The sequence below is a fragment of the Citrus sinensis genome, chromosome 5, assembly GCF_022201045.2.
Source record: "Citrus sinensis cultivar Valencia sweet orange chromosome 5, DVS_A1.0, whole genome shotgun sequence".
NCBI classification, from domain to species: Eukaryota; Viridiplantae; Streptophyta; class Magnoliopsida; order Sapindales; family Rutaceae; genus Citrus; species Citrus sinensis.
Window position 1 is genome coordinate 35035289 of NC_068560.1, and position 111894 is coordinate 35147182.

Consider the following 111894-nt stretch of genomic DNA (forward strand, 5'->3'; position numbering starts at 1 on the left):
TAACATTCACAATTTAATAATACAGTAAGGATAGGAATATGAATTTTGTACAATTTTTTTTTCTGTATAATAAATTGACGCGTTGAAGCGTTAGATTAAAAAAACGGAACTAATTGAGGTCTATGCAAAATCATCTAATTATAATAAAACTTCTCTATAGTGTGATAATCTAATATAAGAATAATCTTTATATAATTAAAAATTATAATCATAATTTAAGTTAATTATAAATAAGAATAAACTCTAATAAGTTATAAGTTTTTCAAAACCTGTCTTAAGTAACTTGTCTTCATATAGTTGTAATTATTTATATATTGCAAAAGTATATATGTTACATTAAAGGCTTAACATAGAAAAAAAATATTTTTCTAAAATTGTTTGAGACAACGATATACTCTTTAGAGTTGTTACTACATCTTTGAACTTGTGAGTATATAAGAACTCGCTAGTATGGACACCTTCTAGCTTATCAAACATGTCTGGAGCTTCATGAAATTCATTTGCTCCATTAATTAATTATTAATGCATTTGCCTCTATATTACTTATACTAAGGGTAACTAAGTCAAAATAATAGTTTTTGAACTAAATCTCTACTAAAATATAACCTCTCTTTAGTAATAAAATTAGTTGGTTCCAATATATGATTATAGAGAGGTTTTACAGTAATAGCATATTGGCATATTAATTTGTACAAAATTTTATATCCCTATCATTAATAATGATATATTATAGTAATCAAGGTTGTTAATTTACTATAGAACAATTTGTATTAAGTGCAGACATAAGCATCTAAGAGGTTTCATCTAAATTTATTGTCTTTATATTTCATATCATTTAATTAAAAAAATTTTCTGAGTGTTAAACAAAAAATTTAAACGCATCTCACAAATCCAATTTGAACAGGATATGAATTCTAGACCCCTGGCATATATGATCACCCAAAACTAGTTAACACTTTAATTAGTTCACCAAACTAGGTAAAAAATTTAGCCTTACGCAAAATTGCAAACTTATCTATTAGTATTCGTAAAATTGAATGTATTTGTATCAAATTTTCGTTGGTGGTAGACACCCCCATGCTATTGAACTCGTTAAAGGTTATGAATTAATTGTTGAACTTGTTGTATACATTCCCCAAAGTCGTATTAATGGCTCGCACTTCAATTCAAGTCCACACACTGATTACAAAAGCAGTTTTATCCATGTTATGTGCACAACTTCTGACCTAAGAAAGAGAAATGAAAGAAGCAGAAAAGATATATTAGAAAGCCGAACGGCGCTTAGTAAAAGCACTTTCTCATAAACCCTCTTGAGAAGCTGCCAACTGGCACTCTACAAGGCCACGTTGCACCTTTTCCTATCGCCATTTCCCTTTGACGTGGCATCCACTCGCTACCGTATTTTTTTTTCTAAATAAATACCCCCTCCATTTTGCACCCATTTGTTCTTTCTTCAAATTCGAAACCCCCTTTTCATTTTCATTTTCCCATCACAACAAACACATACGCAAACAAAACTCAACTCGCTATCTTTTCCTTCATTTTCTCACTCATTCTCACGAAAAGTTAACAACAACCTAGTAACACTAATGCCAGGGTTTGATAGTGTAGAAACTCCCAATGGAGACTTAACGGACTGCCCGTATCAATCCAACGATTGCTCCCCGGCACGAGATTTGCTTCATCAGCTACCTTCGTTAATGTCTTCTTGTTACCCCATCACTCTCAAGGTATAATTAATGTTCACTGGGGAACGAGCGATGTGTCGGGTTCCTTTCTTTTTCTTTTTTATTTCAAGAGTCAAAACTCACTGTTGACTCTTTCAATTTTGACTATATTTACCATTTCTTTCTTTTATTGACGCATGCAGTTTATCGACGTCTGTTACCGGATCAAGATCGAGAACAAGAGCAAAGAAGGAAGCAGCTTCAGACGTATTTTCAACCGTGGATCAACATCTTCGACTGATGATCAAGGATCAACCGCTAAGATTCAGGAGAGAACGATATTGAATGGAATAACAGGCATGGTGTCACCAGGAGAAATCCTGGCCATCCTTGGCCCTTCCGGCAGCGGCAAATCGACGATGCTCAATGTGTTAGCTGGTAGACTTCATCAAGGTCACGGCTTAACGGGAACAATTCTCACTAATAACAAGAAACCAACTAAACACATATCAAAACGCACTGGATTTGTCACCCAAGATGATATTCTTTATCCCCACCTGACAGTTCGCGAAACCCTAGTCTTCTGTTCTCTGCTTCGCTTGCCGAGAACATTGTCCACGAAAGAGAAGACTTCGATAGCTGAAGCAGTTATGGCGGAGTTAGGGTTAACAAAATGTGAGAACACAATCATCGGTAACAGCTTTATTCGCGGAATCTCGGGTGGTGAGAGAAAGAGAGTGAGCATAGCTCATGAGATGCTGATAAACCCTAGCTTGTTGATTCTGGACGAACCCACGTCGGGTTTGGACTCGACGGCGGCCTATCGGTTGGTATCGACGTTGGGTTCGTTGGTTCAGAGGGGAAAGACCATAGTGACCTCCATGCACCAACCGTCGAGCAGAGTTTATCAAATGTTTGATAAAGTGCTGGTGTTGAGCGAAGGGAGGTGTTTGTACTTTGGCAAAGGGAGTGAGGCTATGAGTTATTTTGAGTCCGTTGGATTCTCGCCATCTTTTCCTATGAATCCTGCTGATTTTCTCCTTGATCTCGCTAATGGTACGTAATCTTTAATTCGTTGAATGTCTTTTTATCCTATAATTCTCGTGTCTTTTTCTTGTCATTTCTGAAGTGTAAATTTCTCTCAGAGTGTGTCAATTATTAAAGAGACTGAGTTTCAAGAATCATAAGTTATGGAAGTTATGGAACCAGTTAGGTGGTCCAAACAAGTACTGACGGGGGCGTCATTATTAGGACAAGAACATATGGCACACCGCGCACACACTATGTACAGTTCTCCATTCCTATGTCATATCTATGTGGGTCCATCGTCTTAACTCCATGTTGAATCATCGATGTAGACTGCATTAAACTTTTCGTTATACTCATTAAATTTAAATTAAGAGTTTTTGAATGAGTATCAAATGAAAGATTTCGAAAAATTGAGTGGCCACAAGGATACAAACAACTGTTTTACAAGTTCATCATGATCGATCACAACCCATTGCCACCTTCATGTTCGCTTAGTCAAACACCTAAGTTATGGGGCCATACTCATCTCATACAGTCAAAATGGGTATATCCCCTAGAGCTTCTGCATTTAATTATTTCTGCCACAACATTAGATCTGATTAATTATAAATTTATATGACCTTTTGTTTTTGGGGGCTAAAAACACAAGAAAAGTAATAAAAGGACAGAGAAAAGGATTGTAGCATGTTAGTGGTGGATTGGTGTTGGTAATGGGGGGGGGGGGGGGTAAAATATTATTTAAAAATTATCTTATTATTTTGAATGAAAATGTAAAGTTGACAGCTTTTTTCAGGAAGGAAGAGCCACTATAATGGATAAAATTGATTAGATACGTGCAGGGTTTTGATTTTAGAAAAGAAAGTGGAAAAGAAAAAAAAAAGAAAAAAAAGAGAGAGAGAGAGAGAAATTCCGTGGGAGTTCTGTTCTAGATTAGACTATTAGGGAGAAATTAATAAATTTATTATTTTTTATGGAAACGTGTCGTGTTTGCTTGGCTTCGGCGGTCTTGTGTCTTTGCTTTTTTTTTTTTGAAATTGTTATTATTCTTTTATTTCTTTCCTTTTTTATATCCTGCTTGCTTTTAGCCAACCCTTTATACGACTCTTCATAGTTCATGCTTTATTCCGTCTCCGATTTTTTCTCTCTCTTTTCCCACCCTTTCTCCCTCTTTGGTTGAAACCAACTATGTCCACTCGCGCTCAGTGACGTGTTCGATTGTCTTTTAATAGTGGCTAGATTTATCAACAATCTGCCCTAACTAAGGGAGACATGTTAGCTAGCTGCCCCTTCTATTCTATTCTATCAAGAATTTCAATTTCTCTTTCGAATCGTTCTGACTTACCTCTAGTAGTAATATCGAATTTTTACGTATCAATTCTGGATTTAATTATTTTTTTTTGAACATTCTGAAATTTTGATACCAAAATTAAAATTTCATGTTTAATCCTATCACGTGCCAACATCTGACCCATTGTATCTCACGTTTGACATTTCACATTAAAGTATTCCATCCAATATCTAAGAGTCTTAAGGTATGTTTTTTTTTAAAAAAAATTAAATATTTAGGTGTTGGAACTAGGTGGAGCAATTTAATAAGGTAGATTGAGAGAATCATGGACAATACAGGCACGCAGCTAGCAATTTTCCAACGTGATATGGGTTCTTTTATTTATTTATTTATTTTTACTCATTGTTATGATGGAGTATGGATCCCCAATACAATCCCAATTTAATTCTGTAAAAGATATTGAAGAGATAGTATACGGTATGGGAAAGTGGGACCCTTCAATCACACATCCTTTCCTACAGAAATTCTCATCTCATGGGTTGAAAAGGATCGCATCAAGGTCAATTCTCATCAAGTAACTTTTGTTGTGATATGATCAAAACAACGAACAATTATTGAGTGAAATTAATTATTTGGGTTTGAACCATAGAGTTGACTTTTTTTCGTTGAGGTATCGATTTGGGTACTGACCAGTCATGCTTCTCTTTTAGGGGAAAAAAATAATCCCTTATATCATCATATGTTTCTTCGCATTTTGTGCGGAGGGCCATGACTGATATCATTCAAGGATTGTGGCGTACTTAGCGAACGACAGTGACTTCACCCGTAGGATAAAACTAGGGTTAAAATATTCTTACAAAGTTTTGTTTATCCCGCTGTAATGATTTGTTTTACCTTCATCTGAAATTATTTGTTTAGTGTAGCGATTTAGATACTGTTGACATCTAATTAGTCCATTGAGATTAGGTTTCATGCCACTATGAAGAAACAAGCTTGTTTGTTTATTGTTATTTTTAGTATTAAATTGCTTGCTTGGCAGCCCCTAGGTAAGTTTGAAGTTTAAGATTCTCACGACAAGTGATTTTAAATACATTTTTCAAAAAATTAATATTTGGTTATTTTAGGAAAAGAATATTGGTGTTTGGTGTGGCATTTTTATATATGTCACCAGCTAAACTGCCTAAACAGAGCTCATTGTCAAATAGGTCAAAGCCGAAGTGCAATTTGACTAGGTGTATTTTTGGACCATTGTTTATGGGCATAATGTAACAATAAAGATTATCAAAATAAAAAGACATGGAGAGAGAGGTCGAGATAATTGTTAATTTCTTGATCCACTTTTTCCTTGTTTTTTTTAAAATTATTTTTTAATTAATTTATTCTGAGACACCATGATTCTAGTCAGGATTATAGAGGTTGATGACGACATTGATTTCGTGATCAAGCATCTTTTATTTATTTATTTTTTTATGGGTAACAGCATTTGGAAAGTGGCACATCCCATCTTTGTCCCTTGATAATTGTTCCTCACTATAGTCACGCCTTTATGAATTTTTTAAGTCTTTTTAATTAATTATATGTTGCCTTTTTTTTGTGCTATTTTTGGTTAATTTTTAATTAAGCGCCATCGAATCTAACATTCATTACTAATCTTGAGTTCAAGTCATGATATATAAAAATTAGGAATGTTTTTTTTTTTGAAATAATAATTTCTTTGTCCGTGAGTGCTGTTTAATTTCTGATTTGAATGGTGATGTGAGCTTTTTGACCAAGATAATATTTTTTTTTCTTCTAACCCTTAAGCTTATAGTGGTGAACAAAATGATTTCCTTAAAGATAATTTCCCAATTCAACATAGAAAATAATCCCATCCTTTCTACTTCAAATTATTGAATCAATCAATCTCCCTATCAGCTGGTGTCTCACATATTCATCATTGCAGATGCCAAAACTTTGACCTGAATTTCAAATAATTTTGATCGAACCCATTTTTTCTTAATCCTTGCTAAAGTTATTCTCCTGCTTACTTTTGCCTAAATCTCTAACTTAAGTATATGTTGAAGAGTAACACGTGTTGGGTTGAATTTAAATTTCAATAGCACGCATATAGCACATTCTTCCCACCAAAGTCATCAAAATCATTAGCTTCGGAGGGTTACTTTTAATAAAAGTATTAAGTGGTTGCTTAACTAATACTTGCGGCACAAACGCTAGTGGACTCCCACCTTTGCCACCAGCACCGGTCAGCTTTTGCTTTCAACTTTCTTTGCTGCTCATAATAATTTCTTTAATCTCAATTCATGTCACTAGGGTTTAGCACTAATAAATTAATCAACCTCTAAACTTTCTTGACCATTTTGAGTCGATTACCATTGGTTTTTCATTCCATTTTCAATCTAAAAGCGTACCAATATTATATTTATGCTTAGATTCGGACGTCTGTATTTAATAAAATGCAAACTTACGCAAAAGGAATCAATTGATTTTAAGATATTGTTGTTTATGTGATCCTCTACCTGTTTTGAATGAACGAAACTCTTCCTGTTACCGACAGCCCACTTAACTTTGTCTTTAAACTTTATATTGGTCTAATGGTTTTGTTTTTGAAGTGTTTGCTTGCCCCATACAGTTTCAAGATCATTAGCATTTTTAGAATATCTTTGACACTCATATTTCTTCACATTTGTAACCTAGTCCATGATACTATGGTTCAAACTTAAGGGTTCTAATGATAAATTAAGACTTTGACGTATCCGAATTTAAGTAACTTCTTATATTTTTGGTTTGGATTTCTTTATAAAAGTGTGAGGGGTAAAGCCCAAATTACATTTTAAACTCCTACCTCTTCAAGATTCAAATTAATCTGACCAACTACATAAAACTGTTTAAAAACTACTTGAAGGATTGGTGATTGCCATTGAATTACACTTATGCGTTGTTATTTGCACTTAATTAAATTCAAATAATTTTCTTTAGTTATAGAGTAAATAAAGTGAATGCATGGTCGTGTGCAAAGTAATAAAAGAACTTATTATATATGTTTAAAGAGTCATTATCTACTGGGCTATTACTTATATATTATGGTTACTTATATAATAGAACAGTTTTAGGTGATCAATTGTGCTCTGTAAGATGGGAAATTGACGTTACTCAATAAATAATTTCTGTATGCTCAAATAAATATTACTATTTGAATAAAATTATATGATGTTGATTCATATTTCTTGCGTTTTCTAGGCGTGTACCATCTTGATGGAGTTAGTGAAAGAGAAAAGCCAAATGTGAAATCTTCCATAGTTGCTTCATACAATACATTGTTGGCACCAAAAGTAAGAGCTGCTTGCATGGAAGCTACGAATCTTCCAAGGAGAGAAGCACTTCTAACAGGAAGCAGCAGCAGTAGCCATTCTTCTGAAGAACACACGAGAAGCCACAACAACAACGTTATTGGCTTTGCCACTTGGTTAAACCAATTCAGCATTCTCCTTCATAGAAGCCTCAAAGAAAGAAAGCATGAATCCTTAAACACCCTCAGAGTCTTTCAAGTAATTGCTGCATCACTTTTATCTGGTATCATGTGGTGGCATTCAGATTTTCGAGAAGTTCAAGATAGGTTAGGCCTTTTCTTCTTCATCTCAGTCTTCTGGGGAGTCTTGCCATCCGTTAATGCTGTTTTCGCATTTCCTCAAGAACGTGCAATCTTCATGAAAGAAAGGGCTTCTGGTATGTACACTCTCTCTTCATATTTCATGTCTCGAATCATCGGAGACTTGCCCGTGGAGCTCATTCTTCCTACTGTGTTCCTCATTATCATTTACTGGATGACCGGATTTAAGCCTGAATTCATCGCATTTGTTCAAACACTTTTGGTTTTACTTGGCTACGTGCTCGTCTCTCAAGGGCTTGGCCTAGCTCTAGGAGCAATCATCATGGATGCTAAACAAGCATCAACAATTGTGACAGTTACAATGCTTGCATTTGTCCTAACGGGAGGATATTATGTGCATAAAATGCCTTCTTGTATAGCCTGGATCAAATATATTTCTTCTACATATTACAACTACAGGCTGCTGATTAATGTTCAATACGGAGATGGCAAGAAGATTTCATATCTTTTGGGCTGCTTTGATCGTCATGGAAGCAGCAGAGATGCAAGCTGCAAGTTTGTTGAAGAAGATATTGTAGGGCAAATTAGCCCTTTGGTAAGCATTGGTGCCTTCTTGTCGATGTTTGTGGGCTATAGGTTACTGGCTTATCTTGCTTTGAGGCGCCTTAAAGCTTGAACTTTGTTCAGGGTTCTGATAATCGGAGCCGCTTCGAGTTGTTAGGGCAATTAGAGTCACACTAACTGTAATTGAAATTGGCCATCGAAGTAAAATTGGTGGTTGATGCAGGCGTATGTATGTAAAAGGAACAAAAGATCATTGTTGTTCACATTCTGATTATGTAAATGCAAATTATTAGTCCTCTGTTAATTCTCTTGCTATTTACTTACCTATTTAACCATTTTACTGAATTTTATTTCTACCTAATATGCTACTCACTATTTAATGTATGCATTTCAATTAGGGTTGTATTCTATGGTTATGATTCTACTGGTTTTTTTCATTCCGTCGAAAATCAATTTTACAGTATAGATGCTTATAACCTCCCCCTCTATACCTAGTAAGAAGGTGATGATATTCATCCAAGGGAAAGAAAGAAACTAATGATAAATAAGTAGACAGAAATTGACAACAAGGAAGAGAAGACTTAGATTCAATGAAGAGATAGAGAGTTCAAACTTTGGACATATTACACCAGGCAGAGTTGATCTATAAGCTTACATAGCAAAGCAGCATGTCAAGGAGGAGGAAAAAGTTAAGAAGATCACACGGGGCTGAGGAGCTGATAGAGCTGGGGCTTGGGGTCAGAGTTCATGCCGATGATGATGACAAGAGGAATGAAGCCATAGTGAGTGATGACTTTAGCCTTTTTCATGGCCCAAGTGCTCCACTCTTTCAAACAATCTGCTCTTGATTTCTCTGAATCTTTTGCTCCCTTCACACTCTTGCCTTTAGTCTTAAGTGTTATTCTTGAACTCATTTTATCCTCACTCTCTCTCCTTTGCTGGGTTAGCTTTGGCTATTAACCCCCAACAGATTATGCACCTGTAGAAGTGAATTAAAAAGACCTGATAAACCTGATCAGGCAATAGCATTATATTGATAAAATCACACAGCATTCATTGATGCAGGATGCAGCAATTGTAGTGGAGCTAATAAACAAAAACTTATCTAGGTTACTTATGTGGTCAATTGGATCTTTCTTTCATTGCTGTCAAAAATCTGAACTCCAATGAAATCTCATCACAGAAGAGAGGGAGGGGAAGGGGGTGTATTTGAGTGGGGGGAATATTTACGTTGCCAAGTATTTAAGGTGACATTATGAGGAAAGCTGCTATTAGTCTTGAGGTTGGTAACCGGCAAGAAGAGTGTTAACAAGCATCTCAACTCATGAAGCCAGTCAGCTATAGAAGGATGGAAATCTTAAGTTCAGGCAGGCCAACTTGACAAGGATGACACTTAACACACACTGTGAAGTCTGCCATCAACTATGCTGTTAGCTAGACTTCGACTTCTAAACATGTAGACAAGGACAGTATCATCAATGACCGTATCTGTTCTTCTTTAGTGGATTTATATTAGGGGGGAAACAACATGGCTGGGTTACACATACTCTATCATTCACATTGCATATCCTTGGTAAGGATATGTTGCCCCCACCCTTGCAATGATCGAGCATTATTCTTTTCTTTTCTATTCCATAAGCCATAGTCCCACAACAGAACAATCAAATTGAAGAACACAGTCTCTATGTCTCTCTCACTTACACATACAAGGACACCAAAAAATAAAAAATAACAACCAACCCAACAAGAAGTTGGGCTCAAAGACTAGAGATATGTTTGAAATTGCTAAACTCTGCTTAATTTTAAAAGCAAAACGAATAAAGTGTTTGATAAAATCCCTGTTTATCCTTAGATTTACCAATCAGCCATCTGCTTATACTTAGCAACCAGTGATTCCATTTCATAACATGAGTAAACACCACTTTCAATTGAGGAGGGATTAACAGTGTCCTAATCAATACAGAGACTGAAAAGTAAATTATGAAACTTGTAAAAATCTTTAGAGTACTAAAATTTTGTACGTGTACCATTTTATAGTACAAGAAAATCCATCAGATTAAAATTTTAATCTAAAATCCAATCTTAGCAATTTTTTTTTGGCATACTAAGAGATAAAAAAAACTATATTTTCTAACAAGAATACATCAAGTAATTAGTATACAGTAACCGCATTAATTATGATAAAAAAATAAAAAAGTAAAACTGACCAACCTAAGTTGAACGATTCCAGTGGGCTAACGGAGACAGATGGAAGTGCCGGAGGCGGCAGATGACTGGACGATGTGTTGAGAAGATGATGGGCGATTGTTCCGTGTGCGGATGCGGGTGCAGAACGCCAGAATTGGTTAGGTGGTAATTTGAGTTTACGTATTGAACAACATGTAGGCAGGAGCATTCGATTATCATGTACCCACTTATAGATGGCTGCCACGTCACCCATAATTGACGAGTGGTGATTCTATTTATTAAAAATATTTCCATTGAAAATAAAAATACAAGGACTTTCTCTTGGGGGAAAAATTTTGAATTTTCTAGGAAATATTTCCAATTCCAGACCACGTTTAATTTGATCTATATTTTCACAGAAAGAAGAAATGAAGCAACTAGAATAAGAATTTACTTCTTTTTTCAAAAAAAAGAAAAGAAAAAGGTTCGAGATTGATCGAAGGAGAGCAACTAAGTGAGCCGACCATGGAAAAACAACCGTCACTGGCGCCGCCGTCACAATCTAGCTCGAGAGAGCTGCAGTGCGTGGGAAGATTGGAAATCGTACAGCCGAAACCCGTAGGTTTTCTCTGCGGTTCAATTCCGGTACCGACGGACAAATCTTTTCACGACGCCGCCTTTAACTCCGCCCTCGTGCCCTCTTCCGACACGTAAGTAAATATTTATTTTTATTTGTTAATTTATAATTCTTTATTTGAATTTCTTCGTGGTTTTTTTTTAGTGTGAGTGCTCCTCGGTATCGGATGCTGCCAACGGAGACGGACCTTAATAGGCCGCCGCTTGTGCCGAACCTTCCGGAAAAGGTGCTTCCTATTGGTTCCGTACAGTCCAAGGCAACTGGAGGTAAATTGCTTTGTTAATTGAATATTAGTAGTCCCCTTTCTATATTGCCTTCGTTACAGTCTGATGCTGCATGCTGTCAACGCAAAATAGCGTAATAGCATATGCGTGAGATTGAAATTTTGAAAGCCCAGAAGCTAAAGTGTTTGTTAAACTCTGAGTTTTACTTTACAGCTAATGCTCACCAACCACTACTCGCATATATTTGACTGCTTGTGATAAACATTTGTGGATTCCTTAATCCCTAACATAGCCTTCATATATTATAGAGAAGCCATTTTCTTTGGTATCATGGTACCGTAGCTTTTGCTACATAAAGAGTGATTGACATTAGATTGTCTGTATGTTATGATCCTCATACTAAAATATAAAGATATGAGCCTAAGTATGACTCTGATACTCCAGTCATTTGAATCTGATATGCATGCATGAAAACTGATCATTTTGGAAAGGTTTACTATTAAACAGTTCTGAGATGACTGGAAGCAGAAAGATGTATATAGACATACCTAACTTAAAGTACTCGTAGACTTTGTTGGCATGGTTTTTGTCATTGTGGACATGTGTGCTTGAGGTTTGAGAAATTTTTGGGCTCCATTGGGTTCTGGGATCAGAGTTTCTATCTGCTGCTTGAATTTTGCATTAGGAGTTAGTTTTCTGCAGAATATTTTTTAGGATTATCTGCTGCTTTGTATTATCCAATGCATGCAATTATGCAAATGGAAATGCTATAGTGACTAGTTGAGTACTAAAGACAAAAGTAGAGGATATAATAACTCCATTCTGCTTTTATAAAAATTTGATGTTCATAAATGGCAGATCCAAGTTGGGAAGGTGGTGCTATTGCATCTAATCTTAGTAGGAAATGTGAAGCCCTCGCCGTGTCTGGTCTGGTCGAATATGGGGATGACATAGATGTGATTTCTCCAACTGACATTTTGAAGCAAATCTTTAAAATACCATATTCCAAGGCTCGATTATCAATTTCAGTTCACCGTGTTGGACAGACTCTTGTGCTGAATTATGGGTTTGTATCTACATGTTGCTTCTTTGTTTATTATTCCATAGAAGTGTTTTAACTGATTGAGTTTTTGCCAAATTGCAGGGCTGATGTTGAAGAAGGAGAGAAATTGATCAGAAGACATGGAAATCAATCAAAATGTGCAGATCAATCTTTATTTTTGAACTTTGCTATGCATTCAGTTAGAATGGAGGCTTGTGACTGCCCACCAACTCACCAATCTCCATCTGAGAGGCAAACAAACTCATCTGTTCTTCCTGGGAGAGATGCATCCAATTTTGTGGGACAGACTGAAGATGTTGCTAGAAAGGAAGGATCAGGACATTTTTCAGAGTACCCAAAGGTCCAACAGGATAGCTCCATTTGGGACAGTAGGAAGAATAAGAGAAATAAAAATCATGATCCTGTTAAAAAGGCCTCACATGTTGGCGAAAAGCCTAGATGCTCGATTCAAGAGTCTGAAAAACATAGAAGAGTTGGTAATGATGGATTTTTGAGGGTTTTGTTTTGGCAATTTCACAATTTTCGGATGCTTCTGGGTAGCGACTTACTTCTCTTCAGTAATGAAAAATATGTTGCTGTGAGCTTGCATTTATGGGATGTCGCACGACAGGTTGCAGCCAACTACCTTCCCCAACCCCCCCCCCCCCCCCCCCCCTCTTCTCTTTCTCCTCTCATTAGCTTGTTAGTTTGTTAAATTTTTTACTGTTTCAAATCCCTTCATTTGGCAGGTCACTCCTTTGACTTGGCTTGAAGCCTGGCTTGATAATGTCATGGCAAGTGTGCCTGAGTTGGCAATTTGTTATCATGAGAATGGTGTTGTTCAGGGCTATGAGCTTCTGAAAACAGATGACATATTCTTACTAAAAGGTGTCTCTGATGATGGCACTCCTGCTTTTCATCCTCATGTTGTCCAACAAAGTGGTCTTTCAGTATTGAGGTTTCTTCAAGAAAACTGCAAGCAAGATCCTGGTGCTTATTGGGTACTGATTTCGTTTGTTTTTAACATGAACTTCCATGTTAATGAAGTTTAATGTAGGCAAACTTTGTTTCTGTTATCTGACATTACATTTTACAGCTATATAAAAGTGCTGGCGAAGATGTAATTCGACTTTTTGATCTCTCTGTTATTCCTAAGAACCATTCTTCAAGTGCTTGTGATGACAGCACTAGCTCCCTGCCTCAAATTCATAGAGGAAGAAGTGATTCATTATTTTCATTGGGGACTCTACTGTACCGCATTGCTCACAGACTTTCGCTTTCAATGGTGTGGTGCAATAATAAGTATTCTATTTTGTGTATCACCTTGGAATCTGTGATTCCCTCCTGCTAATTGTTGATTGCTTTGTTGCAGGCATCTGATAATAGGGCAAAGTGTGCAAGGTTCATAAAGAAATGTTTGGATTTTCTGGATGAGCCCGATCATTTGGTACTATAGTTTTCTAAATTGATATTTGATATGAAAGTTGTACCTTCAATTCTTTTAAACCTATGGCTAGTAACATGGTTACTAATGCTCTCTGTATGATGCTTAATAGGTTATGCGTGCGTTTGCCCATGAACAGTTTGCAAGGCTTATTTTGAATTATGAGGAAGATCTGGAATTAACTTCTGAATCTCTTCCTGTAGAATGCAAAATAACTGTTACTAATGCTGAAGAAGAATCCATGGACCCTTTCAGTAGCTTCTCTGAATCAGATGTCCATGACAAGGGCCTGTTGATTGTGGAAGACGAATTAAGTCAAGCAGGAATGGCAATGCAAGATTTAGTATCAGAAGCTTCTATGAAGATGACTCTGGATGAAAATGTATCAGCTCCCACTTCCAGGAAATTGATAGCCCCTGGTGATCCAGAATTCAGAGATCAAGAAAGAGGTCTTCCAAGTTCCAGTGCTGATGAAAGCTTTGCTGTGTGTAGAATGTCTCCAACATCTACCAATGTGATTGAAACTGTTGCCGATCCAATCTCCTCTAAGTTAGCTGCAGTACACCATGTTTCACAAGCCATTAAATCTCTCAGATGGAAGCGCCAACTACAAAGCTCTGAACCAGAGTTTATTAACCAGAACATTCGTGTTGGTGATACGCTTCCATCTCCAAACTTTTCTGTTTGTGCTTGTGGTGATGCTGACTGTATTGAAGTTTGTGACATTCGAGAATGGCTTCCAACATCGAAACTGGACAACAAGTTGTGGAAACTTGTTCTTCTTCTGGGAGAATCTTATTTGGCGCTTGGACAAGCTTATAAGGAGGATGGTCAGTTGCATCAAGCTTTGAAGACTGTGGAATTAGCTTGTTCTGTTTATGGATCAATGCCTCAGCACCGTGAAGACACAAAGTTTATTTCCTCAATGACTAAAGGCTCATTATCTCCAATAGTATTCACCGACAGAAGAAAAATGACTGGGTCATTTGTTGGTGATATGAAGGAAGTTAACTCAAGCTCTAATGATGGTTGTCTTAATTCTGAGCAATTATCTTCTGCTTACCTCTTCTGGGCTAGGGCATGGACACTGGTTGGAGATGTTTATGTTGAGTTCCATATGATAAAGGGTAAAGAAATCTCAATACAAGCAGAGAGAAAACCTTCTACCAGAGAATTGAAAATGTCTTCTGAGGTTGTCAAAGAAGTCCAAAGGCTTAAGAGGAAGCTTGGTCAGTATCAGAACTGCAGTTCATGTTTCTTGGTTAATTGCAGCTGCCAGAGTGACAGAGCCAGCAGTGGCAGCAGTGCTAGCAGTAGCAGTGGAGATAAGGTTTCTATTGCTTATGGCAGAAAACACAATAAGAGATCACATGCTAAGAGTGCCTCATACTCACTTCAGGGAGACCCTGCAGATTCCTTCCTTAATTGCAAGGATGAGAATACAAAGAGTCTTGACAATGGAAATCTGCAACTCAATAGGGGTGATGGCACACTTATGGGAGCTTCCAATGTTATTTCAGAGAAACTTGAGGATTTGAACGCTACTAATTCTAAAAGAGTAGAACATACTTCAGGAACACATGATGTAGAGTCCAAGGTGTCCACACAAGTGGAATTTGCTTCAAGAGATAAGCCCAAAGTGAAAAATGGTGGGATATTTAAATACCTTGAGGATCCTGTAGTTGGGGATGCAGAAAACAATCTCTCATCTGCCCTAAGTTGTTATGAAGAAGCTGTAAAGGCATTGGGTGGACTTCCTACTGTTTCAGCAGAGCTACAGTCTGTTCTAAAAAAGAAAGGATGGGTTTGCAACGAAATGGGTCGTATCAGGCTTGAAAGAAAAGAAATGGAAAAAGGCGAACATGCTTTTGCAAATGCTATTAATGCATTCAAAGAAGTTTCTGACTACACTAATATTATTTTGATTAACTGTAACTTGGGCCATGGCAGACGAGCATTGGCTGAAGAGATGGTGTCAAAGGTTGAAAGTCTCAAAATACATACAATCTTCCAGAATATGTATAAACAAGCACTTGAGACTGCAAAATTGGAATACTGTGAATCTCTCAGATATTATGGGGCTGCAAAGTTGCAACTTAATTCTCTTGTCGAAGAAGCTGGTTCAGTGTCAAACAGCTTGAGGATGGAAGTACATACACAATTCGCTCATACATACTTGAGGCTTGGCATGCTTCTGGCAAGGGAGGATACAACTGCTGAAGTTTATGAAACTGGAGCCGGGGAGGACATATCTGTGCCTTGTGAAGGAAGAACCAGGAAAGAACTGAGAAAGCATGAGGTATCAGCAAATGATGCAATTAGAGAGGCATTATCTTTGTATGAATCAATGGGAGATTTACGCAAACAGGAGGCTGCTTATGCCTATTTTCAACTTGCTTGCTACCAGAGGGATTGCTCTTTGAAGTTCTTGGAATCAGATCATAAGAAAAATAACTTGCCTAAAGGGGAAAACAGCTTTGTCCATAGGGTCAGGCAATATGCTTCCTTGGCTGAGAGGAACTGGCAAAAAGCTATGGACTTTTATGGTCCCAGGTCACATCCCACCATGTACTTGACTATTCTTATGGAGAGGTCGGATCTTTCATTCAGGCTTTCATGTTTCTTACACTCGAATGCGGTATGTTCCATACTCTCTTGTTCTTTAGTATTGTGGAAATCCATATTTTTATCCAGATGTTTGGTTGCTTGCTGATTTGAACTTTTTAGACAATGTTTGTTGTTTAGTGATTTTCATTCTTGACAATGTTCATGCATTGAGGTATACCAATTATAAATATTTTATCACTACAATTCATGTAAGGTATACCATTTTTTTTCATTATTTATATTTTTACGGGTGATTCTGATAATTTGGTATTGTTCCAGATGCTGGAAACAGCTCTATCTTGCCTGCTTGAAGGACGCCATATATCTGAAAGTTGCTCTGAATCTTTGTCAACTAATGGTTCCAAGGTATGTGCCAAATTTTGGAACCAGTTGCAAATGCTTTTGAAAAAAATGCTGGCCACAACAATCTCCACAAGCACAAACAAATCGTCTCCCATTGGGCAATCAAATCCTTCTGTACGGTCTGCAGATGCCGGAAAGCTGAGGGAGCTTTACAAAATGTCCTTGAAGTCTACAGAGTTAAGTGAATTACCAGCCATGCATGCATTGTGGACATCACAGTAAGAAAATGGCTGCTATACTGTCTGATCTCAAACCCTCAAAAGCTTTCTATCATCTGACTAGAAAAGTCGTTCACTTTTAACATTTGATGGGGGAAATGATGTCAGGAGATTTGGAAATTTAAATCATTCACTTATTCCATTGATGTGTATTTCAGGGTGACCTTCTTTTAAGTTTCTATTTTGCTTCTAAGCTTTCACTTTGGTTAGTGTGGGTTTTTCTCTTTCGTTCAAAATTAAGCTCCATTCGCGTCTTTGCGATTACGGTTCTGTCCGCTGCGGCTCTGAATTTACAAATTTCAATTTTCTGTTAATATTAACTGCGAAAAGACAACGTGGTGTATCATTTAACATTGTAGATGATTTTTATACATCATTTATCTTTTCATTTTCAGCAGAGTTTAAAAAAAAAAAATTTGTTATTTTATTAATACGAAATTAATGAAGCTGTGACGATTTTTATTTTAATCCCCCCCGGGTGCCCCCACCAAAAAAAAAAAAAAAAAAATCATGCTGTTAATGTTTAATCATATTTGCTGTAATGTTGACGAACGTTTCAAACTCTTGTTCTTTTAGGGTTATAACTGATGGTTATTTTTCAATGCTATTTCTACTACAGAACTGGACATGAGAGATTCTTTTCATTCAGCTACTCGCAAATGAAAGGACAAAAAAATATTTTATCAAGATATAGGGGGATTTAATAAATAATTTATTGAATATATATATATATGTGAACATAATATAGAAAGATAGGAGTCTGCAGTCCAAAATCAAACAAATTAATTAATAGAGGGGAATGAATTTACGACAATCCCAAAGAGATAAAAAAGCACATAATCAACAACTTTAAAAAATAATAATAATAATAACATAACATCATGGTACTAAATTACATATAAGATTAGAGTTTGGAATTTTTCCACATTAACCTCTACTATTCTTCAATCATGCTATGATTGTTAATAAAAACCTTCGAAGCTAATGAACAATTTTAGTGTCTTTGGATCTAGCATAAATACATATGATTATCTCTTCCTTTTTATGTTAGTTTATGATATTTTTGCTTTTTTAACTAAATCAATCAAATCAATAGTGTAGGAATATGCAGGCCTGTCTCTAAAGTACTGAGAGCTTTAGACAATTTTTTTTTTAATGAAATCTCCTTACATTCCGCAGCTTGAACACTTAGAGAAATATAAAATAGTTCAAAATTTAATTAATTTTTAAAATATCAACATTCAGTAAGATAGTAGGAAATTTTAAAAAAAGTCAAGAAAATGTCTTTTTTATTTCCTTTAGAACTATTATTTAAAGAAAATATTTTTATTTTTACTTCAAAAGTAAGCCATTAAATGTAATAATTTTCTTTATAGAAAATAGTGCAAGAAATTATATAATACTAAATAATGAAGTCTTTTTAAAACAAATAAAGAATTTAATCTCTTTCTAGAAAAAAAACTAATAATGAATTAATGGTTAGAAAATACTATTGATTATGCCCCTTTAACGTTAAGGTTATCAAATATATAATTTGTATATAAATTCTAAAATTGTAGAATAACTATTAATTAAACAAAGGCAAAAAAAAAATCCTATTAAAAGTAACTTTAAAAAATCTTTTAATAGTATATTAAGGAAATATCAAAAAAAAAAAAAGATTCATACCATAAGGGACATAAACAACTATAACTAGGCATTCATATAATAATAGGAGTTAGACAACCGCCTAATTTATCAATACTTAAAACCAACCATACAAAATAAATGATGATAATATATATGGTCCGAGGCTCATATGCTGGAAATAATAAATTCTCAATTCTCAAACAGTGGGCAATAATTTCATTTGCAATTTGTTCAATTACCCTCAAGCTGATTCTTATTAACAAACATAACTAAAAGATGGCGGGTTCTTTTTATTACTACAAAGTAAAATAGTTTGCTATTTTCTTCCTAACTCGAAATTAATAGAACTAAGATGGTTTGTTTCCTTAATAAGTCAATAAACTATGATGTGTTATTTAAGAACAATAAATAATTCTTTACAAGATTTAAATAAATTAATTATATCATCTCACTAATTAATTGATACAAAATTATATTTTTATTTAAAATAAAAAAATTTAAAATATGTAATATTACTCAAAAGATTTCAGTCCTTGCAACTAGAATTACTCTCCCCACATAAATGAGTATGTAAATACATACCATGTTATTAAATGTTGTACGGATACCAAGGAACATCGAACATGCCCCTAATTTGTGATTTGAATAAAAATAAAGGACTCAGATGTTATTACCTCTTACATTATTACCAAAGACCCACAAAAAAAAAAAAAAAAAGGAGCGTGTAATGGATTGCTTAATAGCTAAGTACCAAAGAAACGTCTGAGTTGTAAATTCCAGAGACAGAGAGGGTTATAAAAGACGAATCGATGCAGGGAAGAAGCAGAAAAAACTTGTTATCATCAGCTGTCATTTTGTGGATTCTGATAATCGAAATGGCGGAGACGACGGCACCACCACAAGCTGAATCGGCGGTTCAGATCGTTTACACGGAGAGGCCACAGGACGAGGAGCCCGAGTCCTTCCACCTCCGTATCCTCTCCTCCGTCCTCGGCAGGTTTGTTTTTTATTTAATTCAATCGCATTTTGATTTGAATCGGTTCGGTTCGTTGGCAATTTGGTAATAATTGTTTGCTTTTAACGGTGTTTCGTTTGGTTCTTCGATCTGTATGCAGTGAGGAGGCTGCAAAGGATGCTCTGTTGTACAGTTATAAGACGGCTGCCAGTGGATTCTCGGCTAAGCTTACTCCTCAGCAAGTTGATGAGATTTCCAGTAAGGATTTTCCTTTTTTTTTTTAAATTTTATTTGGGGTGAAATTATTGGTTTTTTAATTGTGGAATTCTTGTAACATTGCATTGATCACCCTTTAGATTTGGCTAAAATACCGGTAACCCTATTTAGTTTGATAGCAATATTTTTATTGATGAAACAAAGTGGTGAATATGATTGTGGATGGATATGAGTATTATTAGCATTGTTGGTTATAATATCCCAGACTCTGTGCTCTGGGTTGATGCAAAATGATGTTGGTTTGGATCAAAGTTATCTTGTCTACTTTTTCTTAGAGCCTAGCAGTGATCTGAAATGACAAGCCTTTTATCTATAGACCATATCTGCTGTTCTCCTAAGTTCGAGCAGATAGTTCTTGGTGTATGTGCTAGTTCTATGTGTTAAACACGCAGATAAGATTTTGCTTCCGCAATGTCATAATGAATGTATCAAATCTGCTTTCTTTCTCTTACTGACAAATAGCCTACGTAACATTGGTAAAGATCTTTGGGTTAATCCTACTAAATTGCACTGATACCATGTTAATTGAAATGTCATAGAATGCCTCGCTTTCATGGTTGTCCCTAGAATGTTTCTCCGGAATCTATGGATTTTGGCACATTGACTGAGTTCTCAAGGCCTTTTCTTCTTGTCTTATACTTGGGGTTTATTTAATTTCTTCTTGTTGTTGTTATTAGTATTATACGATGAGGGTATAACTTTAATTTTGACATCTGTCTTTTGTGGCAGAACAACCCGGTGTTCTTCAAGTTGTTCCGAGCAGGACACTTCAGCTTCATTCCGGACATGGGAAGCTGCACTAGGAGCATGCTAAAATCATTATAAGCACCCAAGGCCAATATGTATCACTATCAGACAGTGAACTTTCCTTCTGTATAAAACAGCTATGTACTCATGATACAGTGTTTGACGAGTGCATAACCTAAATAATCTTCCAAATAAATTATATATATATATATGCAGACATCTTTATTAATATTTGTACATGATATTATACTATATTCCTGCGCCTTTTTTGTGGTGTTTTTAAAAGTGCAAAGATCAAATGTCTATCGAGTAAATCGATCATGATATCTATATAGCACATCGATTTTATTTTTTATTTTATAAAATGGCTATTCTACTGCTGTTTAAATAAAAATAAAAAATTTAGCCACTAAGAAATAATAAAACAATAATTTTTATCATGTCGATACAATGACACGATACCAAAAATTGCACGCATTGTTTTGATGACAGTTGGCACTTGGCAGGATGCATTATTTGAGGGAACTTTTTTTGTGAGGTGGGAACCCAAAAATAGTAGTTGAATGATGTGAAAAAGGTGGCATGCATTAACGCAATATCAGCCAAGAATGGAGCAAATGGAGTTGTTTTCATGTCATTCTCTATTGCTACTTGCCATCTTTATCTGAGCTTTTTCTTGATCTTTCCTCAGAGGAAATGAAAAGTTTTCAAAATTCACTTCTGCCAAAAGAATTGTCCTTCAACTTTTTTGCTGGGAGACATGCGTCATGGTCACAGTTTCACACGATAGCAAGTGGTTCTATTCGATGATCCCAGTCTGTTTAATAGTACATGTAACGTGATCACATATACGCATAACTTAAAAAAAAAATGAAATCAAATTTGAACTTCTTTTCAACCTCTCAAGTTACTTCTGTTATGCATATGCTCTGTTCTTTTAGAGCTTTCGTAAACATAAGTCTAACATGGAAATTTCGACAGACAGTTATTTGAACCTCTTTCAGACCCCAAAAGTAACTTTTGTTATGCGATATGCTCTGTTTTTTTCCAGGAGCTCTTAAAGCTTCTCTGTTTGTGTGCGCTTCATTCAAATGCGCAGTCTTTCTTGGGAAATAAAATTTTTCCTCTGTCATTCTTTACACAGAGTCAAAATACAATTCCCAAGTACAACACAATAACAATGTTTATTCCATTTCATGGCTTGGCTTATTGACTATTGAATCTTCATTACTTGGTTAATGTTATAGCAAATCTCTCTTTTCGAATTTTTTTTTCCTTTTATTAATGTGCAAGTGGACACCTACGTTCTACCCTTAATCTATCTTAAAGACTTCAAACTTCTTTTCTCTCTTTATGCCACATAAAGATGGATTATTAATTTAATGATTCACATGTTACGATTAACGAATCTCATTTTATGTATCAGTTATCATTTTCATATTTTCAGCGTTCAGTGTGCTCATCCAAATATATCTCATGCATGTATATATATGCACGACTTGCTAATAAAGAAGACGATAATTAATACATCCTTAATTAAAAGGCCTGATTTTATTGGTTGGCTGTACTGACACATGCACTGATGCACTTGGTGTATTTAAAAAACAAATACTAAATATGTGAAATTATTTGCATAAAATAGGGGAAAGAAAATAAGAAAAAGACAGTTAGCAACGTGAGGTGGAGCCTACGCTATCCTACAATTGACTAAAAATAAGTCGATGCAATGACGATGTTGTTGTAAGTGAAAAATAGATGATTTTTATTATATTTATTATGAACAGAAAATCCAAATGACATTCTTCTCTGAGCCCCCACTGTGATCTTCCCAAATTTCTCTCTTACTATTTTTCTTTTCACCGAATCAACACCTTTTGTGTTTTTCAACTCTTGGATTCACAAAAAACAAACAAACAAACAAATCCCATCTGGGATATTTACAATTTTGAAAGAAAAAAAAAAAAATGAAGAAGCAGAGTTCAGGATCAGGCTCAACAAAGCCAGCAAACACAGTTTTGCCTTATCAAACGCCAAGACTAAGGGACCATTATTTGCTTGGGAAGAAACTAGGACAAGGGCAATTCGGAACCACTTATTTGTGCATACATAAGACAACAAACGCTCATTTTGCATGCAAATCAATACCAAAGAGGAAGCTTTTGTGCCGTGAGGATTACGATGATGTGTGGAGGGAGATTCAGATCATGCATCATTTGTCTGAGCATCCAAACGTGGTGCAAATCAAAGGGACGTATGAGGATTCTGTGTTTGTGCATTTGGTGATGGAATTGTGTGCTGGTGGTGAGCTGTTTGACAGGATTGTGGCAAAGGGTCATTATAGTGAGAGAGAGGCTGCAAAGTTGATAAAGACAATTGTGAGCGTTGTTGAGGGGTGCCATTCTCTTGGGGTTATGCATAGAGATCTTAAGCCTGAGAATTTCTTGTTTGATACCGATGGTGATGATGCCAAGCTTATGGCCACTGATTTTGGCTTGTCTGTCTTCTACAAGCCAGGTTGCCTTTTTTTTTTTTTTTTTCAACTTTCTTTCTTTTTAATAATTTAATTATCTTTTCTGGTTGATCCTTGATTGAAAGTTTGGATATCTTTGTTGATTTGTGTTCTTAATAGCAGAAGTGTAATTTTGGGTTGATATTGTGTTGTCTGTGGTTTGCAAGCCAGGTTAGGTTTTTTGGTTGATCCCTTGATTCAAATTTTGAAGTTTTGTTTCTTTTTGGCCTTGATAGCAGATGTGTAGTCTTTTGTTTCAAAATTGATTGTTCGTTTGTTCTTTTATGTTCTATAAGCATGATTTTTTTACTGATTTTATCTTCATGAAATGCATTTGTTATATTTGGTTGTTTTTGGAGGGAATCTTTTAGCCTTTTTGTTTAATTTGGAGGTATTTGTAAATTGATTACCCTTCTGATCGTTTTGAAGGAGAGAATATTTCTTGTTAATTGTCAAAGTTTTCCGGTTTCTTGTGATTAGATTGACATAATTGTTTGCACTGAAATTTCTGTCAGTTGTTGAATTTGAGAATCCATTTGCAGGTGTTGTGTTGTGAACCAATTAGATATAATTGAAATTTGATGATGATAACCTAGATTCTTGCACAATCTTTTCGAAATCAAAATTATCCACATTTCTTGAGTGCTAATTTTGTTATACTATTTTAAAAAAAAATCTTATTATACATAGTTTGCTTAACCATTGGTAGGGATGAATAGAAAGCTTAAGTCATGAATTAAAGATGTCATTGATCTTTTCCCTTTTAGGCTCAATTTCTGTTTTTGGCTTGTTTAAAAATTTTACATCATTCCAAAAATAGGAGCTTTCTTCATGTTTGTTGAAAAGATAATGCTTTCTGACTCATACTCGTGAGCTGGGAAAAAAATTAAATTTAGGTGTATTTTGGATTCTTTGACTGAAGAAAGCACATCTTTACTCCCAAAACTGAAGCTAAGATCCGGTCGTCAGGTTGCTGGTTCAGGCTTTTGCCTTCAGGCCTATAGACTGATCACGTCTCAGGGGAGGAAAGCACCTGCCTTGGGCGTCTACTTTTGAGTTCATTCACAGGCCAACAAGCTGGTGTTTTTGGTTTCTGGGTGATATTTCGATAAATCTGAATGATTGGTTTTTTTTTTTTTCCCTTTTTCCATCCAGGACAATATCTGTCCGATGTAGTTGGAAGTCCCTATTATGTTGCACCTGAGGTTTTGCTGAAGCATTATGGACCTGAAATTGACGTATGGAGTGCTGGTGTCATTCTATACATCTTATTAAGTGGAGTTCCTCCTTTTTGGGCAGGTATCCATCATGATGAGCATATCCGTCTTCTTTGCATTTCTAGAGTTGCAGGTGTATCATCTATGTTTTAGTTTAGTCTTCAGTTCAATTAACAATTAGTGTATGTTGTTTATCCAATATTTGCAGAAACTGAATCAGGAATCTTCAAACAGATTTTACAAGGCAAATTAGATTTTGAATCTGATCCATGGCCTAGCATATCAGACAGTGCTAAAGATTTGATAAGAAAGATGCTTGAGAGGGATCCAAGGAGAAGAATTTCTGCCCATGAAGTGCTATGTGAGTCATTTCATTCTTATAATACCAAGAAAGCTATTATATTGTTGCTGTAGATGGGTGATCATGACCCATGTCCTAGTGTTGGAAAGCACTCTCATCTATATGAGGACTCAGACAATGTCTTTGAAATATGTATCAGGTCACCCATGGATTGTGGATGACACAGTTGCTCCAGATAAGCCACTGGATTCTGCAGTGTTGTCACGCTTAAAGCACTTTTGTGCAATGAATAAACTCAAGAAGATGGCTCTGCGTGTATGTTTTATCAACTTTTTTATATTTTTTCCCTCTTGCTTATGAACTTGCTTGATCATCCCAGGTTTTCACAATGTCTTTATGCAGCCAATCATATGTATATTTGTGCTTATAGGAATTATTTATTCATTTTTAGCACTGGAAAAATATCTTTACAGGTCATAGCAGAAAGGCTTTCAGAGGAAGAAATTGGGGGTTTGAAAGAACTGTTCAAAATGATTGACACGGATGAGAGTGGGACCATAACATTTGAGGAACTTAAAGTGGGTCTGAAAAGAGTAGGATCTCAATTGATGGAATCTGAAATTAAGGCTCTTATGGACGCGGTAATGTTTAAACATCAATCGAACTTGTGTTTCTCTTGTATTAGTTATATAACGATTACATTGACTCTGTGTGGTACTTTGACAGGCCGATATCGACAACAACGGAACAATAGAATATGGTGAATTCATTGCAGCTACCTTGCACTTAAATAAGATGGAAAGAGAGGAGAACTTAATTGCAGCCTTCTCCTTTTTTGACAGAGATGGTAGTGGTTACATCACCATCGATGAGCTACAACAGGCCTGCAAAGAGTTTGGTCTAGGCGAAGTTCCTCTGGATGAGATTGTCAAAGAAATTGATCAAGACAATGTAAGTCTCTTTAGGTACACTGGAGTTCAGTAATTCTATGTTTGTGCTGATTTTCGTCCATACATGTTTAGTTTGTTTCTCTCTTCCTAGGACTTACCTGCTGTCTCTTAAACATCTATTGAAATGGCATCCGTTCTATTAAAAGACGCCATGATAATATATATATTTTTTTGGATGTGATTCCTGATTGTATTTCTGACTGATATTTTGCAGGATGGGAGAATAGATTATGGGGAGTTTGCCACAATGATGAGACAGAGTGAGGGAGGAGTTGGAAAAAGCAGAACTATGAGAAACAGTTTGAACTTTAATATCGCAGATGCTTTTGGCGTAAAAGATCCAAGCACAGCTGATGACTGAAACCAATCTTCTGTATGGTCAGGGAACAAACATGCATGCTATCACGCCGACACTATCAAGTGCAAAGTCTAGATAGAAGCTTCCTGACATTGATTTTTTTTTTTTGGGGCTCCTTCCTTTCTAATGTTTTGGTTGAATGAACTCCTCTAATGTTCTTTTTAGGTTTGGTGACGAGGTTTCATTGAAACTAATTTCATTTTCATAATGTTGTTTATTAACATCTCATCTTTGATCTGTTCCATTTCCTTACACTGGAAGATCAATGTTACTCGAAACAAAAGCAGGAGTTGTATCTAATGTTATAGTCTCCAATGTAGATATCAACTTCAAGGATTGAGATTTTAGTCACGAGGCCATTCAATTGAGATTGAGATTTTTTTTTTTGTTTTTTTATTTCTTGTTTCTTGTTTCCTAAATGCACACACTTTTTATTTATTTATTTGGTTCTCCCATTCGCTCGACCGCATTTCTCTTCTTTTATACGAATATCGAAACACATATATGCCAAAAAAAATGATATAATAAGCAACTTTAATTCAACCACGTGAATATATATTTGAAAATGAGTCTCTAAGTTACAATAATTGTACCATACATTTCTCATGTGAACCACACAAAATTGTAGGATCCACAATTTGTGTGGTTCACATGAGAGATGTATGTTACAATTATTGTAACTTAGCATTTGCCTATTTGAAAAAATTGGCGTAATAGTACCCCAGTAATATATTCTAGGGAAAAGGACATTCAACCCCCCAACGTTTAGGAAAAGGGATAAAAAATCCCTCAACGTTTCAAAAATGACTTATAATCCACTTTCTGTTAATAAACGCTGTTTGTTTTAATAGTAAATTTATTTTTAATTTTTAATTACTATTATACCCTTATAATAAATATAAATTAATATATTGATTTGAGATGTGTCACAATTAATATTTTTTTTAAACTAAAAATTGAGATATAATTACATTTTTGCCCAAATTATTTACTATAAATTATACCTTTCTAATGATCAAACCTTTCATATGTGATTATTACTAATAAAACGAAATTTGATTAAACCCTTTTTCTTTGAGGAATCAAAACCATATTATTATTGTTAGAAAGGTATAATTTATAGTAAATAATTTAGGCAAAAAAATAATTGTATCTCAATTTTAAGCTTTTAAAAAATTATTAATTGTGATATATCTCAAATTAATATATTATTTTTTTATTATAAGGATATACTAGTAATTAAAAATAAAAAATAAATTTACTGTTAAAACAAACGGTGTTTGTTAACGGAAAGGGAGTTATAAGTCATTTTTAAAAAGTTAAGGGATTTTTTGTCTATTTTTCTGAATGTTGAGAGGTTGAATGTCCTTTTTCCTATATTCTATTTAATACAAGTGGAATTTAAAATAAAATCCAAGATGCGGGGTGAATTGTTATAATAATAATAATAATAATAATAATAATAATTATAATAATAATAATAATTATTATTATTATTATTATTTGAAATCATGAGATATTTAATTAAAACTTTTTATATTTACAGAAAATGAAAATAATGAAATGGGAGAGAAAACGAGAAATATTAAAAATAGAAGGGCAAACTGGTAATTGGAATAAACAGATAGGATAAGTCTGGGTTACAAATTTCACGGACAATACGAGAGAAGAGAACCAAAGCTCACTTAACTAGCGAGTGGCAAGCAAACGCAAAGGCGCCATGGCAGCGGCATCATCTTGTGCAACGCTTGCGCTTTGTTCATCTCTTACCAGTCACTGCAAAATCTCATGCCAAAACCCTAATCCCCATCCTCAGCTTTCTCTTTCGAAATCGAAACTCTGCTCTTTTCCTTCACCAAAACTCTATACAAGACCCACATTTTCGTTCACACACAAATTCTCCCAAACGGAACCGCCGCCCGTTTCAGAACCGGAAGTAGAACCCGAAGCTGCTCTCGAAGCCGAAGCCGAACCCACTACCGAGGTTGTTGAGTCCGCTGCCAAAGAAGAGCCCAAGCGCGAGGAGATTTTTGCTGTCGTTATGGTCAGTGATTAAAATAAAAAATGATTAATTTTTGTGTTTTGTGCATTCATTGATTAATTTTTTGAATTCCCCAGATGCCTGTTTTGATTGTTTTTCATGTTTTTTAATCGTTGTGTATTTAGCCAGGTGGGTTTCATTTTCTGTTGTTTGGTGGTAATTGTTTGATTATAAAGATGGAATTTTCGTTTTGAATCGTAATTTCTGTTGTATAAGTAACAATAGATGTCAGTCATTGCTCTCGTTGAAATAGAAATGTACCTGCATTTTTGCTTACCATTTTCAAGATCAAATGATAGCAATTTCTAGTACTCGCGGAAGCAATTTACTAGTTAGATGCATGGATACTAAGGTTCTTTTAGGTGTCTTTTCTTTTTTTCAGTAAATTTTGGTTTCACTGTGTACATTTTGGTTGGTTTCTAGTAATTTGGGAGAAATGTAGTAGCTATTCGGCCGATATTTTTATTGTTGTTTTTTTGTGTATATCTTTAATTTTCGGAATGTCTTTAGCATCAAATTGGGTAAAATAACTGGCTTTCTAGAATGATATACATTTTGCCTTTGTGGTGCTTCCTGATACAATCTTTTAATTGTTATGTACATTTGTTTTTGCATTTGTTATTTGGGACTGAGCATGTTTATGCATTGGCTGGTTGTGATTCGGTTTTTATTAGATTGGGTCACGCCAATATATTGTCTTTCCTGGGCGATTTATCTACACTCAGAGGCTTAAAGGTGCTAATGTCAATGATAAGGTATGCAATTTCTGTGCTTTTTCTCCTCTACAGTTCCTGATCATTTAAATTCACTCTGCGTGAGTTACTAAAAAAGTTCGTTAAGAGGAGTAAAGTAATGAGAAATGGCAAGCAAATTTCAGTTTGCAGTCACACCAGTTTGGTTATGAGGTTTCATAGTTCGGCTTGGCTTTTGCTGAGAGTATGAATGAGAATGTTTGATTGATTTTTATTTTTTTACCCCCATAATGTTGTTGTCTATCGTGGTTCAAAAACATGCTGAAGGATATTTGAATTTATTTAATTTTATCAATGGCCAAAGATAGTTGGCCATCCAGCTCCTTCAGTGCCTCGTCACAAAGCTGAACAATCAGTTGCATGTTCTTTTCTGCCACTGCTTCAGCATTGACTTCAACACTCTCATTGGTTGTTGATTTCTCCCTTAACTTATATGCTTTTATTCTTATGCAGATTATTTTGAACAAGGTGTTGCTTGTAGGCACAAAAACAACTACCTATATCGGAAAACCTGTGGTCACTAATGCTGCTGTACATGCAGTTGTCGAGGAGCAAGTAATTCTCTTTCTGCTGCAGTTGTGATATATGTCATCTTATATCTCTAACCCCTCTACTCGTGTCTCATTTTATGATATACTTTTCTATAAGCAGGGTTTAAACCCCAAAGTAATTGTCTTCAAGTATAAGAAGAAAAAGAACTATCGGAGGAATATCGGCCACCGACAGGTAAAGGATCTAAGCGAATGAATCTGGCTTCAGATGCAGCCTTAGAAACATTTTGCTTGCACAGAGGCTTTGTTTTTCACCCAAGTTTTCCCTTCTCTCTCATTTTGAACCAATAACAATTTATATGGAACTTATTATCATTCAACAACTTTAGATTGATTTATACCCTGCACACACGTGTCTGCCTCATCTCAGAGGCATTAGGGTCGCTTTCAAAACCCATCATTAGGTAACAAGAACTATTGCATTTGCAATGGTGCTTCACTGAGCACATATTCCTTCCCATTTAAAGGATTGAAGCATATGTGAATAGTTCAAGAGTCATTGCTGGGTACCCTATATTCTTTCCCATGTAAAGGATTGAAGCATATGAATAGTTCAAGAGTCATTGCTAGGTACCACATAAAGCTACGATGTTAGCGACACCACCTCATGCTCAAACAGAAAAATGTCAAGTCATATATGAAATTTGTGAAATACAGTACTCAAGGAAATTAATTTTATATCTGCCTTTCAATTGCTTTGTCCTGTTGTAAAATACCTTGATATTGTTTTGATTACTATGCAGCCAAATACGCGGATAAGGATAACTGGCATCACTGGCTATCAAGACTATCCGGCAGTCACACTTGATTCACTAAAATCTGTTCAATAGGTTCTAGCACTGAAGTCTTTTTCTGCTTTTCATGTATGTGATTTACCTTCCCTAGTTACATGTTCGGATTGAGTTATGCACTTATGGGAATCAATTTTTGTCACATTGACTTGTGAATTCCACCCCTTCAACGTTATTCCTTTCCTGTGTTTGCTGAAACTTCCATTGTAAAGGAATTTCCTCTTTCCTTCTTCCTATTCAAATATAAAATTTCTTTCTTTACCTTGAAGGAGGCCAGTAAGCCAGTGTTTACATAAATCTGAGTATTAATTTAGCAATTCTCCCCTACGGAAAGTTTGCTTTGATAATTTCATGTGATGCAGGATGCACACAAAAATAACCAAAGAAAAACAATGCAATAAAATAACAAGACACAATAACTGCTTAAAACTCCAAATTAAATGCTTCAACACATAATTTGCTTGCTATTCAGATTATAAATGAATTCATACATCAGTTACAACAGAATAAGACTAAAAGATACAGCTGCAAAGCTACCATTGTTACTAATTGATGGCCAAGATCACAAAAAGGGAGTATAATGACATTGTTCTATAAAATTTCTAGCCCCTAAATTGTCATATAATCCATTAGGGAGGTGAAGAATTCAGTATAGGTAGAAAGAACTTTGTATCTATCATCATTTGTGCTGTCAGGGGGCATTGTTATGAAGTGTGTATCATAATGGACGGTAAACAATTACGTCCAATTCTTTGAAACAGCCACTTGAGGCCCTGCAGCTGTATCCCTCGTTCAGATCCTGTAATTTTCAATGTTCAAAACATCCGCTGCTATCATAAGCTGTGCTTTCAATAGCAGGGTGGTAGGGACCTTACCAACTTTCATTCATAGATTCGCTTCCTCTTCAAGAGAGTGGGTAAGATGATGACAGACCCGATGAGAAAAAGCACAAGCAATGTTTTAAAATCATATAGATCCTTGACTGACTGGAGATCTCCAAGTGCGAGGCCAGCCTGAAAATAACAGCAGCAGCAGTGACAGTGGAGTAATTAGTAAAACGAGGAAAAAGAAAAGAGATATCATGAAGCAAGCCTAAAAATCAACAGATCAAAGAAAAGGAAAAATAAAATAAAAGAGAAGACCAGCAGAAGAAAAACCCTAAATAATGCAATTATGTCAAGTTCATTCCTAGCCGAAACTGAAATAGATAATGGAATCCACTAACTAGCTCTGCACCACTTTTAAGCTCAAACTGCCCTGAGATTGGTCTAACATTTTGTTATGAGCTGGCTGAACAAAAATGGATTGAAATTGAAGGTAAGTGACCCTAGTCACAACAACTTGCTAGTTGGGATCCACGTACTCATATTGTTCACGCTCCTAGAGATCACTATTACAGTTAGACCCATGCAATACTATAGCCTTCTCCTTCTCCTCCTCCTTCATTTTCTTTTGCCTCAACAAGATTGTATCATCAGACAAAAAGACTAGCATATTAAGTAGTAGTCTTTTCCCTGAACAGAAACTTTGATTTCTAACTTGTAGAGGCTAAAAGAATATGGTTGGATTTATACACAGAATTTAAATCTGCTAACTTCTATAAGTGAGAACCCTGGTATAATAGATAGCCTTGCCAACTGTTGCCTTCCATTTTAGTTTTCAAAATGGCGATAACCAAAAGGTCCAATTCAACTTCAGTGAGATAAAAGACCCTCTATTGAGTGGCATGATGTAGGATGGAAAGAATACCACTAAAAATGGGAAATCATTACTAGCACCACAAGAGTAGACCTCTGGGAATCCTTGACGTACCCTGGGACAGTTGTAGCGACTGATACAGCTTGGAGGCTCTCAGAAAATGAATCCTAGAGTAACAGAGTTAGCAGATTTAAATTCCATGTATAAATCCAACTGTTGCCATCAACAATAAGTGAGAACCTTGGTATAATAGATAACCTTACCAACTGTTGCCATCAACAATAAGTGAGAACCTTGGTATAATAGATAGCCTTGCCAACTGTTGCCATCAATTTAAGTTATCAAAATGGCGATAACCAAATGGTCTAATTCAACTCCAGTGAGATAAAAGACCCTCTGTTGAGTGGCATGATGTAGGACGGAAAGAATATCACTTAAAAGGGGAATCTATTACTGGCACCACAAGAGTAGACCTCTGGGAATTCTTAACATACCTTGAGCCAGTTGTAGCTACTGATACAGCTTGGAGGCTCTCGGAAAATGAATCCTAGAGTAACAGACTCCTTGATTGCCCTCCTTTTTTTTTCAAATCATCTTTTCACTACAAGTATTACACACCTGCGGGGCTGTTGTGCAAGAAATATAGACCATAAGATACCAAGTAGGAGCAACATCATTGAAAATATGCCAAATCGAAGTTAGGGGGTCACTTGTCAGAGTCTGTTCATCCACAACTTTCGAGAACTTTTAAAAGGTAATTCCCAGTTCTGTCCATCAACCCACTCCTCTTACGAGAAACTAGACCTCTATGAGTTAAAAGCACAGAGTCTCTCATTTAAGTCATGACTCAAATGTTGAGGAGACAGTAGCTTCATGATACAAAATATATTCTTCAACAATAAGGATACACACTAAGAATCTGAATCATATTCTCAATAATTTTACAATCTGCAAACATGTTTGATATAATATTCGAAAATTGTATTTCAAAAATATAATGTAAACAAACAAATTATGAATGGAATTCAGTTTGGACTTTCCCTTTAAAATTGTTTCCAAATCACAATCCAGAATGCATCTTAACTATCGTAGAAACATCCAAACTATGCAATGTTCGAAAAGTTATCATCAGAAAGAATAGCATCTTTCGGTTCTCACATCAATTGCTCTACTATCTGTCAAGCTACTAATATGATCGTGTTCACGTAACATTTAAAACTAGAAGTTGCAAGAGAATCATAAAAAAGAATAAGACAGAACAGCAACATCTGTATGATAACCATGAAACAGTATAGAAAAACTTACTCTGACAGTAATGTAGGAAGCTGGAATAAGACCAATCAAAGTTGCCAAAAAGAAAATATGAAATGGTATGTCGACAATTGGAGATGCCAAATTGATAAAAAGGTTGGGCAACGAAGGAGTTATTCTCAAAAAGAGCATGTAATTCAGCAACTTTTCCCTGCGCTTTGCTATCTGAATGCACGCAACCAATTCATTTTAACAAAAAGAAGCAAACTCAAATCTGAAAATATAACCACAAGGAAATAAGAAGTACCTCTGCCTGGAAAAATCTTAACTTTTCAGGCCAAAACCAACTAACTAAAGGCCTGCCAATCAACTTAGATAGGAAAAAACAAGAGGAAGCTCCAGCGGTGGCATTAAAGACAACTAAGATAAGGCCTCTAATAACTCCAAAAAGAGCTCCAGCTAGCAATGACATGAAAATTGTTCCTGGAATCATAAATGTCTGCATGAAAATGTATGTTGAGCAGTATCCAATAATGAATGGCACTGGGTAATCCTGAGCATACGTTGCAAGATTATCTCTGAAACCAAAACACAACAACCTTTTAGCCTACATAATAACACAGACATTGCTTTTATCTATTTCACCCACACAACTATGCACACATCTCCGTAAGTGAGATTGAAGTTATATATTAACGAGACAGCACATTGTGACAATGTTGCTCAAAATAATCTGGAGCTCATTGAGAATGCAGTCAAAGCTGTAAATAAAATCAATGGGGCAGTGTCGCACCCCCGTAATGTAAACAAAGTAAGTGGCCAACTAGATTAGATCTTTTTTCACTTAAAAGCATTTTTTTTAACAGTTAACTTTGAGAAACGTACTTGAGCAGGCGGAGATCGGCGATGGTGCGGGGCAGCTTGAGCTTGCCGTAGTCAGCGGCGGGCATGGTGAGGTAAATACAGAAGAGACCGGTAACAAACAGCAAGAATACGCCGACAAACGCGGCGAATTCCCAATGAGTAAGCGGAAATCGTTCCGATTTGAATCTCTTAGCCGTCGGCGATTCATCGCCTTCTTTGACTTTGCCGTTTACGCTCTCTTCTTCGTCTCTGAACACTCTCGATCCATCGCCAGCCGCCACATTCCTCGCCGCTGCCATTTTTGTTTTTAAAGGAAAAAAAAAACAACCTTGCTTTGATCAACGGTTCAGATTCATACTAATAAATCGACATGACAGTGATTTCCATTTTGAAAAACCCTAGATATTTCGGAGATTTGTGTGAATTTAGAGTGAGGATTTTAAATTTTATTACAGTGGGTTTATTTATTTGTTGATTTTTATTTTTATTTGTTTTCGTGTGGGTTGGTTCTTGGTTTTGGTTTTGGTTTTGACAAAATGACTTTGTGTTCGAAGACGAGAAAGGAGGCAACGGAGATTCGTATCAAATGTGTTTGTTTGTTGATAAAACTAAAACGAACGCCCCTCCTCTCCCCTTAATTATTTCAGGTAAATAAAAATACAATTATTATTTGAAAACTGGAGGAATATCCTTCGCATGAGATGGGATTTGTGAAAGTATTCCAAATTTGCTCGATTAGACAAGACAAGTGGGCTTGGCTTTCTGGTTTGTATCACTATTAGCTGGTGACGCTCTTGACTACTTGACTCGCAAGCCCGGCCTATCTAGTAAATGGGTTGGTCTTGGCTAATGTCCTATGGCCCGCAACTGAAACTCCGATGGTTTACTTATTTTCCCCCTTATTAAAATATTTTCAAGTCAAACATTTTTCTTTTTTTTCATAAAAAAGAGCAATCATACTACTCACTGCTCAGAAAAGAAAAATGCTCGTGGGATGGGCGGCACCACCTCGTATATTGAGGTAGTGTATCCGATCATATTATTTGACATGTTTAATGGGTCTGTTGGTGGGACATATAATTTTTTTATTATAATAAAATTAATAGATCCTATTATCAAATCTATCAAATGGCAGGTTCTAAATGGTTAGACGCATCATCTCAGTATATTGAAATAGTGTACCTACATTACATAAGATGAGTATACTTATGCTTGAGTAAGTAGAATCTATTATTTTGATAGGTCTGGTGGGTTTTACAAATAGGATCAACTAATTAAAAAAAAAAAAATTTATAGCATTAAAGTGAGTTTTACTTTAGGACTCTACGAACCAAGTAAAATTATATGTTCTTATTTGTCAAAGTACCACTTCGGCATGCAAAGGTTATACATCCGACTCATATAAGTTTTTCTCTATATTACATTCTATTGATATTATTGATAAAAAAATGAATCCATAAGATGCATCTTTGATACATAAAAAGAAAAAAAAAATCTTGATACCAAATTCAATATTGAAAAAAAAAAAAAAAGCCACGATCAAGTAATTATGCATGCAACTAGTACACTAATTTACAATTATGCAATTACATACAAAAGTAATTAAGAGAGGTGAATAAAAACTTTCACCTACGGCCCTAAACTTATAGGAGGTTTACGTAGTCTCCTTTTCGTTACAGTATTTGGAGCGCATATATAAAATAGTCAATATATATCCTCATGAAGTTTATCAACTTCTAAAATAAAACAATTCAATCTTCGTTCTAAGCACTTAGCATTATTCATCATTAAGATGATTTAATTTATCATCTTATACAACTTCATCCTCAACTGGGATCTTTCACTGCTATGAGTCACCATGCAAGAATCCAAGGATATGGCCAACATGGCCTTGCGCTTCAAGCTCAAAATTCTGGGGCGTCAATGGCATGGTGTTCTGAAATGGCATAAGAACTTGTGATTCAAGTAAGTTATCCAAATTTTTCCAATCAGTAACATTATTGCATTGACCAGCTCCATTGTTATTGCTTCTTTCTTCTTCACAATCTTCATTAATGCTGATAATATTATTATTATTGCGGTGCAGGCCTTGATCTTTTGCTGCCAAACTTGTTGAAATGGTGGGGCTATCTAGCTGTGGAAGTTCAATGAGTTGGTTATTATCAAAAAAGCTGTTGTTGCCAGCAGGAATATAATCTAGCTGCTGATTATCTGAACCAAAGGGCTGCTGAAAATTTGTGCCCTGATGATTTGGATGAACCAAATGAGTTGCCGCGACGATATCAGAATGTGATTGATCAGATATTGATCTAACATGGCTGCAATCTCTGATATAGCAAGAATGATTCCAAGGTTCAAACCCTTGCCTGTGATTAGGCGTTGGCTTCCTGAATGCCCGGCAAACAACCCATCCTTCTTCCTGCATTCAATCCGTTCAAACACCAAAATTTATTAATTTTGTCAAAAGTAAATTTTCACGGTTCGTAGATGAACGGCACCTAATAAAAGCCTTTTTATTTTATAATAGATGTTTACTGAACTCTTAGATTTCAAAATTAAGCAGAAACATAATAGATTAATAGTCTCTCTTAGTCCAAGTATGGACATTAAAATGCCTTTTCATGATCTATCAATAAAGAAAGTCTAGGAAGAAATATAAGGCCCGCTTGTATTAGCATACACAGTTAATAAGTAAATTTTCAATGGCTTTAATGTGTCCTTCCAGAGGACAAAAGTCAGTCAAGCTGAGCATGCGCATCTTTCAAATTAAAAAGAACTTTCAAGAATGTTGTAGCTAGGCGTAGCCCTTTTGTCGTTATTTTTATTTTCTAAAAGAAAATAAATACTGAATAACTTGCCTGAATGGGCCCATTTTCAGATGTTTGAAGCCGATATTCGTGCATAATCCAATCCGTTTTGCTTCCGTTTGGTGCTCTTCCCTTGTAAAAAACTAGGGTTTTTCTCATCCCTATAAGTTTGTTCTTCGAAAGCACTGCCTTGTCCCGACCCGTCGCCTTCCAAAATCCGGCAGCAGTGGCTCTGTTTGTCCGTGTTCCGGTCGGGTACTTCCTGTCTTTGTGACTGAAAAAGTACCACTCGTTCTGTTCATCATAACCTAAGTTGCATCTTGCTGCGATTAATATTAACCAAGCAAAAATGTTTACGATCGATGTCAGTGGATTTTGATAAAAAACGGACAGGAAGACAAATTATACACACATGACTGTTCGAACAAGAGACTTTGAATGTAATAGCGCGTATGGTCTCTGTTTCAAGTGGGTACATGATATCATGACATTTACATGGCGGCTGCGTGAGACAAGTTTCTCCACGGTGAAGAGAAACATTGACTATTAAGAGAACAATAAATAAGTGCTCTTCGATCTAATCCCAAGACCAAAAAGGTGTCTGCCATGTTCAATTGTCATGTTTTTCCTTTTTTTTTTTTTTTAACAAAAAAGAGAGATGCATTTACATGCAATATTAATTATATTCCGTGATGATCAACTTAATTAAGGCTGTTACATACCTTGTATATCCCAGGGCTCGATTTTGTAGAGATCAATGTCAATAATAACATCTAGATCAATTTTGAGTGAGTTAATCTTTCTCTTGAGGTAGTAACCCACAAGTTCTTCTTCCGTGGGATGAAATCTAAAGCCTGGCGGGACGGACGATTCCAATTGATCCATCGATGATCTCTTCTGATCCTGAGAGACAAATCAAGCAAGCAAACACTATGAGACACAGTGAGAGGATGAACGCTGAAGAGAATTTGTAAGGTTCTCTCCATGCATGAATACATATGTTGCTTGCTTCTATTGGGGGTTATATCTCATATCTTAAAATATACAAGGATAATATAAATGATCTATATATTTATATCATGCAAACATAGCCTTAAAGTTTAATCTTTTTCGGGTTAACCTAAAATTTAAGACAATATACATTACTCTTTAAGGAGAGAGTCAAGTAAATAAAATACGTATATATATTTCAGACAAAACTAAAATATTAAAATTTATAGATCTAAGTATCTAACATGGTTATGATGGGGCCAAAGCAGCGGTCCATGTGTTTCAGCTACATAAATTTTAATGAAAAAGAAATGGCAGACCAATATTTGTGGAACCCCACCAAACTAAGAACAGAAGTTAACCCTAAGAAGCACTGTAGGCTCTTAGTTGCATGAAATTAGGTAAAGTTACAGAGCACAAAAGTTGGCCGAAAAGCTTGACTTTGCTGGCACAAGCATGTTACATGTTTTCTTTGAGTGCAGTTCACTCCGTGCTTGCTAGCTCTCGTGGTGGTGACAAAAAGCACACCCACCAGCCCATGCTAATTGAACTTATTTATCCTCAATCTATGTCACCCATTAAAAAGGACATAATATACATTCAATGAAAACGACTCAATTTATCTGCAAACCTATCCAATGTTAAATTGTCAATGCCAGATAGGTCTTTAAATCTTGCACTCTCTTTCTCTAGCTAAGTAACACACAGAGAGAAATATTGATTGTTCTAAACTTGATTACATTTTATATAAAGATTCTATATGCGTATGGCATGGACTTTGATTTCAATTTTTTTTTCCCACATTGGTTATCTCGGATTATGACCAAATGGATACTGCAAAAATATGAATGAGTTGTACTCAGATTTTCGAGTTTCATCTAAGAAAGTCTAATTTAAAACAAGGAAAAATTCCATGCGCATGCTCCTGCTAATAAAGTTTGTGCCAGAAAATGCATGTGCTTGATACTCACAGAAAATCGGCGACTGATTCGTGTTCTTCAAATTGCCCTAGACAAGATCGGAGAAGAAAAGAAAGAAATGGAGGAGGAAAAAAGAATGAGAGAAGATTTTTTGTTGTTTTGATTGCTGATGAGGAGAAAGAAGGCTGCCACTTTAGCTTATATTATAACCGAAGGCAGGCTGGTGAATAATGTTTGTGTTGGGATGAATAGAAAGAAGGGGTATAATCTATATATATATATATATATATATATATATATATATATATAGTAGTACTAGTAAAATGTTATACATAGGGTTATTGATTGCGCGTGGGGTGGCAGAGGGAATTGAAAGGTTTGTTTGTTTGGACGGCGTGACAACAATTTTTCACGCCACCACCCTCCCCCCACCGCTATTTTGTGTCCTAAGATTTTGTTCACTCTTTAAATAATAATAATAATAATAAATGAAAATAAAATTAAGCCAAATATTTGGCTACTATTCATGGAAGTATTGATATGGATTTTATGTCTAATTGTTCTAGATTACATGACTAGGGTAAGAAAATATAAAATTAGTGTTTTAGATTGAATATGTAATGGTTCATATTATAGGGGGTTTCAAATTTGATGCATGTTACACATAAAATTTCTCTAAATAATACTCATAGTGAACAATATACAACTTAGTTAAGTTTAGTAAGGATTCAAAGAAATTCAAGTCGCACTAACTATAGCTAAACTCAATTAATTTAGAAATTGGATTCAATGTAAATTGAATAAAGATTTTAAGGTCTAATAATTAGAAGTGTTAAATTAAAGATGGTATTTTTATTTTGTTACATTGCGTCGTGAGACTGATCGATGAGAGAATACAAGAACTATCTTCAGTTTGTCCCGAAATTTTTCGATTAAACTACATATGTATGAAAAAACTTTATTACTTTCCTATTACCTCCTAATGTATATATATTTTCGACTTCGAAATCGAAACTAAGGAACTATTCAAATTTAACTTTTAACTCAAATGGCTTCAAGTCTAATGTTTCAAGTGTTTTTAAGTCATAAAGCTAGCGATTAACTTCAGGTATAATATATATAAATAAATATTTATTTTTCAAAATTATTGTTAAAGATAGAAATGAAGTCCAACAACAGCCACTCACTGGATTCAAATATATTACAACAAGTGACATTCGTACAAGATAATCTCCCAACCAAAGCGACATCACATCACAATCCACAGACATTCCCTATTCCCACAATCCAGCATCCGTTGTCTGTTTGGTGCGCCGCCCTTTCCAATTTGGCACCACTTGTTCATCGACGCGTGGAGGGGATTCCTTTCCATGTCAGAGCCTCCCAAGCGACCCCAGCTGTCTGCATCAAAAAGTTAATCATTGGTTCTGCTCTGTGAATCCAAATTGCATTAGTGTGTGTAATAGTGTACATGTGCTCTTCCAGAACCTGCGTCTCGCTAAAGCCTGAAGCGTCGGACACGCCAGCCTTTGTTTCATGCGTCACCCAGGCCCAGCGTCCAGCTTCAACTTCGACAATCAACTCACTTAAATTTATTTTGATTAGGCCAAGTCTTTTTATTTGTTTTTGTTTCTTAATTGAGAACTAGTGATGATATATCATGAAAACTCAAGAGAGCCAATGAGCACGCACGCAGATTCCAATATAATATTGTGCGTAATAAAAAATTATAATAATAATAATAATACATACAATACATATGTTAACTTATATATATATTTTTTTTTTATGATTAAAGGGCTCTTATATGTTAACTTATATATTGATTATCATAGATATGCACTACTGGTTGTTAGCAAAATGACAAAGGGGTCCTTTATGATCTATCCTATCTAGTCCTTGTTGGCAGGTAAAAGTCACTTGTTTAAAGCACGGGGCTAACTTGTTTAAGGAGACCTTCCCATCCCTTTTGTAATTAACTGTTTTTTTTTTTTTTTTTAAGTTACAATCTACGTCTATATACAATCAAGCATCTATTAAGAATTTAAATATATCAAACTAACTTCACAATTGACACAGCAAAATTTAAACCATTGACTTTGATAATGTAAAGTGGCTTAACTAATGAGTAGTTTTGTCAAGGGTAGATTCAGCTCATGACCAGTGGGGCATGAGTCATGATGGAGAAAATAAATTCTAAAAATTAGAAAAAAATTACTTGATTTTTTTTTTTATTCCAACAAAATTGTGAAAAGAAAATACTGTATTCTCACTCAGTTTGCTTTCCTCTTGCTGTTGACTTTAATTACATGATTTAAAGAAGCAAAATTGCTCTTGGCATTTGATCATCCCTTGTCTCTTCCTTCTGTTGTTACATGCATTCACTAAATCTTGCTTTTGCATGCATTGCTTCAATTTGCTATCGCTATCGTTCTATCGATCTTTATTATGATTCTATATCTAATAATTAACATAAACGTATCAAAATTTCCTTGGCTGGTCGGTGCAGAATGCAACTTCAGAATAATGGTCCAAAAAGTTAATTACCAAGCTCTCACAATACTTCACTAACTTTGACAAATTAAAACAGTTTACTCCTTGTAGTCAATGATTCTATCCAAATTAAACCAAAGCTTGCTTGCCACCATTTTGTTTTTGTTTTCGTTTTGTTGTTTTCTGGAGCAACTTTCTTTATATAGTTTATATAATAAAGATTGTATGCTAAGCAAAAATTTCGTTACAGAGGCCCCATCTCATTATCATGAACCTAATCTGATTAAATCATCACAATCTGATGCGATCTACCGACTTTACCATTTTTTTCTTTTTTTAATTTTATAAAATAATGATTGGATCTTCCATTTATATAGACTGCTCATCGGACGTATTTTTTTGGTTTCATAAATGACCCTTTTCTCATTGCTTACGGTTCTCTTTCAATTTTGATTGCAGAAATTAAAAGTGCCTTAAATAATTTAATTTTGGATTGCTCTCATCATTTCATTTTGAAAAGTTCCACTTAAAACAAAGGGGGTATTATAATTTATAACCAAGTAGCCAACCATCGAGAGAAACAAGACGCATAATGAAACCCCAGTAAAGGAAATTTAATACATATGTGTCTTAATTAGAAGATAAATCAAATGATTATGATTTATGTGAGGCGTGGTGAAGGATTTGAGAAAGGATCTAGTGGTAGACTCTGCTACTAAATGAAGTTTGAAAGGGACCCTTCCGAGATCCTTGAGGTGTCAAATTGCAATTCACTGGTTTATTTTGTGAGAAATGACACACACCATATTTATATTTTTAACTTGAAATGCTTTGTGTTCCTCCTGACATGATCTTCTCATATTCAAAACACAATTATATATGTGATTAGTGGTTATCAAACAAAAAAATATGTGAAATCAATTAAATTTTAATTCTATGTTATTATAAATACATACGTGATACTTGATTTTTAAAAAGTTACAAGAGTTCATATCAAGAGAAATTCATAATTTCTATAACATAATAATTAAATTTATGTTTAGCTATTGGAAAAAGATAAACAGATAGTTCAAAATCTGAAACTCATAACATGAGAACGAGGCTCTTGATTTGAATTGTCAAGATCTGTAAGTTAAATCAATAGATTTGTAATGATTCATGTAATTCATCTATTGTTTAGTAATCAATTAACGTCAAACGTCGTTGGGTGTTGGCAAAATATCTAAAAAAGGAGAGACTGAAAATATCTAAAAGAAGAGAGAATGAGTAGTTGATATATGCCATATATATACATCAGCCATGAGTGCATATGAGTTTCCATGCAATCAAGTATAATCATTCAGTTTGGTATAATTAATTAGCTTAAATAAAAAAAAAATATGATAGTTTATTACATTTTAACAGTAATGGTAAGTTAAATTTGAACCTAAGAGTATCTGCTAATCCTATTTTATTATTTAGTCATTTAAATACTGCTGGTATGTCCTAGGCAAGATGGATGTTATGGCTAAAATGCTAGATGTTAGCTAATATTTATTCTCAAATTTCTAATTAATCATAATAGTTAACTTTGCATGAAAATGATATAATTTATTTTATATAAAGAGTGGCGCTATCCTCAATAAGGAATTACAAATTGTTAAAAAATGTTCATCTATACAAATTTCACTATATGAAAAAGTTTAGCCAACCCCCTGGTGTGGACTCGATACAAAACAATCAATGATAATTATTGTCACACCAGATTTTCTTTTCGTATTTCATCAGTTTTATCACCCCACAAACTTAAAATAATAAAAACTTGATATTCTTGTCTCATTTAATCATTCATCGTATCATTTCTCATCAATATTGTAGGCGATTCTTCACTATTCACATTGTGCAACTTGGCATAGCTTGCCATTTCAAATGCATACATACCTGATAACTGTTAAATTCGAAGCCATCAATATTTTGTACAATTAATGGACATTCTCCTCAACATTCTCCATCACCCTAACAAAAGATAAATGTTTGCCCCAGCTGGTAATTGATGTCTAATGCATGGATTATGAAGAATTTACCCAAATGCAGACCTCAAATGAGACCTTAACAAGGAGAAAATTCTCAGTTGAAGTCAGCATACGTTATAGTCTCAGCTGTCAAGTCTGCATTAGAACGTCAAGTTTGAGTAACATCTAAAAATCTATGACCAACTGAGAGCAATTTAGTGTAGAGTTTATACTACGAACGCAATCCAGATTAATTAAGGTAGTTTTCTAGAAAATTTTATTGAGTTAACTTGCAGCATTGGATTGATTAATATATAATCTTTTTAAACTTGATCAAGAAAATGTCATTTTCATGGCCGGTTATCGATTTGCCTCTATCGTGGACGGGCGGCACTTCCACCACCACCACCACCAACACCAAATTGATCTCTCTACAGGAGTTATTGTTAATTTCTCATTCCTATGCATTGTGCACTAATAATCATCACTTTTTCATTTTCTGCTTTTTTTAATTTAATTAGTTTTCACTATTAGAAATCGAAGTGATATTTTTTTTTTCTTTTTGGTACCCGTTTTTCATTAATGCTTTCATATTGTGGTAGAACTATATCTATATCACAACTGGTGGAACATTTTCAAGTTTTATATAATGAAAAATTTGAGAAATATAACGAACTAACGTTCTAATAATTAGATAAATATTGAAATGATGATTCACATGAAGTGGACGAAAATCCCACTCCTCAACTCTCTCTTGCAAAAGCAAGAAACGTGACGAACATTAATTTGGGGTCACCAATTTCAAATGTGAGCATATAGTTTCACTGAAAAGATGTCACCAATATATTCATTTTTATTTTTCAATCGCTGATGTCATATCGGATTCTCGTATACTTAAACGTAAAATAAAACCCTAAATCGAGAATCGTATACCCTTGGTGTTAACCAAAAATGAACAGCTAAGAGCTATACCCTTATCTTTATGAGAGGTTGTTCTTTTTGGTAGGGGTTGCTTCAGCAAATAAGAATAGTGCAAACCAAGTTAAGTGGCGGAAATTTTTGGGCGGTTTGTGGGACTGCTGTAAAAAGCTTGTGGGCGTCTCATCTCATATTATGTCCGTTAAATAATTGTATAAACAAAGTACAAAAGTTTCCAAACTCTCTCATTATACAATCCATATGGCTAGTTGTTTTCTAAGTGCTTTTTGTAACAAAACAAACAGCTTCTAGAGAGAAAAGAGAGACGGCTTAACTAAGTTTGATGATGACTTGTCTCCCCCACACTACCCAAGTTGTCTTGTCTTTCCCTTAGCAATTTTTTTGTTTTGTTTTTGTTTTGTACATATATTATGAGATCATGGCCTGTGGGGTATAGTTCTTTTGTCTTGCTTCTGTACCTATGTAAATTAAATTTAAAGAAAAAAAAAACTCTTTTTTTGGTTCTTGTGTTTAATTAATTAATTAGTTTTGAAACGATGTTCAACTTTATAAGCTTCACACATAAGATGTTGTGACAAGGGATAGGGTTGTGCTATGGGTTTTGGCACTTCCTAACGATTAATCAGTTGGTGTATTTTATGGATTCATCGAAATCTAGTCAGCAACGTCACTCGTTTTATGTAGCATAACTGCACGTGTAGCCCACACTTCATAAATATGTAGTGTTGAAGCTCTTGATTATTCTCCACCAACATCGTGCAATGGCGCCACTCATCCTAACTCGAGTCTATTTCAATATTTTCTAGTAAATTTTATTTCCACTTCCCTGACAATATGATATGATAAACCACAGAACATTTTCGTAAATGTAATTTCATGATTCCATGAAGAAAAGCAGATTGTTTGTTCCCCAAAAAGATTGGTTAGTTCCAAATTCTATTTTGAGTATGACAGTTTTTCTTTTTTCTTTTTTCTTTTTTTTCAACTGAATCTGACAAGTAATGGATGTGTAACTTTCTGTCTTTTACAATTACAATACATCTCCTCAACTGCAAGGGGTAAAGAAATTACACTCATCGAAAGATAGTGTCACAATATGCAAGAAAAACAGTTCTATAACTCCTAATCATTTGATTTTAGAACCTTCTAAACAGCATTTTAGCTAACGTACAGCCTAAACTCTTGCATTAATTACCGTCCAGGCGTCCATGGCCTAGAGAAAGTTCCTCTGAAAATTTCCTGAAGAAAACCGCGAAGACAGACCTTCAGCCATATTTTCAGAATCAAATTTTATATTTTGTCTACCAGCAACCAGGTCCTTCTCACGGTCCCAAGGCTTCCATGGATGTTCGCCCACCCATTCTTCTTTTTCTGGCTGCTGCTTCGACTTTTTCTTTGCACGGGTTTTACCCTCTTCTTGGTGTTTCTGAACCAATGATTTTGATCGTTTTTCTTTGTTGTATTTATCAACCAAATCTGCATCCGCACGTGCTCCCTTCTTTTCTTCTTCAGTTGAAGCAAGTGCAGAAGTTTCGCTATATGCTTCAAGGTAACTGCATATGACAAAGATTTAGATAAGCAGAGCCAAGCAACTATTAACCAACAAAAATTATGTATAACATCAAGAAATTCTTACTTCATCTTTGCTTTCTGGGCTCTGTCGGAAGGGGTATCAGTCCAGACACTGGTATCACCACGTCCTTCTTTAGAGGTCCTGCTAAATGTTTTTGTTGAATGCATAGGCACACCACCACCGGGCTGCAAAGAAGAAACAGTGACGGTTAGTAATGGTACGGGGCATTGAACTTTCAAGAACAATAATTGCGAGGCAGTAGAAAGACTGAAAGCTCTTACTTTCCTCTCAGGAGGTAGCGTTGTCATCCATTCATCTCTTTTTGGTGGCGCCTTAACTTCCATGTCTGCCAGAAGCTCATCATCACCCTCCATCAATATACCTGCCGGCAAAATAGCTTTCTTACTAACAGATAGATAGATGCTTTAAGAGGTCAACTGATAGTAAACAATCTGAAAGTGTCAACAGTCTTTATTTTCCATTATTCAAGGATGTGAAGCAGACTGTCCATTGCAATTTACTTCCTTCAAATTAAGAAAGCTTAACCTTATAAAATGCACTACCAGTAGCAATAATCGCGAAGGTATGAAGTCTAGAAAAGCTGGATAAAAAACATTATAATAAATCAAGATATAGCTGGATCGTCTAATGGGTTAATCATGGCCAATGAGGAAAGCATGTTTAAGCACATTTTTTCTTCACTTTCTTGTCATCCTTATCACTATCCTCAGTTTGATTAGGATTCCATAGGCCTCTCTACCAAATACTGGATTAGATTCTTGTTTTTCCCACTAGAACCAAATCTGATCCAGTTTTGTCATAAAGGAGGAACTTAGAATCATCCTACTAGTATCTATATGCCTGCGCAAGGAAGATTCAGCATAGATTACTGATTAAAAGGAAGCTTAACAATGGCACAAAAGAGCTAACCTTGCGATTTTCTCCACTGAGCACCTTCTTGCATTGCTTTTAGTTCAACCTAGAGAAGCAAAAAGCATGCAGTTAATGTATCGGCCATTAAATAACTGCCTCAAACTTCTTGTCAAAAAAATAAAATAATAACTGTCTCAAACAATAGTCAAACCAACATATAGACAACAGTGTAAACCTTAAATTTCTCTTGTTCTTCCTTGAGTTTAATCTTCTCATCCAAGGCTTTTCGCTGCAAAATGCAGACAAAAGAGAACACAAAGATCAAACATGATCTTAAAAATAGAGAACCAATTAATCTATGTGCATCAAAACATTTACTAATGTTTACTTCTATTTTTACTCAAGCAGAAAGATACAAATTCTGAAAAAAACAATATATAAAGTGATCAAAATAATATCTTTTGGTTCAGAGAAAACCATAGTTGCATGAGAAACTCACTTTTTCTGGATCTTGTAATTCTTTAAATGCTTTATTCAGTTTAATGAATGCTTGGTGAGCCTGAGGATGAGGGCATTTGTCTGGGTGCACAAAAAGCGACAGCTTCCAGTACCTGAGGATATAATAGCATTATTCTCAAGTAATGAAGATTCAATACCTGTTAAAAACTAAAGGAAGATAATTGAGATTTGAGGCAACGGAAGAAAATAAATAAATCATAAAGTAAAAGACGGGTGGCGTCAACAGCTCAGTTTATAATCCATGTACAGGAAAAAAGATACTTTTCAAATTGCATGAAAACTTTAGTTCAACTTCAGTTATTGAACAATCAATATGACAAAAACAGTTATCATCCCTTATAGTCTAGCTATAGTTTATGTATTTGAGTGAGAAATCTTTGCATTATTTCCTTGCCAATAATTTACAACGAGGCTGTTAGATAGACCCTGTGAAACCACCAGACATGAATGTAGGTCTATTTATAAACATACCACTCCTGAGAAAACTCCCAAGTCTAAACTAGTCTAGTTGTTTTAGGGGAAAAGTAATATTAAGTAGCATCACCAGATATCAAACTCACATTAGAAGTTTCAAAACTGACTTCCATTTCCTCAGTCCAAACAAAAAGTTAACAAGGAAAGACCATGATTGTCGGGCAAATGCAGCAAGATAACAGACAAATGATGATCAGTAACCTTACCTTTTCTTTATATTCTCAGCAGACATACTGTGGTTGGCTCCTATAACATCATATGGGCAATCACCCTCAACTCCCATTATCCTTGTTACCTAACCATATACATATAAGCGTTACCCAAATGAAAAGTAATGAATTCAGTGCAGCATAACCAATACCAATGCATTATCATAAAATTATTTCATACAGAAATCAACAAAAGAAAAATAATTATCATAAAAATGATAATACCATCACAAACTAAAAATCACAACTTCCAAAACCAAAGATATTTAACCGAGGATAGGTCTTTAAATTGTTAATTAAAAGGAAAAGGAAGGAAAAGGGGAAAGGGGTGAGAACAACAAGAGCTTCATGACGACTGAAACAATTCTCACCTTGAACTTTCATTATAACTAAATTTTAGAAACGTTTTATTATCTGAAAGTATAATTTTTGCCACAAAAAAAAAAAGAAAAATAATGTCCAATTATCTAACTCGTATATTGAAAAAATCTACAAAATATAAAAAATCGCGTAAGGTTTTTGGCAAGCAAGCTATTACTAATTAATAGCATGTATAATAGTCTAGTCAACTTCAGAACCAAAATGGTGTAAATCAGATTAGATGCATAAGTTTGTAACCATCAAACCTCTTCAAAACGCTCTGCCTCATTTGCTGTTTCAGCTTCAGCAACCATAGCAGGTGGTGGTGGTCCTATAAATAGTTCAGTATCTTCCTCCAACTCAGCATCTCTAGAAATTATTAGTTGGAAAACAGCAAATTGACGTTATGTCAACTAGCATTAAGAAGTTCATACAAAAGCAACACAAAACATACTACACACTATCGTCCCCACCAAGTGTTAATTAAAAACCAGAATAATCAACACCCAAACAAACATGTAAAAAAATATATCATCAGAAATACCTGAGCTCAGCTTGGGCTTCTGTTAACTTGGCTGCTGCAGCAAGTAGCTCAGCTGATGGCATTGCAGGGCCAATCACCCTGCCATAAAAGTAAACAAGACAATACAATTCATTTAGCAACTTTAAGAAGCAAAGAATGTACTCAATAAATGAAGCAGTCATTCAAATGCAACCTCCATGAGAGGTTGTATTCATTTGACAGCTGCCATCTTTTGGAATTATGCCACTTTTTTAGCTGTTTTTTCAGCTATTTGTCAAAAACTTGGAAGCTACTCAGTACTATATACAGATCTTAAAGAACATAATCACCTTCTTTGAGGACCAGGAGGATCATCCATTGGACCTGGCATTTCCAAATTATTGTCTGCTGCTAGCCTATCTTTTGCTTCTGACTCCTTTGGCTGCACATGCTTTACTGAAGCAGATTCATCAGGTAGCTGAGCTTTAGACTCCATATGAGTCTGAATGAGTGTCCCAACCACATCCAAAGTAGGACGATCCGTTGGACGGCGTAGGAAAACTCTGTCCTTGCTTTCCTTAAGATCTAAGGATAGAAACAATTTTCTTAAATGCTTACTCAATGATTTTTCAGATATGCCTCTTATGTCAACAGCTTGTCCATCATCAATCATTTGCAGAAGCTACATTAAGAACAAGGTTACATCAACAATTAGATCATAGAATTATCAGTACATATGTACCGAGGAAGTAGCAAAAACATGCACTTATTATGGTACCAAACAATGTTCTACCTCATTGCTGCTGAAGCTAATTAAATATAATTCCTAGTGGTTACTGAAATGCGTGCCATGGACAGCAGTCAAAGAAACTAAGTACATCTTCAAGCCCTTTCTTATGTCTATCCAAGTAAAAATCATTTATGCTCATGACAACCATATAATCTATAAAATTCTTTACCTTTAAGCCCAGCATATCAAATTTGTAGACCAAATCAATCGAAATCCCAAATGCCCTCCAAAAGAAGGTTCATTATGAGTTATGTAAAGCTAAGGCTTCTAATTCTTGATACTGAAAATCACTTGCAGTCGAGTATAAGTAAGTGCACGATTCGTTCCAAATATTTTAACTACTATATTTTAAAAATTAAGCACAGCACAATGTCGTTACATGTTAATAAAGAAAATAATGCAAAAAGAAATAAAATAAAATAAAAATTACCGTCTTCAAATCGTTGCCAACATTCGGAAACTGAGTGAGCACATCTCGCACAACTTCTTCCGGCGACATATCCGGCTCGTAATCCGAGCCTGACCCATCATCACTTGAATCGTAATCTCTCTTCTTCCTCGTCTTCTCTTCTCTTCTCGATTTCTTTCTACTCCTCTCTCTTTCCCTCTTCTTTCTTCTCTCTCTCTTCCTCTCTTTCTCTTTCCGGTGCCTCCGCCGCCTCTTCGATGAAGATTCGGAGTCGTCGGAGCTCGATGGAGATGACGATGATGTGGGTGTATCGTCTTCGTGCTTCCTCCTGCTTCTCTTTCCCATGAATGAATCAACCAGTCGTGGGATCCTTGAGAATTTTTTCGGTAACGAACAAAAATAAATACGTTCTAATGCAGGGACTCCTTTGAAGAAATTTCCAACCTATGCTATTGATTATAATTTTTCAAAAATAAAGGGCACTGAACGTTCTTATGTTTTGATATCTATCAGTAACTTTACATTTTTGTCCCTTTTATAACAATTCGCAATAAAAGATGGGAGGGTAAATTTCGGACAACTCTCTCTATTTATTTTTTAAAATTTTTAATTTTTTTTATGTTAGGTCAAAATTTAAGGGAAAATTAAGGTGGATTTACAAATTTTTTTCTCAGTAAAAATGAGATAAATTAAAGTTTTAAAAGTAAGGGACGATTTGTATATAGTTAATTTATGAGAAGGGCGGTCTAAAATTAATTCAATATAATAATACATTACATTCTCCTTACCTAAATATATAAAGACAGTAGATCAGATTGAATTGAATTATATAAGATAATAAAATATTATCTTGTGTTTTGTGCAAAAGACATTGAACTCGATGAATTAAATTAACTTAAAAGAAAATTAAAAATATTAATATTAATCTCTTGTTAATCAAATATAAAAATTTATTAAGACTCTCAGCTAATGAGTGGTTTGCTATTTGTATGAGGTTGGCATACAACAATGTATGAAAACTTGTAGTACTATGACACATTGAATTTATAACCTGAATGTTAGACTTGTAACCTTTGCATTTAGTACTTGCAAACTTACATATACATGTATGTGTGGTCACTAAAACTCCGTGAGACTCGAAGCCTGCACTGAAATATTGTGGGATCGGAGACAAAATATGCACCTTGCCCATATGGTGAGGGACCATCCTTTTATCTCTAGTTCCCCCCCTTGTACATAAACCAAACAAGCCACAGCATCAAACAGCCGTGATCACACGCATGGCAAAAGTAATAAAACAAAGCAAAAGAAGTTTTCAAAAAAGTGTTTGATCTTTTAGCTAGCACAAACATTTTCCCAATGGAAAAGCAAAATGCTTGTGATTATCCCACGACACAATCTCGACATGTGATTCTAGCTAAAAGATTAAAACAACAGTAGAAAAGCAAGCAGAGTCAATTAATTAAAATAAATATCTTCAATATAAATAAGGGGCCATCATCACACTCCTATGCCTGCAGTTTCGATTCACAAGAAACAATCTCTCACAATCTCATTGAGCCTTATCATTACCAGCTGCCATTTCCCAGTTACAATCATGAAGCTCTTTGCGGTTTTCGTGCTCGTAATCCTGTTTCTGCAGGTACGTTTTTCTGTAAAAGATTGTCTAATTCAATGTAAAATAATGAAGCATTATTGTTTTGAGCAACTTTTCTAAATAAAACTGTGATGTGCTTCTGTTTCAGGCACTGGCTGTGGTTGAGGCTTCAACAATGATCAATAATGCTTCTAACAACCTTGCTAATGTGAGTCTCAATACGTCTCCATTTTGTTCATAAAATTTCTGCTTAATGTTGAGGCATATATATATATATACATACACATACAAATATATATATGCTCCCATTTTTCAATTATTAACCTTACCTTTGGATGCAGAGGGATGGAGCGAGTGATGTGTTAGATATTCACAAAAAGCATCATCCTCAAAAAATCAGTGAGCCCTAGATTTTGTTTAATATTGTTATACTCACGAGTCCTCAAGTTTTTTTTACACAGAATGTATCTAATAATTCTGAACTTCTAACCTGAGAAAAAAAATACGGAAAAAAAAAAAAGATTACACCAACATAAAGTTTTTATAACATGAAGTCTATCTATGTGAAACTTAAGTAGATGACTTATTGCCTATATTTTAAAATTTTCAACTTTATATCCTATTATCTAATAATTCTTATTTCTATTTTTGGGTCAAATGATTAACAGACATTTTAGTGATATACTTATTCACTGCATGGAAAGAATCCTAAAAACATGCATCTATGAAGTTGATGAATTTTCTTTGGCTATGAATCTGCAGATTGCAGTCAAGCTTGCAATAGGAGATGCAAGGAATCATCAAGAAAAAATATGTGCCATAGAGCATGCAGAACTTGTTGCAAGAGATGCCACTGTGTTCCCCCAGGCACTTATGGTAACAAGCAGGCATGCCCTTGTTATGCTAGCCTCAGAACCCATGGAAATAGACCCAAGTGCCCTTAAATTTTAATTGAATCCATTTGTTCTTATGCTTATAATTCATTTAATGTTGTGATTTTTATTTGTAATAAAGATCCGGCATGGCTTTAATCTTTTAAAGCCTAGCTGCGACGGATCCTAACTTTCTGCGCTCTGTCTTCAGTACAATGGTTGTAAGGATACAATCACAAGTTAATAATGATTTCCATTATAAATATTTCTTCAATTACAAGTTACGTTTCAGGTTTTTTCTTTTTTCTTTTTTTTTTGATGAACTTCGAGTTACGTTTCAGGTCGTTTAAGTTTACGATAAGAACTTCGAATTTCGAAATGTAATACATGAACTTTAAGTTAATGTAAAACTTGAACACAAGATATAACGGAGGCTCTCAAAAACAATTGTTAAGAACGAATTGAATTTAAATAGTTTTACGAAAGTGATTTTGAAAAATAAAATGTGAGAAACGCACAAATTAAAAATTTTCAACCTTGATGCACTACTACCACACAAAGCATGCATGACATCTGAAAACAAGAGCGGGTTGGCTGCTGACCATTTACGGTTTATAGAAAAACAATTCAATAGAGACATTTTGTAGATTCTTTTTTTGATTTCTAAGAACCTGAAAATTCCTAGACATAAAATAAATTAAATGGCCAACAAACTGGCTTTGCTAATTCAATCCCAAACATACCTATAATCCTAATGAATTAGAAGACATTTATCGATCTAAGAGAGGAAATATTTCAACTTACATACACATTCATATTTTGACGGAGTTTCACAGAGTGATGGTATAATGATACTTCCTTTGATTCGGAAAACTATCATCGAATATTTACAACATCTAAAACCGAACCCAGCATCTTGTACATTGTGCCATACAATCTCCCTTACAATCAACATTATAGCCTAATACTTTAGGATTTCGCAGAAGAAGGTTTCGCAAAGATTTTCCTTCAATACCCCAATCCTTTCCCAGGATCTGAACATTGTTCCTCAACTCATGTTCAATATCACATCCAAGAACCTCAGGAAATTTTTTAAGAAGCTTGAGGATGTCATCATCAGAAAGGCTTAGATTCCTCAGATAACCTAATATTTCACTAACAGTTTCAAGCTCTGGGGTTTCCCTTTTACGTTCTTCACTCCAGTATGGTGAATGGATATGGCCAAAGGCTTTTCCGAGTATCTTGTCTTCTTCCTCGGTGCTGAAATTAAAAGTAGACAGAGCTTGTCTGCAAGCTTCCCATTTCTTTCTCTCTTCATCATTCAAGGTTATACTTTGAACTTGCGCAGTTGAATATATTGCCCATTTCTTAAGATAAACATGGGAGCTCCACGGCACTCTAATAGCATTTGGTGGGAGTCCATTAGATAAGTTTACATTCAATGGAACATTATTTGGTGTAGTTGTAGAAATATCAGGCTGCAAGTAGAACAGGAGAAATCAACTTCTTATTCACTAGACAAAATAAGTACGCAATGCATAATATGAAACAACCTTGCTTTCTTCATGCCCCAATTATTCTCAAAATATTTAATGTGAAGAATAACAGGATGACCTGTAATAGGTAGGAAATGCAGATGCTAAAATGAAATGACATTTAAATGCTATATTTTTGCTAAATAAATCCAAATAATCGGAATGCCAGAAATATAATATGGATAGGCCAACAGATTAGCTTTCTTTTCCAATCCTTGTCTTATGAGATGAGTAGGCTTTCCAAAACTAAAACGTCTAATCATGACTCCTAACATTTAAAGTCGAGTGTATAAACTGTGTCTGACACTCCATGGTGTAAAGATAAATTTGACATAGCTTCAATTTATCGTCTATACCATACATCTATTTCATCGATATCTCCAGATATTTTGGAGTCATTTGTTCTTTTCATCTTTGTTCATGGCTAAAAATTAATCTTGCAGAACTGAATTTGCTTTTCGAGATGAAAATAACTAAAGAATAGTAAAATGTTTGTGAGATTGAACAACAAAAACAGGAAAAGGATTTGAGCCATTTTTAGTAGTACAATTAGTATCTATTTGAGAATGAAATGTGAAAACAAATGTGCTTACGGCGGAAGGACGGGGCGACGCACTCAACAAAGGAGAAGCCACTGATTTTCCTAGCATTCCTGCTCCTGCACACAGAACCTCAAAATAAATAAATAAACTCTGAAAAGGATGTTAACTAATTAAAAAGAGCATAGAAAAATATTAATATAAATAGAATCATAACGAGACTGCTAATCATAAATAAAAAAATCAAAAACATATATACACATACATATACATATTATCCGCAAATCAATACTTCCTTGATCATGAATTTGCTCGGAACCAAGCATTCACTTCAAACAAGTTAACCTTCAATCAAACGGAAACAGTAACCAGATTACACCAGTCTCACTAGATTAATCAACATTTAAGCACCCTGTCCCAGATATTAAAAAATTCAAGAGTTTACGGAGAACAAAAGACAACAAGTACCTGAACAGAAAACGAAGACGAGAGATTTGCTTTCTCCAATGCTGATTTCGGTCAGCCGTGCGCCTGTGCCTGTGCCTGTGGCTCACAGGAGGAGCCAAAACGAATTTGGGCCCTGCTTCAATTTGCTGCCACCAACTCCAAGTGATGTGCTGGGTCTGGGCCAGTCATCAAAAGCCAACCTTTCTCTACCCCTTAACTGTAGCCAATAGCTATTTTCATTTTATGATATTTATACCATAAAGGCTCTGTTTGGATCTCTTGAATTGTGAACCCCTCCAACAGAATAGAATTTGGGTATGTCGGTAATTTTAACATTTATTGGAGGATTTATTTACTTTTATTTTTTTTTAAACTCCATTTTTTTAATATTCTTTTTGTGATTTATTTTTAGTGTAACTTGAAAAATAAATTTATATATAAACACACTTTTCGGTCTCTAATAATCTGATTGTAACTTTTGACTTGTAAGTTCTATTACACACATTTACACTTGTTTTCTCATCATTAGTGTTTTTGGTTAATGAGAAAGAATGAGACAATTACCAATAGGAAGAGAATTAGAATCATATTGGTATAAAAAGAAGGGAGTTTAATTTATATCTCAAATTATCCGTCACCAAGAGAAATTTACCATCTGAATAATTTGTGTTAAAAATTTAAGTTGAAATATAAATATATAAATACCTTGGCGGCCTTAATTTGCCCTCATTTTTGTCGAGTAATAAACTCATCCAACAGAACAAATTTGTTTTAATCTAATACCATAATCCTCACTACATATGAGGGACTTATTAAAATGCGAGTGCCTCAAAACAAGAGATCAGAGCTTGACCTTCCATAAAGCCCAACATTACATTAAAAATTAGGACTAGTTGAAATATGATGTAGTGAAGTAAAAATAAAAAAGTGAAACTACTGTATTATCAAACCTAATCATGAATTCATGAGTATTCATCACTTAAAGAATTATGAGTATATGAAATTTTCATGTTTTATTCATATACGATAGTAACATTTATTTATTTGTGTTATTCTTTTGAGTTTTTTTTTTTTTTTTGGCCAACATTTATTCTGTTGAGTTTAAATCTTAAGTAACTAGCATACACTTTCATGAAATTTTTTTCTTTGTTTTTTATACAGCCACATTAATATTCATATGACCTTTGAAGGTTGTTTGAGTATTTTTCATAAGATAATTCATTGAAACTCTCTCAAGACTTTCCACTTTTACCGACTTTTTTTATTTTATTTTAGCTTCAATCAAAATAACTAATTTTATTAAGTTGTCAATCTTGAATCTATAACAATTGTAGGATATTTCAAGCAACTGATGAAATCATGCATCCTTATGAAATTAAATAATGAAATATAAGGAGAAAAATAACCTTTGGGGATTTAAAGAAGGGCCTTCTTATAGTAGATTAGATATAGAGAAAATATATAACTAATTAACTAGGTTGAATTGCATCTTCACTAATAGGTTCTAATGTTCCATTCAAGATAATAAAAAAAGATTAAAGGTGTGGTGGATCTATAATGAATTAGTTTACATTTTTCAATCCCCCTTCTTTGTAGCTTGGAGTTTTTTTTTAATATTATACAATAATATTTAATTCATGAAATTTTGATGAAATTACGCATTTGAGGGACATGTCGTCTGATTATGTTTGTTACATAGACATCTCGTGTCTTTATTTATTTATAAACGATGTGTCCTATATAGTATATTTCAATGCATCTACGCACGACTTGTTGTCTAGTATTTCCTTTAAGATGACTTGTCTTCTAATCATGGGAGCTGCTACCTTACGTTTAACGTAAGGTACAGCCCCCTCACACATCTGGATCTCATTGGGATCCGTTCCTCAGCTGTGTGAGGGGGTTGTACCTTACGTTAAACGTAAGGTAGGCCAACCCTCTAATCATTTTAATTTTGTAAGGCATGTTGTCTTTTGCTTAGCCAACACATCCTACATAACTTCAATTTATAAGTTTATGATTATATATGTAGAATAAAATAATCTTGTCAAACAATCAACTGACTTGATCTAATTAGTTATTTCAATTTTATTATATTTTTAAACTTATTTATTATTGGGCTTGAGATCCATATTGGAATAGGATTATTAGTTTTTTTAATCTCAAGAAAGGTTTTGATATTTAGTTTTCAATAATTTTTATTTCCTTACTAGATTATTTTTCTTTGTCTGGTTAAGATTTAGACAAGTATCCTTTTAAGGATTTAATAATGCAAAACAAAACTCCAAAGATAAATTATCGAATTTTATTGTTAAGTAATGTTATACTTACTCAGTTAAAATATTTAGTTTGTATCACAATTAATGTATCATTAATAAAATTTTAGCAGATAATTTATGTGAAAATTTTAAGTTGAAATATCGATGAGGAAAGAAGAATTGCTTGGCCTTGGCGGTTTTAATTTGTATTTATTCTTGTTGAGTAATAAACTTATCCAACAAGATAAACTATTGGTATTGTTTTAGTCTAATAACTTCTTACTACATACAAGGGGCTTATTAAAAGTGAGTGCCTGAAAATAAAGAGATTCGAGCTTGCGCTCTTATAAAACTCAATATTACATGAAAAATTAAAAGTCATATCATTTCACTACTTCAAGAATTAATAAATATCAAACGATTATAAGAAATATTGTCTCCTATCATTTTACTATTATAACTTTGTAAAATCTTTTCTTTTATAATTTTTCTATTAGGATCATTAGTTGACCAGTCAGTAGACTAGTAAAATATTAATTTTACCATTTATGATAAAGTACACAAATAGAGGTATCAAACAATAAATATAAAATTATCGTCATGCCCTTAAACTGCTAAATAATAATTTTAACCATGAATTTATGAATAACCTTAAATTTATTATCATTATAAAAGCATTAATTGATAAAAATACCTCTGGATATTTTTGTTAAAAAACACACAATTTATTCAAAAACAAAAAAGAAGAAGAAGAAGAAGAACAATTAAATATGAAAGATTCTGTAGATAAGCTTTAAGTGTTTTTTTTTTTTAATTTTTTATTTTAGAATAGATTGTGTGTTTTTTAACAAAAATATCCAGGATATTTATGTCAATTCGCTACTTTATAGTTATAATCAATCCAGGATTATTCATAAATTCATGGTTAAATATATTATTTTGCAATTTAAATGCATAACATATTTTTTTTACTATTTGATGCCTCTATTTGTGTATTTTTTCATAAAAGTAAAATTGATATTTTACTAGTTAACTAACTAGTCAACTAACGGTTGAAATTGAAAAGTAGTAAAATAAATTTTTTTGTAAAGTTATAGTAGTATAATGATACGAAACAATACTTTTTATAGTTCTTTGATACTTGACAATTCTTAATATAGTGAAACGATTATAACTTAAAAATTAAAATTAGTTGAAATAAATACAGTTGAGTAAAAGGAAAAAGTGAAATAGTATCGCATCAAACCTAATAATGAATTCATGAGAATTCATCACTTAAAAGAGTTATATGAAATTTTTATATGTAGATGTAATATTTATTTAATTCTTCCTTTGAGCTTAGTTTTTTTTTTTTTTTATAATCCTTTGAGTTTAAATCTTGATAACATACATTTTTTTTTTTTTGAAATTTTCACATTATTTGATATACAGACATACAAGGTCACTATAAAAATTTTGTATTCCAATTTTACATGCATGTCATTACCATAATTTGAGTGGCGTGAAGAAATATTAAATGTTTTTTGGGACAATTTTACCCTCTTATTGACTTATTTCACGAATTCTTTCAAAATTCAGATGAAAGATAAAGAAGTCATTGAATGCAAAGCTAACAATGAAACAAGCAGTTTTTCAATTATTCAATCATATAAACCGTAAGATTTGAATTTGAAGAATTGCTAATCAAATTTCCCAGATATCATACATACCTGAATGAACCATCAAAATTTTTTACAGACAACAATGAACTTGAATCACCAACTGATAAAAATGAAAAAGGACAAAAAAAAAATTCAACTTGTAGTGGAATGGAATAGTACAAAGTATTGAGTGCTTCGCTTGCCACCAGATGAAAGCTGAAGCTATGAATGTAAAATGAATTCAACAAATGGCTATCTTGATTCCTTTACTGAGATAGTTGATATGAAATGGCTGAAGAAATGTTCACCTGACCTCTGCAAATCACTGACGAAATTGCATCCACCGGCTCTTCTCCAATTCAAAGATATTGAGTACAAAGCAATTGTGTCAGCTGCCACCACTTTTACAACATGTTGAGCCAGCAGGAAATAACTTCACAACTGTAGCAAAATGGATAGTGTATACAGAAAAAGTAGCTTCCAGGATATAGCACAGTTTATGTTGCTGCTTGTTGACGAACACCCCGCTTCTCAGCTGACCTATGACGAAATAGCTTAGCCATGGATCTCCGCTCACAGTCCTGCATTGCATGGAGGCCAAAAAAAAAAAAAAGGAACAAAATCTTGATTTACCTTTCCTCTATTTAAGAGCTAGTATGATTATTAATTCCATTCAATTTGACTGAGTTGAAAATAAAATGGTACTATGTACCTTGAACATGTTAAGATAAAACATTTTGCTGGGATTCATCCTTCTCAATTTCTGGTAGGTGTAAGCAAAACTTAGCTGATCACGAGAAGTAAACCGGTCAACCTCATTGAACCAAAGACAAGAGAACAAATTTGACATTGGAGTGTGAGCTCTCACGATGAAAGATCCCTCAGGAACATCTGCAGACAACACAAAATGAATCTCACATTAAAGAGAGAGAGGGGGAGGGGGAGAGAGAGAGAGATAAGAGAGCAAGGGTGGTTGAAGATAAGTTCACTGCGCTGAAATGTAACATATGAAAGTAAATTTATGCAAGTATAACTTTGTAGTCAAAGAAAAACATACTGCTGGGAAGAAGCCTGTCTGGATCTGAGGGATCAAATCTTTTCAACCCATCAGCCTGGTAGAATGCAAATTGTTGGTCAATCACAGTATGATTATATTTGTTCAACTTCTTATTTTGAGCAACTTCTTCCCAAACACAATGCCGGTCATAGTGATTAGAAATGGCATACTCATAACCTTTACGCCACAAAAAATATTCCAAGATGAGTAAAGGGTCGCGTTGGAGTCGTAATTTGCTATCCAACCAGATCGAGTATCTGTCCAAATTTTAAATGTAGAAGAGGTTAGACCAAAGATGCCACAGCCTTTACATGAAACACTCTGCAATATAGCACATATGTAATCCCCAAGATCAAGTTAAACCATAAAACTAGTTCTAGCAAACAATATATTAAGAAAATTTGCTTCTATATAACACAACTCTAAAATTGAAATGTTCAAAGATTTTCATTGCAAATATTATAAATGGTTCTTTCCATTCTTTTCTTTTCCTTTTGTTTTCTTTTTGCCTCCATGATCTAAATCTACAAATCAGATTTCTGCATTCTACATTCTAAATCTTTAGTAAATGATCTTTTCTGAAGACCAGATCACCTAACCGGTTCAAGGGACTGATATTTGGCAGACAACATAAATCGTGTAGCAATATGGCTCTAGAACACCAAACATCTTTGCATGACCACATCCTTATTGAATCATTTTTTAGTTTATTTACATGAAAAGCAGCTAGGAAATGCAGATTAGTCCAATTGATCAACTAAATTTTACCAGCAGTTCATCACATTCCAAATTATTGTCTATTTACCCCAAACTTTTGTACTTTGCGTGGATCCATGAGTCTCAAGGTTCATCAGCATGATTCATCAAACTATAATTCATCATCAAATAAGATGTATGGATAAAACACAGCCAAATTTTTTAATAGCATGTGTATATAAAGAGAGAGAGAACATATGAATTGTGTTAGGAGGAATAAGCATTACAGTAACAGACTGAATAACATGTATATATGACTGAATAGCAGCACTATAGTACAAACAAGTCTACATTGTTGAATCTAATTCTCACCTTGCAGACGGAAAGAGTCGATGTGGCAACAATTTTGGTATTTTGCCCACTCTGCGCATATCATCATAAGGAAGATTCTTCACCACAACCATCTTCCATAAACCAATAAAACCTGTTCTATCTGGTATTTGACCTTCAGAAGAAAGTGTTTGCAAAGTGAGCTCATCCGTGAACATAACAAAGCAGACATTTTTCCTCGATAAACGAGTGACCTGAAGAGAAAAAAAAAGTGGTTTGAGGCCCTACTTACAATTTCAATCACATATCAATTTTAAGGTCACCAGGAGATATGCATCACAAATTAAAACTACAGTTCAAAGCTAACTAGCATACCAATGCATTGCCGTGCAATTTTGGTGCATTTGTAATAAGATAACATAAAAAGTAAAAATTTCTGTAAACAATTTTGAATAAAACAATTTTTTTGTACAGTGCCTTATTTTTTGTTCAAGGTCGACAACAGTTTAAGATAATAGACTTAATAAGCTTCTCTGAATAGAGTTCCGATTGATTTTATATATATATATAAAAGCATTGAACATGCACCAACTTATTATTGCAACCTATTAACCCAAAGTTTTATTCATGCCAAATTTGTACCATTGAAATACTTTTTCTTCTATCACAAGCACTTGGATATTTGAAAATAGCATAGCAAATAGAACAAAGAAGTAGTTATACTCATACCGTTTTACCAACCGGAATCCTCAAGCGATCAGAATTCCCAAAAATGCATGAAATCACAGCAATGTGGCATCTGCTATTATAATTTGCATCATCTTCTGCCAAGTCAAAACCAGTACTTGGATATCCTTCAGGAGCTTTAACAAAGCCACAATTTATCTTTTGGTCACGCGCTAAGAAAGATTCTTCCCTCTCTTGTAGGCTTTGATGGCCAGCAAATCTAGGTTCCCACTCTGCTTCTCCATCAGGTTTCTCCTCCACTTCTGTATACTGCAAGAAGAATCTCGCAAATTTTCGACTTTCTAAGGGCTCCACAAGCTGTGTGGTGGAATTTAAGATCTTCACCTCACAAGAGGACCCTAAAAAATTAGAACAGAACGTGTCAGGCATGGATATCAAATTGAAATTTTAAGTGATAACATTCAAACAATAAACTGATACAAATTAATCAAAATGCATGGACGAAGTATTTTATGAATACTGTAAAAAGAATGCCTAGACTTGAATTCTTTACCGCCAAGTTATAATGAGTCATCCAGAGCAAACGGTCCCTCAAATAGAACAACAAACTGAACCAAAAAACATGACCTCAAACCCAAGGTTCATGCACAAAAAAGGGGGAGGGGAAAAGAATGTTTTTTAGAAGTAAAAGATCTTTGGCGGCAACAGAGACATAAGTTCCATAAGTACTTGAGGCCACAAACCTGGGATATTAATGTCCCAGAAGTTTCCTAACTACTGAAGTTGAATGGTCTGCGCATATCACCAGTTTAAAACTCAGTGAACACTGAAAGATCAAGGAATTTTCTAAAGGCATGCTACTTATGGGTGAATATTGGAAAATGCAAAATTCACTGCCTATCTATATTATTAGTCCAAAGGCAAGCCTATTCTAATCGCCGTTTCCACATTTTCTAAGGTGGTATGCATTACAATGATGAACTTTCCATCAATATTACATTTCAAGATGAACTTGTAAGGTTCCACTCCAAAGTCTGGAAAAGAAAAGCCAGGTTAGACCGGCACACATCAGCTTCGATAAGAGAGAATATGATTAAATGAAAAAGAATATAAGACAAAATGCTAACACCAGCTCTCATCTATGTAACAGAAACAAAAATCTTGCCTAAAAACTTACGGCGTTTCGATTTCTTTTTTGGTGAAGCTTTAGTAGATTGACCACCAACAAGACTGACCTGTCTTTGAGTTGCATAAAATTTGTCTAAGTTTTGAGATTTTAGAGAAGAGTCCACAGACAAATTGCTGGACACTTCCTCAACCTTCCTTACAATATTCTGATGTAGTATTTTAGCATCATGAAGATCAGAAGACTCCCTTTGATATTGATTCTGGATTTTTGCTACATCAGAGTGGTCACCTTTATCATGTCTAGAATCATCATATTCTCCTACGCGAGTGTCATGAAATTCAACGTTATCATCATACTCATCATCCACATCAATAGGTTCACTGTTTACTCCAATAATCTTATCACCAGATTGCTGATTTTCATTTCCGTTGAGATTTCCTGATAGACCAGCATTTTTAAGAGATGCCTCATATTCTGCTTCGTACATTTTCAATTCATTACGACCAGCTTCATTGTACAACCCAACTCCTTTCCGGTCTGAACCCTTATGAGGATCATCAACAGAAATTTTCTCATTGCCACTGTCCACTTTCACAGAAGCATGGCCTGTGCCAGTAGATTTATCTGTAGCAGCCACACTAGCATGCTCCAGTATATCCTCACTATAATCATCATCCCTTCTCCTATCGTCCTTATCCCAATATCTGGAATCTCGTCCATGACTTATAGAACCCTTTCCAAAACCAACAACTTTCAATGTGTTTGTCCGTGTCACATTCGTAAGAAAATCAATGTCATTCTTCAACTCATCATCCACAGCACTGTGACTAATTATTTCTGCACCAAACAATAAACAGTTATTTAGTAATAATCCGTAGCTTTCAAAAAGGAAAATCAGACTTTAGTTGCTACGCTTCCAAAATTAAGTACAGCAGTTACATATAGACTCTCAGTCATGGCAGTGGCACAAGAAGCTACTGAGGTACAAGAAGCCCAAATCTTACATTGAAGCCTCAACTTATGCAAGGCCCGAAATCATCAAGTAAAATTGAAGTTTCACTAGTTGCAAACAATGTGCAACTTGTTTTGGCTTTGAACAAACATTTAATCAAATCTAAAATTTTCAACCGACTCTAATACAACTACTTGGCATACTGCATTTGAGCTCTATAATACAATTAATTAATGCACAAACAAAACGAGTGCTGACATTATTCGAAATTTACGATTTTCTTCTCAAAACTTTAAACGAACTTGCCTTTATCCTGATCATCATCATTGTGATTACTATATCCGGAGATGTAAAGATACGCTAATACAGTGGCTAGAAGCACGAGCAAGAGGACAAAAATAACCGAGCCAATCGACAGGCGACGGCCATTCTTGTCGGAGCGAGCCGATCGCCGAGCCCGAGCCGGCTTGTTATACGGCGCCGAGCGAATCCCGATCGACACATGGTCGTTAAACGACGTGCCGTTTGAGTTGTGGTTGTGGTGATGGTGGAGTGCGCCATACCGTCCCCGATTGCCTGTACTGAGCCATTCTCGCATTGTCAAAAATTCAATTAAATCTGTTTTTCCTTTTATTCATTCATTCAATTATATAAATACTTCAATATTATTTTGAAGTGGAAAATAGTGAAGAGACAAGAGAGTGTTCGAAAATAGTTTCCTTTTCGTTATGGGCGATCGGCGACGAAAGCGCCGGAGGATAGAAACACGGTTGATGGATTTGGATTCGTTCGAGTAAACGGAGGGGATAAATTGACGTAAATGCCCTCTAATCGGGCATGGAGCTGCATTATCTTTAGATTTGATGCCTGTTTTGGTAAATTACTAATTCTGGCTAGCTGTAACCCAATTGGGTGGCATGTATATAATACAAATTAAAATATATCCGTGGGGAGGACGAAGCTATGGTGCCCCGCGTGCACGGTGCCTCTAATTTTTGTTACATTACTTTTCAGTCCCTCTTATTTGCTGAAAAGTAAAAACATTAAAAGCTTTAAAATTGTAACACATAAGTCCAATATATTTTTGTTATTTACGGTCAGAGTAAATTTTTATTATTTATATTTGAAAACTAAACCATAGTTGATTACTATGAAATTTTTTAAATTATATTTGGTCATTTTTTATTAATAAATTAAATTTTAATTATATGTTTTGAATTAGTATTATTATTGATTAAATAGATTTTAAGTTATTCTAAAAAATAGACTAGTATTATTAATAAATTAATATACTGTTATTATATATTTAAATTTTTTATTATAGATTAAGTCAATATTATGTTGTTTCCAAAAAATAAAAAAATTTGATGTACTAAATTTTTTTACAAATTATTGTCCTTACACTATCACTAATTTTAATAGTCAAATTAGATCAATTGATCAGAATATAAAAATTTAAAATAATTTAAAATTATGTGTCAAATGTTTAACTATTTTACCTTTTTAAAAAATAATAGGGATATTAATGATAAAAATTAAAGAAAACACATCCATGCCATTAAAATAAGTTGTGTGTTAGATCTAACGGACAACTTACATACGGACAAAATGGAGGGTACCATACACCAAGTGCACGGTAGTTGAACCCCTTGTGAGGAAGGAAAATATGAATTATATATAGAGTAAATAGATTTAATTATCCGATATGAAAAAATAGATATAAGTAATTAAATTTAACATGATTATTAAATAGGTTGGATCCGAGTTAAGTTAGGGTTAAAGTTTTTAAATTTTTTATCCAATCAATGACACGATTATTTTTTTTGTTTTAAATTAATTATAAGTTTTTATCATCAAAACTCAAATATTAAATATGATTCTCTCTTTTTATTTTTATTTTTTAGAAGGATGAACATATACATAATATTTTATTTGTAAAATTTTATATAAATCTAGAGTTTTAATTGTGCAAATGTGTAAAATATTGATAGATATGTGTATTTTATAATATCGGTATATAATATTATTTACACACACATATATATAATTTAAACTTCAATAATATAATATGTAATATTTTGATGAGTGTGTATATATAAATTTTGTTAAATATATAAATACTAAATAAGTTATTGGTTAATTTATTTATTTTTTGTCTTGAGTTAAAATTTTAATATTTTGACATAATTATTAAATAGAACGTGTTTAAATCAACTTATATTTAACACGAGACAAAATTTACATTTAACACGAGACAAAATTTACATGACATAGACACGACTTGATAATCCATTGCGTAAGCTCACACACCGGTCGTCTCAACGATGAACAAAGAGCGTTGACGAAGAGATCATGGTGGGCAGTGAGGCATTTATTTTCTTTAATTACTGAAAACTAATATTAAGATAACTAATAAAATAATAATTAATGATAAAATGTGTATATTCACATTTCACCTTTAAACCAGTTAACTTCAACTGTAGAAGGCAAAAACAACAACAAAAAGAACGGAAAAAACAAACCAACCAACCAACCAAAAACAAGAAAAATGTAAGCAAACATGAGTCACCAGTAATTCTGTACCAGTCCATGACTTTCATAGCTCAATAGCATCCATTATCCAAATTTAAAAATTCGCTACAAAATTAATGCTGTTAATATGATTATTGTGTTATCAAAATATAAATGGAAATCTAACTTGTTGCTTTGGAAAAGCAAAACTAAATCTTCCTATCTTTCTATCACAAGAAGCAGATGGATCATTATTATTCAGTCAGAAATTAACTAGGAAATTAAAAGTTACTCTCCTCAAAGGATAGATCAAACAGAATTTTCAAGTGCGCATGCTAAGAGAAAAAGGACAGGTACTGTCATCGCCCAGTTTCTGATCCTTTTAACATAAGGAATTAATACAGACGCATGAGGCACTCCATCAAGGCATCTGTGTGCTCCGGCTTTCCAACAGACACACGAACATAACCCTTCAATTCTTTGTTATTGTAGTGACGGATCATCACCCCCATTTTTGCAAGGTCATCCTGCAATACAATTTTGAAATGTTACAGCACATTCGAAGTGATAGACAACAAATTATCTAGCATCGTTACTTTCAGTGAAATTCTTGATGATTGATCGAGGCAGATTAGAAATTATTTTGATATGCAAGGCTGTGAGTTGCGGAAAAAGAATATGTACCTTTAGCTTCTTAGCATCCATTCCGGATGTAACCTCGCAAAGAATAAAATTAGAATAGCTTGGATATGGATTCAGAAATGGTACATTCTTCAGAAGTTTGAAAAGCCTCTCCCGTTCTTTTATCAATGCCTCTTTAACCTTCTGGTAAATATTGTACACAGATATTAGAAACTAAGCTGAAGAATAAGATTTTCCATGATATGCCCTCTGTTAATATATTTGGATGAGAAAAACAAACAAGCAATAAGAAAGGCGCAAAACTCATAAAGGACTAAACCTCCAGATAAATTGGGTTCTGCAAAGCTGCACACGCAGCAACTTCAGCAGCAACAGAGACATTATAAGGTTGCTTTGCCCGCCAGAGATACTCAATTATGCTCAGAGGAAATGCCCCATATCCAACTCGAAGTCCAGCTAAACCTGCATCCAATTTCATTCTCAAATTTAAATTTTATTTGTATACTAACCAGCTGAAAATTACATGCAGTGGACTCCATCAGAAAGATCTTATTATTTGTATTACAGTAATTATCACAAATGTGCAACAACCATATCTTACATGACAACTCCACATGCATAAACTATCTTGAATATTAAAGATTAAAATCATATCCAAACATATTCTACCTCTCATGGAAACGAAGAATGAAATGTGCATTTTTCTTACCAAGCAACAACGGAGATGAGGTTGGATGTTAGAATTATCAAGCTTAGACAGGGAGTATTAACTAAAGTAGCAAAATATTATTTTAAGAAAGAAAAGAGAAGGAAAGTATACAAGGTAGTCTGGAATTTTTTTACGCTTCAATCATAGCACCAAAACCTGTCACACTTTTCTTATTGATCAATCATTTGAACCAAAACTAAGAAAATGACATTCTATGACATACAAGGCATCAAATTCCTTTATCCAGTACCAAGCGGAAGAAATAATTATATAACCATGTAACTGTCTGTAAACAGAAAAACACAAGCTAGTATAACCATACCAGCTCTTTTGCTAAATGTTCTAAGGACAATCAAATTATCATGCTTCTTCACCCATTTCATCCGAGATTCAAGTCCTGAAAACTCAGTGTATGCTTCATCCAGCACCACCAATATGGGCATCTCAAGGATCTTCAAGAGATTTTCATCATTGATGATACTGAAAACAATAACATGATCAAATAATGGGTCAGCAAGAAATCTACAAGGTATATTAGAAAATAATTTCATGCACTTTCACCATTCTAACTATAAAGGGAAAAAGCCCAGCTTAACATTTTTCTGAGCTGCCACATATACCAATTTGTAAGCATGCCAAAAGTTGGACCAGTACTTGTGCCCAAATTCATTTTTCTTTTAATTCAACACAATCAACAACTCAGTACATGTTGGGCGTTGGGGTGAACATCTTTTTTCTCAGTTAAATAGACTCTGCAGAGAACTGCTAGGATGCATGATTATTTTAGATAATATGTTCAGTTTCAACAGCAATATAATTGGATGACCACTCGAGCAAGGGGAGGAAGCTCTGCTCCATGGAAACCGTGAACAATAGAAAGTTGAAACTCAGAATAAAGTGAATATTGTTTTTTTCCAAGAATTGAAAAAATAACATCAAAACATATTTCCCAACTTTGTCACATGAGGAAACCTGAAGACTCAATGGTAATGGATTTTGGTATGAACTTGATCTTAGAAATCAAAACTATATTAAAATTAATTCATGGACAAGACCGTTTGCTGCTGAATTAACTTTGAATAACATGATTAGTGACAACAACAAACAGGGAGACACGCACACAAAGGCACATCCAGTCAACATAAACAGTCCAAAATAACCTTCCATCAGGATTGTTTGGAGAAGTTAGAAATATGCATTTTGGTTTCTCTCGCTCAACAGCATCGGCAATGAGTTCCACATTCAAGCTGAAGTCTGACTTTCTTGGAACTGCAGAAGATCACTGGATAAAGTCAAATATTATAAAGATATGGGAAATTATCCCCCCAACCGCCTCAAGAATAATGAAATTTCAAGTAGTCACTACGGGCTTTTAATAATATCTTAGAATCACCTCAAGTTTTAATTTTATATCAACTAATCACTTTTCTGTTAACTTCATTAGTCACTGTGAAAGAATATAAGATAAAAGACTACTTTGCCCATGTATTCATTTTAGAAAGTAAAACAATATTTTGGGAGGCTCCAAGAGCAAAATAGTCTTTTAGCTTAAATTTTTTAACGATGGCTAACGGAGTTAATGGGAAAGTGACTAGTTGATATAAAACTAAAACTAAAACTTAACGTAGTTCTGGAATATTATTAGCAACTTGTGGTGGCTGCTTGCACTTTCAAAATTCTTGAGGTGGTTGGGCGATAATATCCCAAAAATGTAAACATGAATGATGCCACCATATCAACAAGTTGGTTAAAGAAAACTTCCCACTGTGTAAGCCAGGAACTGAAGCGTGGCAAACACAACGAAGAGGACTTTTTAGTCCAGGAAGCTGGGTCTTTAAACATGGAACTTGCTAGTTCTATTGAGTTTTAGTCAGAAGAGGGTATTCTTGAATTTCCTGTAGTTTGAGTCAGTTGTGTCTTATTGTGAGTGTTTGTTAAGTAATTACTTTGAGAATTTTTAGGCTATCTTTCTTCGGCAAAGATTTGTAACCGTAGAACTTTGGGGATCATAGTATTATTGAGGAAGTGGAATACTTATTTCGAGTCTATGTTCATATCATGCTGAGTTGAGTTATTGTAAAGAAACAATTATTCAACACTCCACCAGATCTGTTAATTCTTCCTTTAGAAACCTAAAAAAGTCCAACATCGGATTTTAATCCTGGTCCCTTCTAGCCTGAAATTTTAGATCTTTATGAACTGAGTGAAAAATCTGTCAAAAACTGCTAAAAACCTTATATATTTACCTTTAACAACAGCTGCCCCATTAACAGCAGCATCAAACTCATACATTGTGAAAGTTGGAGGGCAGTCCACAATCTTGTCACCAGGATCTAGTACACATCTGCAGTAATAAAAAATAGAATATTAACCATTTTCAGTTCTCAAAGTTATACAATAAATAAAATTGAATAAAGAAGGGTAGCGAGAAAATAATATAAGAATCAACTGATAGAGGCTGACCGCATAATCAAATCAATGAGCTCATCCGCACCACAGCCAACTAGAATATGATCTGATTCAAGCCCAGAATCTTTGGCAAGGGCAGCACGCAGTCGGCGGCTTTCAGGATCAGGATAGATATATGGAAATTTTAGTTGCCCTAAAGCTTCTCTAACCTACAAACAATCTGAAGCTTGTACTCAGAAGATAAAGGAGTATTCAATAGAAACCAGACTGGGATTTCATATACAAACAGATGATCATGGCATATTAGCATTCATAGTATGTTAATTCTACAAGAAAGGAAGATAGATGCTGTAAATAACTTGCCTCTGGAGGTGGACCATAGGGATTTTCATTTGCATCTATTTTGACGATATCCTCAGGTTTTCTTCCAAGTTGGATTGACAAAACCTATAAAAAGGAACCCCATTCATCTAAGAGAAAATTAATTCATCTGGGAGGAAGTAATGAACTGCGCATCAATATTATCCAAATCATTGGCTTGAAATGCATAAAATCATTGATATGATTTGCAAGAGCACTCTTAGAACCTACCTTAGCAATATAACAGTTATTATTTAAATCATAACCAAGTAATTAAGTAACATAGCTACTAAATAAAAGGTAACACTAATACTGTTAACTGGTATAATGCAGTTATTAGCAAACAACTTATGCATCCCGAAGCTATAAAATTAGCAAAATTTTCCCAATAGGCAATAGCAAAAGAACCAATAAAAAAAAATCATAATCAGCCAACAAAATCAAGAAGAAAGGAAAAAGCATCTAGCCTCAAGTCCCTGCCATCTTTTTACTAACTGAATTATCAATTTACATGAGACACACTCACGAGGCTAGAAGTGCACTAATCTAGTTGTCCATCATGAAACATATAGCAGACAACCAAGTGAAGAAATGAAATTAACAAAATGGCTTATGCATTCAGCCTATTTTGAATCAAGAAAACCAGACGTAACAAATCAACTTCACTCCAATCAGAAAATCTATACAAGCAAAACCACTCAGCTTAGCACTGTCACTTCTGAATAACAAAATAACAAATTTTACTGAAATTATCCCACTTAACCATTATGTATCAGCATTGTCAGTAAAATGAATTGTTTCTGCAAAAATAAGCAAAACATTAAAAGGGGTTAATTCTAAATACCTCATATTAAAATGGTTTCAAACACAATCACACGGTCTATTGCACCTATCTAATTTTAAAATGGTTTCAAACACGGCCACGCGCTCTATTGCACCAATCAAGAACGTTGAGAAAGCTCAAATGGGCCGTGCCAAAATACCTCAAAAGGCAAAATAGGCTGATAAGGTTTCAATTTCCTCAAATGTGATCGAATAAACGAGTCACCAGTCAAACGCCGTTGACCCTCATTGACTTGTTGCTCTACAGGCAAGGTGGAGGACATAGCAATGACCCTTCTCTGATTTCCTTGAAATGGGCAAACGGTTCTGTTTGGTACCACAAAAGGGTGAGAACTGAAGTTGGATTTCAACAAACAGAGAGATGATGATGATGAAGTCTCAATCACACCCATGAATTTTCTGCATTTGATACAATTAATAATTAAAAACAAGAATATAAATTAATAAAAAGACAAAAAGATACAATAAGATTCGCAGTTATTGAAACAATACCTGGAAAAAAAAGACAACTAAAGTGGAGAAAACCTGTAAACCCTAGAGAGATTGTGAGATGTGATGACACAAGAACCAGACAAACCTCTACACTTGTTAATGCAAAAGGAAGTATTTTTAACGAAAACGATGGATTCTGTTCAAGTAATTGAATTTTGAACTGTCAGAGCCCGGCTGCCTTGCCGGAATTTTAATTAAATCTTGCACGTGGCGTTATTGCACTGCCTTTCTAAAAGCCATAATACACACACTCACACACTTGATTCACTCACCAACAACCAGTGCTTGACAAATGGGCCGTTCCAGTGCTTTTCCCAAGCAGGGCCCGGCCTGAGATGCGTGCCTGGGAAAAACAAGTTTTATTATTGAATCTAAATTTTCTACTGGGCATTTTCTCTTCCACTTCTCCTAAACTTTTAAAAATTCATTGACACGTATCATTAATGAAATTAAATAATCAACATTTTATTTTAATTAATTTTTATCTAAATGGACATTCAAATTCACATGTGACTTCTGACTATTGTCAAATTATTTCCCTCACATCTCTTTCTACTTTGACACCAATCTCTACCAAATTGTAGTGAAAAAAAGTGATCGATAATGAGGTTTGCATCTTAATTTTATTTTTTTTTCCGAATAAAGGAGGCAGGATCATAAATACTTGATTATTAATTCTTTCATTCAAAGCTTGGCATTGTATTGAATCCGGTGATTTCACGCCAATAATTAGGACTCTATTGATTTGCATCATATTCTTACTGAGAGCCTTCTAAGCATCAGAACAATTCTGATATAGAATGTGCATCCACTTACCATCTCTTGGACCAGGAATATGTTTCAAGATCACACTACACTTTTTCAAATTCTTGCAAAAGCTGGAGGAAATCCATAAATTGTAAGCGAATTACTACAACCTCACAATAACTCACAATTATCTAGCACTAGACAAAACTTTATCACAAATTACTACTACTCCATTACAATAAATAAATGGATAAAATTGCTCTTATTGACAGCCACGTCAATTTTGCTAGCTCCACCAATTCTTTAGTCTTCTCAATCATTCATTCTTTAATTAATCTATTTTGCAGGTAGTTGCAAGAATTTCTTGTAACAAGGCAAAACTTATTTCACCATTCTTTCTCAAATCTTCTCAACACCCATAAGTCTGGGCTTGTTTTTAATAATGTGGACTTGGGTCTGGGCTTGGAAAAGCCTGGCCCAAGCCCACAATTTGTCAAACTTAAAGAAGAAAGAGTTTAGAGGGAAAGAATTTAACAATAGTCAGTAATCACGTGAGTTTGGATATTTATTTAGATAAAAACTAATTAAAAAAATTTAACCATTTAATTTCGTTAATGACACGTCAATGGATTCTTTAAAGTTTAAGAGGATTAAAAGAGGAAATGACTAAGAGAGATTAACAATAAAGCTTGTTTTTCACAACAACCGAAAAAATGAACAATGCAATTTTTTGCATTTTTCATTTGTATTGCATATACTATATATGGTGAGGTCCATAGCTACATTTTCAAATTTTCATTTGCAACATTTATCTCGTGTAAGTATTGTGTGGTCCTTTTCCCTTGAATTATAAGGTAGCAAATATATATATTTTATTTTATTTAATTAATTTAATTTATCAACATTATTTTAATGCAGTACTTTTAAAAAATTCACTTCAATATGATTTTTTTTTTTTGGGGCTTTAACTCTTTAACCTCTTTTCAGTTTCAATTATATTTTATTCAAAAGCTACAATCAAACTTTTTTTTTTCTCCCCTAATTCGATTAACGTGATTGTGTTTTGTAGATACTTTTCTATTTTTAAAAAGATGATTTTATCCATCAAAAGAAAATAAGTCGCAATGGCCAAAACTCATCAAAATTAATATGGAATTCCACCAAACATGTCTTCACAGTTATTATTATTATTTTTTTGGTTTTGACCACGAGATATCCTGGGGAGGGCCCCAACTGTGGGAAGCACCTTTAAGCTCGTACCACAACCCAGACTAGAAGTCCCCGCTCGAACCGAGAGGCACAGGTTCTCCTAACAAAGGCGACTTCCCTGCGACTCGAACTGAGGAGCAAACCCAATCAAGCCACTTAAGGGGACTCCATTGCCAGTGGAGCCAACACTTTGTTGGTATGTCTTCACAGTTATTTACAAAACAGACTACCCAATATGTATTTAATTCAAAAATAACATTTGAAACTTATTATAAACAAACACGTTTTATCTTAGATGGCTTTAATTTGTAGTTGAACCACACGGATCTTTATGCTTTCCAGCTTCCAAGTACCTTGAGATTCAAGCAAAATGAGGCTGTAACGGTCAGTTTACTCTTTATTTGCACTGCTTCAATCGGTCACTTTCAAAACAGATTTTTAACCTAATAATTCATGCCTCACATGGTTGCTTCAACATGCATAGCATTTTTCCAGTAAATAAACTCATTCATAAGTTTTGTACCTTAATTAGAAACAGCGATAGAATTAGTTCAATAACTGCTAGCTCGTTTCTGATCCTTTTCATCAATCAGAATTTCATTAATTGAATCTTGAATTACATATGTTTTGCATTTACATTCAGAGGGGGCACACTGAAATATTATGGAAGTAATCAATTTACAAAATGTACCTTAATTTTCTCTCCTATAGAACAACCACAAGCTAATAATGATAATGTCTTTATTCTACCATACAAAGTAGGCACAGAGTACATTCCTTCAGCTAAGCTCCTGTTCAAAACACAACACCCATATTCAGTTGTTTATCTTATATTGTCAATTGCATGCATGTAAGGCAACTTTAATTGATCACCATGCCTTGTTATTTTTCACTGACCTAGGGTGACGGTGATGAGAATTATTATTAAGCAAGAAAAGCTTCTTCAAGACCTTCATAAACACGACAATGCTAGGCTTTTTAGCAGCAGAAAAAATTGCTCCATTCCCGTTTTTGGACAACTTCAAAGCTCGAACACGCCCCAATTCCACCGAATGATCGCCACCTGAACTTTTTATAGCTTCCATTGTTGACACTTCTTCATTGAAATAATCTTCCCACAAAATGTCCATTTTATTCTCTTCTTGATCATCTTCAGTTTTGTAGTGATAAGTGTCTATATTCGAACAGCTCTTCCTTTGCTTGCAATATTCTTCGTTTGATAATTTATTGCAAGAAGAGTGATGGTTTGGAGAGGCTGCTGGTGAAAGATGCCACAAAGGAGGAGAATCAATGGAAGAAGGGTGAGTTTCTGTGATGATTGGGAAGCTGAATTCTCCTTCTGTGGTACTACAGGCCATGGCTATCGAGTTTATCAGCCTCTTTTGTACATCGATTAAGCGGATGGCCAGAAAGAGTGAGAGATGTTGTGCTGGGTTTGTTTGGAAGTTCGGTGGTGTGGGTTTTGGACGATTTAGTTCAACTGCTTCAACAAGTTTAGAGAGTCCCCCTCTTCCTTTGCTCTTGTTATTTTGATGAAGAATCAAGGTTCGTGGCCCCACTTTAGGCTTCTCTTAGGTGGGTCAACAGTTAAAAGAAAAATAATAATGATGAAAAAATGATGACTAATTCATTATATGCATATTTTTTTATCTTGTCACGTATTTATCATATGCATTTCTCAACCAATCATTAAAAAAAAAACAAAAAGTACATGTATGAAAATAATTTAATGAAAGATAATATGCAGCCATAGTATCAAGATTTAACATTTAATAATAATATTGAAATCCATGAAAAGTTTGGTCGTTTATACCAATTCCAACGCAAATTAAGTGTTTCGCTTGATTGAATCCATGAGCATTTATGTTTTAATGATATTATGAAGAAATGGTGAAAAGGGAATGAATGGGGAAAATTCTAAATGAATAGGCAGTGAAGGACATCTCATCTAACGCCGGATTGATAGGTGAGATTTGTTCTTTTCTATTGCATAATTTTTCCACAATGAGGATTGACTGTAATGCTTTGAAAGGGACTTGATGCATTTCATGTTTGAGGATACACAACACACCCAATGAGAAGAGCACACGTCTTGACGGGAGAGAAAAGCCAACAAATGGGTGTGTACGGGGGTTGGCTAAAGCTGGATCTGTAAGTTACCGTAAATTAGCCAGCTCCTTGTTTGATCAATTTATTTTTAGGCAAAACCCGCTCTACGCCGTATAAGTAGGTCAAATTGAGCTACCGATAAGACCTTATATACTTATTAATTTAAAAAAAAAACAAAAACAAAATAGCATCCATCCGTTACAAGTTTGATGTTTGACGTTGTTAGATGCCATGAACGGCCAACACATTACTTGATAGGCGTCATGGGGTAGGCATACAAGCTGTGTATTCCAACTCTGTAAGAACAGTGTTATTGTCGTGACTTGCGTGATAATGTCACCATGTATCCATTAATGAAAAGGAAAATTTTGATTGGAAATCATTGCAGCAACAAGTTCGAAAGATTTGTGTATAAACTCAGAAAAGTTGAAGCTGCCTGTAAGCACAGACCATTTCCATTTGACAGTGGGACAAGGATACCAAACATGGTAGTACCCAAGCAACCGCTAATGAAACAGGGGATCATCCATCTCAATTTTGAAGCCAGAACAGCCGAGGAACTCCAACATTTCTTAGTAGTTTTCAAAGCTAAATTACACTGTATAAGACACATGCTCAAAAATACAATTTCTGCGGAAGCTAAAATGTGTGTATCAGTGGCTGAGTGTGAGTTTTCATTAGAATCTCAGATGAGAAGTCCTGCTGCCATCTTTGCCCATCATTTTTATAAAAAGTTGTGCAGGGGCAGCACAACACGTCAGGAATGTGGAATATACAGGTCGATGGCAGCAATGCCTCCGCAAAAGCGTGCAAGACACTGAGGATATGAACCAAAAATATACAACTATGACGGGCGCATGTTGTCTTGACGCCTTAGAGGCATACCTTCGGGATCATAAGCATTCTCGTCTGAGTGCTTAGACATGCGCATTTGGATAGATGCTGATGAACCTGCAAAAGGAGCATCGTTTAAGTAATGTTGATTCCATCTAGGAACCAAAAGAGAATTACTCAATATGTCAACAAAAAACAATGAAAACACACCATCAACCGCGTCTTTTGTTTTGTGAAGAAGAAAAGTCCCAGAAAGAATCGTGACAAACCCACATATTTCCGTGACAATTTGAGTCGGATTTTGTCTATCCCAATCCTGTATCAAACAAAAACCAATGATAATATACATCTGAAAAGGTACTATTAATTTTTTTCTTATTAATGACAGTGCCATGATAAGTTAATTAAGAACTCCATTAATTAATAATATGCCAAAAAAATGCATATTTAATGTGACTAAAACTTTTAAGGTGGAAAAGTTACGCTGACGAAAGTAATCTGAATAACATGATGTGATGCTGAATCAATAATATTCTGTGCAATTGTGTTTTGACATGATAGGACACTAGATGACATCTAGTTGAACAAAATACAGTCTATAATAAATCATTCATGGGAATGAAATTACCTTAAACATGATTACACTGGCCAGAATAGTTAATGATGTAAACATCACATAGTATATAGGTGATACAACAGCCGTGTTGAACGTATCAAGAGCCTGCAAATTTAAAACACAATGTCAATATGTAATTGCAGTAGAAAACACTTCAACAAAGACAAGCATAATTAACTACCAGAATTTTATTGGTCATAAAAATGAAGAGGTCAAAGAGACTGTTCAGAATCGTGGAAAGTAATCATCAGTGGCATAATGGTCTAATATTACTGCGACAGTGGTTTCTAATTTATTTAAAGCAAAAGGGAAATCCAAAGAAACTGCCACAGAACGTTGGTCCTGAACCAACTCTTAAACAGCATAGCATCAAGAATAATTGACACCGACTAAATAGGATGGTGTCAGGCATCCCAAGGACAATAAAAAACTCTCCCCCAGTACGTGGCAAAAAGTCCAGCTTACCAAATAGAGGCATTAAAACCGTAGACTTCCATGAGCAACAAAGCATCAACTTTCAAAATTTTAATGCAATGGTGCACTTTTAGATACTTGATATCACAGATTTATTAACTGGAAGCCTCTGTGAGGCTCAAGCGCACATAATAGATTCACACAAAAACAGAAATAATGACGACAAGACAAACTCATGTGCCATAAAATACTCAATTCCATTCTTGGGCAACCACAACCCAGGATTCAACAACATTAACAAGATTCATCAGAAAGCGACTGATGATAAGACTGTATTAGTTCAAATTTCAGATAATGTCAAAAATCTCCAAAGAATGAATTACCTTGTTCAAATAGTTCATTTGAGTAATTACACAGACAAGCACAATCATGGTAAATATCCATGTTTGAGGATATATTAACTGATTCATTCCTTCAAATGTTAACTTTAGAGCAATTCCAAGAGCCTTAACACTCATAACCTGTTAAGAGTAATTGACAGGGTTACATTAACAATAGATTAATAGGTAAAAATAGAACTTTGACATAGAGAAAAATATACAAGTAGACAAAAGCTGGGTGGCAACTGAAAACTTACCGACAGTGAGCCCACAAGTGAACAAACTCCAATGTAGACCATTACATGCGTCTGCCCATACTCTGGTATGAATTGAACGACGAGTACAAAAACTGCAACTAGAACCAAAGCTGCATACAGAAGAAAAGCTGCAGGAGACAGAAGAAATATTGCATTACTTTTTAAAACCATACTCAAGAGATGAAAAGATAATAATTTATCATACACTTGATGCAGAATAAAGATGATATTTAGATCTTTAGGGCTTTATAATTATTATATATTTCATTCACGTGTTTAAGAAATATTTCATTTCCTTAAGCAGTATTGTCGGTTGAGTAGATTTTATATTTCATTAAATTTCCTAAATATTGAGTTCTTGTTTTGTTTAGAATTTGGCCAGTATAAATAGGACCTCAATCGGTCATTCCATCGTTTTCCAAGCAAAGCATGATGATTATTGGAATAAAATTATGATTTCCATGCTTGATTTCCTCTGGTTAATTTCTTCTCTAGATTTCTGGTCTCTCACTTAATTCTTCTATGGCTTCCTCCATTTCATCAAAATTTCTCTCCTTTCTATCTGTGTTTTCTTTGTGGGAAACTCATCTACACCAATACTACAGCAACAACTTAAGATCTATGTATGAGGGATTTCACTGTTAGTTTTCAGTAAGATCAACCTGGCTCCGTTGCAAGATCCCAAACTTCCGCAACAGATTCGATCACACGTTCTTGAGGAGCATGTAGAACAATTGTGGTTGAACCAACAACACATAGAACACAACCTAGCATCCCAAAAATGTGCAATCTCTCCCTTAAAATAATATGTGCAAGAGCAGCACTGCAAGAAATTTTGGAAGTTAGCATTTAACATCAGATATTTATAATAGCACATATTGGATCCTTCATCTTACCTAATAATGATGCTGAGTGCACCTAGAGGAGTGACCAAAATAGCTGGAGCAAATGCATAAGCAGCAAAATTCGCAATTTCCCCAACAATCACTACCACATGATAGTTTCTATGTCAGAATGCAATTTCTAACTTAAAAGTTTTTTATTTTAATTTTAAATCACTGTTAGGAAGAGAAGTATGGCCAAGAGCACTTGGGCCTATAAGATTGACTCCAGAGTATATGAAAGACCATAACATGTGCATGCACATATACATAAACATGTACGTACAGTTATTACAACAGATGGAACATATATTTTTTAAAATCTTAGTTCCACCTCTGCCTCAAACAACAGTACAGGGGACAAACCTGGTAGAAGCTAATGTCAACTTTCTAAAGAAAGGGGAAAAAATAACTTTGAATGCCACTTAATAGATGCTTAAGATTCTCAAAGTCAAATGAAATGCATTCTTTTTTTTTTTTTTGGGTATTTCACAAATCAATTTGAAATATTTGAGTGAATGGAACTAAAAACCAAACTTGAAAAAAGAGAACCAGTATAATTCATAGGAGGGGAAAAAAAAAACTACGCAAACTTACTTGCTATCATGCCAACCCACCAAAGTGGCTCATATAGATAAGAATAACCTCCAACACCTGCAACAAACAATCATCCTATTTTAAATACAAAATGCTTATACAGAATGAACTTTGAACTCTGCACCAAAAATCTACACCATGGAACTAAGAGTTAAGCAAATACCCTGTAGCTCAGATGGAGCCAATCCCAAAAGCTCATAATTCAAATATATAAAAATAAAAATCATAACGTCAATACAAAACCTGGCCGAATTCAAACATTAGCATCAACTCTGCCCAAATGCTAAACAATTCAACGCTGTTTTAGTTCAAACAGAATCCACTAACAAGCTGAAGCCCCTAAAACCCAACAACACTGATACCAAGAACTCCATTCATTTTTTCACACTCAAAGAACAATCTTAAACAGAAACCCAGGCTTAAAAGGGTTAAAAAAAAAATTGCCCATTCCCTTCTTTTAAACAATGCTGTCCCACAATATGAAAGAATCTAATCAGCCCACCAAAATTCGATCAAAATCATACAGAACTCAAACTAAACTCATAATCAGCGCAATTAAATTAAAAAAAAAAATGAAACTAGCAAGTATTCAACAGCAAAAATAGCAAAAAAAAAAAAAAAACTTTTTTCAATCAAAAATAGAAACGAACCTGCCCTAACACCAGAAGAGCCAGCTTTTTTCAAGCCCTTCTTTTTAACAATGAAGCTGGCACCAATGAAGAAGCTTGATGACAGAGCCAATACCAAACCCTTTACATTATCAGATGACATTCCTCTGTAAGAGTCCCGCCAACTACCCACCGAAGATTCATCCATTTTTGTTCAATAACCCCCACAAAATCAATTCTTTATTTTTTTTCCTTTTTTTCTCATTAAAAACACAGCTTATTACCTTCAGTGTCAATTTCATCCATGGAAACCAACAATACTCCTGATGAAGATCGTGATCCGTGAGAAACCCAAACCCAGATGGGAGACAGACAAAAAATGGCTTTTTGATGCGAGACCGTAAATTGCAGAGACGAAAACGACTGGGGACTAAACTGATTATTTATTTATTTATTCTGTTTTGGTTTAAGAATTTTTTTTAAGAGTAAAATTTTCTTCTTTTTTTTTTTTAATCCAAGAAGAAAGTGTTTAGTATTTTAATCATCACAATCAAATAAAATATTAGCACACGATTGAGAGTAATAATTCTCTGCACTTACAATTTTATAAAGTTACTGGTTTGTTATTTGTAATTATCAATTTTTTAACCATAAATTAGTAATTATGTAAACATAATTTAGCATTAGTAATTATCTAATAATTATGTCAGGCCTCATATTGTGTTAAATTATTAATTAAATTTTATATCATTATTGTCCTTTTTAGGAATATTATATCATTATTGTTTTATAACATCCTCTTTTACCTCTTTATGTGCAAAATGGTTAATTAGGGATGGTAAAATACTCCACGGGTTTGGGGTCCCATGGAGCCCCACCCTAAATGAGAAAATTTTTTAATAATTTTTGAAAAATGAGGTGGTGAGTGGGAGAAAAGTAATTCCTAAATTGTTAACGGGGTGGGGTTTGGTATTGCACTCCCCACCCCACCCTATCCTAATCCCAATTATATATAAATATGTTTTTAATTCTTATTTAATAATTATTGTTTTATCAACTATAATGTCAATTAATAATTTTTTTTATTTTTATGTAATATAAATAGAATATGAATAAAAGAAAACCCTACAATATTTTTTAACTTTAAAATATTATTATATTTTTTTTCTTTTTTAAGGAGCTGCTCTCTTTAAATATTTTTCACTTTTAATATTATTTTAAGATATTGTTTCAAATGTTTAGAGATTTTAAAAAAAAATTTCAATACTTTATAATATGGTAATAATTTTATTTTAAGTCTCTAATTTTTAATTTACTAAAATCATATTTTTATATCTACTGTAAAATAAGTAAATAGGGAATGGAGTGGGGATGGAAGAATCATTCTCCACGTGGGGATTCCTCATCCCCAACTCACTAAATTTATTGAGAAATGAGATGGGTAATTGAAACAAAAATTTTTAATGGGGTGGGGAATGGGGTAGGCATCCCCACCCCCACCCCGCCCCATTGCCATCCCTATGGTTAATTGGATCTCACATGGAAGGGCACGACACATAGCCCAATTGACTCTTGTGAGGGCTCGCATTTTAGGCACACGGTAGCCCAGTTGCCCAAATGGTTGGCCCTCAAAAATAATTGTTTAATTTATTTAGAAGTATGAATAAGTGATATTTTTTATCATTAGAAAAAACAGTTTCTAGATTAACAAATTTATCTGTTTCTTTATTAATATTCCCGGTATTCACTTAATTTTATTTAAAGACATTTGCAGTCGTTAGAATCAGTCGGATAGAGAAGCAACAAGTTTTAAATTGAATCTTTTTTCCCATCATTATCTAAGAGGAATTACTATTAGGACTAATTTGCATTTCAAAATATTGACACCTTCCCTGCAATTTTTATCGTATGCTCCTGTTTGGTGATGTTAAACTTATAAAATTCAAATACAAATTTGTATCCTAATTGATGTGGCGTGACATTATATGACAACTAGTTTATACCTGTCATTTTTATAATATTTTTATTACCTATTCTTAATATCGATACTTTAGCATAAAATATCAGTCTTGAAAGAAAGTTTTTATTTTTTCAAAATTTAACAATAATGAAAAAATGAAAAGAAAAGTCTTATTAAGGTACTCTAAATAGGCCCATACAGATATGACAAAATAGTTATCAAATAATTTTATCTAGATGGTCAAAGGAGTTTGAATTTCAAGGAGGTAAGAATTAATTTTTTTTAGTACATAAGACTATTGCTTAAGAGTACAACTTATATTATATGAGATTACAATTGATATTTACAAATCATACCATTACTAAAACTAGTTTACATCAACTCTTATGAAGCATTGATTATATTTTTACCATCTCTAATATTCGAGAATGTCTACTCCACTTACATTTCAAAAGGAAGAATATTATCTTCACTTAAATTGAGTAAGGAAATTAAACTCCCACAATGCATTGTGAGGGCTCGAATCTATAGCCTCACAATTCTAAGGTTTGAATTATAACCACTAGGCTAAAGAATTAAAAATTTGATTTGACTTTATCCACCCTCCCTTAACTTAGAAACACAAGAAAAGATGAAAATCAAATTGCTTAGTTTCATTTTTCATTCTTTTAATGAGGGTATGTAGCCATTCCCTAATTTGATGTTGATATTGCAACTTTAGGCAAGGATGGAAAGTCTTTAACCCACAATTGCAAGGAACCTTGGCTGAAATTTCATCCAAACTCCTTTTTTTTTTTTTTTTTCCGTTGTCATCATCCGGCGGTCAAAGTCACTATCTAAATGGAAAAACAAACAATTCGTCGGGTCATTTTCAAAAGACTCAAAAAGTCATTTGCACAAACGCGTTCATTCATTTATTCCAGTCAATGTGGGCTCTCATCACCTTTAGTCAGTCCGCCGTTCTTCAATTTCGTGTTTTTTTTTTTTTTATTTTCCCTCCGGCTCTCATACGCACACCGAGCCAATGCCAACCAACGTACATTACTATCAAGAACCAATAGGATAAAGCGGGAGAGAGCTTTAAACATGCTCCCTTCCAGTCATGATTTTAGATTGATGAGCTGCCTACCTCCTTTTCTTTTAAAATTGATTAGCACATACCAACTTCTTAAAAGCGCTTGGGAGCGTAAAAATATAGACCTAATTTGGAGAATATTAGGTGATAACAATGAGGTTATGGATATCAAACATATAACACGACACACAACACACAATTTACGAATGTATTTTTATAATTCTCAAAGCTAAAATTTAAAACTTTTACTATTTTTATAAATTTTAATAGGAGTTAATTAATAATTTAAATAATTATTTTTTCTTTAATAATTATTTAGAGACCCTTTAATAAAATACAAAACACGATATGAACCGAATAATCCCACGAAAATTACACGGTGAGAGGTGTAAAATGTGCCGTGTCGATATCATCTTCTTCATCATGCAAAATATCTTCATTTTCTCACTTTGGAAGAAGACTAGACCGAAGTGTGGGTAACGAGTTTTCCGTCCAAAAGCAATTTTAGTCAAAAGTCAAAAAATCAAATTTAGAATTTTTTTTTAAAAAGGTGGGTCCCACGTTATTGTCAGTCAGGTCTTCGCGGTAGCAGTCTCCAGTCTACTCAACTCCACTCCCAACAACACGCACGAAACGAAACAACCATTTTCTTACCGAGAGGGCAAAATACAGTCAACCCCTTGATTGTTCGTAAAATACTACAAAAAAAATAGAATATTCTCATTCTTTATTAAATGTCTCTCAAGTTTTTAAAAACTTAACAATAAAGTCCATTCTAATCGAATTTCATCAACTGCCGTTAGCTAGCGCTCAATAAAATTATAATTGTGGACACTACACCTCATCATAAAAGAAAAGTACTGATTCAGCTCTGAAAATTACTAGTTATATTAGAAATATAATTTAAAAATTGATATAATTAGTTAAATTTAAAATTATTAAGAGTGCATTCAAAATTAAGATGTCTTGGATTTTAATATAATAGGTACCATGTAAATGAATAGCAGGCTGCAGGCATGGCAAACGCTAAGCCGGCAGCCGCTGGATCAATTAAATAGACTTTACTTTGGACTTGTTCACCATGACCTATTAAAAACATACTATATTGCGAGATCTTGCCAAAATTTATAACAAAACAAAGGACCTAAATGCATTTTTTACGTCTCTCAATCTCTGCAATAAATCTTCCCTCCTTCCAAGGCGAGAAAAAAAAAACACCAAACCTTAAACAAATTTTCTATTCTGTGCCTGCTTTTCCTCCTTCTTGTCGTCGTTCTTCTGCCTCTTCCTCTTCTGTCTCCCCACACCTGAAAGATAAGAAAAACGCACAGTATTAATTCAAATCTCGACGCTCCCTTGCTGAGCTAAAATGACGCACAGGCCTATCCAAAACATACACATAATAATCTTGTCTTTCTTCTTCTTGTTATGTTCTTTTGTGGTGAGTCAACTCTCTTCAAACCAAACAAGCACCATGATCAAACTTTCCCGGCTTCTAAACAGTTCGGTTACATCATGGGATGTGAACAATGAGCCAAACCCATGTTCGTGGAAAGGTGTTAATTGCAGCAACTCTCTGATAACTCGGCTATCTTTATCTGGCTTTGGTATCTCAAGCTCAGACGTTTTGCCTGTTGTGTGTCAGCTTGGTTCTTTGCAGTCTCTTGATGTCTCTGACAACCAGTTGAGCTCAATTCCCAATGAGTTCATGCAAAGCTGTGGAGGAATTGATGGGCTGAAGCTGTTGAATTTTAGCAAGAATGAGTTAGTTTCTTTGCCTACTTTTAATGGCTTTGCTGGATTAGAAGTCTTGGATTTTTCTAGCAATAATTTGAATGGAAACATTAACTTACAATTTGATGAGCTAGTTAGTCTCAAAAGTTTGAATCTTAGTAAGAATAAGTTTAATGGGTTTCTTCCTATCAATCTTGGAAAAACCAAGGCTTTAGAGGAGCTTGTACTTTCTGGGAATGCATTCCACGGTGAAATTCCTAAAGGAATTGCTGATTATAGGAATTTGACCTTGATTGATCTTAGTGCTAATAATCTTTCTGGGTCTGTTCCTGATAGAATTGGAGAACTTTCCAAATTGGAAGTTCTAATTCTCTCTGCCAATAACTTGGATGGTAGACTTCCCACAAGCCTTGCTAGCATAACAACATTATCGCGTTTTGCTGCAAATCAGAACAAATTTTCTGGTCCAGTTCCTGGTGGAATCACAAGGTTTCTGAGGAATTTAGATCTTAGTTATAATAAATTGTTGGGGGTGATTCCAATAGACCTCTTGTCACATCCCAATTTGCAGACTATAGATTTGTCTGTTAACATGTTAGAGGGTTCACTTCCTCAGAACATGTCTCCTAACTTGGTGAGGTTGAGATTGGGAAGCAATTTGCTCATTGGGGAGATCCCTTCTACAACATTTACGAGTCTTGAGAAGTTGACTTACTTGGAGCTGGATAACAATTCCTTTACTGGAATGATACCTCAGCAACTGGGCAGTTGTCGAAGTTTGACCCTCTTGAATTTGGCTCAAAATGAACTCAACGGTTCATTGCCGATACAATTGGGTTCTCTTGGGATCCTTCAAGTTATGAATCTTCAACTCAACAAGCTCAGTGGAGAGATCCCCAGTCAATTTTCTCAACTTAAATTGTTGTCAACAATGAACATCAGCTGGAATTCACTGAGTGGTTCAATACCTTCTTTCCTCTCAAACTTGACAAATCTTGTAAACTTGAACTTACGGCAAAATAATCTCAACGGTTCAATACCCAACTCTATCACGAACATGCGTTCTCTGATAGAACTCCAACTCGGAGGAAATCAACTAAGTGGAACAATTCCAATGATGCCACCAAGACTGCAGATTGCTTTAAATCTGAGCAGCAACCTCTTTGAAGGACCCATCCCAACCACATTTGCTCGGCTGAATGGGTTAGAAGTTTTGGATCTCTCGAACAATAGATTCTCAGGTGAGATTCCACAATTGCTGGCTCAAATGCCAACCCTGACACAGCTTTTACTTACTAATAATCAATTGTCGGGGGTTGTTCCCAAGTTCAGTAAGTGGGTTTCGGTTGACACAACGGGAAACCTGAAACTCATCAATGTAACAGCACCAGACACTTCCCCAGAAAAGAGAAGAAAATCAGTAGTTGTGCCTATTGTTATTGCCCTTGCAGCTGCTATTCTTGCTGTTGGGGTAGTCTCAATCTTTGTTCTATCAATTTCAAGGCGCTTTTACAGGGTTAAAGATGAGCATTTACAATTAGGAGAAGATATTTCTTCCCCTCAGGTCATTCAAGGCAACCTTTTGACAGGAAATGGAATACACAGGTCAAATATTGACTTCACCAAAGCCATGGAAGCAGTAGCTAATCCTCTGAACGTTGAGCTCAAAACTAGGTTTTCAACCTATTACAAAGCTGTCATGCCTTCTGGAATGAGCTACTTCATTAAGAAGCTTAACTGGAGTGACAAGATATTCCAACTGGGTAGCCATCATAAATTCGACAAAGAGCTAGAGGTCTTGGGGAAGCTGAGCAACTCAAATGTCATGACGCCTCTGGCTTATGTTTTGGCTTCGGATAGTGCATATCTATTCTATGAATATGCTCCAAAGGGTACCCTTTTTGATGTTCTTCATGGCTGCCTGGAAAATGCTTTAGATTGGGCTAGCCGATATAGTATAGCAGTTGGAGTAGCTCAGGGTCTCACTTTTCTACATGGATTCACCTCTAATCCAATTCTCCTCCTCGATTTATCTACCAGAAACATTTTCCTTAAGTCACTGAAAGAGCCACAAATTGGAGATATTGAGCTCTGCAAAGTGATTGATCCCTCAAAGAGCACTGGCAGCCTCTCCACAGTTGCTGGGTCAGTAGGCTATATTCCTCCAGGTAAACCTTTCTCCTTATCTTATAGTCAAAGAGTGCTTTTCAGTTAATTACTTGCATTTAAATGCATCTTCCCCCAACCCCCCACACACAACAAACTTGAAAATCATGTAATTCCAATATTGTCTATTGGATGGTTTCAAATATGCTGTTTAGCCTTTGTTGAGGGCTCTATTGTGTTCGTTGCAGAGTATGCTTACACAATGAGGGTAACAATGGCGGGGAATGTTTACAGCTTTGGAGTTATTCTTCTGGAGTTGCTGACAGGAAAGACTGCAGTTAACCAGGGTAATGAATTAGCCAAGTGGGTACTCCGTAACTCAGCACAGCAAGATAAGTTGGATCACATCCTCGATTTCAATGTTAGCAGAACATCACTTGCCGTCAGGAGCCAGATGCTTACTGTTCTTAAGGTTGCTGTTGCCTGCGTTAGTGTCTCGCCTGAAGCAAGGCCAAAGATGAAGAGCGTGCTACGGATGCTTTTGAATGCAAGATAAACACTTGGATGATAAAAAATGATACTCCTCAACACAACATTGCCTTGCCTCCGCGTTATATTTTACTTAGCAGTAGCACTAGCATTCTATACATATGATGATTATTTGAGTTTTGATGTATCCCTACTATCATGTAAACGAAAAGCACAAGTATGGCGGTTCTGTAAGCCTGATGTAAAAATTATCACATATGAAGATTTTTTATATATATTACGCGTAGCAGGTACAGGATAGTAGTTTCAATTTCATTTTCCCCTAATTCAAATACAAGTGGCAAGTTAAAGAACTGAAGCCATTTCCAAACATAATTCACATTTTCTTTTCAACCAGAAGCTGCAAGCCAGACTTGACTCTAGAAATAAATTTTCCCATAACAAATCAAAATAAGCACTTCTTGGAGAGGAAAATTTTTTTATTCAATCCATTGATTTCAGTCTGATGAACAATAAAGCTATGACATAATAAAGCATGTTTAAACTTCACATATAATTGATGAAGAAAATTTGTTCACTATGACAAGAATAAACAGCCCAAAACTAATGGCGAACACAACACACTCGTTTATGACGGCAGGAAAAAAAAATCAGTACATTAACTGAAGAATCATTGGAAACAAACATCTCCTTTGGGGAAAAAAAAAAAAATCCTGTTCATTATAGGACTTTGAACACAGATGGTTAGCTTGCAAGTTTTTCCTGCATGACTCCACTCTATCAAGATCAAGGATTAATGACTAGAGAAACATGAGCGCTGGAACATGCTAGGAGGAAAGGATATCTGACTATTGAAGAAGAATGTGTTTGTGATACGTATGTTAGACTAGAAGGTAAGATCTCTGGGATCCTCAATAATCTTCGCCAAGGTTTGCAAGAATGAAGCCAAATCAGCACCGTATATCACACGATGGTCAGCTGTAACATTTACCTAGAAATATTGCAAGTTTTTGAATTAAGAATCCATGCATTAGGTCTAAGTACACTGAACAAAGAAATACCTTTTTCAGAACATAATGAAAAAACATGTTTATACCTGCATCTGGTTCTTCATGCCAATCCGACCATCCTTGGTTGCTACAACTGTGGGCTCAGATGCTCCCACAGCCATAATTGCTCCCTGCATAAAATAAAATAAATAAATAACCATAAAGTACTCTTATCATATTAATCAATCCATACAAAATTGATCTGCCTCTTGCAGAGAATATGGCAGATTGGAAAAATATTCATATTGAGTAGAAACTCCTACCGTTCCCGGTGGTAGAATGGCATCAAAGCGATCAACGCCAAACATACCAAGGTTGGAGAGAGTGAAAGTTCCTGCAAAAGAAGCAAAATAAAAATAATGAGCAGATATCTGAAAGTTCATGGCAGATCTGACTTTCTTTTTTCGTGGGTAGTCAAGTAGCTACAGAGACTTAACAACACAATTGTGAGCATTTTATGGAACAAAAGAGACACAGGCCACAAGAACTGGGAATAGTTTGTTGAAGAAAGCCCAAGTATTACTTTATCATAGTTAGCTTTTATAAATTGGTTATGATCCAATAAATTCAATGACTGTTGGCATATCTTTAAGGCAAAATACAATTTTAAAGCTACACAACCCTCATCACCATGGTACACCACAAAGCATGAGATTCACAGATTGACAAACAAAAAAAGTGGTCAAGAACTCGGATGTCCTTATGCAAGGAAGAGAAAGTTCACAGAGAAGGATTAACACTACAAATATTCTAAATGTCAGAAATGTATTGTTGAACGAACAGTATCAAAAGCATTCTACTCGTTTCTCATAAAAGAACATTAACAAGCCAGAATGTACTTCAGCAGTGAAAGAGTGGACAACAATGTGATAGTTCATCCTACATGGCTAATCATATTAGCAAGTGACGTATGGCAAATAAACAAACTAGCAAAGACAAAAGGGGCATAAACTGATCAATATCTGTTTTTTCATCAAAAACTGCCTAAAGTCAGAAATAAAGGCTCAAGCAGACTTACATAATATAGAAAACTAAAGTCACCAATATTTTTGTAGGCATGAGAACTCATGGAAGTTAACATGAAGTGATGACAGTACTGCTAGTTTTTTTTTTTTAAAAAAAAATTGTAATATTGCACGCGCGTCTGCAAACTCAATACGAATTTTGTTTATTACATCTTCAGGTTCTCAGCAGTTGATATATTATATCTTAATATAAATAAAATTAATCTTTATTTGGCATTAAAATATTTCAGGCAAATGAGAATATTCTCATACACTCAATAACATAAATATAAGTACCAATATTTTCAAAGAGACTTCCTATAAAAAAAATATTTCCAAAGAGACCATCTCAGACAGTCATATTTTGCAAACCTGTATTGTATTCATGAGGTTGCAGCAGCTTGGCACGGGCCTTATCTACCAACTCCTTCCACTTTCTTGATAAAGTATAGATGTCAGCCTAAAAGACAATAGAGGAGACCCCTCCCGCAATTCAGTACAAATTCTAACCAGAAGGGAGATAAAAGTAAATGGAACACTAGAAAGAGAGAATACCTTATCAGCATCCTGAAGCACTGGTGTAATCAACCCACCATCTATAGCCACAGCAACAGCAATATTAATGCTACTGTTGTAGATAAAGCTATTACCGTCTCTACAACTAGAATTCACAACAGGATGCTGAACCAAAGCAAGTGCTGTCGCCTTTGCCAATAATGCTGTCATTGTAACTCCCTTGGACTTGATCTATAAAAACAAACACAACCCCCGAATCAATGATTCATAACTTCTCAAAATCTCTATTTTAAAGCAACAATAACCAATTGTCCAAACATTCCGATGCACGCTGTCTCTAAGACCAATGAACCAAGAAACTAATAGCAAAGCATTATTAAGCACGAAAATAATGTGAAAAATCTGACCTTTTTATACAAAGCATCAAGTGCATCAGTAGTAATAGTGTAACCAACTCTGAAAGTAGGAACAGCTAAACTTTCCACCATGTTTCTACTAACAGCCCCCTGCATTGTTGTAAAAGGCACCACACTTGCCAGCTCAATACCTGCCGGACCAGCCGCCGCCACAGAAGCCGCCGGACCAGCTGCCGCCGCCGCCTCCGCCTCTACATCTTTGGCCACAATCCTCCCCTTGGGCCCACTCCCCACTACTCTGGCCAGCTCCACCTTCAATTCATTCGCCAATTTCTTCGCATACGGTGAAGCCACTATCCTCTTCCCTCCCTCCGACGCCGGATGCACCGCGGACCCCACCGTAACCGCCGCAGGTTCTGCAAGTTTTACTTTCTCCAGCTGTGGGTGTGGAACGGCGGCGACAACAGCTGCACTATTCGATGTCTCCGATGCAGGCGATGAAGGTGACCCACTGGCAGCAGCCTTAGCTTGAGCCTCGGCAATTTCATCCTCTGACTCAGCCAACAAAGCGATGGCGGAGCCGACGGAAGCGACACCGCCTTCATCGACCATGATTTTAGCGAGGTAGCCATCGTAAAACGTCTCGACATCCATGTCGGCCTTATCGGACTCAACAACGACAACGCTTTCGCCTTTGCAGAGCTTGTCTCCCTCGGACCTGACCCACGAAACGATCTTGCCTTCGGTCATGGTGGAGCTCAAAGCGGGCATGAAGATTTCGCGGATCTTGGCGCTCACTCGGGTCCTGGAGCCTGAAATCCGGAGAATGTGCGTCTGGTTTTGCCGAATTAACGGGGACGAAGAAGGAAGAAAGGTTGTTTGGAGAAGGTGAGCCATTTTTGGCGATGATTTTTAAGCTCTTAAGTGTGTGCCTTTGGCCTTCGCGAACTGTGAGTGTGCAGCAGAATTGCAGGAATGCTATGGTTTCATTTATAAATGCCTAATAATATCAGTAGCCCTATATTTTTCCAAATTTACAAAAAAAGATACAGTTTTCAAATATTCTGTATGATAATCCTGTCACAACACGCGAGTGAGCCCCACATGACAAATACTGCATTAACATTTAGCAAACTCGAGAACCCGCGAGAAAGGAAGAAAACAGGCGGATTATTAATTATGGGACTCGGGATGTTATTTAAGGGAGGATAAAATAAAAATGGGAGAAGCAGAGCATAAGCACATCTGGATTTCTGTGTTCAGTAAGGAATTAGGTACAATATTTTAAATAGTTTAAATAGTATGTCTCTAGTTGTCATTGTGTTAAAGTTTAAGGGTCAATCTGTTATTGTCTCTATTAAAAAATTATTTTGAAATGAATGGTTTGGTTTAGTTGATTTTCTTTCTAGGGCGTATCGAAACTGGGCGGAGGATTCAACTACTTTACCGGTGAATGTGATGACTTGTGTTTGTTTGGTTTGGTTTTTTCGTGTTTTTTATTTTTCTTTTGTTTATCCATAAACTAAACTTGAGAACTTTATAGCGAAGGTGTCAATAGTCTGGGCTAAACCTTGCTAAAAAATTCTTTTGAAAAAACAATTATATACAACACTGAAATATAAATGTGCAACTGAAGCCCAACATATCTCAAAGTACATATTGAAGCTCAATAAAGAAAATAAAATAAATTTTCATATATATTAGGGAGATTTAAAGAGGGGACCACTAACCCAACCAAGACTTGTTAATAAAAAAATAAAAGAATAATTTTTGTCTTTTATTCCTTCTTCTTTTTCCTTTTTCTTGTATTTTTATTATTATCATGATATTATTGAAAATTAAATTTTCTACTTACAGGTATGAATGAAATTCAAATCGTCGAGACTTTACTCAATCAATATATTATGCCCATATTTTTACCAAAACTCGATCAAATGACATCAATAAATGGTCTCTTGAGCCCCTTAACCCAAATCTAATAACATGTCTTAATTTAAATAAGATAAAATAATACAAGTTCTAAATCTCATCAAACTCAAATCCTACAAGATAATAGATAAATTTTCCTAACTTAATTATACTTCTTATTATCTCTCATTTATAAAGATGTCATCACTCAAAGGAGAGAAGAGAAATAGGTATATTGAAAAGGGCCACAATATCCTGCAAACAATAATCGCGATGTTGTTTTTCTTTTTTAGCCCCTTACCGCGATATAATTTGCAAGCTCTTATTGCAGCATCATTTTTATAGTAATTATGGCCCTTATCGTGCCATTATCTTAAATTAATTGCCCTTATCGTGAAATTATTTAAATTTTAGGACTCATATCGTAGCATTATTTTAATTTTATGGTCCATATCACGATATTCGAGATCTCCTTGTGTCATTTAAATTATCTTCATGATATTCAATATGTCCTTATGTCATTTAAGTTGTCCTCGTAATATTTGAGAACTCTTCATGTCATTTGAGTTATTCTCATGACATTCAAGATTTCCTTATGTCGTTCATATTGTTTTCATGTCATTCAAGTTGTCCTCATAACATTCGAAACTTCCTCATGTCATTTGCATTTTTCTCATGTCATTTGAGATTTTCTCATTCATAATACTTAAACTGTCTTCATGTCATATAACAAGAGATAATAAGAAAATCTAACATACTACAAATTATATCAATTTACAACATTCACTTGTTAATATTATAAACTAGAGGGCTCATGTTATACCAATATTTTTACCAAGCTCAACCTGATGACAAAAATGAATTATCCCTAGAGCCGAAAGACCCATATCCAATAACATGTTCTAATGTAAATAGGATAAAACAATGTAAGTCTTAATTCATTAAGAAACTTGAATCTTACAAAATAAGAGATAAGTTTTCCTAATTTCTTTATACTTCTAATTATATATCTTGTATAAAGAGGTCGTCACTCAAAGAAGATAAGAAAAATAGGTATACTAGATGATGGTGCAATATCCTCTAAGTCTTTTTCTTACTCTTTTTTATATCTCTTATTATTTATTTGTTATCGTGTCACTCTCAGTCTCTAACTTAAGCAACAGGATCTATGGCGGTAACAGGCTAGCAATCCCCAATGATTTTTTTTGTACAATTCTAAATGTTGAGCTTTTTACTCTTAACAATGACAATTCTAATTATTCTCCAAGTAAAACAACTCTTTCTTAATTCAAATCGTCGATCCAAATTTTGGCATCAATAGAATAAATCCAAATCAAGAACATGAATTATGGATTTAAATTAATTTTAGTACAGGCTCTTTATCTTTGAATAACGATCCAGTAACATTTATACGTTAATTTGGAAAATTACCAATTATTTATGTTATCTTTTTTTATTAAATTAATCTATTAATTTTAGTTTAATTATGATTTATTGATAAAAATCATCAAATTTAAAAAAAAAAATCTATGTCATGTGGTTTATAGTTTGAGCACGTCATTGCATAGAATAGGACTGAATGCTTGCTACATGATTGTAGGCTAAAATTGTTTTACTGAAAATTATTGCGTAGAATATATATATATACAGAATAATTTCTGGGAACTCGTTATGTACTATATTTATTTTGAATCTGATAAAATAATTACGTTGTTACCGTTTTAACAGTCAGTCACTTGCGGAGCTCGTTTTGTTTTTTTAGTGGTGCAATACCAGCTACGCAGACGATGATGATAAACACGATTGAAGTTGCTGTGCCTATCCACGTCAACATCAAGCCTTGTCTCCCCATCAATCCATTTAAATCCATTTCGATCATCAAACCCGGAAAGAGAATGACGAAAACTGAAGTAGTGGAGGCAAAAACGACCGTTATCTCTGGGTCATTTGATCGAAAAGTTGGCAGGCAATTGTTGGGGAAAGCTGATTTTTGTGGAAACGGTTTAGAGAAAACTAAAAGTAAGAAAAGGGTCTTCTTCTTAGACGTTAATCCACTTTGTTATGAAGGAAGCAGGCCCAGTTTACAATCTTTTGGTCGTTGGCTATCTCTTTTCTTTGATCAAGTTAGCCATGCGGACCCTGTTATTGCTGTAAGCTAAGCTCTTTTTTTCTTCTTCTTTATATAGCAAAAGTACTTTAAACATTACAGCTTTAAATAATTATAAAGCATACTTCGTATGCTTTAACTACGTTCGTACTGTGCTTAAGGATATGATCGTGTTTGGAACTAAGGTGCCATAGCTTTTAATCTGCAGCCACTTTGGAATGGAATCACTGGTTGTTTAGTAGAGCTGCCGTGCTTTCAAATGTTTGTGACTCAGAAATGCTGTTTTCAATTGCAGGTTTTTGATGGAGAAGGGGGTACTGAGCATCGTAGACAGTTATTACCTTCATATAAAGCTCATAGGAGAAAATTTTTGAGACAATTAACGGCTTCTCAAAGATTCTCAAGGGGACGTGTTGGGAGGTCACATCAGTTCATTTTAGATGTTCTTGGAAAATGCAATGTGCCGGTGAGTGAAGCTTCTTATTTATGCTTGTTTAGCTTCATTTCAACTGTGTAAGCATTGAAGTATTTGTTAAATTTGTTCTCATCTGGTAAATTGTGAAGGATTCTGACAAACAGATTGTAGTTTATTTTTAGTACTCTTCAAATTCTAAAGAGACTGCTAACTTGCATGTTACTGAATGGGCTGAAAACCGGTTTTAGCTGATAACTTTCCTTCAACGTTAACCAAAAAAAGAAAAAAAAAATCTCTATATAGATGAACAACTAACGACCATCCTTTTAAGATGAAGAATGGAATGAAATGGTGATTCTTACTTGAAATTTTCATTTAATATGAAAAATTTGTTGTTTTCATATTTTTGTATTCCCTTGTGACCAAAGAGAGTACAGATCCATACATGCATAAAAAGAAATGTGGTTGGATCCATCTTTTATTATTGAAATACAAGCAAATGCAGGTTGTTAAAATTGAAGGCCATGAAGCAGATGATGTCATAGCAACACTTGTAGGGCAAGTTTTGCAGAAAGGTTACCGGGCTGTTATTGCCTCTCCTGACAAAGATTTTAAGCAGTTGATTTCTGAAGATGTGCAATTAGTTATGCCTCTGCAAGACTTGGATCGTTGGTCTTTTTATACACTAAAGCACTACATTGCTCAATATAATTGTGATCCGCACTCTGAATTGAGCCTTAGTAAGTAGTCAGTGCATTGTTTGTATTTTCATACTGTGATGGCTGCCCTCACCTTTATGAACCACTTGCTGTATTGTTGTATATCATGTTAACCTCATAAGAGCTATAATTGTGTAGGATGCATTGTGGGTGATGACGTTGATGGAGTCCCAGGAATCCAACATGTGGTTCCTGGATTTGGCCGGAAGACTGCCCTAAAGCTTTTGAAAAAGCATGGGTCTTTGGAAAATTTGCTAAATGCTGCGGCAGTGAGAACTGTGGGTAGGGACTATGCACAAGAAGCTCTTACAAAGCATGCTGATTACCTGCGAAGAAACTATGAAGTCCTTGCCTTGAGAAGGTATTGATGTTTCGTTTTTTTAATTGCCCGATCATCCTCCATTCTTAATGAAATATAACGCGGTAGAGCCTTTACCCCACAAAATGATTTACTTTGTTAATGTACCATCTATTTCTCTTTACTCATTAGTTTTTGATATTCTTGGTCTACACAAATTATACAGGGATGTTGATGTTCATCTTAAAGATGAATGGTTAGTCGAAAGAGATACACATAATGTTTCAAATATTTTATCTAACTTTTTTGGATCATTGGAGGAAACCCAGAAGAAGGTCACTTACCAAAACAGATTACATTCTTCAAATGGTTAAGCTCCAAGAGGATCATGAGTGAAGGAGAATTTTACGTGCGAGACTAACAAGGATCAATTGGGGTTGTTATGGGCACACGAAGCAACGGCTGGACTAATGTAGTCAGAATCATTCATGGAGCAGTTTGTTGAAAGGACAACATCAAAAGTTGAACGATTGAATTGGATTTGGCGGAAGAGCACACGACAAGGTTTTGTTCTCATGGGCAGCGTTGAAGAAGGATTTTACAGATGAATCGGACAAAATACAAATACTCAAATTTTAGACTCCATCTCATCAACTTTCAACTGATACAAGGCACAGAGGCAGGCTGTACCACTTGCAATCTTATATCTGCCGACATTATGATGCCCAATTATCTTGAAAAACTGAATTTTCTCAACTATGTAAAGAGGCTGTGATGATTAATTAATCGGTATTGCATTTGAAAGACTTTCTCTCTTATTATTATTTTTTATGAACTGTCATTTGAAAGAAAAAAGAGAACTAATTTATATATAATGTGATGCTAAAATTGATAATAAACTATTTCAGGTCTCCACCCAAGAGGGTTTATGTTCGAACAGTCGAATTCTGCTTATATGGATGAAGATATAATTGGATTATCATTAGACTAAGTAATAAAAAAAGTTCAAACAAAAATAAAAACACAATTAAATATTATTTACCATCATTTTTCAAATATTTCTTTCAATCGACAAAATGACCTTTGATTCATTAATTGTGTTATGTGCGATGTGGATTGAACAAAATTAATAGTTGCTCATAAAAAGTGGAAAATAAAACACGCGACTCCTCGCGGTTCCGTTTGGACTTCGGACATAAATGACGAGTTAAGAGTCATGATACCAAACACGGCCTTATTTTATTTATTATTACTATTATTATTTATTTTATCAACCAGTCTGCGAAGAGACTTTATCTTGAACCAGTAACTAACTCGGACTGAGAATTGCTTCGCCAGAAACACCTCTTCAGAAACAAAAAAGAAACAAACAGTTGATGCTTTGAAGAAGCACTTTCATATATATAAAAAATAAAAAAATGATGCTTCTCCAAACAACCAATTTATTTCCACTTTCTCATTCGAATTATCTGCTTTCTCTGAACTCGAAGCCCAAAAATCTCCCACTTCAGGTAATTAATCACACTTAATTCCCAACGATATCTGAAATTTTCGCTTCATTTTGCTTGATTTAATATAAATTGTTTGTCGAGTAGTAGTAAACTTAAATTTATGTGCTCAACCATAAATGTAGCGGCTTTCATCATAGCTGCAATTATATTATATGGTAAAATGAGATTTTTCAGGATATTTTGTTTTGTGATCAATTTGAAAATCGTGTTACTTGAGCTTGTTTACATTATCAAACTTTAATTCTTAAGCTAACATTTTGTGAATTCTTTCTTGACATTCATTTTGATGAATATGGTCAGGAAAATTCGTCACGCACAAATATCTTCATTTTCCCTCTGCAAGATTTTTTTTTCCCTCTGTTAGAGATTTATCACATTATTGTTTCTCTTAATGATTCAATTTATTCTTACAGGCTATCTTTCACCACTTTAATGCACCAGTTTCAACAACCGCAAGGGCGAGTTGTGCACTGAAGGTTACTAGATGTTGCCATTTGCAGGTATGTTCTTCTGACAATTGTTTGTTCTTCAAGGATAGCTAGTTTTTCTAGAATTTATTTATTTGCTGAAACGTATATAATGAAAATTACAGTGAACTTGTGCATAAGTGTATCTATCTTTCACCAGCAATCTTTTCGTTGAAATGTGAGAATCTATTTGTCATAAATTTCTCAGTTAATTGTTGGTATACGAATGATTACCTTGTTTAGAAAGTCATTGAACAATAATGCTAGGATCCCACCACTTATGAAAAGTAAAGTAAAATAACACGATTCACTATGGGGAAAGTTGATCAAGGGTCTACTTAGTAATGACGTATTGTGGCTTTTAAGTGGAACAAAATCAATATATGTCAAATATAAGCATGTGGCTGGGTGGTAAATAGTAGCTGCTGAGAAAAAGTGGGTGTTTACCAAACACTTGTTGTTTTCAAATTTAAGCTAAAGCACTACAGTTTTAAAGATACCCTCATCAGTTTTATTAATAACCACAAAAAAAGAAAACATGGATTTACTACAAAACCCACAGTAAGTGGCAGCTCAAGTAAAATCGCAAGATGAATGACACGCCCCTTTTTCATGTAATTCATTTTTCAGATATGAGCCTGCTAGTTTTTATGGTGTCAAATTATCAAAAATGTTGATTTACTAATTAAAATGCCAAATATTGGAACTTGGTTGGTCTAAATTTTTTAGGAAGTAAGAATGAGACTATAAATCCCTGTAACATTGTACCTTGAGATACTTACTTTACATGTGCATTTGTTTCTATTTGAGATGAACTATCTGTCGATAGAACTTGGTTAATTTTCGTGTTACTACAATTTTAGTTTCTAATATTTAATTTCATTATCGTTGAAGGCAGATGGATCGAAGGGAGTTGGCAACGGAAACATGTCTCCCAACAAATTTTGAAAGTAATTCTCTATTTTGCCTTTGATGTTTTTAACTAAGCATCTGAGTTTATGGGCTCACTGTCAGTGTTGTGTGGTTTATGTTGGATTTAAGAGAGATAGCACATTATCTTTGTTGGTCATCTTTTAATATCAGTACCATATTGCAGATTCTATGAGGAAGCTTTTGGCTATCAGGGATAAAAATGTAAAAAGGCTTATAATTTTGGCATCTGCGTTTTCATTTGGGTCCTCCTCATGGTTGATCTCTGCACGAGTGGCAAATGCAAGTGAAAATGTCCAAATGGACGCAGTCTATGAAATTGGGGAGTTATTCGAATTGGGAATTCAACTATCTTATCTGCTTTTACTATTAGGATTGCTTGGAGTTGGAACGTTTTTTGTGATTCGTCAAGTTCTTGTCCGTAGAGAACTTGACCTTTCAGCTAAAGAATTGCAAGTGAGAGCCCGTGTTCTTTCATTGTGGTATTTTGAAAAATACAATATATAATATTTATCATTGACATTCCCTAGACAGCCTTCCTATCATTTTCTGGATCTACTTGTCAAGGCTGAAAACTATTTTTCCTAACAGTGTCCTGTTTTTCTATGTTTCTCAATATCAGGAGCAAGTGAGAAGTGGTGATGCTAGTGCAACTGAGTATTTTGAATTAGGCGCGGTGATGTTGAGAAGGAAATTTTACCCGGCTGCTACTAAGTACTTACTTCAAGCGATTGAAAAATGGGATGGAGACGATCAAGATCTTGCCCAGGTATGGTCATACCATGGGCTTTCCATATCAATTTAGCATGAAGGATTGTGTTTGATGCACCTATCATTGTCTTGTCACGTGTGTTGAGCCTATTCTGCCTTATGAATTGCTTGGTCAAGTTCACAGTGGTATGGTTATAAGCTTTGACCAATGCAATGGTTGGTCTCTCTATCGCTTTCTTTCTCAAAAGGGTTTCATTTTCGTTCTCATTCTGCAGTAGAGCTTTTTTTTTTAAAAAAAAAAATTAGCATTATAGTTAAACTGCCTCATGAAACCCATAAGAAACTTCCTTACTGTCTATCAGCAAAAGGAGGCGAAGTATTTTGTATATCAGTTAAAGAGGTGCGACATCCAACATGCGTCTTGTATTTTCTTAACATAACAATGTTTGGGCAGGTTTACAATGCCCTTGGTGTCAGTTATGTACGTGAAGGAAAGCTCGATAAAGGAATCTCTCAGTTTGAAACAGCTGTAAAGCTACAACCGGGCTATGTCACAGCTTGGAACAACCTTGGTGATGCCTATGAGAAGAAGAAAGATTTGAAATCAGCTCTGAAGGCATTTGAAGAAGTCCTACTTTTTGACCCTAACAATAAGGTGGCACGGCCCCGACGCGATGCATTGAAAGATCGTGTGCCACTTTACAAAGGAGTTCCCGTGAAATCTAAAGACAGATGATTTTGTCTGTGATATTGAGAGTTTCATGCTTTTTCAAGATTGACCTCGTACTTCCTTTCATATTCTCAGGTTTTTACCGTCTCCCTTATTCAATGTTTGACGGGTACTGTCTAAAATTTTGATACACTCTAAACGGTAATATCTTAATCTCTGGAACAATGGGAGACAAAGGAATCAATACCCAAGATAGTACTCCAGTGGCGGTGTTTCCTAACATAGATCCTGCAGCTGCCTTATTTCGCAATTCAAGTATGCATGTGAAATTATTCAGAAAAAGCCAAGCTAATTATTTCCTCCATAGTTCAGAGTCTATCGTAGCTAAACTTGCATTATATTTTCACTGATGACATTCCTTTCGGGTGATCCTAATTTGTATCAAATTCTTCCAGCTGTTGGCTTGAGATTATCGTATGGTACGTGACTCATGTTTTAAGCATATGTTTTGCGGTATCCTCCAGGACCTGTTCATAAGATCTCAATGCCACTGATTCTGAATCTGCTACTGGAATTTTTTTTTTTAAACAGTTTTGGTTAGTGTAGCTGAGATGGTTGCTTAAGGATTCAAGAATGGTCTTACTTTCTGTGGCTACTGTTGCATATTGTGTGATAACACGAATGTTAATATATTTAATATGGTTGAAAAGGTAAAAGAAACAAGAGACGGCAGGGCAGGGAATGTCAAGGCGAGACCACAAAGAAGATGATGGTCGTTTTCATGGAAATCAATTCTCATTTCACCATCCACTTAACCGTCATTGCATATGTCATCCTCTATTGAGGCAACAGCATCATCATTCATCATTGTGATCTGTGAGCCCACAAAACTCAACTTCGATTTAAAATCAATTTTATTCTTTTAATATATATTTCTATGGATGTCTACTCATGGCTACGCGTCTTGCTAGAAAACTATCAATTGGAATGAAACTCTCTACTTCCCCCTTTTTTTGAGTACACGTGTGCTAAATTTCGAAGTTGAAAACTCAACAAGATTCGTCTGCCATAATGACTGCCGTCAATACTCTTCCATTGAGCTTGGGATGATGGCTGAAAACTTGCATCAAATTCTTATCTACACACGTGTACTGAAAGTTTCGAGCGAGAGCCACGAACGCCTATTCAATCAAGTTTTCGTGGTATAGATTAATAAAATAACAGTTTATGCTGCGGTTTCATTGCTCATTGGAATTAAGGCCTTGTATTACACGTCACCTGATCGAGTTCCTATATTACATATAATAACGTCTTATATATGTCTTCCTTGTATGGAAGCGTTTAATGAACTTTGATTGAATACTAATGATAACAAATTGGAATATTATTTTAGTGAAAAAGAAAAAAAGAAGAAGATTGCCCTGGTGGTAGCTGGCAAACATAATTCGTTTTTGGAGACGCGATCGCTGAGTTCAAGATTCTTTCAAAGTTGAAAGTCAATTCAGTCTAAATCTTAAAAGATGGACAGGATAAAAAGCACGTGCCATGTGGTGTGCACTGGTTGGCTGTCTGCTGCAAAGTGGCAAATGCTGACCTTTCTTTGAATAAAACCCGATCGGCACCAGCTCCAGCTTCAACCTGGCGGTGGCGTAGCTTCCTGGTTAGCTGGCAATTTCACTCTCCGTCACTTTTCATTATTTTATTGAAAGAATAATCAACTGGGTTTTGTTATAATACTCCCAACGTATGAATTTTTAATATGTAACTCATGACGTCAAACTGAATTTTTTTTTTTTTTAAAAAATGAAAACAAAGTTGAAAATTTACAAATAATAAGTGATCCTTGGAAGACAAAAAGTTTCAAAGAAAAATTATAATAATAAACCATTAAAGCATTTTTGTGAATCATTTTTACAAAAACGGTTCACCAACCATCATTAGAAATTAGAATCCAGATTAAAAATTATCAAGCAATTAATAAATCACTCAACCAGGTCAATGAATAAATAAATAACGCAGATGCATCATGATCATCCACACACCACACGGCACACGGAGAATCATCTCAGTTGTGTGGACCCCACCGACACTCGTTTCTCCAATTAGTCTGTTGCTCATTCAAAAGCTTCTGTCTTTTTCATTTTAGTCCCCCACTTGCCATTTATTGAAGACAAAAAATGTGCTTCATCTAACGGCTGTAATTTATCAAATTTTGTTGACCCCGATGACCCAATTGGCCCCCATTGCTCTATTGGGTCTTGATGCATCTACATAGTAAACAAACGGTGGTGATCGATGGGTTGACTAAATTACTGTCTTAATTAAAAACACAATAGTCTCCTTTGTCACTGAGATTGGTGATAATATATGGACTCAGTGCAGCTCCATTTTTCTTTTTTATTCCTCTATTTCTCTGAAATGGAACTGTTAAGTTGAATAGCAAAGACAGCATCTAAGCTAAGTTGAATCTGGTGAGTCTCTATAGCTATTCATCTAAAAATAAATAAATATGTGGTCATGCTGAATTTTGATTCTGTTTCATAGTTTGGTTTTCGAAAATCGGTAAAGTTTGATTTTTTTTTTTTCATTTTTAGTTTAGTTCTTAAACGTGGGTATTTTAGCAAATGGTTAAAAACGAGTTTTTTTTTTTTTTTTTTTTGATGTTCGGTTACTTTAACAATAGCTGCTATTGAAAATTTTGGGTTTTAAGTTTGTGTTTGTGAGAGGAAAGATGAGATTTTTGGGCTGATTTTGGCTCAGGGTAATGGGATAATTTTGAGACTATATGTTGGATTTTGGCTGGTATATGAAATGATGGAAAAAAAAAAAAAGGATTTTTGGGTTGGTTTTCGTTTACTAAATAGATTTTATTTTCTTCTAATATTTTATATGTTCTTTTGGTGTTTATTCTAGCTTAGAGCATCTTAAAATTAGTTGGGGATCTTGATTTCGCTTGAAAGATGAGTTTTTTTATTCTTATTTAAGTTTGTTGGAGCAATTCTGGGTTAGGCTTTGATATCTGATTTGGGGATCTTATGTGAATCACTGGTAGAAGGGTTGATGGATAATTAATGGGTAATTTTTGATATTGTAGTAGCATATTGCTTTTCATAGAAAAAGGTGTTTTCTATGTATATATGATATTTGGGTAGCTTAACTTATTGAAGATTTGATTGGCTTAAAAATGATTCATGACCTGGTAGAAAGGGTAGCTTGATGTCTTTGTTAAACCTTAATCTTTTGTTCCTGGCATAACTTCTGTGCGCATCATGATCATAAGAGTATATTATGATTTTGAAGTTCATTGGATCTTCGCTAAAGACGTGTTGTTGCAGTTAGTCGATATTTGAGGCTATGAAGTTCTAATGGAGATCTTAATTTGTTATTTAAACTAGATAATTCATTTTCTGTGCTTAAGCATTTTTGTATATTATGTTGCTCCTGTCGTAAGTGAATATTTGATGTGAGAAACATTTTGCTTTTCCGAGTCTATATCAAATTGGCTTTGGATTTCTATGGATGTTTCTGATCTTATTTGAAATTTCTAGATTGATTGGGATTTGGATCTGGTACCTGAGAAAAGGATTTTGAAATGGATCTTAAAGAGGGACTGCGTGCAGAGACTTGGGCGAAGTCTTCTTTGGCTGAAAATGAGATGTCAAAAAGGATTTCGTCTAATAACCCATGTTTTACCGATTTCAATTCACAGCAATACCAGCAGAAGTGGGAAGATCCCTCCATCTTAGATTATGACATTAGGATCAATCCAGCATTTCAAGAATTCAATCAACCTCCTCAAAACCAATCCTCACTCCCTTGTGACCCCACTAACCAAATTAAAAATCCATTCCAGATGAATGAGAATCTCCAAACCAACAAAATGCAAGATTGGGATCCAAAAGCAATGCTAAATAATCTTTCATTTTTGGAACAAAAGATCCATGAGCTTCAGGATTTGGTCCACTTAATTGTGGGCCGGAGGAGCCAAATTTTGGGTCGACCAGATGAACTTGTAGCTCAGCAGCAGCAGCTCATTACTGCAGATCTCACTTCAATTATTGTTCAGTTAATCTCCACAGCTGGTAGTCTTCTCCCATCCATGAAGCATACCCTCTCTGCAGCTACTCCTTCCATGGGACAGCTTGGGCAATTTGGCGGGGTTCCTTTTCCTCCAGGGGCTGGCTTAAGTGATAGCGTTCAGGTGCAAAATAGTTGTGCAAAAAAAGTGTCTAATCAGTCAAACCCAATTGATCTAGTCGGTAATAGTGGGACTCAACAAAACCATGCTGTTGAAGAACATGATTTAAAAGATGAAGATGATGCTGATGATGGAGAGCAACTTCCACCAGGTTCCTATGAGATCTTACAACTAGAAAAAGAAGAGATCCTTGCACCGCACACCCACTTCTGCACAATATGTGGCAAAGGATTCAAGAGGGATGCAAATTTGCGGATGCACATGAGAGGGCATGGGGATGAGTATAAAACCCCAGCAGCGCTAGCAAAACCTCACAAGGAATCTAGCTCCGAACCAATGCTTATTAAAAGGTATTCCTGCCCTTATGCTGGTTGCAAGCGGAACAAGGATCACAAAAAGTTTCAGCCTTTGAAGACTATTTTGTGTGTCAAAAACCATTACAAGAGGACTCATTGTGACAAAAGCTATGTTTGTAGCAGATGCAACACCAAAAAATTCTCAGTTATTGCTGATCTCAAAACTCACGAGAAGCACTGTGGCAAGGATAAATGGCTTTGTTCCTGTGGCACAACCTTCTCAAGGAAAGACAAGCTGTTTGGACACATTGCATTGTTCCAGGGCCATACTCCTGCCATTCCACTTGATGAAACTATCAAAGGACTGGCAGGGCCATCTGATCGGAGAGAAGGCAATGAAGCAACAAGTAAGATTGGAAGTACAAATTTCAACTTTGGATCTAGTGTTCCTAATGGAACTGGAGTTAGCGATATGGATGCTAAGGGTAATGTTGATGATCCAACTAATTATTTCTCACCATTGAATTTTGATACGTGTAACTTTGATGGATTTCATGAGTTTCCTCGACCCCCATTTGATGATTCAGAGAATGCATTCTCTTTTCTTATTCCTGGGTCCTGTAATTACATTCAGAAAACTGGAGGGGAGACGAGTTTGAATACTCTCAAATGATGTTTCTATGTTTAGGTTTATGCTTCTGTAAGGAGGTCTATGATTCTAAGTTCTGTTATATTTGTAAGTCATTGTTCTCCCATGTTCATGTAATTTGTTCATCTTGAATAAAATGCTGTTCATTACCACCAAAATGTTTAGGAAATTGAAGTTTCTTTTAAGCCCTTGAGCTGATCATGATTATTCAAGTTCTTACCGTTGTAGGTGAAAGCTAAGTGAACGGGAAGGGAACAAAGAAAATTCTCTGATTCTGCGCAGTTTTTAAAGTCTATGGGGGTAATTTTTACTTTCTTCCCCTGAGCTTTGGTTCTTTTGCACTTAGATGGCCAAAATTCATTTATTAATAAAGACTCCTTTACCATCGGTTAATTTTGTGCTTGGCTGTTAGTTGAATTTAAAAAGACTGAAATGTCCCTAGTTGGATTTTCAAGAACCCACTGGTCTCATATATTTGGCGCAAAGATTATAATCATAATATTACCATTATACCCCTTAAATTTGGATTATTTAGCTTAAAGAGACTAATCATTCTACATGAAAACATTTCAAATTGTCGAAATAACATTTTATCAATTATTTAATTTAAGACTATTGAGGCATATCTTACACCCTTACATTATGGAATTAAAAACAATGATCATTAAGTGTTTTAAACTTCAGTTTTTCAACTCTATATAACTACCATTAAGACTAAAAAAAATTTTATTTATACTTTCATGCATATTTCAGCCCTATTAAAACTCATTTAAAAAAGTATATCATGAATATTATATGGCATAAATCAAATGCATAATCTACCATAACATAAGCTGAAATCATATACTTGCAAAATATTCAAAATGGCACATATTTTATGTTCAAAAATTTTTTCTCGATTTTATACTTTACAGTTCCATAAACATTATGAAAGTTGCATCAATGAAGAAAGAATGAAGCACTCACTTGACATTTACAAATAACTCACAGTAGTATTAATACACTCTAAATGGAGCCCAAAAAAAAAAAAAAAATTTGTTCAAAACTAACTTATTATTGATTTCAACATAGCAATTCAAGTCTTTCGGGTGTCGGCGAAATTCATAGTGGTACATGATGCAGGTTTGGTATTTCTTCTTTACTTCACACAAGTAATAAATATTATTTTGCTAGAAATGAAGTATTTTTTGGCCTTCTAAAGAGAGCTATCGGCTGAGCTTCATGAAAGAGAAACGAATGTTCACAAAACATGATTTTTTCATAATGATTTGACAATTCACTGTGCTCATGTCAATCAAAATGTGTAAAAGTTATGATTGTCAAATTAGATTACCAAATTGTCCATAACTAATCATATGAGAACTACCGTTTACATTCCGTAGGGGGGTCTTTACTAATAAATGGATCTCGGTCATCTAAGTGCAAAAGGCCCAAAACTTAGGGGAGGAAAGTAAAAATTACCCAAAGTCTATCTGTGTATGTGGAGTGGACTTAACTGTTGTAATACTGATGGATAGCAGAAAATGGAAATTGATTGACAAATGAACTGCATACATGCAACGGAACTATATAAGCACTTAGTAAGGCTAAAAGAACAAAATTAAAGAGCTCTTCCAAGCATAAGATACAAACGGCACAAATGCTTTATCTGACTGAATTGATCCATGCATAATGAGAGTTATGCAGCAGAATGAGCTTCAAGCCCTTTGCACCTTCTCCTCCCTTTGATGGCTTCTTCAAAGAATTGCGGTTATACTTCTCCCTCAAAACCACATCATCCAAGTAAGACCAAGTCCTCCCTCTAGGAGAGCTATCAGCCCACAGAAACCTCTCAGAGAAGGGATTCACCAGACTCTCCCGGAATTCCTGAGCAGTCTCACAGATCAAACCCTGAAACAAACATATCAATGAATGTTTATATTGTAATGCCAAAGACGGAAGCAGGAGAGAGAATGCATTAGGCAGAAATAAATAAATATTTACCTCTGCCATGGCTTTGATCTTCATAGTGACATCATTACTAAGCAGGACTAAGCATCTGTCATTCTTCATCTTCCTGAATAATAGAGCACAATCTAGGATATGATCTTCTGATGTCGGCGAAACAATTTCTGTTAAAGTTGGACTCCCACAATGAAAACGCCCACTCCCTATGCTGAATTGAGACTGAGGAGAAGCAGGAGGGGTGGGTGCAATCGGTCTTCCCTCCTCCACTGAGCTCTGTATGTGAATCCACCACTTCGTTTTCACCATACACTCTTCAATCCATTCCAACAATGAGGAAACCTGAGACTTTCTTCTGAACAGATTACCACGTTGTTTCAAACAATCAAGCTCTCTTATGACTGCACATTAACAGACAATCATTTGTAATTTTCAGTATAAAAAATTACTTCCTGACAATTATAATCAGATAGATGCTTGAAATGAGGATAACTTTTATAATTTATTACCCATTCTTGGAATGACCAACTGAGTCCCCTTGAGACCTTGTAAAAGCTGCAATGACTTCCTTGATTCCTTGTCTAGAAGAGTACTGGTGTCCACTACCACTGTCCAGCCTCTCCTTCCCTCTCCAACAGATGAGGAATTAGTGATCTCTGTTGTTTGAGAAAAACTAAAAGAATTGATGCTTCTTGCTTCTGATCTCCTCTTGCCTGGGAAGTTCACAAGAGGTTGAAATGGCACCCTTTCTCCTGCTCTGGCTTTCATTAGCACCCACTCTTGTTCCAACTTCACTTGATTGCTGTAGAAGCCTCTCATTAATTTCTGTTCTCGATGAACTTTAAATGTCTGGTTCTCTTTATCTGAAGTAAGAGTCAAGTCTTCTGCTGGCTGGATATTGGGGCTAAAGATTACCTTTGATGAAGATTTTCTGCATGACTTGAACTGCTTTATTTCTTCTCGCTTACCCTTTCTTAGTAAGGACTTTGATACAAGAGTATTTGGGGTGAGATTCTCCTTCTCTGGAGTAAATATCTCTTCTTCCATCTCTTCTGAACCAGAGAAAAGAATATTTGATATGGATCTATTTTCTAAATCATCCAGGTTTGCCAAATCTACATCAGCATTTTTGCAATCCCCTTTTGTCTTTCCTCTGCTTCTACTTGTTTGAATCTGAAGAACACTAGCTGGTTTACCTCTTCTTGACCAAATGCTATTCAAGGCAGCCCTTTTATCTGATCTTACTGGAGAACTTTCTGAGTTTTCTAATGAAGATATTCCTGGTGCAAAGTGAGATTGCGGAGTCTGGCACTTATTGTTATCTGTAATCTCAGAGAATACTTCCCCAAATGGAAAAGATGAGTTCACAGATTCTGCCTCAAGAACACCAGAATCGAAGCTTGGGATTTCATTCTGTCTATGGCCTCTCCTTGATGCACTTTGGTTTTCAGCCTCATCATAAACTAAAGCTGCTGGATGGCAATGTTCATCAAAACATGCTGATTTCTGATTCACCACTGACTTCAAGTCTTGCTCCACCAAAGAGTTCCCTTTGTTTCCTATCTCAGAAAATGGTTTCAGAACAGCAAGAGATTGTAGTGTCTGATTTTCATTACTGAGTTGTTCAGATATGATCTCCGAAGGAATTTCCCGCAGCTCCAAAGACCAAACTTCTGGATTATCCTTCAGTTCATTTTCTTTTTGTAGAGGTCTTTGGTTTTCCTTTTCAAGTATTTTCCCCTTTTTAGCATCAGAATTTGAAGCAAATAGGTCCACAACAACATTCGGATTTTCCTTGGATACTCTTAATAAACCATCAGGATTTTCAATTTTAGATATATAATCTTTCACGGAATCGTGCCATGGGATCTGATTCTCTTTGCCAAGTTGTTGTTCTTCAGAGACTGAAAAATTATCCTCAACAGGCAAAGACAAGTCCACTGATTCTATCCCAGAAGATGGGATTTCTCTCTTTGGTATTAACTCTGAAGTTTCATCAGAAAACAGTGAACAAATTCCGTCCAAAATAAAATCCAGAGAATGAATTGATTTATCTTGAATTGCAGCAGAAATCTCATCCTGCACAGCATGAGAACTATAGTAACTCAACAAACGTCAGATAAAACATCCTGAAATATCTTTCTACAGTTTCGACTGTAAATTCTCACCTGACAATTTCTTATTTTTTCTCCCTCCACCATTGAGCCTTGCTGTTCAATTTGTTCGGTTTCAATCAACAAAGAATCCTTCTCCCCAAAAAAAAAAAAAAAATCAACAAAGAATCCTCATCCTAAAAGTCCACAGGAAAAGAAGAAAAAAGAATCAAGAGTATCTCCAGAACTTTAACTATTTCAGTTTTTCCACTGCCAGCAAATCATTCACTTCGGCATTTTCATTCTCACCCTTTAACAACTCCAACAGAAAGAAAAGAGAAAAATTAAACCAATACATTTTAACAAACACCTCAACTAAGCATGTGCTTACATCCATAATCCACCTAACATGTTTATTTTATTTCTTCTACTACCAATGAATTGACATGCTATTCTCATACTAAAACAATGAAACGGGATCAAAACAGTTAAAAAAGAAGCAAAACATCAAAGACAAATCAATAAATAAACACCAGATGGGCATTCTTCATTTTCACTGACAAAGCCATTAATTCTCACCTGTTGTAATCGCATTTCGTTTCTTTCTTCAAGACCTTGATTTTCAACTTCTTCCAAGTCCATTGGCGAAACAAACGGGTTATTCATATCATAAGCCTGACTAAAAGGAACCCAATGCAGCCTATAAACCCTAGTTGACCCACCAATCTTTAATGTATCACCTTCATCCATCTCCACAGGAACTCCTGGTTCAATCTTTTTCTCCGAAACCCATGTCCCGTGCACTGCAAAAAGCCAACGAATTTAATAAAGAAATCAAGAAAAAGCCAAAAAAAAAACACATAACTTGACAAACCATTCCCATAGGAAAAGAACCATAACTTGACAAAAAGGTAGTAACAAAAGCGAAAATTAAGCAGTTACCAGATGATAAATCGATGACAGAGAGCTTCAGCGAAGAGGGATTAGATTGAATCTGGAGGTGAAATCTACTGATACTGGGGTGAGTCAACATAACGTGACAATCAGGGTGGCGACCGACGATCAAGATTTCTTGATCAGGGGTTTCTTCATTTCCAACGGACGGCGGTGATGGTGGATTGTTGATGAGGAAGATGTTCTTGAGAATGGCACCGTTCTTTATGACTGTAAAAACTGGGATTTTGCTCTCTTCTTCTTTCTTGTCAGCCATTTAAGAATCTAACTGAGCTTTTGCCGTTTCTTGAAGATGTGGGGGTTTTTCGAAGAAACGAGCAAGAAATGCTATTAATGGGTTTTCAATAATTGTCAGGGATTCTTGGTTTTTATTTTTTGTAAGAGGGACTTTGAATATTTGAAAAGGTGACCGTTGCAAATCTTCTTATTATAACGGCCTTTTTTCTCTGCCCAGTCGTTCGTTTGCAAACGATTTATTTATTTATTATTATTATTATAATATATTTTGTATAGGTAATGCAGGATGATGAAAAAGCAGTCTGGTAGTGGGTGAGTGTAACGACCTTTTCTTTTTTGGCAATATTTTATTTTGGGATTATTTCCATTAGCTATTTTTTAGGTGTTTTGAATTACTGTTTTTGTTATTTAAAATTGTTTGGAGTGTTTTCTTCCGGAAATAGTGGCTTAATCAATGTGGGCTCTTTGGCTCTAACTTTTAAAGAAGCGGGTTGGCTGCTGTAAAGGGGGAGAAAAGTTATCAATAAAAAATCAGATTTTTTATGTCAAATTAGTGTTTCTTCTTCCTGGCTGTTTCATTGGTATCAGAGCAGCGAACTGGCACCGTAAAAATGGCGGAGGGAACTAGAGCACACGATCAGTGACGTCTAGAAGAATCGGTACAACAATTGCAAGAGGCTTCTAACCAACAGGTAATGGAATTGAAGGAGTTTTCTCAGATGATGGCAGCGATCAGTCTTAAACTTGATCAAATGATGGGCACATCAGGGGCTTCAGGAACAAGATCGGAAGGTGGGAGTAGTATTCCCACAAAGCCAAGAACCGGGTCGAACCCTGGTATGTATAACTTACAGATGAGATTTTCAAAATTGAATTTTCCAACATTTGAGGGAGAAAATCCTAGTGGTTGGGTCTACAAGTGTGAACGGTTTTTCAAATACAATGGGGTGGAAGAATCTGATATGGTGGGATTGGCAACCATTCATTTGGAAGGAAAAGCGTTAGAATGGTTCCAAGGATATGAGGTGGCTGTTGCAGAACCTAGTTGGAGGCAATTTTCTACGGATTTAATGGCGCGGTTCGATCCGGGTACATATGATAACCCGGTTGGACAGCTCAGTAAGTTAAGGCAGACTTCAACAGTAAGGCTTTACCAAGAACAATTTGAAGCATTGGTGGCCAGAACTCGAGGATTACCGGAAGATTTTTTTGTGCAATGCTTTGTGAGCAGATTGAAAGATGCGATAAAGAATCGGGTAGCCATGTTTCAGCCGAAAACGCTAATTCAAGCAGTTGGATTAGCCTTGTTACAAGAGAGTACCTTGGAGGCAATGATCAAAGAAGCCAAGGCTTCAACAAGGACAATGTCCTCCCATGTAATCCCTACAGCAGAATCGAAACGCAATTCTATGGGGCAAATTCCTCCAATCAAAAGAATATTTGCTGCAGAAATGCAAGAGAGGAGGGCTAAGAAGTTGTGCTACTACTGCGACGAGAAGTTTGAACCAAGGCACAAATTTAAACAGCGGCAGATTTACTTGTTGGA

General features: G+C 35.0%; 21 protein-coding genes across 33 annotated transcripts; 10 read left to right on the forward strand and 11 right to left on the reverse strand.

Annotated features, from left to right (window-relative positions):
- Positions 1–1389: 1389 nt before the first annotated feature.
- Positions 1390–8389, forward strand: LOC102622650 (ABC transporter G family member 25). The gene is made up of 3 exons (XM_006473123.4): positions 1390–1730; positions 1871–2723; positions 7222–8389. The coding sequence occupies exons 1-3, from the start codon at positions 1590–1592 to the stop codon at positions 8265–8267; spliced, it is 2040 nt and encodes a 679-aa protein (XP_006473186.2). The 5' UTR covers positions 1390–1589; the 3' UTR covers positions 8268–8389.
- Positions 8390–8714: 325 nt separating this feature from the next.
- LOC102622946 (mitochondrial import receptor subunit TOM7-1) lies at positions 8715–10534 on the reverse strand. Of its 4 annotated transcripts, none has more exons than XM_025095874.2 (2): positions 10367–10534; positions 8715–9134 (listed from the first exon to the last, which is right to left on the reverse strand). In XM_025095874.2, exon 2 carries the CDS (start codon positions 9067–9069, stop codon positions 8854–8856), a length of 216 nt encoding a protein of 71 aa, XP_024951642.2. In that variant the 5' UTR covers positions 9070–9134; positions 10367–10534; the 3' UTR covers positions 8715–8853. The 4 variants fall into 4 exon arrangements, with proteins under 4 accessions (XP_024951642.2, XP_024951644.2, XP_024951643.2 ...); XM_025095876.2 differs by having other exon boundaries at positions 8715–9108; positions 10367–10533; XM_025095875.2 differs by having other exon boundaries at positions 8715–9157; positions 10367–10533.
- A 115-nt stretch (positions 10535–10649) lies between these two features.
- LOC102623236 (uncharacterized) lies at positions 10650–17065 on the forward strand. Its single transcript, XM_006473125.4, has 9 exons — positions 10650–11031; positions 11103–11224; positions 12041–12248; positions 12327–12855; positions 12974–13225; positions 13321–13509; positions 13597–13671; positions 13781–16306; positions 16555–17065. Exons 1-9 carry the CDS (start codon positions 10847–10849, stop codon positions 16858–16860), a joined length of 4392 nt encoding a protein of 1463 aa, XP_006473188.2. The 5' UTR covers positions 10650–10846; the 3' UTR covers positions 16861–17065.
- A 2157-nt stretch (positions 17066–19222) lies between these two features.
- On the forward strand, positions 19223–20692 carry LOC102623536 (subtilisin-like protease SBT3.17). The gene is made up of 3 exons (XM_006473126.4): positions 19223–19482; positions 19601–19698; positions 20446–20692. Exons 1-3 carry the CDS (start codon positions 19295–19297, stop codon positions 20517–20519), a joined length of 360 nt encoding a protein of 119 aa, XP_006473189.2. The 5' UTR covers positions 19223–19294; the 3' UTR covers positions 20520–20692.
- A 1524-nt stretch (positions 20693–22216) lies between these two features.
- LOC102623817 (calcium-dependent protein kinase 11) lies at positions 22217–26181 on the forward strand. Of its 2 annotated transcripts, XM_006473128.4 has the most exons (8): positions 22217–22977; positions 24128–24271; positions 24398–24550; positions 24690–24805; positions 24964–25131; positions 25217–25250; positions 25333–25441; positions 25655–25804. In XM_006473128.4, exons 1-7 carry the CDS (start codon positions 22428–22430, stop codon positions 25392–25394), a joined length of 1227 nt encoding a protein of 408 aa, XP_006473191.1. In that variant the 5' UTR covers positions 22217–22427; the 3' UTR covers positions 25395–25441; positions 25655–25804. The 2 variants fall into 2 exon arrangements, with proteins under 2 accessions (XP_006473191.1, XP_006473190.1); XM_006473127.4 differs by having other exon boundaries at positions 22220–22977; positions 25217–25441; positions 25655–26181.
- A 1266-nt stretch (positions 26182–27447) lies between these two features.
- LOC102624292 (50S ribosomal protein L21, chloroplastic) lies at positions 27448–30194 on the forward strand. The gene is made up of 5 exons (XM_006473129.4): positions 27448–27842; positions 28514–28594; positions 29045–29146; positions 29243–29317; positions 29886–30194. The coding sequence occupies exons 1-5, from the start codon at positions 27519–27521 to the stop codon at positions 29970–29972; spliced, it is 669 nt and encodes a 222-aa protein (XP_006473192.2). The 5' UTR covers positions 27448–27518; the 3' UTR covers positions 29973–30194.
- A 159-nt stretch (positions 30195–30353) lies between these two features.
- LOC102624585 (uncharacterized membrane protein At4g09580) lies at positions 30354–34383 on the reverse strand. 4 transcript variants are annotated; one of them, XR_008055160.1, is made up of 6 exons: positions 33768–34383; positions 33190–33460; positions 32937–33107; positions 32126–32257; positions 31746–32027; positions 30798–30946 (listed from the first exon to the last, which is right to left on the reverse strand). XR_008055160.1 is itself a non-coding variant. In XM_006473130.4 (5 exons), the coding sequence occupies exons 1-4, from the start codon at positions 34043–34045 to the stop codon at positions 30815–30817; spliced, it is 852 nt and encodes a 283-aa protein (XP_006473193.1). In that variant the 5' UTR covers positions 34046–34380; the 3' UTR covers positions 30354–30732; positions 30809–30814. The 4 variants fall into 4 exon arrangements, 1 of the variants encoding a protein (XP_006473193.1); XR_008055159.1 differs by having other exon boundaries at positions 30801–30946; positions 31683–32027; XM_006473130.4 differs by lacking the exons at positions 31746–32027; positions 32126–32257 and adding an exon at positions 30354–30732 and having other exon boundaries at positions 30809–30946; positions 33768–34380.
- A 626-nt stretch (positions 34384–35009) lies between these two features.
- On the reverse strand, positions 35010–38701 carry LOC102616670 (NAC domain-containing protein 30). Of its 2 annotated transcripts, XM_006473818.4 has the most exons (4): positions 38515–38701; positions 37276–37456; positions 36605–36876; positions 35015–36165 (listed from the first exon to the last, which is right to left on the reverse strand). In XM_006473818.4, the coding sequence occupies exons 2-4, from the start codon at positions 37436–37438 to the stop codon at positions 35593–35595; spliced, it is 1008 nt and encodes a 335-aa protein (XP_006473881.2). In that variant the 5' UTR covers positions 37439–37456; positions 38515–38701; the 3' UTR covers positions 35015–35592. The 2 variants fall into 2 exon arrangements, with proteins under 2 accessions (XP_052296653.1, XP_006473881.2); XM_052440693.1 differs by lacking the exon at positions 38515–38701 and having other exon boundaries at positions 35010–36161; positions 36601–36876; positions 37276–37620.
- A 6108-nt stretch (positions 38702–44809) lies between these two features.
- LOC102624860 (uncharacterized) lies at positions 44810–49988 on the reverse strand. The gene is made up of 11 exons (XM_006473131.4): positions 49617–49988; positions 48747–49078; positions 48439–48516; positions 48161–48263; positions 47532–47620; positions 46832–46943; positions 46568–46621; positions 46390–46438; positions 45741–45841; positions 45523–45644; positions 44810–45439 (listed from the first exon to the last, which is right to left on the reverse strand). Exons 1-11 carry the CDS (start codon positions 49938–49940, stop codon positions 45100–45102), a joined length of 1704 nt encoding a protein of 567 aa, XP_006473194.2. The 5' UTR covers positions 49941–49988; the 3' UTR covers positions 44810–45099.
- A 981-nt stretch (positions 49989–50969) lies between these two features.
- On the forward strand, positions 50970–52329 carry LOC102625142 (snakin-2). Its single transcript, XM_006473132.4, has 4 exons — positions 50970–51237; positions 51341–51400; positions 51534–51591; positions 51955–52329. Exons 1-4 carry the CDS (start codon positions 51106–51108, stop codon positions 52134–52136), a joined length of 432 nt encoding a protein of 143 aa, XP_006473195.2. The 5' UTR covers positions 50970–51105; the 3' UTR covers positions 52137–52329.
- Positions 52330–52843: 514 nt separating this feature from the next.
- On the reverse strand, positions 52844–54813 carry LOC102613002 (uncharacterized). 2 transcript variants are annotated; one of them, XM_006464569.4, is made up of 4 exons: positions 54607–54813; positions 54404–54483; positions 54193–54257; positions 52844–53542 (listed from the first exon to the last, which is right to left on the reverse strand). In XM_006464569.4, exons 3-4 carry the CDS (start codon positions 54247–54249, stop codon positions 52961–52963), a joined length of 639 nt encoding a protein of 212 aa, XP_006464632.2. In that variant the 5' UTR covers positions 54250–54257; positions 54404–54483; positions 54607–54813; the 3' UTR covers positions 52844–52960. The 2 variants fall into 2 exon arrangements, with proteins under 2 accessions (XP_006464632.2, XP_006464631.2); XM_006464568.4 differs by lacking the exon at positions 54404–54483 and having other exon boundaries at positions 54607–54812.
- Positions 54814–58453: 3640 nt separating this feature from the next.
- LOC102626086 (uncharacterized) lies at positions 58454–64255 on the reverse strand. The gene is made up of 7 exons (XM_006473136.4): positions 63641–64255; positions 62431–63219; positions 61296–61651; positions 60609–60820; positions 59541–59797; positions 59196–59374; positions 58454–59064 (listed from the first exon to the last, which is right to left on the reverse strand). The coding sequence occupies exons 1-7, from the start codon at positions 63930–63932 to the stop codon at positions 58981–58983; spliced, it is 2169 nt and encodes a 722-aa protein (XP_006473199.2). The 5' UTR covers positions 63933–64255; the 3' UTR covers positions 58454–58980.
- A 1632-nt stretch (positions 64256–65887) lies between these two features.
- On the reverse strand, positions 65888–71530 carry LOC102626379 (histidinol-phosphate aminotransferase, chloroplastic). The gene is made up of 10 exons (XM_006473137.4): positions 71301–71530; positions 70949–71207; positions 69969–70052; positions 69660–69814; positions 69443–69540; positions 68357–68465; positions 67519–67676; positions 66807–66949; positions 66530–66670; positions 65888–66372 (listed from the first exon to the last, which is right to left on the reverse strand). The coding sequence occupies exons 2-10, from the start codon at positions 71198–71200 to the stop codon at positions 66241–66243; spliced, it is 1272 nt and encodes a 423-aa protein (XP_006473200.2). The 5' UTR covers positions 71201–71207; positions 71301–71530; the 3' UTR covers positions 65888–66240.
- A 2293-nt stretch (positions 71531–73823) lies between these two features.
- Positions 73824–75312, reverse strand: LOC127902694 (uncharacterized). The gene is made up of 2 exons (XM_052442467.1): positions 74154–75312; positions 73824–74047 (listed from the first exon to the last, which is right to left on the reverse strand). The coding sequence occupies exons 1-2, from the start codon at positions 74612–74614 to the stop codon at positions 73930–73932; spliced, it is 579 nt and encodes a 192-aa protein (XP_052298427.1). The 5' UTR covers positions 74615–75312; the 3' UTR covers positions 73824–73929.
- A 490-nt stretch (positions 75313–75802) lies between these two features.
- LOC102626674 (probable magnesium transporter NIPA4) lies at positions 75803–80456 on the reverse strand. Its single transcript, XM_006473138.4, has 9 exons — positions 79995–80456; positions 79345–79401; positions 78763–78853; positions 78529–78689; positions 77867–77994; positions 77613–77750; positions 76828–76920; positions 76410–76515; positions 75803–76316 (listed from the first exon to the last, which is right to left on the reverse strand). The coding sequence occupies exons 1-9, from the start codon at positions 80158–80160 to the stop codon at positions 76210–76212; spliced, it is 1047 nt and encodes a 348-aa protein (XP_006473201.2). The 5' UTR covers positions 80161–80456; the 3' UTR covers positions 75803–76209.
- Positions 80457–84152: 3696 nt separating this feature from the next.
- On the forward strand, positions 84153–87591 carry LOC102626967 (probable leucine-rich repeat receptor-like protein kinase At2g33170). Its single transcript, XM_006473139.4, has 2 exons — positions 84153–86889; positions 87076–87591. Exons 1-2 carry the CDS (start codon positions 84357–84359, stop codon positions 87381–87383), a joined length of 2841 nt encoding a protein of 946 aa, XP_006473202.2. The 5' UTR covers positions 84153–84356; the 3' UTR covers positions 87384–87591.
- A 251-nt stretch (positions 87592–87842) lies between these two features.
- LOC102627250 (dihydrolipoyllysine-residue acetyltransferase component 5 of pyruvate dehydrogenase complex, chloroplastic) lies at positions 87843–91215 on the reverse strand. The gene is made up of 6 exons (XM_006473140.4): positions 90293–91215; positions 89925–90116; positions 89742–89829; positions 88629–88699; positions 88413–88496; positions 87843–88307 (listed from the first exon to the last, which is right to left on the reverse strand). The coding sequence occupies exons 1-6, from the start codon at positions 91136–91138 to the stop codon at positions 88203–88205; spliced, it is 1386 nt and encodes a 461-aa protein (XP_006473203.2). The 5' UTR covers positions 91139–91215; the 3' UTR covers positions 87843–88202.
- Positions 91216–93711: 2496 nt separating this feature from the next.
- On the forward strand, positions 93712–96494 carry LOC102627539 (uncharacterized). Of its 2 annotated transcripts, none has more exons than XM_006473142.4 (5): positions 93712–94299; positions 94552–94722; positions 95177–95411; positions 95529–95751; positions 96018–96494. In XM_006473142.4, the coding sequence occupies exons 1-5, from the start codon at positions 93937–93939 to the stop codon at positions 96082–96084; spliced, it is 1059 nt and encodes a 352-aa protein (XP_006473205.2). In that variant the 5' UTR covers positions 93712–93936; the 3' UTR covers positions 96085–96494. The 2 variants fall into 2 exon arrangements, with proteins under 2 accessions (XP_006473205.2, XP_024952875.2); XM_025097107.2 differs by having other exon boundaries at positions 93713–94299; positions 95915–96494.
- A 480-nt stretch (positions 96495–96974) lies between these two features.
- LOC102628034 (tetratricopeptide repeat domain-containing protein PYG7, chloroplastic) lies at positions 96975–100540 on the forward strand. Of its 2 annotated transcripts, none has more exons than XM_006473143.4 (6): positions 96975–97199; positions 97613–97699; positions 98565–98616; positions 98763–99052; positions 99219–99365; positions 99762–100540. In XM_006473143.4, exons 1-6 carry the CDS (start codon positions 97107–97109, stop codon positions 100041–100043), a joined length of 951 nt encoding a protein of 316 aa, XP_006473206.2. In that variant the 5' UTR covers positions 96975–97106; the 3' UTR covers positions 100044–100540. The 2 variants fall into 2 exon arrangements, with proteins under 2 accessions (XP_006473206.2, XP_006473207.2); XM_006473144.3 differs by having other exon boundaries at positions 97154–97199; positions 98561–98616.
- Positions 100541–102280: 1740 nt separating this feature from the next.
- Positions 102281–105278, forward strand: LOC102628514 (protein SENSITIVE TO PROTON RHIZOTOXICITY 1). Its single transcript, XM_006473145.3, has 2 exons — positions 102281–102448; positions 103526–105278. The coding sequence occupies exon 2, from the start codon at positions 103570–103572 to the stop codon at positions 105142–105144; it is 1575 nt and encodes a 524-aa protein (XP_006473208.2). The 5' UTR covers positions 102281–102448; positions 103526–103569; the 3' UTR covers positions 105145–105278.
- Positions 105279–106634: 1356 nt separating this feature from the next.
- LOC102628817 (FHA domain-containing protein PS1) lies at positions 106635–110565 on the reverse strand. 2 transcript variants are annotated; one of them, XM_006473146.4, is made up of 6 exons: positions 110100–110565; positions 109737–109960; positions 109233–109310; positions 107574–109143; positions 107104–107465; positions 106635–107010 (listed from the first exon to the last, which is right to left on the reverse strand). In XM_006473146.4, the coding sequence occupies exons 1-6, from the start codon at positions 110365–110367 to the stop codon at positions 106765–106767; spliced, it is 2748 nt and encodes a 915-aa protein (XP_006473209.2). In that variant the 5' UTR covers positions 110368–110565; the 3' UTR covers positions 106635–106764. The 2 variants fall into 2 exon arrangements, with proteins under 2 accessions (XP_006473209.2, XP_015384257.2); XM_015528771.3 differs by lacking the exon at positions 109233–109310.
- Between the last annotated feature and the right edge of the window lie 1329 nt (positions 110566–111894).

Excerpts from the sequence above, each read along its gene's own strand:
- LOC102627250 (XM_006473140.4), bottom strand. The coding sequence starts at position 91,138 with ATGGCTCACCTTCTCCAAACAACCTTTCTTCCTTCTTCGTCCCCGTTA. Across the intron at positions 90,117-90,292 it reads TTGATGCTTTGTATAAAAAG|ATCAAGTCCAAGGGAGTTAC; the intron begins GTCAGATTTTTC and ends TTGTTTTTATAG. Across the intron at positions 88,700-89,741 it reads ACCTCATGAATACAATACAG|GAACTTTCACTCTCTCCAAC; the intron begins GTTTGCAAAATA and ends CTTCTTTTGCAG.
- LOC102627539 (XM_025097107.2), top strand. The coding sequence starts at position 93,937 with ATGATGATAAACACGATTGAAGTTGCTGTGCCTATCCACGTCAACATC. Across the intron at positions 95,412-95,528 it reads GCACTCTGAATTGAGCCTTA|GATGCATTGTGGGTGATGAC; the intron begins GTAAGTAGTCAG and ends ATAATTGTGTAG. Across the intron at positions 95,752-95,914 it reads GAAGTCCTTGCCTTGAGAAG|GGATGTTGATGTTCATCTTA; the intron begins GTATTGATGTTT and ends CAAATTATACAG.
- LOC102628034 (XM_006473143.4), top strand. The coding sequence starts at position 97,107 with ATGATGCTTCTCCAAACAACCAATTTATTTCCACTTTCTCATTCGAAT. Across the intron at positions 97,200-97,612 it reads CCAAAAATCTCCCACTTCAG|GCTATCTTTCACCACTTTAA; the intron begins GTAATTAATCAC and ends TTATTCTTACAG. Across the intron at positions 98,617-98,762 it reads TCTCCCAACAAATTTTGAAA|ATTCTATGAGGAAGCTTTTG; the intron begins GTAATTCTCTAT and ends ACCATATTGCAG.
- LOC102616670 (XM_052440693.1), bottom strand. The coding sequence starts at position 37,438 with ATGGATCAATTGGAATCGTCCGTCCCGCCAGGCTTTAGATTTCATCCC. Across the intron at positions 36,877-37,275 it reads CGAGCCCTGGGATATACAAG|CAAGATGCAACTTAGGTTAT; the intron begins GTATGTAACAGC and ends TATTAATCGCAG. Across the intron at positions 36,162-36,600 it reads AAATGGGCCCATTCAGGCAA|AAGGATGGGTTGTTTGCCGG; the intron begins GTTATTCAGTAT and ends GAATGCAGGAAG.
- LOC102628514 (XM_006473145.3), top strand. The coding sequence starts at position 103,570 with ATGGATCTTAAAGAGGGACTGCGTGCAGAGACTTGGGCGAAGTCTTCT.
- LOC102613002 (XM_006464569.4), bottom strand. The coding sequence starts at position 54,249 with ATGCTAGGAAAATCAGTGGCTTCTCCTTTGTTGAGTGCGTCGCCCCGT. Across the intron at positions 53,543-54,192 it reads CGTCGCCCCGTCCTTCCGCC|CCTGATATTTCTACAACTAC; the intron begins GTAAGCACATTT and ends TTCTACTTGCAG.
- LOC102626379 (XM_006473137.4), bottom strand. The coding sequence starts at position 71,200 with ATGGGTGTGATTGAGACTTCATCATCATCATCTCTCTGTTTGTTGAAA. Across the intron at positions 68,466-69,442 it reads TGGGGCAGCTGTTGTTAAAG|TTCCAAGAAAGTCAGACTTC; the intron begins GTAAATATATAA and ends GATCTTCTGCAG. Across the intron at positions 67,677-68,356 it reads CCAAACAATCCTGATGGAAG|TATCATCAATGATGAAAATC; the intron begins GTTATTTTGGAC and ends TATTGTTTTCAG.
- LOC102624860 (XM_006473131.4), bottom strand. The coding sequence starts at position 49,940 with ATGGGAAAGAGAAGCAGGAGGAAGCACGAAGACGATACACCCACATCA. Across the intron at positions 46,622-46,831 it reads AATTACAAGATCCAGAAAAA|CGAAAAGCCTTGGATGAGAA; the intron begins GTGAGTTTCTCA and ends TGCATTTTGCAG. Across the intron at positions 46,439-46,567 it reads AAGAACAAGAGAAATTTAAG|GTTGAACTAAAAGCAATGCA; the intron begins GTTTACACTGTT and ends TTGCTTCTCTAG.
- LOC102626674 (XM_006473138.4), bottom strand. The coding sequence starts at position 80,160 with ATGGATGAATCTTCGGTGGGTAGTTGGCGGGACTCTTACAGAGGAATG. Across the intron at positions 79,402-79,994 it reads CTCTTCTGGTGTTAGGGCAG|GTGTTGGAGGTTATTCTTAT; the intron begins GTTCGTTTCTAT and ends TGTTTGTTGCAG. Across the intron at positions 78,854-79,344 it reads GTGGGTTGGCATGATAGCAA|TGATTGTTGGGGAAATTGCG; the intron begins GTAAGTTTGCGT and ends ATCATGTGGTAG.
- LOC102626967 (XM_006473139.4), top strand. The coding sequence starts at position 84,357 with ATGACGCACAGGCCTATCCAAAACATACACATAATAATCTTGTCTTTC. Across the intron at positions 86,890-87,075 it reads AGTAGGCTATATTCCTCCAG|AGTATGCTTACACAATGAGG; the intron begins GTAAACCTTTCT and ends TGTTCGTTGCAG.
- LOC102622946 (XM_025095874.2), bottom strand. The coding sequence starts at position 9,069 with ATGAGTTCAAGAATAACACTTAAGACTAAAGGCAAGAGTGTGAAGGGA.
- LOC102624585 (XM_006473130.4), bottom strand. The coding sequence starts at position 34,045 with ATGGCAGCGGCGAGGAATGTGGCGGCTGGCGATGGATCGAGAGTGTTC. Across the intron at positions 33,461-33,767 it reads GCCGATCTCCGCCTGCTCAA|AGATAATCTTGCAACGTATG; the intron begins GTACGTTTCTCA and ends TTTTGGTTTCAG. Across the intron at positions 30,947-32,936 it reads CTTCCTACATTACTGTCAGA|GCTGGCCTCGCACTTGGAGA; the intron begins GTAAGTTTTTCT and ends TGTTATTTTCAG.
- LOC102623536 (XM_006473126.4), top strand. The coding sequence starts at position 19,295 with ATGCAGGGAAGAAGCAGAAAAAACTTGTTATCATCAGCTGTCATTTTG. Across the intron at positions 19,483-19,600 it reads CTCTCCTCCGTCCTCGGCAG|TGAGGAGGCTGCAAAGGATG; the intron begins GTTTGTTTTTTA and ends ATCTGTATGCAG. Across the intron at positions 19,699-20,445 it reads GCAAGTTGATGAGATTTCCA|AACAACCCGGTGTTCTTCAA; the intron begins GTAAGGATTTTC and ends CTTTTGTGGCAG.
- LOC102622650 (XM_006473123.4), top strand. The coding sequence starts at position 1,590 with ATGCCAGGGTTTGATAGTGTAGAAACTCCCAATGGAGACTTAACGGAC. Across the intron at positions 1,731-1,870 it reads GTTACCCCATCACTCTCAAG|TTTATCGACGTCTGTTACCG; the intron begins GTATAATTAATG and ends TGACGCATGCAG. Across the intron at positions 2,724-7,221 it reads TCTCCTTGATCTCGCTAATG|GCGTGTACCATCTTGATGGA; the intron begins GTACGTAATCTT and ends TGCGTTTTCTAG.
- LOC127902694 (XM_052442467.1), bottom strand. The coding sequence starts at position 74,614 with ATGGCCTGTAGTACCACAGAAGGAGAATTCAGCTTCCCAATCATCACA. Across the intron at positions 74,048-74,153 it reads TCTCATCACCGTCACCCTAG|GAGCTTAGCTGAAGGAATGT; the intron begins GTCAGTGAAAAA and ends TGTTTTGAACAG.
- LOC102623236 (XM_006473125.4), top strand. The coding sequence starts at position 10,847 with ATGGAAAAACAACCGTCACTGGCGCCGCCGTCACAATCTAGCTCGAGA. Across the intron at positions 12,856-12,973 it reads TATGGGATGTCGCACGACAG|GTCACTCCTTTGACTTGGCT; the intron begins GTTGCAGCCAAC and ends TTCATTTGGCAG. Across the intron at positions 13,672-13,780 it reads TGGATGAGCCCGATCATTTG|GTTATGCGTGCGTTTGCCCA; the intron begins GTACTATAGTTT and ends GATGCTTAATAG.
- LOC102623817 (XM_006473127.4), top strand. The coding sequence starts at position 22,428 with ATGAAGAAGCAGAGTTCAGGATCAGGCTCAACAAAGCCAGCAAACACA. Across the intron at positions 25,132-25,216 it reads TTAAGGCTCTTATGGACGCG|GCCGATATCGACAACAACGG; the intron begins GTAATGTTTAAA and ends GTACTTTGACAG. Across the intron at positions 25,442-25,654 it reads AAGAAATTGATCAAGACAAT|GATGGGAGAATAGATTATGG; the intron begins GTAAGTCTCTTT and ends GATATTTTGCAG.
- LOC102625142 (XM_006473132.4), top strand. The coding sequence starts at position 51,106 with ATGCCTGCAGTTTCGATTCACAAGAAACAATCTCTCACAATCTCATTG. Across the intron at positions 51,401-51,533 it reads CTTCTAACAACCTTGCTAAT|AGGGATGGAGCGAGTGATGT; the intron begins GTGAGTCTCAAT and ends CTTTGGATGCAG. Across the intron at positions 51,592-51,954 it reads GCATCATCCTCAAAAAATCA|ATTGCAGTCAAGCTTGCAAT; the intron begins GTGAGCCCTAGA and ends ATGAATCTGCAG.
- LOC102628817 (XM_006473146.4), bottom strand. The coding sequence starts at position 110,367 with ATGGCTGACAAGAAAGAAGAAGAGAGCAAAATCCCAGTTTTTACAGTC. Across the intron at positions 109,311-109,736 it reads ACGAAATGCGATTACAACAG|GATTCTTTGTTGATTGAAAC; the intron begins GTGAGAATTAAT and ends TTTGGGGAGAAG. Across the intron at positions 109,144-109,232 it reads AAAAAATAAGAAATTGTCAG|GATGAGATTTCTGCTGCAAT; the intron begins GTGAGAATTTAC and ends CATGCTGTGCAG.
- LOC102624292 (XM_006473129.4), top strand. The coding sequence starts at position 27,519 with ATGGCAGCGGCATCATCTTGTGCAACGCTTGCGCTTTGTTCATCTCTT. Across the intron at positions 27,843-28,513 it reads AGATTTTTGCTGTCGTTATG|ATTGGGTCACGCCAATATAT; the intron begins GTCAGTGATTAA and ends GGTTTTTATTAG. Across the intron at positions 29,318-29,885 it reads GGAATATCGGCCACCGACAG|CCAAATACGCGGATAAGGAT; the intron begins GTAAAGGATCTA and ends ATTACTATGCAG.
- LOC102626086 (XM_006473136.4), bottom strand. The coding sequence starts at position 63,932 with ATGCGAGAATGGCTCAGTACAGGCAATCGGGGACGGTATGGCGCACTC. Across the intron at positions 63,220-63,640 it reads TGATGATGATCAGGATAAAG|AAATAATTAGTCACAGTGCT; the intron begins GCAAGTTCGTTT and ends TGTTTGGTGCAG. Across the intron at positions 59,065-59,195 it reads TTTATCTTAACATGTTCAAG|GACTGTGAGCGGAGATCCAT; the intron begins GTACATAGTACC and ends CATGCAATGCAG.